This window comes from Onychostruthus taczanowskii, unplaced genomic scaffold (assembly GCF_017590055.1).
Source record: "Onychostruthus taczanowskii isolate IOZ18803 unplaced genomic scaffold, ASM1759005v1 scaffold15, whole genome shotgun sequence".
In the NCBI taxonomy this organism is placed as follows: Eukaryota; Metazoa; Chordata; class Aves; order Passeriformes; family Passeridae; genus Onychostruthus; species Onychostruthus taczanowskii.
This window is the reverse complement of record NW_024498685.1, coordinates 8,184,643-8,328,821: the sequence shown is the minus strand read 5'-3', so window position 1 is coordinate 8,328,821 and position 144,179 is coordinate 8,184,643. Positions and strand designations below refer to the sequence as shown.

Below are 144,179 nucleotides of genomic sequence, written 5' to 3'. Positions count from 1 at the left end.
TGGTATTTTACATGAATGCTATAAAATATCTGAAAAACCTAGATTTGTTTACTTCCATAAATATATTAGAAGGAAAAGAATATTAAAATAAAAAGAATGTCCACCATTATCATTAAATACTCTAGGATCAGACCCTGCAAGACAACCCTGACCAGGCACTGCACAACCATGAGGGCTGCCAGAAAAACACCTTAAACTCTGTTCTATCCTGGGCAACCTCCAAAATAAAGACACCAGAAACAGGACTACATGTGGGGAAAGCTGCCCTTCTCCCCACACTACCCTGTGCCTAGTAAAATATACTAAAAAACAGCTAATTTGAAATAACATATGTTCTGATTAAGCAAATTAGGGAAAAAGAGAAGAGCAAAGGTTTTTATTGATAAATTAAATTAGCTGAATTAGCTACCATCAGTTTCAGCTGCCACAGAATTTGCATTGGATGTTGTCACTTCAGTTTGTTTTTTAATGTGCAATTCTTTATTAGTTAAGGTGGTCCAGTGCTGCTGATAGGCAATTTCTTCACTACTTCAAACAGAACTTGTAATCTGGAAATTACCTTTGGGTTTATCTGTTAGAATGCTAACAGACAGATTTGTTGACTGAATTGTTTTTAAACATATGGAAAGCAATTTGGACATGGACATTTTTGAGTTTCCTGCCTCATGAGACTGTGATGTGATTTGATTTATAGACTATATTCTGAGTCAGGCTCCACCTTGCCAGTTGTTTTCTGCTGAATAACTAGGATTTAAAGGAAGAGTTCCACAAGGCATTAAACTATTATGCAGACAAACTCATTATGTTTTCTTTATAAAGTTCAGAACTGATTCAAAGCCAGCTGAACTAAATGCCTTTTCACCAGCTTTAACCAACTCTGGGTCAAATCAGAATTCAAAGAACGTGTTCCTGAGAGCATACCCAACCCCACCACACCTGGAGAAGTGCCCCCAGAGGCTGTGGCATCTGGGAAAGGGGAGGATTTCAGCTGCTCCAGTCTCTCTCAAATGGATCCACATAAAAGAAATAAGTTTTAATGTATTCAGGAGTTGTGGGCTCCAGCCCTCAAAGAGATGCTTAAGCCTATGAAAAAACTCATTTTCAGAGAGGCACTGGCTGTATGTGGAGTTCATGTTTTTCCACCTTACAAAGCTTGTTGAAAACCCTGCACTGGCATCCCTTTCCACAGCTCTGTACCCTCTCCAGACAAGTCTGTGTAGCTGTCAATACTTCTCTCACCTCCACCATCATCATCCCTGAAGAACTCCTCACTGTCATTTGCTGAGTGGGACTTTTTCATCTCAGCAATTCGATTTCGGGGCACTTTTCTCTTGAGGGATGGGGAGAAGAAGGATGGGCGGTTGTTACGCTCTGGGGTTGGCGGTGTGCTGAAAGAAGTCACCTGAAAGGGAAATAAAAGAAATGCTGGAGAAAGTCTTGGTTTTCCCTCCATGTGCCACAAGGCAATCACATGTGTAAAAATCAGAATGATGACTGGTATCCAGCTCCACTTTATCAAAGTGGCTAGAGAATTTAAACTGAACAATCACCTCAAGATGCTCATCGAGGGGAAAATATTTTGATATATCACAACCCTCAACTATTACATGAATAAAAATTGAAAACCTCTCTCCTCAGATGATCACTTTTAACAAGGATCTACAGTCATAACGGCACAAAATTAGTAATGTAGACACCAAGAATGCCAATCTTATTTTTGCATGTTGAAATGCAGAAGACTTAATAAGAATGTACTGTATTGTACACACTCAAAATGTGCATCTTCATTTCTTTGGCACACACAAGGCAGCAGTTTTCCTACTGGGAAGACTGTCCCATGGGATCCTTGTGGAGGGTCAATGTCCTTGGGGAGCAGGGTCACAAATTCCTAAGCCCAGCACAGAGGCAGAAGTTAAGTCCATGTTCTCATTTATGTGTGTTGTGTTTCAATACTGGAAGGAGAAAGTGAAGCTGCAGTGCTTCAGAAGTTTTGGTTGGTCCAAGTGGTGACAGGGATGGAACTGTCTGTGGTGAAACTCAAGTTAGGGCAAAACTATGGTGACATTCTTCCTTCAGAGCAGCAGTTACCATTGAGTAAATTACAATAAAAGCCAAGTACATCTGTTTTGGAGAGAACTGAAACATAGTGCTGATGTACTGGCTTTGATGATTTTAATAGTTTTAAAATGAAAATATTTTAATAGTTTCATTTAAAAGGGAAGAAAATAGGAATAACTACTTTGCTAATGGATGTGAGTAATTTTGATCTTGTCCTTCTTTCTTTACACAGTCAATTTAACAATCTCATAACCTCCCTCAGCTGGCAAATGACTCTGCTCATATCTGTCCAAAGAAACAGAGGGAGGTGACATGGAATGATGAGGGCAGCCAAACCAGGTTGAGTGCAGAAACACAGCTCACTCCATGTTGTACCTCTAATGCTAAATTCACTAATTTAGCATTTCACTAATGCTAAAAAAAAAACAAAAGAAGGGCACTGTAACACCCAAATGATCATCTTCCCAGCACATTTCATTTCTAATTTGTGCTTGTCTCTGTATTTAATTTGGGAGTCATTTCATATCACACTGTGGGGGGAACCAGAAACAGACATATCAGCGTTAAAACCATTAGCAAAAAGCAGCAGTAACACATTATCAAATCTAATTTTACATTTTCCAGCTGACACTGAAAGCCTTGGAGATGAAAAATCCTGTTGCTCCTCCAGGCCTGATTTCTTCTGGCTATGTTTCTGAGGTAGAGAGCAGGAACATCCAGTTAATGAGCTCTGTGCTGGTAGCTCATGTTGCCTTTTATGAAGTCAGAAACAAAAACCACACTGCCTGCATGGAGACCACTAGAAGCTGTTCTGCAGACCTTTAAATGATACAGGTTAGCTGCACTACACAGAAAACCATGCTAGACTCCATCAGGTACTGACCCAACCCAGGTCTGTGCAATTATTTTGAAGACATGTTGCCTAATCCCCATTAACCAGCTAAAATGTCTCAATGGAAGATAAGGCTCAGGAGTGAATAAAGGCCAAATTAGCATCTGTGCTCTGATTCTGTTGGCATTTTACTGCACTTGCATTAAAATTAAGCACATGTATGAATATGATGCTGCATCTGGATCCATGACCTTTGCTTTAGCATTATACAGGCTTTATGCTGGCAGAATTCCTCAGTGGCACAACCTAAAAGCACCACTTCCTATGAGGTTTATCAACCTATATACTACACAAATTCCACCTTTTTAGGTAAATCCCACTTTGCACAGAAGTGGAATTGACTTTTTTTTCTAGATAATAGGCAGAATCACTGGTTTCCCTGGCATCAAGATGGCTGTTGTTTCAACAAAACACTCCTCCAGAAGCATGAATCATCCAGCCATCTCTGTATTCAGCATTTGCTCAGAGGAAACTGCACTAAAGAATCCATTTCACATACTGAGCACAACCAAATTACACACAGGCAAACCTCAGTGCAGAACCTCGATGGGAGTTAACCCCAGCTCCTGTCTTTGGAACAAAGCATGTTCATGCTTCACCTTAAGAAGTATTTGTCTGCTACTTACTCTCTCATGCACTGGGGAGTCTGGATTTGAGTCTTCTTCTGTCCCATATGGTGAAGTGTCACCAGTGGAAACTCTGCTCACTGCCATCTCTGCATGTCCTTTTCCCTGTGGTCCTTTCATTCGGACAAACTCCATGTTGTTGTATTTATAAAAGCCAAAAGACATTCTCTGAGCCATCTTAGCTGCAACACTCACCTACAATGCATGAAGACAGGAGAGAAAAACATGTAATAACAGCTCTATGACTTGAAAATAACATCCTCTGAAAGTAGTTATCTCAGAAAAAGTCAAAACCATAGTGAATAATAATTCCTAAGAAACATTTTAAACCACAGTCTGAAGTGATCTCCAAAAAGAAAGTAATTTTACAGAGACAAAAACAAGTTCTGAGAAGAAACAACTCCTTCAGCCACCCAGAAGGCAGAGTTAGCAGTGGCACAATGAGAGAAAACTGAAGGTTTTTATTCAGGTCCACACACTGTGGCACACAAGAGCAGAGGCAGTGCTCAACCCAATGCAGCCTGTGCTGGGACGCTCATTTGAGTCCAAAAAGCAATAGACATACACACAAGATTCCTCAACCCACCAAAGCACACCCCACAACTGGGTCACTACTTTATCCAAGTAACTTCTGACATTTTTATGTTCCCACTGTCAAGGCCAAAAAAAAAGGAACCAGCCCCATGCACCAGAAGTAACCTGCACTGCATGGCTCACCAAGACACCCTGACAGCTTTAAATCCCCTCAACAGACACAGGGGCTCAATTTCCAGTCAGCACAACTGAACTGAAAATTGGACTGAGAACTGAAAAAGGGAACAGACCAATATGAAAACAGTCAAGGTTTTGCTAAGTGAAAATGATGCCTTCAATTTTCAGCTTTTATCCATAAGGTTAAGTGATTTATTGCAATTTTCATTAGTTTATGAAAAGGCCAAGATGCTCATCAGCTTGTATTGTAGTGAGAATTACAGAATCTGAGAACAATTTACATCAGAAACAACCTTTAAGATCATTAAGTCCAACCAATCCAAACACTGCCAAGCCCACCACTAAATCATGTCCTTAAGTGTCACATCTACACATTTGTTAAATATCTCAGGGGCCGAGGACTCCCCCACTTCCCTGGGCAGCCTGTTCCAGTGTTTGACAACTCTTCCAGTAAAGGAATATTTCCTAGTATTCAATTTAAACCTTCCCTGAAATAACTGATGTCAAATAATGTTCAAAATATAGAGATTACCTTTTTTTTTTACAGAACAGGAGTAAAATTTCAAGTTTTGCCTCTGGCCATGATGAAATATTTGAAGAGTTAACACTTTTACTTCATCTAACAAAATAATGTCAAGTAGCTGTGTGGTCAGTCAGGACATTCCTAGGCTATGAGGTGACTTTACCACATCAAATCTTATCTTTCCACTGCAGGGCTTTCTTTTTATGTTGTCTTCAGTGATTCTGCATTCTCACTTATTAAAATAACCCAGCTGCTGATGGTGAAAGGTCACAAGATGATGGTGGGAGAGAAACAACTTTTGTTTCATGCTCTCTCAGAAACCTGCTGGAAGAGTGTAATGGCTAACATTTAAAACAGGGAGATGGGAAGTTATTCAGGAACTCTCCTGACAAGAGTAGAAACAAAAAGAAATTTAGAGACACAGTAGATCATGTGAGAATTTATTTTGTTTCTAAAAATCTCTCAGGATTGTCTTCATACTAAACCATTTGAGAAGTTTATTGACTCCTGATTTCAGCACTAAGTACTGAGTTTGAAGGTGAAAGTGCTGGCATTTCATGTCTCTACAGAAAGCAAAGAAAGCTTCTCCCAGTGGCAGTGACACTACAGTAGAAACAAAAAGAAATTTAGAGACACAGTAGATCATGTGAGAATTTATTTTGTTTCTAAAAATCTCTCAGGATTGTCTTCATACTAAACCATTTGAGAAGTTTATTGACTCCTGATTTCAGCACTAAGTACTGAGTTTGAAGGTGAAAGTGCTGGTATTTCATGTCTCTACAGAGAGCAAAGAAAGCTTCTCTCAGTGGCAGTGACACTACAGGGTTTTTTGAATATAGCCAAGTGCAAAATACAGTGAAAAAAAACCCACTTCATCATAAGGTAGTTACCAGAGTTTAAAATCTGCCATGAAATCATAGTTCTATGAACACAGAAATATCTATGACTTTTCAAGAAAAATGAAGGGGCTCCAAGAACTCTTGTTCAGGTCCATTCCCACGTCACACTCTTGACTACATATCCCTACCTTCCCTCCTGGCAAGGAATATACCCCAGTCTGAATACCCTCAGTTATCTGAGCCAAAACCAGCAGCTTTCAGCTAACTTTCAAAGCCAAAAAGGACAGACTATGATGCAGCTGATCTAACAGGACAAAAAGCTGACAGCCTCATCCACAAAGAAAATCTAGTCAGAGCACCACTGCTGCAAAGGACATTGTCTTTCAGAAGCTCCTTACCCTGTTGTCATAGACCTTCTTGAGTGCTTCATAGCGGATGGACCCCTGGAAAATCACCCCTTGGAAGGTGTTGCTTTTATCACTGGCCACTAGCTCCACACAGACCATTTCTCCTTCTCCCACAGTCATGTCACTGAAAACCTGAAAAAAATTGCAAGATGAAACACTTTGATGCAAAGTTGTTCAAATCAAAATAACGTTCAGATTCTCATGGCTGTCCTTATGCCCAAGGAAGTTTCACTATAAATTGAAAGGGAGCAGAATGTTCCACCCCAGCCTTTAAAAAAAACATGCTCCAGGCAGTGCACACAGCAAATCACTTGTTGAGATGAGCAGCTCTCACATCAGCCTGTCTTGTTTTAGCCCATCATCGACACTGAAGCCAAAATCCAGCTTCAAGATCAGATTTCAAACATTAAAGAGGAAAGTTAAATAAAAATAAAATAAGATCTAGCAGAAAATAACCCGTCAACTGGCCAAAAACATTTGATCAAAAGGTACAAGAAAACAGCTAATCAGGACATAAGACTAGAATAGGACAAAACTTTGCTGTTGCACCAAGGAACTCACCTCCTCAAAACTGTCAATCATGAAGAATATATTGGGGTAGCTGATCTTTGACTCCTCTCCTTTACTGTCCATCGGGTGTTTGCTCGGGGACGCAAACACTTGCTGAGAAAGATGCAGAAGAAGATGTCACTTCTCAGTTAAATGTGATTGGGAACAGACACACCACACACAAGGCAAGTAATTACAAAACACCTCAGGCTGGCACTGCTCACTTACACTAGGGATGCTGGACATCCTGCAAGCACAGCTGAGCTGGTTTCTGACTAAAGCCAGATTTGCAATAATGGCACTTGAGAAATCCTTTCACATACAAGTAATTAAAAACTCATTGCTTCACAGTAAATGTCCCTGTGTGTACCTGACCTCTCACCACATTATAGTAAACCACTGTACTTTTTCATCACCACTTTCAGGTGCCTTCAAGTTGCTGCAATGTGCTGCAAAGTAAAATGCCACAGTGCAAGAAAGTTACCATGAAGCAGCTGACACAACACCTTTACTCTAATTTTTTGTTGTTTACTTAGTACCACAGTAAGATCATTAAGGGTAGCTAGCGTGGCTGTCCTGGGGTGATTCATAATGTTGTTCTATTCCACATCTGTCTGCACCCCTAAACTGTTACTGTATCTTTCTGACCCCACAGCTGCAGACCTTGTGTGTGTGGGATGCTATCACCGGCCATTTCTGAAATTGGTGTGGAGGCAGGTCTGGGCTCTTGGCTGTGTAGCATTCACTTTGCAAGCTACTCAGTCTTTGTTCAGACAAAGACTTTCCTTCCTGTTTTTCATTCTGTCTTCATTTTGGTTTGTTTTTTTTCCTTGTCTAGGGGAGACTGCAGTTAACAATACTGGGCTGTCTGGGGGCAAATTCCACAGGTGGGCACCTGGAGCAGCCCTCACTCCAGCCCCAGCCTTAGAAGACTATGGGAACCTCTCTCTTTGTGGGAACTTTAGGTTTGCAACTGTAACTACTTGTAAAAATTGCATTTTGCAACTAGAAACTATTCCAAGCGAACTTTGAGAACTCTCCCTGCAATGACAAAAAAGTGAGTGAGTTCAGGGGCCAGGCCACGCTGTGCCATGCCCACAGGCCGGCCCTTTCCCCATCCCAGCCGGCTGCAGAGCCCACGAGCAGCAGGAGGAAGCGGCTGGCGACTCTCCATCTGCCTCAAAAACTGCTCTGTGAGCTCCTGCTTTCCTGCTAGGGGTTGCCACTGTCAAAAATAGGTCAGAAACTGTAGTAAAATAGTTAATAATTGTTAAGCACGTGCCATACCTAAGTAAAGTGCACCACTCCCTCAAGCAAAAACGAGTCAGCCTGGACAGAACAGTGAAGGGCCAATCAAGCGCCTTAACCTTCACGCAAATGCAAAGCCCAACAGAAACCAATCCAAAGGAACAAAAAACAGGATAAAAAGGGGGCATCTGAGTCAGTGAGACTGTGCTGCTCCACCTGGAACATCTGGAATATCCCTGCTCAAGAAAGGAAGAAGATCCAGTGCCAGCGCTGCAGCATCCTCACTTGTCAGGAACACTCCTGCTCGACCCATGGGCCCTCCAAGATTTAGGCCTTACAGCAAAAGTTGAAATCACTTTCGTTCCAGAGTGTGTTCCCATCTATAATCCCACCATCTTGTCACTTTATTCCTGGGGACACACAGTCACCTGGGAGGCGCCATCTTAGAAGGGAACAGGGTGACGCCATCTTCCCTTTGTCCCTTGGCCTCCTGCACACCCCATTTTGGGAACAGGTGTTTCTGGCATTTTGGGTCTCTCTTTGCTCCACGGGGTTTTGAGTTATAGCAGTTTGGTATCTAGTAGTTATTTACTTTTCCCTCCTGACTGTTGGTGTCTGTTTCATAATAAAATGTTATTTTTTCACTTAAATCTATTAGTATTTAATTCCTTATTGGGGGAAAGGAATTGGTTGGAACCAAGGGGGAGTTTACTCATTTCAGAGTGCCTACCTCTTTTTAGACTGTCTCACACTGTTGGAAATCATACCAAGTTTAATTTTTTTTAATATAACTTTAGTCAGGGGTTTTGTTCACCTTTGCTCCAGGGTGGGTGGGGAGGGAATTAAATTCAGGGACTGTTTCATCATTTAAGGCCTGATGAGCTTAAGATCTCAACAGACTGGGCAGATACACAAAAGACAACAACCATGAACTCCAAACATCACCCCTGGCAGGAGACACCTGGTCTGGGAAAAGAGAGATAAGAGAATGAAGAATGAGAACTAATTAACATCTAGGGGGAAGAGATTGATAACCAATAGGGAACCAGACACTAAGAACTGTGTAATGTGTGACCAAAGAATATTGAACCAATTAATTTCTATGGGTTTTCACTGTATGTGAAAAATCTAGTAAAAATGATGTGTGATGGAATATTTTCTCTGCACAATCCAGGCAATGTGTGGGTGAAATTATTTTGTTTGCACATCCTGGCCAGGACAATATCCTGGCCAGAATAAAGTAATGCTTTGATTCTCTAACACTGAAAAGGTTTTTGAAGCATTTTTGCTTTTCCCGCTGTTTCGGTGACAAAACCAAGACAATGGCTCACAGGAGGACAAGCACTTGGGTTCTCATCGTCATCTTGTGCTTCTGTTTCTTTCCCTATCACTATGCTTCCTCTTGCACATTTCTCCCTCCCAGTCAGGTCCTGAACTCCTTAAGTGACTCTGTTTGTGACTTTGTTTAAACAGCTGAAGGCTTTAGATTTCATCATTCCAAAAAGATTAATGAGTAGGTAAGGAGGGAGAAGGAATTCATACCACGTAGATTTCTTTGCTTCCACATTTGTTTACAAACGAAACCTTGAATTAAAGAAACCTGTCAAATCATAGCCCACTGTGGATATGCCAAAAGCTATGGATCTGACCAGGCTGTCAAGCTCTGACATTCTTGCTACAAACCATTCAACACAAAACATAATTAAGGACAGGATATTAGCAGAGGTGCTACCTGCACCAATGCCTGAAACAAGGACCTTTTCCAGGCATCTTCACTCTCATACCAGCCAATGAACCAAAACACCCTCCCAAATTCATCTACAGTCAGGCACACCTGAGGAAAACAGTTTGTGGAGATCTTATTGTCAAGCCAGCAGTTTGCAAAATAAAGTCAGCCTTTTTCATACTGGCTTCATGCCACAGGCACTCACTTGTGCAAGCAGAGTAGTTTTGCCATCGGTCTCAAGTAGGACAGCAAATCTTAAGCCATCAACATCTGGCTGCATATGGGCAGGAGAAAGCACATTTTCTAAAGCAAGAGCCATCAGAGCAGAAATGCAGATCCAAACCTGCTGGATTTTCTTCATTCAAAACCAACAGCCTCAAGAGTGGATGTGACAATGGAATGCCCAACTGCAAACATGCTTTCACAGCATATGGAATTGCCTTTGTCTCTCTATAGATCAACACAATGATGCTGAAATGTTACTGGTATGTACTGGCAAGTTTATGTGGAAAAGGGAAGACAACAATTTGCAAGCAGTCCCACAGTAGGAGCTAGAAAGAAGGAACAAAAAACTTCCTCTTCATTCTAAATACTGCTCACATGCAGTAAGGCCATATCCCTCATCTTCTCCTTCCTAGTTTTCAAATCTGCAAATAGTATTTACAGACTTTTCTCAAAGCCATTTGCAGAAGTTAACTTGTGGTGAAATTTGGACTAGCCAACAGAGAAAAAAGCAATGAGAAATAACAGGCTTAAATGAGCAGTGCAAAGTGGCATCTCAACAGCCCCTAAAGAAAAAATTATGTGTAATCAATGTAAATCACAGAGACAATAATCAGCATTGCTAGTTCTGTTTGTAGGCAAAGCAAAATTTTTTTAAAGTGGTTAAACATAATCAAAAATTAAATAGCATTGGATTAATTAAGTAGAGCCATGCAAGCAGCTGCATGAACTAAGGAAATGGAAAGCCTGGGAGAAACAGCCATTTAAATGCAACAGGAGCCTTTTAAAAGAAGAATTTCTGCTAGCCAGCAGAAGTTGTTGCAAGGTCTCCATTACAAATTGAAATAGAGTGGGGAAGCCTCAGGTTTCTTGTTCCTATTCCCTTTATGCTTGTTATTCAGTCTCTTCCACTATGCTAAACCCTGGATTTACTGCACACAAAAGAAAAAAGCCTATGGAAGGATTGAGCAGTTTAAGAGACTAAAAATCTTGTAAAATAATAAAAAACAAAATTGGTAATCAGGTAATTGCCTGCTATTTAGCAGCTCTACATTAGAAACTTACACTCCTCATATTCCAGATCTCATACAATTTCAGGTTTAGTCTCAGACTGGGGAACGGTTGGGCATCATATTCCTTCCTCCCCCTAGCACCTTCCCTCTCTCCCCTAAATCCAGCAGGTAAACATATACACCCTGAAGCATGCAGGGGTCTTCACAATTCTTTGAGAGGGGCTATAAAGGACATTTAGATCTCAAATCTAGATAACTGGCAAGAAATATCACTAAGCAAAGACTTGAGATGCTTTAGGAGGATGAATCTGTCAGACCACAGCCTGAGAACCACTGCCCCAGTTCTGGAGCAGTTTTTAGGATTAGGTAATACTGGATACCAACCTCTGATCCAAAGCAATAAAAGGGGAAGCTCACCTGAGATTTCTTTTTGTGAATATGAATATCTCCTCCATCAGAGCGTGTGCACACAGCACAGGTCACCACATAATCCAGCTGGAACAGGGCACCAGAATGAGAAATTAACATTTAGAGTCATTTAGGAAAACAAAACATTCATGTGCATGAAGCAGAACACATTCTGTTTCATTTTTTAGCTGTCTGTCTAAAAAGTAAGCTATTTTGGTGTAGCCATTTTCTTTACTCTTTTTACTATACTGAACCACCAACAATTTATTTATTATTTTCACAGTAACATGTTATTTTTTTTCATTTAAACCTATTTAATTCCTTATTGGGGGAAAGGAACTGGTTGGAACCAAGGGGTTTGGAACCAATCAGTGGCAGTGAAATCTCTTGTACAGCTGCTTGTTGAAATGCTCAACCGATGGGTAAGGAAAGTCCTGCCAATATTGTTTAACACAAGCTTAATTTCAGCTGGGGGAATAAGCAGCACACACACAAACTCCTAAGCACGTTTCAGGATGGAAATGGAAAAGATTTCCTGCCTTTGAACAGGAAAAAGAGACACTAATGAGCACCAGTGACATGTTACAGAGGTCAGAAAACACTAGCACAGCCTTCCAAACAACCTGAAAAAGCTTGTAAGGAGCAAGTGCAATAGCTCTGGAGAGCAGTACCCAGCTGTAGTAACATCTCTGAATTCTGACTGTGGTAAATGTATCCTGGTTTTTTTGAGCATCAAATAAAGGCAAAAACTGCTCTCTGCAGAGAAGTTCTGCAAAGAGACTTCTGGGAGGAAGGAGAGAGAATGAAAATAATTTGTTTTCAAGGATGTGTGCCTAAGCCAATAATTTCCCATTCTGAGACCATAATGAGCAAAACCTTTAAGGGATCTCAAATGATTACAGCAATATTCAGCTTTCCTAAGCCATAATGTAACACACACAATAACCTTTTAGGCAGTTAAATATAATAATTAGTTCTAGCTTCATGTTCCTACCCCCAAATATTTTATCAAAGTTCTGTTGTGAAGAGCAGTAACCCCTCAGCATAATTTATGACACTGCATTTACACTCTTCTCTATTAGCTGCACCAGTGAACTCTAATGGAAATGCTGCTTATCTAAGTCTCATTCATTCTCAAAAAACATTAAACTGGATGAAGCTTTCCTTTTGCAAAACTTTGTTACACAGCATAAAACTCAGCCTAGCTTCACTGCATACAGTTAAAGTTTTTTGTAGAAAGCTATTAGGACTCTTGAAAAATAATAAACATCTCAGTTTAGGTTCATTTATATTCTGAAAGGCTAAAAAGCATAAATAGTGAAAATTAGATAAGCATCACTGTTACCTTCTGCAGGATGAGGTTCAAGTAGACACTCTCTTCCCAGTCAATGTCAGGGTCTCCCAGGCCAGGAAGCTTCTTAGAATCTCTCCGGTAAACTTCAACTTCAACCTGCTAATAAAACACCACATCTCTTTGAAAATTATTACTTAGAGGTACCTATTTCCAAACATCAAACTGGAATCAGAAGCTGTACATAATGTAGCTTTCCAGTTTTCTGTCAGCATCAGATTTTGCTGAAGATGCAAGGCTTTGTGTGGAAATGTACTGGGGAAACATGGGATGTGTGGCAAACAGGGAAGAAAGGCAAGAGAAACTCTCTGTGCAGAAGAATCTCAGTTTTGGACAGAAGCTTAATTGATTTCTTGTAACAGGTATGTGTCACAGTCATATTTTCTGGAAAAATCCCTTCGCCCAGGATTTTCTCCTGGGAAGCTGAGAAGCCTCAGGAAGGAAAGGAAACCTAATTCTTATCTCATTTGCTTCTCCTGTGTTGTGCTCACGTGTGGAATGTGTTTGGAGATTGTTTATCCAACAGGTGGTTGTTTCATTGGCTTCATGTGAATTGTTTTGACTTATTGGCCAAGCTGTGTCAGATGCTGGAGACAGAGTCATGAGTTTCATTATTATCTTTCTAGGCTTCTCTGAGGATCCTTTCTGTATTCTTTAGTATAGGTTAGTTTAGTATTCTTTAATATAATATCTTAAAATAGTAAATTAGCCTTCTAAAAGCATAAAGTCAAATTCATCATTCCTTCGTTCCTCTGCACACCTCACAAATACAATAGGTATGTTTCAGCAAAAATGAAATTAATAAAATCAGGGATGCACCCACATCCGTATTTCTCTTAACAAAATCCCTCAGAATCAAGCATGTCACTACACTAATGCTCAACGCAGCCCAGACCACAGCGACTGCTTATTTTCCATTGGCATGGGAGTCTCTGGGAAGACAAAATCCAATAACTAAACCACAGAATAAGCCAACTTAGGAAAGACCCACAAAGATCATCCAGTCCAACTCTTGGCCCTGTACAGGACCACACCCATCAGTCACATCATGCATCCCTTGGGGATGGTCCTGTGCACTCCACAGAGGATATTTTGGAAACCTCTTTGTACTGGGCTTGTGTGGCCAGGTTTTGGTAGAAGGGAGCTACAGAGGCAGCTCCTGTGAGCAGCTGCCAGAAGTTTCCCTTAGTGCAGCAGGCAGCTCCAGGATGGATGTGCTTCTGACCAAGGCTGAGCCTGTCCATGGGAGTGGCAGCTCCTCAGGAATAACAGGTTTAAGAAGGGGCAGGTAGATGCCTGAGAGAGGCTGTGACCCTGTGGAGAATCCACAATGGCAATATCTGAGAGAGAAGAGCCCAGGCTGGAGCAGGTTTGCTGGCAGGACTTGTGACCCTGTGGGGGACCCACACCAGAACAGCCTGTGTCTGAAGGACTGACCCTGTGGAAGGGATCTACACTGGAGCAGTTCCTGAAGGACTCCCCCCTGGAAGGGACCCCACTCTAGATCAGGGAAAGAGTGTGATGAGCCCTCATGCTAAGGACAAAAAGTGGAGGCAATGTGTGAGGAACTTACCATAACCTCCTCTCCCCATGACCCTGTGTTGACAGAGGGGTGAAGAGGTAGAGAAAACCAGGACAGAAGGCCAGGAAGAAGGGAGGGGTGGGGAGAAGGTGTTTTTTAAGATTTAGTTTTATTTTCCATTGGTAATAAATTAATCTAAATTTCCCAGGTTAAGTCAGTTTTGCCTGTGACAGTAAGTGGTGAGGAATCTCTCCCTGCCCTTGTTGTGACCCACGAGCCTTTTGTTGCATTTTCTCTGCCCTGCCCAGTGATGGAGCAGTGTCAGTGGGCACCAACATCAACATCCTGCAACTTCTTCTAAAGGTTTCACACTGGAACTGCTGATTAGACACAACTATGTGCAAGATTTTCAGCTGCACTAAAAAACAAGCAAATGAAAAATCACAAATAATCTCAGAACATAGAAACAACTCTGCCTATCCTAACAAACTGAAGCAGCTGAGACAAATATAAAATGATAAGGTAGTACACTGAGGTGAATGTAGTTTGACACTTCTAATACAAACTAGAATAAAAATAAATAAAGCTGGAATTCCAAAATATAGTGAAGAACAGGGAAACAGTAAAATTTCAGGATTGGCACTGTCATCAGATACCATGAAAGCTGAACACACTGTTCTTAGCCATTAATTTTTAAACTTAGACATATTTTTTAAAAAGGTTTGTAGACATCATTTTTCTTTTGGTTTGTTTTTATTTCTTCCAAGGTTCCCATCCATGATTTTTTATTGGCAATATAATTACACAAACTAATGACAGTTACTGCAAAAAACTAAAGATGTGAGCAGATGAGGGAAACAATCTAATTTAGATTAATCTCCAAACAAAGGTAATATTTGCACTTATGTGCCTAAAAGCACAGAAGCATGACAAGAACAAATTCCAGAAATATCCTGTGAAACAACAGCCATCCTGTCTCTGAAGGAAAGAAGTGGTGAGAAAACAGGGTGAAGGCAGGACTGAGCAATGGCAGGGTAAAACCCCAGCTCTACGTAACACCAGGGAAAGCAGAACCAAGTGCACAGCAGACACCTTTGCAGTCTCTCCTGCCTCTGTATCCATGGAGCCTTTATTTTAAGCCAAGAAGCAGTTAATCACCTCGTAACACTGAAGTCTAAACCTCCCTCTGCAGAAGTCAGCCACTAATTCTTTCTGCTGGTGAAATTCACTCACACATGAACAACTTCTCCCCCGCAATTACAATGCCAGTGCTCAACAATGCCTCCCAAGTCTATCTCAGATATTGACAGGAAAAAGGCTTTCTTTAACCATTTTTTCCCTGTGCACTAATTCAGGGTAGGATTCCTTGGTGTTCAGCCTGTGGGTCAGGGCAGAGTGGATCTCCATGAATGACAGCGCTGCATGGACTGGAGAACATGCTGGATTTCAGACAGCTGAGTCCTCAAAACTGCCCCAAAATCAAAACTGCCCCAGCCAGGCATCCAGGAGACACTGGGCCTTTTCCAGGTCTGCTGCTGACTCACCTGGGCCATGTCTTATCTTTGTGCTTGTTTACCTGGCTCTAGATCAGATGTGTACTCCAGCAAGCATAAAAATACAAACAACTATGTAAATACTAATTATTTATTCCCAGTGAAATCCAAAATCCAAGCTATATATTTACTCATTCAAATCAATGACCCTTCTGGAGCTGAAATCCATGATGCCACCTTTGTATCAAGTTTTCACAGGGTTCCTGAGCTACAGCTCAGGCTGACCTCCCACATGCCACGGATATTTCACCATGTTACTTCCTCAAAAACCTCATTAAACAACCTTTAGCTGGACAGTACCTGGGAAAATACCTTGCTTTGAGACCTCATTCCAATGATTAATCATCCTCTTGGCTCCAAGTGTGCAATTTCATTTAATTCAGCTGCTTTCCTTTTGCTAGCCTCTGGACCTTGTCATACCAATTTATGTATTTATATATATATATGAAGATCTTGAATACTCAGTTTTGGGTTTTTTCATTTCATGCTTGGGCTTTTGGGGTTTTTTTCCTGTCATGTGTTAATCTTTGCTAATCTTTTAAATAAAGCAGACAAAATACTTTTAGGACACTTCTGAGCCTCTCAGAACTTGTGCTCCTTTGCTCCCCACCTCCTGACATGGAGACACTGGTCACTCCTGGCTTCCCTCTCTCTACACATCAACAGCATGATGCAGTTAGGAAAAAAAAGACTATCTCAGGAGCTGCCTGCACCTTTTGGCACAGGAAAAAGGCATTTTCTCACACTGAGAAACCCCAACAAACAGCATGTCTAATATCCCAGGACTTGTGCTTCCTGTGGGAAGGTTTTAACAAGCTGGAAGCCCCAGACATGCAGAGCCACATTCGGTACCCAGCAGTGCTGCAGAACAGATACTCACCAGGACACAGGCTGGGCTGGCCAGTTGGCCATCAAAATCCATCTGCTCATGCATCTGTTAGCCAGTGACATCCCTAAATGCTAAATGGGAAGGAAATCAAAGGAGCCTGCTATTTTCTGGAGCATGCAGAGAAGCCCCGTGGGAAGGGTGCACTCCCAGTCCTGTCACACAGGGAAGCTGATGTTACTAGCCTCCACTTGAATATTTATATCCAAGATAATATTTCAAAGGGGACAACTGTATTCAACAATGCAACAATGTCCTAAAATGAAAAAGAAAGATTCTTTCATATATTATATGGAGAAGCTTTCTTAGGATTAAGGCTACTGAAATTTTCACTGGTGGTAACAGCAGAGCACAGTGTAAAGAATAGCCTCCAAGACAAAATTCCTATTCCCTTTTTCTGGATATTATCAATTACTCAGAAGTTCCACCTGATCCTCCTGGAACACACTCTGGAGCCCACATAAAGGCAGCATAATGCCCAGTAGCTATGGCAACTCGACACCCACCATAGCTATAAAGCTGAAACAAAGCCCACTGCAATAAAGCAACTGCAAACTGTGCAAGAAACAAAGTTCAGCTGCAGAAAAACTGCCCATTTTGAAAAATTTGCTTCTGTGTCAATTGCTTGAATTCTGTGCCCACAACCAATTCTGTGCTGTAAAACCAAATGATCACAGTCTTTGGGAACTTTTCCTTGTGCTAGTGTCTTGGTTTAGAGAAAAGTTTAGAAGAAGAACACTCTGGAAGGAGTATTTCTGCCAAAAAAAAAGGGTTCCAACAATCCCTTTCTGTCAATGAGAGATTAACACTAGTGGATGAAAGTGAAAAAAACCAACTGTTTATTGACAAACAGAGTGCCAATATAGGGTGGTAAAAATGGTGAATAAATGCTAGATCCTGAACTGTCAGACCTTGCCCTGCCCCACCAGAACAAAAAAACACCAAAATGCCAGGGACAGAGGAAAAAAAAACCCACAACAGCCACAACATGGTGGGGAAGAGGAAAAAAATGGTGTTGTCTTTTGTCTCAGAGAAGGGGGAAAAAAAAGGGTTCCCGCAGCAGCTGAGGCAAAAACAAATCAGAACCTGGTGAGTCTCTATATTGGTCTCCTCTTCACAGCAGATGAAGCTGGTGGATTTAGGGTCCTTTTGATAGAGAAGATGTCTTTACAAACAATGCAGTGGGTGAAGGTATGGGTATAACAGTCTTTGAACAGCTGAACATTGGGTCTCAATGTGTCTATTAACTTCAAGCAGCAGGTTTGTTGCAGACAATCTGACTCCTGAAACAGACATGAGGTTCAGGAAGGCTGCACTGTCACATTCACATTCCCTGAAAAATCCCTTCGCCCAGGATTTTTCTCCTGGGAAGCTGAGAAGCCTCAGAGAAAAAGGAAAACAATAATTATCTCATTTGCTTCTCCTTTGTTTTGCTCCTTTGAGACTGTTTACCCACAGGTGAATGTTTCACTGGATTCTGGTGTGACTTGTTTTCACTCTTTGGCCAATCAGGGCCAAGCTCTGTCAGTACTCTGGAAAGAGTCACGAGTTTTCATTATTATCTCTTTAGCATTGTGTAAACATCCTTTCTGTATTCTTTAGTATAGTATAGTTTAGTATTCTTTAATAGAAGAGAGTATCATAAAATAATAAATTAGCCTTCTGAGAACATGGAGTCAGATTCACCATTCCTTCCTGCCACAAAGGTCCCCACAAATACAACACTTCACCTTCAGAGTACCTCAGCCAGTGGGGAAAGGAAGAGGACAAGGTGCAGCCGGGAGTTTAGGATAGAAGGAGGCTCCAAAACCTCCAGAGGGGAAAACCCCACAGGTGTGCCCCAGTGGACACTCTCCCTTTATTTGAGGAGACTCTTCTGTCTCCTTTATGGCTTTTCATAGTGTGATTTTCTGCACGCTTTCTTTCGCTGGGTCGGCTGTTCTGAGGTCAGGGGGTGAGGTGGAGCAGCCCCTCGGCTTCCTGCCCATCCCTGTCACTTCTCCCGTCTCTGACCAAAACCAAACTGAGCAGCTCAGGAAAAAACGCTCCATGCATCTGCTAAATCAGCTTTCCAAAATGAAACTAAGAGATACACGTGTGACCATTTGAGCATTATCAAACATGGTCCCAGACCATAGAGTAACCTGCATTTTCAGGTGCTGAAACAAGTTGTTCACTGTTACCTTATTCTTGTATTGTTATTTTCCAGCCTTTCTGAAGCTTCTAGAGAAGCACAGGTACCTGAAGCAACATACAGTGCAGTATCTGCAGTATTCTGCAGTATCCAGTCAGCAGGCTTCAGGAGGATGCACTACATCCACAGGCAGCAGACACAGTCATGGGAGAAAGAACATTACAGAATGGTAATAAATCAGTGAGTCTCAAACCATCTCCACTGAATACAGAAATGCATAAACTGGATTAGTGACTGGAAGACAGGGTGGGCGAAAACCCTGGTGCACACATCACATAATTTAAGTTCTCATTGCCAGTGTTACTGCAAACTCGATGATGATATTCCAGAGCTCCAATTCAATTGCATATTAATTTCAACACTGAAGCCAGACCTTCACATACCTCTAATAACAAGTTGACCAGTCTGTAACTCACAGATCAAATCCATTAAGTGTTCTGATGAACCAGTGTCTTCATGAGGCTTTTGGGGAGCTCCAAGCAGATGCTTTCAGCTTTTCCAGGATGCAAACCCAGCCTAGCAGTGCCCTTTTGTCCCTCAAATCCCCAGTGACTCAGACAGATATGATGCATTTCTGATACTGAATTATTCAGCACAATTCATCAGATAGGAGAAGTGAGTCTGGGCTTCTTCCCTTCCCAGTGAAGTTGCTCTCTGTAGCAGAGAACAGAGCATCTTCTTGGCTGCCACGTTTCAGTGCCATTCATATTAAAATCACATCTGATTCTGGGTTTCTTGTCACCCTATTTGACTGCTTAAGAAGAGTTCTTCAGACTGGAAGCAATATAAAGCAATTCATTAAAAATGCCCCTGCAGCCCACACCCCTTCCTGAGTCTGGAATTTTGTGACTGCGATACTGTGAAAGTATTTCAGCTGTACACTTGCTCACACATTTAGACAATCTAAGTAGCACAAGAAAACACAGGGATTTCTGCCAAGGGGAACTGCAAAAGAAAGGTCTTGATACTGAAAAATCAGAGGTCTTTACTCTGAAAAAATCAGAGTATCAATCTGATAACGCCAGGGTTCCTTTTTCATCTGTTTCAAAATGAAAGCATTGTGTGGATGTTGAGCTCTGCAGGAGCCAGTGCTCCTGCTCACTGCAGCACCTTTGCAAGTTCAGCACAATGGAAGAGCTGAGGCACAACAGATGATTCTGTATCAACCTGGATGTATTGGAATAATTGTTCCCTCATACTACCCATGAACAAGGAGAAAATCTATTCAGCAAAAAAGATTCCATTTTTGACTATTTGTTTTCTCTTCAGCACTTGGGTGGTGGCATGGGACTGCCATGAAGTATGGTATAGAGCTCTTTTGGAGACATCCTGTTTGCTCGCAGTGCTGAAAAAAACCTTAACACTAGAACAGAGCCAGCAATGAAAGATTCTTAAAACTTGCATTTTTATTAGATGCTGAGTTCAGGTTGTTGAATCTTCCAGGCAGCCAGACAGTGACTTGCAGATTCAGTCAGGAAAATCCTGTGATTTTCTGTGCAAGTCATGTGCCTGAAGTAATTTAGGTTTGGAAACTGACTGGTCACACCACAAGCAGTATTTGTTGAGTCACAGGTCCAGATGCTCATAACATGTAAACCATGGCTCTGTTCAGTTCTGTCTCTGAAGATGTGGTCTCAACATCAATAGCTTAAGCTTTTTGGAGACTTAACAGGCCTAATGACTATCCTGTGCATTTGGCAGCAACTCTACTCCTCCACATTCATAGGATGCTGAAGAAAATAGGAACTAGTCCAATATCCGGGCAAACTCAGAACACATGCCCAGAGTATCTTACATTTATCTTTTTTATTGCTTTGCCCTATAGATATGGCACCTTTTATTCACCTTTTCAAGGCACAATGAAAGGCAGAATACAACTTGTTGGTCTATCACTGAAGTTTTATCTTTCTTTCCCAGCTGTCTGTGTAACACTGTATCCTTGCATCTTCTGGATTCCCAGGAGAAAGGAAAGCTGCTCTCTACAGAAAGATCAGAGATACTCAATCTTGACCTAACTGCATTTTAAAATCATAATCCTAAGTCCAACCACATTAACCTTTCAAACCTGCAATGTCCAAGACCCTTTGGAAGTGAGGATCAAGGCTTACATTTTCCAGTAGGTCACATCAGCTGGCATGAGAGGCAGCAGCAAAGCTGTTTTTGAGTCTTGACTTAATAAAGAGTGACAAGTCAAAGGGATTCCACTTTACAAAACCCTGCTAAATTCCTTAACCTTGTGAAAAGCTACACGACACAGTGCCTTGGTCTGCAAAGAACCTGACACAAGACACCAAGAGAAGATGTATCTTCAAAACCTGGCAGGAAAAACTGCAAGAGTGTTACTGTGACATGCCAAGGAAAGACAGAATTAAATGTACTTCTCTGGGATCCAAGAGTCTGTGTAGTGGATACAGCCCAGAAGTCAATATGGCAGTTCTGCCCTGGCATTCACATATTAGGAACTTAATTGCTGTTTCACCCATCTATGCTCAGTTTAGAAATTGGTGGGAAGGAAAAGAGAAGCAAATGGAAAGTCACTTAGACCAGGCAGAGTGCAAAGCAAATAATTTAAAAGGCCTGTTAAAATAAAATTTATGATGGTAGAGAAGTTTACCACCCAGCACCTACTGGACATACCAAATGGTACAATTTATTACTTCAAGCTGTTGTGACTCATTCAAAGCCCTTCTCAATCAGTCTTAAAACTGAGCAGAACATCTAATCTTGATCCTATCTGGGTTCTTCTGCTTATCCTCCGTTACACTTCAATTTAAAATCAAATGTTATTGCCAACACTCTTCCAGCTCCAGTAAGCACAGAAAAAACCCAAACCCACGAGCAGGAGCTACTTTTAATCAGACAGTTCAGGCACCAAAGCCTGGGAACCACTGGATTCATTGCCACTTGTTTCTCACTGACACATACCATCACACCAGGGCATGGAAATGACACAAACACCACCACTGTCAGCACTCAGACAAACAGCATCTCCCCACTCAACCCCTTTTGTTGTTGTCAGTGTGATGACTGCTATGCTCAAAGCTGCACAGATCTTATATTCATGAACATAAACTAATGTTCTGAGCTGACATGGCATCGAGTCACCTCTGCCAGCATTCTCCAGCCAAAACCTGCAGCAGCCAGCTAAGCACAGAGCACATACGTAGTAGAGTTTGTGGAAGAACTACAATGAACTTGCTTCACTGTAGATCCAGACTACAGAGTCACCCTCAATGTGGTCCATGAAGGAATCATCACCAGACCATTTGACTCAGCTTGGCATAAAGAAAAAGCCAACAGTACAGCTCCAGTTCTAGTCCTAAATGTCCCCAAACAACTCTGAACTCCCCCCTTCAATTGCCTTTTCAGTCTACCCCTGGAAACCTAAATGAGAGCACAGCTTGGTGGGTGGCAGGGAGGCTTGCACTTCTATCCTACAGATACCAGTCTCCATCTCCCTCCTCTTTAACAGTATCACTTTGGCATTTTGGCATCATTTTCCAAGGAAGAATATCCAAAACTACAAAGTAAATTAAAAACTCATGCAGTCATAATTTGATGTGTAGGAGTAGTTGTTTGGTGTTTCACTGCACTGGGCAGGCTCAAAAATCAGATAAAAGAGGAGTTGAAACTACAAAGCAGTCAAGTGAAATCTAACAGGAGGACAGCTGAACAAGTACCAATGAATAACCAACTATGAAGTTTCACAAAGCAATTGAAGTACTTCAAAGTCACAGGAAAGGTTCAATTCTCAGAAGCCATGCAAAATACAGCCAGCCACAAGAGAGTTACAAATGCTGTGTGTGCTAAAAAGGCCCACTCCCCATCCCAGCTGTTACCACACACGATTCACTAACACTGATTTTGTGGTAACCACCACTTATGCAACCTCCTCACAAATAAAAATTATTTATAGTGCTTTTAAAAAGCCTAAATAATGCTCTAAGAGCAAATACAAGGGTTTATTTCACTGTCACCTATCCACAAGAGCTTCAGGCACTTAAAGCTAATGAATCAGTTAAACAGATTTATTTGTGAATGGATTTAAGCAACTAGGCTGTCTCTGAGATTCACTTTCCTTGTTGAGAAGGACAAGAGGTTAAACAACCCATGCTTTTACCAGGCTGAATAAAGCCATAATATCATTTGATGTGAAACAGGGATGCTTTTATAGTCACTGAAACAACAATCAGGATGGAAGTTTCCCCCACAAGTAAAGCTCCAAATACACTAGCTGAACACTAAACCACGTATCTGATAGAGAAAGAACCGTATTTGTCCATCTTCTCCTCAGTGGTTGTCATGGTGGAAGTTGGAGGGCCAGAAGAAGAGAGAAGATAAGTCTGTCCATTTGTCCATCTTCTCCTCAGTGGTTGTCATGGTGGAAGTTGGAGGGCCAGGGAGAAGACAGAAGATAAGTCTGTCCATATTCTGTATCTTTGTCAAAAGTGTAGGAAAACCTGGAATCTTTTTCTCAAGGGAGCTGACAGCTGTGGCTCTTTATACCACCCCATATGAATTCAGGGAACTCTTGTCTAGCTGGTTACAAACACTTTCACAGACACCATGCACAAACACCTGTGATTCAACAACAGTGTCAATTATTTACATGTGTCAGGAAACCAATCCCTGTTTTTTTCTCTTCCATTTATCTTCCTATACCCACCAACCTTAATTCCCAATAAAACCATTTTACCTCTTGCTTCTGTTTCCCTCACCTAAGATGAAAACTGCCATGGAATGCTAAGAAGTTTCTCAGATCTCTCATGGAAAATACCTGTGCAGCAGCACTAGGACACCTGACTGTGTTTGCAAGGAACAACAGTTCTTTATGAGGGGCACATTGTCTTAAATGTAGACTCTGAGAATACAGGAGTTTCTCTGCTGTTTGTCACTGCTGTATCCCAGCTTCAGGAGGCTGCTTGTGTTCTGCTACTGAGTACACCCAACAGATGTTCATTCCTGATACACTGGTAATCTCTGCCAGTTCTCTTCTAGAAATACCAGTGTGTCCATCTCTCTTCTCCTTTTTTTCCTGTCTTCCTACAGACTTGTGCTTTGAGTTTATAAAGTATCATCACTGAGAAGCAAAACAAAAATCAGCTTTCCAAAAAGGCAGGTAAGCTTTCTGGTTTTCTCAAGTCTATAACAGAGCACCTCATTTACACTGCTGCTGATGTTACAGAATCACAGAATTGTTAGGGTTGGAAGAGACCTCTGGAGATCATCCAGTCCAACCCCCCTACCAAGGCAGGGTCACCTGGCATTCACAACCTCAACCATGGTATTTCTTTATGGACCAATTTTGTATAACATCTTGTGGCGAGCAGAGCTGGAGGTTTGCAAGTCTTCAGAAGTGTCAGGCACCTCGCAACACCAAATCCCACGCTACCTTAAGTAGTTAAATTTAAATACAAGTTAAAATCCATCATGACTCACCTTTTTACCCTCTGTACTCTCCCCACTGCCATAGGAGAGTTTCCGACGGACGTAGAAGAGCATATCATCCTGCCGGGGGGCCCACTTCTCCATGAAATACGTGGAAAACATCCAAGTCCAGAACACAATACGGTCATCTTTGAAACACCCTAGGAGGCACAGAAGAAAGGAGATATGAGAGTTGTGAAGGAGGATGTCACTTTTGCTTGTGCTTAACACGACACCAGAACTGCAGCTCTAAGTTCTTCTGTGGGGCAGAAGAAGAGCTGGTGCTGTCACTTGGCCTGAGCCCACAGGTTATCCTGGGACATTGTCAAGCACATTCCAGAAACCCATCTGCCCCTCTGCCACACCAGCACAGCACAAGGTCAGGGCCCAGGAGCAGACCCTGGCTTGTGGCATTCATATTCTCTGAAAAATCCCTTTGCCCAGGATTTTTCTCCTGGGAAGCTGAGAAGCCTCAGAGAAAAAGGAAACAATTCTTATCTCATTTGCTTCTCCTGTGTTGTGCTCACATGTGGAATGTGTTTGGAGATTGTTTGCCCACAGGTGATTGTTTCATTGGATTCTGGTGTGAGTTGTTTTCACTCTTTGGCCAATCAGGGCCAAGCTGTGTCAGGACTCTGGAGAAAGGCACAAGTTTTCATTATTATCTTTTTAGCATTCTGTAAGTATTCTTTCTGTATTCTTTAGTATAGTATAGTTTAGTATTCTTTAATATAGTATAGTATCATAAAATTATAAATTAGCCTTCTGAGGACATGGGGTCAGAGTCATCATTCCTTCCTTCATCAGGGCACCTGCAAACACAATACCTGGCTCTGCCTGTGCTATGAAGAAGTGCAGGCCAACACACTGAGGGAAAATACATCAAAGCCACTCTCAAGCACTTTCAAAGACATGTGGTGACAGTACATGCTCCAGTTAATGACCTGAAGCCACAAGGTGCCTACAGGGTTCTTATGGGGTCTTGGGGATTACAGCCAGTCCTTCAGGAACTAACAGCTGATGCCTTCCTTAAACCAATAAACAAGAATGTACCTGTGACTTCAATTCACCCTCTCTCTGACTCAAGGAAATGATGAGTTGACAAGCCTTGAATCCCAATTACACAATAAAAAGTGGCAGGAGAAGGACAAAAATGGGAAGAGGAAGATGCCACAAAGTCTCACTCAAGGAGGTGAATGACATCAGTATCAGCAATAGCACTGCAGTTGGCCTCTCCCCAAGAAAAGGAGGCACAGCAGAGGTGACATCTCATTTTGTGAAATGCTTCAAAGCTCTTAGCTGGAATAAAACAGCAAAGGGTACTGCACCTTTTGTATTGTTAAAGATAAGAAGATAATGCAATCCTGTGCCTGGTGATAGGGGAGCTGATTGCTACTCCATGGAGTGATTGCATCCCCTCCCCAAAGCCCTACTGAGAGATAACTGGCTGCTATAATCAAGCAACTTTAAACATGTGAGGAGAGAAACACTAAAAAAATACAAATAATTATATTGCTGACAAACAACAAAAACCTAAAATAGATAGTGGAGATAATGGATGGCTATTATGTACAAGACAGCAAGACAGATGGAGGTGTATGTACACACATGAAACTGCCAACCCCTCCTCCAGAACATCCACCCTTTACAGGACATCCTCAGCACATTTTCCTACTTCACTCCCTGTGCAGTATTTGCCAGATAAATGTTCCTTCCAATCTTTAATTACTGAGGTGGGCAAGAGATTAGATTTTCAAAATTTTAGGAGACAGATGTGTGACTGAAAGAAAAAGAGTGTCTCCAAATGAAATAAAACAAAAGCAATATTGAAACCACAATAAAAATCCACTGATGGACTGTGCACAGAATATGTTAATCAACATCAAGCAGGAAAATATTTGAAAATATGTATATAGCTGATTAAAAAAAAAACCAACAAAACAAAAAAAAAACCAGGAATGCTGAGGGAGAAAAGGCCATGGTAGCTAGTTCCCAGTGCAGGTTAATTGCATGCCACACTGCAATTATTTTATTTGCATGACTGCAGTGAAGTAGTTTCAATTACTTAAGGCAGCACGGAACATAATGTGCAGTCCTGAATAAAATCTGCACTAAATACTTGAGTACTTAAGGACTATCCATTTTTTTCCAGTGGACAAATGGAATCAAGTGCTGGAGAGATCAGATATGAGATCCTGGGCATCCTCATCATGGGAATGTCTCCTTAGGGCACAGATGAACAGGACTGTGTACAGCAAATACTTACACCTGAGAGCATATAAGAGTGGATTCCAGTGTGTTCAGACTCACAAAACCAGTGTGAAAAAGGACAGGACCATCACTGGTCTGTATATTCACACAGGAATATCAAGAAGAGAGAAAGAACTCTTGAGGTGTAAGGATAAACCTTGCTGCCACAAGGCCAAATGGCTCTAAAGTAGCCACTGACACATATGCAGGCTGGAAATTCAAAGCTGATTCCTAAGCATTCAAGCCACAAAGCTCAGGAGCAGCACCTCAGCCGGAATAGTGAAGGCAAAAATCCCTGCAGATAAAACAAAGCTCAGCTTGGTTAAAAAGTTTCTGTGGCACCCCTGACAGCTGAGGACACCATGACCCAGTCCCACCTCTATATTTAGCAAAGAGCAGAAAACGGCACACATTCATCGTGATTAACTAATAGCCTCAAAGAAACTTTGAAAATCTCATGGGGTTAGAGTACCTGAATTCCCAACCTTAATTAGGTGGGGAGGGAGGAGGAAAGAGGATTGCCTTGAGTGCCTCTGAAGTTCTAAGAAAGATAAAAGAAAAACTAAAAAATGAATGTACATTCTCTAAGAACCATCTCTGAAAGTGCTCTAGTGTTGAGAAATACATTGCTTTGGTTTGCTCCATAGACAAGGAAAAAAAGTAAGTCCAGGCAAGGCACTCCCAGATTTATAATGCAAAATCAAGTTATCTAAATCCAGCATTATAAAAAAGGGTTTATTAATCACTTCCAGATTCTTACAGTACATGCAAAACTCTGAGAAACTGTCCATGAGCTGCTGACACCATCAGGTGTGTTTTGGGCTATAAACCACAGGAATTTACCATCCTCACCTAAGTATTTAGGGGTAGTTATAGCATATACATTTCTGATATACATTTCTGGTGGTTATACCTGCAGGAAACTGGGTAGAACACCAGAACTTTGTGTGTGCTTTTACCCTTGCTGGGGAACACAGAACATAGTGATTTCATGGATTCAACCTTAGTCCTGGGGATATTACCTGGGGATAAAAGCACTGCAGCACTGAACCTGTATCAGCACTGCAGCACAATGCAGGGGAAAAACCCTGGAAACCCTTGGAGCCACGTTGGATCACTGTCAATTTCAACCCCACCTGCAGCTGATGAGATGCAAAATTCTTCTCCATGCTTCAGAGATGCTTGCAGATTCTGCTGTAATTAAAACCAGCCTAAGGATGCTGTAACTGTTGTGACTGCAGCGGCTAAAGGACTCGTCTTGAAGCCAAAATAGCCAAACCACAGCAAAAGAGCTGCTTTTCTTCTATTCTAGGAGAAGCAGAGAGGATGTGCAACAGCACACAAGAAGAAATAGCCTTTAAAAATCTACTATTAAATTGCCTTAACTTGCAAAGGAGACAAAACATTTTTATTTGTAACCAGAACTTCTTAAAATATGAGAGGGACAAAATCTATTACAATTTAAAGCCTGAAACTGTCAGATCCACTCAGGAATGCCTTCAACTATTAGATCCCCCCATTACAGTAATTTTGGTAATTTACAGCTTCTCATGGGAAGCCTTCCAGCTTTGCCAAGAAGAAAATTAGAAACGTCTATGGTTGAGAGTTTGTAGCAAGTCAGCTTCCTGAAAACGCTCCTCCCCTAGCAAATCCCACTTCTAAAGGAATAAAATGGAATTAAGAGTTGAGACTATAAATCTTAATAAACCCAAAATCTTAATAAACCCATAGTTGGTTATATAATTATGAGACCTTTGTCATGAACAAATCCTAACTACAACAATTACTGTAACTATTCATTTACATATATTTTATCCTCATTAGAAGCAAAATTTACGCCAACTACTATGCAATAAATGTCTTTCTTCTTACCTATTAGGTTTTTATACTGAACATTCATTTCAGGGAACTGACTTCATATCCACATAGGAAATAATGAATTTATTTTTTTAATGCCTTCCAAAAAATCATTGGATAAAAGGAAGTGTCAAGTTATTATTTTGCTTCAAAAGAATAGAATAAAAGACTTCTCATTCAGTGGATAATAATTTTTTTCAGCATGTACTACTCAGAGCCTAGAAGAATAATAATTTCAGCTAGACAATGTTTCTTGCTATGCTTTTATTTCTTTAGTCTGCCAGGAGATACTCCTCACTGTGAAACATTATAAAACTCATTTCACCCAACACTGCCGCAATGATCATCTGTAAAATAACTATCCTTAGATGTTTAGGAGTTAATTAAACACTAATGAAGATCTTTACAGCCCCAGCATGGTGATGAAATGAGAGTTCTAAGCAACTCACACTGGACTTAATTTTTTTTTTCTGAGTTTAGCCAAGTATTTTGCAAGGACAATATAAGAAGTGCTTCACGTATATTAAAGCTATCTTTGATGTCATAAGGTTGCAATTAGGACTGCATAAAATCAGAATGGATGTTCCCTCTCTAGAGGAAGTGGCCAGCTAACCAGATCATCAGAAATCTAAAGTTCAGGCTTCTTCCCAAGACTGCATACAGCAACACCACTTAATCCCTTCAGCTTGACCTTATAAAAAACAGGATTCTAGTGAACTTCCAGAACTTCAGCAGCAAGTAACAGTTGGAAGGCACGTGGTACAGAAGGAAAAAATTTTACTGGCAGAACTTTGGCTAAAAAAGGAAGGCATCATGTTAAGTAACAGCAGCAACAGAGTCAAGACATGTCACAGATACAACCCTGCTCCTTAGCCTTGTGAGAAACAATGCTCACTTCTAAAATTTCAGAGGTTTATTAAACCTTAACAAAAATACAACAAAGGACTTAATAAGGAAAGATTACAGCACCAGGAGTCTCCGTGACCAGTGGCCACGTGCTCTTCTGCAAAATGGCTGCTCTGCCTTTTATAGCCTGAGGCCCTTCCAAGGTTTTGTCAGTCAGCTCCTTCTCTGCCGTCCATGGGTGGAGATCACTCTCTTCCATCTCGATTGGAGGTCAGCTGTTGTCATGTTGTGCCTCCTGGTAATAATCTTACCCTCCCCAAATGCCCCCACTACCGAGCCTATTACAAGGGGACGAGGAAAGAGGACTATGGGAGGACATATTACAATAATATCACTATATATCTACAAAACTTCTCTTAACATATATATATAATATTCATCTCTTAATTGTGAGAGCCAACCATCACGTTATTAATCTATAACACCCTAAAGTAAACTATTCTACCCTGCCAAGTGTGGCATGCACACTTCTATCCATCTAAGATGATGAAGATGCAGTATTACCCCAGTTAGAAAAACCTCCAACTTATATGTTTATTCAGAAAACAGCTGGATGAGCCAAGACATCCATAAAAGGGTGTGGAACTGCAGGGAGACAAGGATTGATTTCAAGGAAATCCACACCTGCACACTGGGCTCCCCAGCTGTGCAGTTGCAAATTCAGGGAGTCTCATAGTGCCTGTGCCATCTCATCAACTTTTTGGTGGGATGCAATTAATGTGTGGAGATAACTAGAATGGAAGAAGCTCTCCCCCTTCTCCTAGCTAAACTGAGGGAGCACTCAGCCTCCCTTCCTCCACTTGAGTTTGGGAAAATGAGCTGCTTCCCTCTTTCCTCTCCAGCTTCAGAGACTGAAGAAGCCCATTAAGGGGAGCAGAAATAAGAGTAGCAGAAAGCACCAGTACAGAGAAGCAGACAATGAAAAACCTAAAGAGTTTCTGATGCTGCTCCACCCAGCAGCATAAAAAACCCAAACTGACTGAAAAAGAAGAAACCCTGTCAACAAAAACAGGTATCTACTGTCTTTTCTTCAGCCTTCAAGTGATTTTCAACATGCACACAACCTCCACCTCCCCTATCTCCTTCTTCCTGAGATAAGAAGCCCTGCCAGGTCCCTGCAGCCTCCCAAAGCTCCACTGGCCAGGAACTGAACAGGCACCTCATGTCAGATCCAGCTCCCACCTGCCACCACAGATGGGCCAGCGTTCTGCCTCACCAGACAGGAATGACACAGTGCCACATGATGCCACTGACAGCTTTTCTGGCTCCATCGCTGCCTCCTCCCAGCACCTGGCACAGCCCCCAGTGGGGGAAACATCCCAGTGCTCTGGAAAAAAACTCCAAAAGAGCCACAGGAACCCCCTGAGCTTGCTGGAACAGCCGCTCAGAGCTGCTGCTCTTGGCTGCTCCCTGATTCCCTTCCTCCTCCAGCAGCCAGTTCTCCACTCCCACTGCCCCAGCCAGAGCTACCCAAAGCTGCCCCTGCTGCCCCCTGGTAACACCCTGAACCTCAGGGCATGCCCCAGAAAGTGCTGTTCAATGTGGCAGGGCCTGAATTGCCACCAGTAGGACCAGATCTTCTCAAGACTCATTTTGGCAGCCACCTTCCTTCAAATCCAGGCTGGGCTTGGTCCTACCAATTGCTTCTCCCAGCTCCTTCCCAAGAGGCAGCTGGAAAAACCTCTGCCCTGCCTTCAGCACATGTGCTGCCACCCCACCTCCAGACCAATTGCTTCTCCCAGCTCCTTCCCAAGAGGCAGCTGGAAAAAGCTCTGCCCTGCCTTCAACACACTTCCCCTCAAATGAGACTGAAAAGATTCATCTGGCCAGACTTTGGGCTGATAAATGTTTTTTATCAGTTATACAGCAAAGAGAAGGAAAACTTAAATCCATTAAATTCCCAGATATAATAAATCTGGACCAAAGCAACACTGAACAGGCTCTGTATAAGCCATTTCCTCCACCCATGGGGCTGTTTCATCCCAAGGGGGTGAATAACCCCCAGGAGGGGTCCATACCTCAGGAGAGCTCTCTTCATCTTCACCAGCCCCAATGACAATGTGCTACAGAGAAAAAGCTTTTGGGAAATGCTGCTTCCACATGGGCTTCCCATGCAAGTGACACTGGCCACTGCCATGGCCTCAGGTTCCAGGCACAGAACCCGAGGTCACTAGCTGGCCCCTTCCACGTGGCCTCTTCTTGCAGAAGTCTCTGCTTCCCAGGCCTCTGCAAAGGCTCCCAAGCACACATATCTCCCACCAGATCAACCTCAAAGCCTTCTGAACCCCTGGGTCACTTCCAACCATGCCCACCTGGGCAAGGGAAGTCTCCAGACAATAAATCCCTGTAAGTGGCACAAGGAAAGAGTGGCACAACCAAGGAGCTCTACTCAGGACCTCTGGCACAGGGCATGGAGGAAACCTGAGCTCCACTTTACAAAACACAGAATCCATGGGATAAAACAAACCTAAAGAACCCAGGAGCCCAAATGCCCATAATCCTGCCCTTCCTTGCCAGCCTAAGGCAAAGCAAGGACCTGGCAGGTGTCATCCCTCTCCCGGTGTCAGACACTGGTGATGCCACCTCCACCTTCATGCCACTGGCACGATCCCACAGGTGCAGAAAATAAAGCTGATGAGAGATTTGGTCAAGCAGCATTACTTTCCCCTTTCAGGGAGGGTCACGTGGTATTTTACCACACAAATGTCCCCAAGCTGCCATCCCCCAGCAAATCCTGTCTGCTACAAAGACATTTGTGGCTCTTGCTATAAGCCTTCGGAAAAGCCCTTGGAAGTTACTGGGGAAGTCACTGCAATGTGAAAAGTGCAGATTATATGACTGGCTCTTTGCAGATATGAAAAGGAATACTATATGTGTTATGTTGTATTAATTAGAAGTACTGTATTAATCTTTTTTTAAGTAGTGTGGTAAGTATAGTTTTAGGTTATAGCAATGTTAAAATAGAAACTATGCGATGCAAGATACTTTTTTTAACTAGCTCAAGAAAGGGATGAGATAATCAAGAAATTCTTTGCACAGAGATAACAGCAACAAGACACCAAAATCCCCAAGAGAAGAATTATTGCCTCCTTATTGGAAAAGACCAAAATTTTTCCATCTCCTTCCAGACTTTGAGGAGCCACCAAGATGAAGGAGGGGGAATTGACAAAAACCAAAAAACACCATTTGTTTGAAAAGAATTTTTGCATTATGTATGAGATATATGAATATGCAACCGGCTGTTGTTTTTAAGAGTTAATCCTTTGTTAGCATGTGTGCTTTCGGGGCTTAATTGCCCAGAAGGCATCCAGACAGTCCATATTTCTTTGCTTTTTATTGTCCTAACTCTGATTGTCCAAATTCTTATTGCTCTAATTTTTATTACTATTTTTATAACCATTTTATTACTGTTAAGCTTTTAAAATTTTAAAACAAGTGGTTGGTGTTTTTCACAGCAACAACCAGCCTGGCCACCCAAGTAAGACAAGTGACTCCACTGCAGGAGAACTGCCAAGGCACTGCTCTCCAACACCTCAACAGCTACACAAACTTCTTGCCTCCAATCCCCTTCCCAAAACAGCCACAGGAATGATGTAGGAACACCAGAGTCCCTACCCCGGTTGCCTTCCTGTACTCAAGCACCTCACCTGGGAGTAAATCTGCCCTGATTAGCAAGAAGTTTGGGTATAGAACTGAACCAGCAAAAACAAATAATTAAAAGGCAAGGATAGCTGGTGCCAATCTAACACAGACTTCCTAATAAATGTAATTATGGTATTTTTATAATGCCTTTTTGGGGTTTTCTACCTTCTAAATAGCCCCTGCAAGCAAGAGGAAGAGTGCAGACACAGTCAGTGCCTAGAGAGCAGAGGAAGGCTCCTCCACGAAGCTGCTCTCATTTGGCTGAGGACAGCAGGACAGAGCAGACCTTTGGATTGTTCATCTGTCAGTTATTTCTGGTTTATTAACAGTATATGTAATGATCTACCAATAGAGACAAATGACTGGTCTCTTTGCAGACTTTTGCAAAAAGTCCAAACTTTGTACAAAAAAGTGGCAGTACATTTATTCCACCACCTGCTGTTTTTATGAAAAAGTCCATATAGTCCAGGCATCTAAATATACATAACTCTTACTAGGTGTAACTACATATTATCCTGACTTCTAAAGCATGTTGTTTAAGAGGTTACCACAAATATCCTATTTAAAAATTTATCACTAGAGAAGTATTTCCTATATCTCATCCACCTGGTGGTGTCTTTTGAGTTACTTTGCCTTTTCCATTTAAATCGTGCTTTTACCAAACTCAACAAAATTGGTCTTGCTAATCTCTGAAACCTACAATCTGTTTCCCTACCTTTTCCTGCAGTTCCTACTGTTTTAACCTCCCCCCTTCCAGAAACTGCCTCTTATCCATTCATCCACCCAGAATTAAAGCCAGACCACAGCTAGATTAATGAATATAGTACCATGCAGTCCTTTTAGCAGTCATTACTGCTGTGCCTAAGAGCACAGACAGCCCTGCCAGTCAAAGTTACAAACACTTAATGCCTGTCTCATGTATTTAAGGACTTCACTTGGCCCCAGTGGTATTTACAGACTTTTGGAATGGGGAGAGGAGGGCTCAGGGTGAAAAGAACCCTCAAACACAACTACCAATTCTACAATTTGCAGGAAAAGTTTAGGAAAAGGAAGATCTCATCTGGTTTTCAAAAGAAAATACAGTACTTTGGGATTAAAAAAAAAATGTGTAAGAGATGGCTCTAACTCACCTAGGAAAGGCCTTAAGGAAGACAAAATCAGCCAAAAGAGGTTCTGGCCTTGCAAACCTCCCCAGCTGGGGAACACAAAATAGAGAGCAAAGCACAGAGAGTAGGGCTTGACAACTCATCACCTGAAGGGTCTTTTTCAACATTTATTTTAGGGCCCAAAAGTTTAATTACTTCTTCAGCAACAAAGGGGAGCTGGTGGGGGGGCACAAGGGATGTGAGGCACAACACTTCTGCACACTGAAATCCTCAGAGAAAGAGAGTCTAATCAGGAGATAAAACAGAGAGAGCACGGTCAGACAGCTCTAACCATAGCACCTGCCCATTCTGAAGGAACGCTTTCACATATTTAGACACTGAATTAAAAAAGAAGCATTCACAAATGATCCAGGTTGTACAGAAGGCATGAAAATTCAAGTCAAAAAAACACCAGAAGAGGGTTGTCTGCCCCCATCACCAGCTCTTTAACTCTTTTGGTTTGATTAAGTCCCTTAGCAGCCCTGCTTGACTATTCCATCTGTCAGGATCAGGCAGTATTGCCATCCTGCCACAGAGACAGATCAGTTAAATAAATACCTTCCAAATATTTCATTTGTACTTAATGAGAAACATGCTTTAAGCTATTCTTTGTCAAAAATGCTCTCAGATACGTAGATTATGACTCTAGCATAAGCAGAGATGAGCCCAAGAGCATCCATGGAAACACAGGAGAGATACCAAGGACCTATTTAGACACCAATTATGAATGTCAGTATCATCAAGCATCTGGAACGACCACTTGGAGTGTCCTGACAGGACACCACAGAACTGCAGTTTAATCTCTTTGTAAAACCATCTCCCTGCCAGCACTTTGGTCTTGGTTAATTAAACAGTGACACAAAGAGCTTATTTTTCTTGTCTCTTAGGAGTTTCTTGGGATGAACACTGGGGTATTTTTCTGCAGCACAATGTCTTACATCAGGTTTAATGATCAAAGTTATATATCCAGTAACTCCACAGAGTTACTAAAAGATCAGCATACAAATACCACAAAGTAGCTAAATTCAGATAACCAAAAACTGAATAGTACAAAATTAAAGAAATATTTCAAATTCTCTCTGTATTACACCTCACAGAGAAACACTACTACTGGCCATTCCTGATGAGGAAATCCCTTGAAGAACACTTTCCTTTTAATTCCAAGGAACACAAAAACTTCATGTAAGAACAGTGAGTCAAGCCCAAAGGTTCTTTACCCCAGTATTGTGCCTTGAACAGCCCTGGAGATGGACAGGAAGGACAGAGGATGATGCAGGAGTGCATCACCTTCCTCCTCAGTATCCTGACAGCCCCCAGTGTTTCTGTGCCAGAGACCAGTGAACATGGCAGCTCCTGCTGGATGGCCATTCCAGTCACCTGTCCATCATCTCCTTGGACACACCTACAATTGTTTGTGACTGTTTGAAACCCAGCTTTTATCATACAGGGGCTGGTTTTGTTTGGTTTAGGAGTTTTTTAGGAGCTTGGGGGTTTGTTGAGATATTGGGACACAAAACAGATGATGGACCTTGGACCTGGTTAGCATAAGAAGTTTGATAACAGGATGCCTTGGCAAGAGCAAATAGAACTTTGAGGATTAAAAGAAGATTCAATCAGACTGGTTTACCAGAAAATTTCATTAAACTCTGCAAGCAAGAGTAATATGTAATATGCGTAAGTTTGTGTACATGATTTTAACCTAATCATGGTAGTAAACATTACTAGTCTTCCTAAAACAGTATATAAGCATTGGTAGTCCACGGTAAATTTGGATTCTGATCACTGAATCAGTCTCCCCATATCTCTTCAGCATCAGCAGGAGTTTTCTTTCATACCAATTTCCAACTTTAAGCAATGGTTTTAATCACAGAAGGACACTGTGAGCAATTACTGCCTACACACTGTATTCACACCATCTACTTCACAAGTAGCTTGTGGCACACAGCACCTGAAGCATCCCTTTGCCAGGCTGACAAGTCCTACCCTACTACTGAACTATCTCCTGTACAAAAGTCATCCCCACAGCTCCTCTACTGCCCTTCTCTGAACCTTTTGAAGCCTACAATATTAAAAATTAGCAAATTCCACAAAAACTTTCTGCACATTCAACTTTGCTGAACACAGGAACAATTACAGCTCTCAAAGCAGGTAATACCAACTTGCTCTGTGAAAATGATGTTTGCCAATCAGCTAAACCCAGGGACAGAGTTTCTAATGCAACAAGTTTTGGGACACAAACATGCCTTTCTACGAAACTATTTCCTCTTTTTCCTTGCTCTTCATATCTCGTTGCAGAGCTGCAGCACAACTAAAAGGAAGAAGCCTTATGCACAGGCAGGACACCAGTGCAGATTTCAAATGTGTTGTGCACAAGTAGACACATGACCAGGCCTAGAGGAGGGAACATTAGAGCTTCTGCAGGCAACGCTTCAAACACAGCCACGTGTGAAACTGCACAGCTTTGCATTAAGAAAATTCATCCAGAATTCCTCACTTTAAATATATCTTCATCAACAATACCTTACACAGGAAAGCTCAATATTTAATGTGCTTTAATTTTCCAAGATTAAATTTTTAAAAACCCACTACATCAGCAACGGAAACAATTCCACCCACCCGAGGAATACCCTTGACACTGAAGAGCAATCAACCAACAAAAGTTTCTCAGTTGCCTCCCTTGCTCTTAACATCTTGTACAGCTCTTTCTGAATCCAAACAATTCTTTTCTGCTATTTTGTGTTTTACTGAATTTCACCCAAGAGAGAAGGGATTCACAGAAGTAAACTTGAATGTGGCTTTAGGCATATCTGCAACGCACAACCAAAGGAGAACAATACACAACACAAAAGGGTTCTGTTAAGGATTAAATTGTTTTTTCTATGGTGAATTGAGCACCTATATATATATATATATATATATATATATATATATATATATATAGAGGTGCTCAGGTGCTCAATTATAGAGCATATGTAGAAAACAGCTAAAGGCCAGTAGGACAACTCCCACAGAGAGCTGTAACCTTAGGAGAGAAGGTACACCACAGTTCAACTACCAGAGTTAACATGCATTCTCTTTCAGCTTTGGGGTTTTATTTTGGTTTTGGGGTTTTTCTCTTCCTGTTTTCTTACCAAACTAAGATTTTCTGCCCAGTACTCATCTCACCATTCTAGATATCAATAACATATCTTATCTACATCCTCAACTGCTTTCTAAAGTACTTGTGGTTGCTTCAGAAAACTTCAGTTTCTGGAACACTTTTAATTCCATTTTCTGAACTTCACATATAATCTGCCACTTTGATTACATTTACCATGTTTGTTTTCCCTTTGTTTTCTTTCATGCACAGGATGACCTTGTGGAAGTCCAGCACAAGTTCATGTATTATTTAAGGTGAGGACACATGAAGAGAACAACTCAGCTGATCCTGCAACTCATGCTAATGTTTACACAACAGCCATGCAGTGTCACATTACAGTGCTGGAATGCACTTGATGCTGGCCACCAAAGTGCAAAGGACACACAAATTTTTGTGTAGTATTTTCAAAGTCCACTAAAAGTGACAGAGAAAAGTATAACTGAACATGACTGAGATTAAACACTAGCCACAAAGTTTGGCTGGGGCTTCAGAGCTTCCTCAAATTGGACCCTGTGATTCCTCACATCCTGGAAAAAAACTAGTATTTCTTATTTGTCACTTCATTTCATGCAAGTAGTGAGAATATTGAAGGAAAAGAAGTGCTTATTTGCACAACAGCATCAAGAAGTCTCACTCTTTGGACTCTGGGCATTGCAGTTTTTTGCTTTCTTCTCCTTGGGATGGTTTCTGTGTTACTCAGAAGTGGAAGATGGGAGAGAGATTACTTTCTCTCATCCACATTTGTTTCAATTCACCATTTCCATTTTTACCTGCACTTCTTCCACAGCAGAAAATTGCTTCATAGCATCATTGCTGAGAAGACAAACACAATCTCTGGTAGAAAAAAGATTTGTAAAATGTATTCCTAAAGTTCACACATCTTCCTGCAGGTCTCTTCTTTACTATTACATCCATATGCTGAGAAAACCATCATTTCAGTTAACACTGAAAAGCCAATCAAACCCTGCATAATTTAAAAGCATAAACTACTGTGCACCATCTACAGATTTCCACTTTGAAAAAGTAGAATTCAAATGGAACCATAATAACATGAGAAATATTTTCCAACAAGAGGAACCCTAGAAGATAAATTTAGAGAAAAACCATCCAATATGACAGGCCAGTATGTAACACCAAATAAAGACAGCATTTTACAGGCATCTGGCAATTTACTTTGAGTACTAACCCTAGCAAGGGTCAACACAATTGAAAGGATATGGTTACCTGCTACTGAACTGCAGTGCACAGAAATAATAAATCCATTTTCATCCAACAGTTGTCAGCTACTTTGCTGTACTTCAGCCTCTCAAAGCATGTGGTAGTTCAGTTCCCTGGAAATGGCACCCAAAGTCTCAAACTATGCACAATTCCCAAAGGACTGCAGCATCACTTCCACAGATTTCATTACTCATTAGGGAAGCACCAGAGGAATCACCTTGTTATGCCTTTCATAAGAAACTACTGCAGAAAAGCTGCTGTGTTTGAGAGCTGGCCTAATTGGGGATTTAGTGCAGGTGTACACGTTTTCCTTCAACAGAGGCAACCCCACTGGATGCAGACACTTGAAATCCAGTGAAAGAAGGACAAATGCTTACACATTTCCTACTGCTGCCTTCAGGACTACCCAGCAACAGTCCCAAACTTTCCAGGACCTAGATCCAACCTGGAAAGGTCACTTTGCAACTTACAAAGAATGCTGGCCATGCTGGAGTGCAGAAACTTGTCTATAACAGTACAAATATGTGTTTTCACTGCTAAAATACATGCTATTTTTGTTCTCTACCAAAGCAATCCCTCTGATCAAAGACTGCTGCTTCTGTAAATTTATGACATCCAAGGTCCCTATTTTCACACTTAATAAATACCACTGTCAAAGCCCTATCTGAGAGACTACTGTGGTAGGTCAGGTAAAACCAGCAAAATGTATTTTAGAAGTATTCCAGCCTTACAAAACTACCAAGACTGTGGTTATTACTGATAATTTCATGTATGTACCTCCCCCAGTACCTTATCTTTGCCCAGGCTGCTAGTTAGCAACTTGCTGTCAAGGCAGAAGGAAGGAGCAGCTATCACAACAGCAGCTGGCAGAGAAGCAGAGTTATTTCCTATCCATACTTACTATCACAGACTGGCATTTTCCAAATTCAGTCTCTTTTCTGGTTAGAAACATCGGCAGCATCTTTCTGAGTGAGCACTTGGCAACTTTACAGTGGAAGCCATAATTCTCACTTACCTTCTACACCACAAACCCACTCAGTTTTAGAAGCTGACAACCAACACTTTCACCTATCTTGCAGCCAAGATTTTAAAAAAAACTTGTTTGACACTGCCATCTCTTAGCTGGGTGCCCAACCTCCTATGCACACACATAAGACAACCAGTCCAAAAAAGGATGTATTTCTTAAAAAAAAAAAAAAAAAAAAAAAAAAGCCCTTTAAAAATCCCACTTAGGGTTGTTCAGGGTTGGGTTGTCCAACAAACTGAGTGTCTTTGCCAGTGCCTGGATATTTCAGCTATTTAGGCAGCACTCCCTTTAGCACTGACATTACTGTCAGACAGGACTCAAAATAAAGCCAGCACCCTACTCCTTAAGGGAGAGCAACTACTGCAAAGCTGCTGTTCTAGTCCATAAACAGAGGTTTAGTCCTCCATTCATATTTTAGCTACCGACAACATGCCATCCCTTTCCACTGGTAACCAGCATCACTGCTCCACTTTCTCATCCAAAGGGGAGACTTGCACAGTTCCAAATCCCTGCAGACCTGGAAGGCTTTGTACAGGGTGTATTACAGCAACCTGGCCAAGGGAACAGAATCCTGGGCTAAAGAGTTAAGAGACTTTGAGGCTTTTTGCCTCCAGCCTGCAACACGACTATTGTTCAGCACTTCAGCTCTGCTTCTTCTGCCCTCCTTCCCCTCCCTGGGTCTCTCCCACCCACCACATCACCCTCAACAGGCACTCTCTCCTGGCTAAAAAGAGTTACAAAAATGCCTTATAAACAACCAGAGAAGGTCACAGACTTTATCTTCTGAGAAATCACTTCTATCTCATGACAGTTACAAGGTCTCAGGCGGGAACATGTGAGCTGAAGAAGAAAAGTCTTCCTCAGAAAACTCCTAGCACAAGCAGCACAAGGCAATGTCTTTTACTGCCTTTGCCCACCACTGGGCTTACAAACATCCTCCCCTGAGATTTTGATTACACAGTTTACTGTGTAATCAAAGTGCCTTTTGATGTTGCAACTACTAGTTTAGAAGTAAATATTATAAATCTTATTATTCTTCTATTCAATCATTACAGCACTGAAGCATGGATCCTGCATTTGAAGAGACACACCAAGGCTTTAGAGATACAGCCACAGTAACTGCAATTTCTCCCTATCCTTTTGTTTTCTGTAAATTTTAGGAAAAGCCCTCAATCTCAGGTTTCACAGACAGGGACAAGCAAGTAAAAGGTAAGCATTGCATTTTCATTTGCTGCATTCTTCATAGTATTTTTCTGAAGAAACATTTGTGATTCCCTTCAAAGTTTCTTACCAGAAAAGGAGACAGAGGAAGGACATGTCTACACTTGATTTTCCCTTTTTGACCCATTCAGAACAATATAGGCTAAAAAATTCGACCCTGGAGTTTTCTTCATTTCTGGCAGCTGTAGAAAATAATTCAAATTGGAAAGGAACTCAGAATTCAAGTTTTGCTGCAAGAAATCACAGGCAACTCTGTGTTTATGTTTTTTGTTAATAAAGCAGAATGTATGTTATTTACAGGCCAGGTGGTGCTCCTGGCCATGTCACAGGCAGGAACAGAAGACAGAAGAGTCTCCAGGAACAGGACACTAGCCTGCTCTCAGTGCAACTCTGTTGGCACCAGCTACAGCAGCCTCAGAGCAAAACATTAGAGTGAGCTTCAACACAGCAAGTCCAAATTTTAGTCTCTTTATTTGAAGATACCTAGAAATGCTACTTTAGAAATTAATTCAAGACAGCAAGATTGTAAAAGTGGCAAACAGCCTACTTGGGATCACACACTTTGCCTGCCTTTCCACTTTTCCATTGGAGACTCAACCACATTTTCCCTATTGGCTTCTAGGAGCATGGATGCTACTCAAGTGTAGGACAAGTGCAAAAGGATCATTCTTCCATTCAAAAATACTTCTGTTGTGTTAGAGGATTAATGCATTGTACTAAATATACACACACATATGACTACTTAGATATCTATCACCAAATGAGTTAAATTGACAGCTGTTGAACAGAAGAAAGTGAAAAATCTCATAATTCTATTCTGGTCATTTTTAAAGCACCTAATGCAAACATTTAAATTGTTGTTCCTTTGTTAACTGAAAGAAAAGAAAAGCCACTGATTAAGAACAATCCAGAATGAATCTGGAGAGTTAGAGCAAAGAACTCAGCATAACATAATGTATGCTTTTAATTTCAAAGATCAAAGAGGATGAAATCAGTTCCCCTTTAATCATGTAAAACATGGGCTACTAACAACTCAAACGATGCTTTGAGTAGAGTTTAGTCACCCTTGTTATGCAAAACAAGGGTCATCTGTTCAGACCTTCATTATTTAGCCAGAATTAAACTACTCATTAGAAACAAACAAAAAAAGGTACTTCAACATTCCTACAAAGTATATAAAAAGCTGGATCATCATTATTCAGAAAGACACCTGGGTTTACAGAGCTTTATCTCCAAGTTGCACTGCCATGAACTTGCTGCTTTCCTTCTGAAAGGATGAGATGAGGCCATCACTAAGCAGGAGTGCCACCCCCGGGGCAATAAACTCATCTGCTCAAGACTGATTACTTCACTCATACTGAACACCCTGTGTATTGTTATTTTATTAGTATGTATTACAGAGCACTGAGTTTTATGGAAATCTGAAACCCACCTCTCAGGGTCTTTTAAGGCAGGCAAGTAAACATATCCAGTATTGGAAATGCAACACTGTTAGACATTCAGCATCTCCTGTATCTGCTCTCCAACAAGGCACAAGAATAAATTTCCAGTGAAATCCTTCACAGCTCTTAGCAGAATGTTATAAATCCATTTCAAAACACTTCCCTCATCTTGATGGTGTTTCAGCATCTCCAGGCAATTAAATCAAGCTCTTCATAGTGCAATGACAGCCAAAGCTTCACTGGCATTTTAATCCATTTCTCAAGTTCCTGCTGATCTCTCCAAGTCCTGCAAGGTAGGACCAAGAACTCCCAACACACTTCTGCCTTTTATCCAAGCTTGGCAGTTAAGACATGCAAACAGAGTTTGGAGCTAAAACTACCTATGTTACTTCCTGACACAGGTAATCAGAAGTAATCTATCTTCCACCTCCATGTGCCCAAAGGAAACCCCACCTCAGTGCTCACCCATATTCCTCCAGCAGACCTGACACCATGCAGTACCAGCAGATTGATAAAATGGGAGCAACACCTATCACAATATTCCTGACACTTGAAATCACTCTGGGTGTGGTGACAGGGCAATTCCTGACATGGGAGCTCATGAAATGCTGGGTCACTCTTGAGCCATAAAGATTTTCAACACAAACAGCAAAAGCAGGGGCAGTCTCAGCCTGACTCACTGAGCACATCTTGCCTAAAAAGGAGGAACAAAAAGCCCAATGATGTCATTTTCCAGAGGGAAACACGACAAAGTTCAACAGGTCAGGCCACCTCAAATGCACTTCTGCACATCCAGCACACTGTTGTATCTGGAAACAACCCAGAATACTTCAAATGTGAAGGACTGATGATTGCCTGACATCTGCTCTGCCTTCTGAGATAAGAAAGAAAATTATGCAAAAAAAAATATTCTGAAACACCAAATGCAGCCTCAATACCAGCAGCAGCAGCTGCTTCCTCACTGCTGTGACAGGACAGATATGGCTCCAAAATGAACAGCTCTTCACATCACAACACATTACCTGCCTGCAAAATACTACATTCACCTAAAGGGACTCAACTTGTGGCCTCTAAGGAAATATATATAGGGAACCCCCAGAGTAGGAAGATAAAAGAAAATTACTGTTTTCAGGGTTCAATTTCTGCATAGTACTGGCACACTGTCTATACTAGAAACCAGGCAAACCAAAACAACAAAAACTTCAGTTTTAAAGCCCTGAAATTGCAGAAAACCCCATAAATCTTCACACATATAATTTGTACCTTAAACAGTAAGAATTCAGGGGAAAAAATTACTTAGGACTGTTGGTGCACCCGATTAACTTCAGCCAACAGAAGTCCTGCTGCAGTGAGCCCAGGTGACCACAGCTCCACAGCAGCAGCAGCATGATGCTGTATCTGCTGCTCCTGCATCCTGACTGCATTTTATTGCCTGCATAGGGAAAGGCAATCAAAACCCTCTTTATGATCACACACCTCAAAAAAAGAGCAGCTTTGATTCCCTGAAATTCGCCCTGTTTCACCACCCCAAGGGACTGCAGACAGACCAAAACCAGCTTGTTTCACATACTTTTGAAAGCTCTCTGCAAAAAGCAGCTTCACTATTCAGTGGGATCCTGACACCATGAATTGATTTTGTGCAGACTTTCTCTTTCTACCTTATTGTTCACTTCCAGGTAATACTTAAAATGAGAGTCAGCTGCTACCTCAGCTGCTGATCCTGCTGAGCCAGTTTACAAGGACAAGCAGATGCAACAATCATCACTAACTATTTAACTGCAGGGGTTTGGCTTTCCAGAAATGCAGCTGGACACAAGACACTGTGTATTTCAGCTACTGAAAAGCCTGAACCCTCTGAGCTTTCTCTGTTGATCATCACCCTGATCAGACTAACAGAGGGGAGACCAACACACTTCATTCTTCAGGAAATTCCAGTTTTCATTCTTTGGAAAGAATGCAAACAGAGTGTTAAATCTTTAAAACAACCATCCTGAACCTTATAGGTAAGAGGTGTCCTAATCCCTAAGACAATCCTCCCATCCATCTTAAATTCCAAAACAGAACTCAGACTTCTAAATAGATTTACAACTTACTAAAGGTTTAGAGCACACTAGTAGGACAACAAAACTAAGCAGTTAAGGTTATTAGAGCTACAGTATTACATAAATAAGAGATGGGTACTCTCAAATATCCTGGCTGTTCCCATTATCAGTCTTATGGATACATAATTCTGCCCAGAGGGACACTAAACAGAAAAAAAAAAAAAAGAAAAAAAAATGGTGGGGGGGGATCCAGTAACACCAGCTAGCATCCAAAAATGAACAACAGCATGCCATGCCTTAGAAACTTAACTGCTCATTTTGGTAAGGCAACAATGTTTTGGAAGGTATTTTGTGTGGGTTTTTTTTTTTTTTTTGGGTTTTTTGGGTGGTGGTGGATTTTTTCCTGATTTTTTAAAAAAAAAATCTTGCCTTTCAACTTCAGCATCTCCAGTCTGATTTTTATAATTTGAGCGTGCACACTCCGGAGCAGGACACGAAAAATCCCATAAGGTTTCATCTCTATTAAAATGAAAGAACAAACTAATAACCCAACTGTTACAAAAAGATGTGAAAGCTGTAATAAAAGAGAGTCTGTTATATTATCCATGTGGAACATCTGCCACACTCTAGCCAGAAGCTAACCTTTTCCAACAGCCACAGGACAAATCCCTGAACACACCAGTGAGTGATGGAAAGCCTGACAGACCATTAGTGACATCAGCATGGACAAGGTTCTAAGGAACTATCAAAACAGAACTTCAAATGAATCACCTTTAAAAGACAAAAACAAATGAAAAAAATAAAACCTCACAGGAATAGGTATTAACCCTGGAGAGCTGCAGCCCTAGAGTTTAGCCCCAGACCGCTATTCTCCGTGGCCTGATCCTACAGGGACACTCCTAAACTTGACTGTGGAAGTGACAGGGTGGGATCCCAGGACACAAAACCCTTGGACAAGCAGAAAGGCATTCCCATCCCCTGGACAAAGCCACTGGATCTAAGAGTTGGCTCCACCTGTGGTTTCTCCCACACCACCACATCCAAGTGTACACATCAAATGTCTACATGCCTCTGACTGCAGAAATGTCTTCCAGACATTTTTCAATGCCAGGCAAAAAAACAAAAAAAAAGACCAAAAAACAAAAACAACAACAACAAAAAACACCACACCACCAAAAAGCAGTTTTAAAATAATCTGTCTTTCACACTGGAATTTTTTTGCTATCTGCTCATCTTTATCCAACTACAAATCTGAGGTTCAATACCTCAGGATATTTACCTAAGGGTAAACTGGTTGAATCACTTTGATTTCAAAGTACCTATTTAACTCTGATTTAAATAATCTGTTCTGATCTTGCATTGTATTTGCACTTTCTAGAACTCTTCCTGAAAAAAAATACAGATTCCCCCTGGTTGGAATGTTGCAGGGGGGTATTTTTGTTTTGACTGATTAGGAAGCTACTCTATAAACACTTTTTTATTTTACTATTTTTAAGTTTCTTACATGAGTATCTTCTTTTTCTCCTCAGTATTTGACTATACATTTTTTAGTGAATATTTCATATTCATTAGCTGCAAAACACTTTATAAATAGGGAAAAAGAAATGGTGTAAATAATAAGGTAAAAGTAACAAAAAAAGGCTTTTTAGGCTGAAATCAAATTGTTCAAAATAAAACATACTCATTGGTGAATTTGGTTATATACATGCCTCAAGTGTTTTTAGGACAGATGTGATTTTCATACCTTCTTGTTATTGACAGATCAAAGGAAGAAAAGCTTTGCAGCTTTTGTAGTTTCTCACCTTTGACTCCACAACTCCCTGAACTAACTCCAAGAACCATGAATGAAGAATGTTTTGTGTCTGCTGGAAAGTGACTCCTGTCAAACCAGTTTTGTGCTGCAGTAAATCCTCTGCAGACACTTCCACCTACACTATGGATATACTTTCTTCAAAGCTACAGACACAATTATATCCTTCTTGAATATTATAATTTAATTAAAAGTTACTACACTATGAAAAAGGTAGCGCCTGAATCTAGTACTTTCAAATCCAAATTAATCTCCTTTTAATTTTTCATTTTAACCTCTTCTGTTTTCCAAAAAATGTCTTCCCCTGTTCTTCATCCCTTTAGCCACATTGTGTTTCCATCACAGTGACCAGCATTTACTGTGTGCCACCTCACCTTCCCTTCTCTCAGGAAGGCTAAAGAATTCTTTCCAGGTCTTACTCATCAAGGCAACGTGGCCCATGAATCACACTCCAGCCTCTTCTCACATGATGAGCCCTGAGGTTTGTGCACTGCTGCACAAACAAGTCCAGGCAACCCCTGCCTTTGAGGATGAACATTCCTGCTTCTGCTGCCCCTGTGCCAAGTACACCTCCTCTCCTCTGTTCAAGCCCCAGAACCACCAGGAAAGCAAGAACAAGAAACTCTTCATGACAGGTAAGACCACTGGGTCTCTGCTGGCGCCTGGAACAGGTTCCTGCTGCACACCTCAGTTTCCAGCTGCTTTTGAAAGCCCCATGTGCTGCACTCCACAGGGCAGTCACCTTCTTTTCAGATCTCTTCAGGACCTCTAGGACTTCTCCATTTTTCACCCACTACATGTCCCCATTACAGACTAGCCACAGTTCAAGAGATTGTTAGGATCTACCTATTAATTTTTTTTTCTCATTCTAAATTCCAGTATGAATAAAGTCAGGCTCCATCCCAACCCTCTCCACTACTCTAAAAGCAGGGCAAATTGTCACTGAATGACAGAAGGACAAGGAAATTAAGTATCTGAAAATGTTACACAGTAGTATCATGAACCACCAAAAATAAAACGTTCCCCAGTTCAGGGATTTGGCCGAAAGGAAACTTTAGAGCCTTACATGCAGCCTGGCTGAGGAGACACACAGCACATCTGTGATTGCCTCAGGAGGAGAAGTATTTTGCCACAGAAGTGTTGCAACCAACAGCATTTCAGAGGGGCCTTAGTGCACAACACCAGAGCTGTCCAACTGGGTGACACCAACAGCCAGCCAAGAATTCTTGGAGAGACATCACCCTTCCCAGCTTGGTAAATAATGACATGAGTCATTATTTTGAAGTGCTACATTTTGTACATTACACAAACAGGACATTATGGAAAATCCCACCACTCAAGGGGATTTACATTTCTGAACAAAGCCTGTCCAAATGCTTATGTGATGTTCTTGAAACAAAGCAATTCCTCTCAGCAAACCTCAGAGTCAGCAGAAATAGCAATTTCCTCCTCCTTGGGCTCACTTCTAGAAAATACACAAAAGGAGCGAGAATGGCCAAGTTATGACCCAGTGAGTCCCATTTTATTGTTGAGGGATTAGCAGCACTCAGGGAAAAGACACTGTTGGAGTCTTTGCCAGCTGATTTGAAGGGAACTGAAAACAACAGGTTTTACCTGCTGATACAGCTCAGAAGGACATGGCCACTACAAAACACCCCACCACAAATATAAAACCAGCTGTGGGTGAGCAGGTCCCTAAGCCCCACAGGTGATGTGCTACCCAGGCACAAAAGGCAGACAAAATCTGTGTTAGCCACCTGAACCCAGACAGGACTGTGACTACTCTCATGACTTCTGAGCTTGAGGAAAATCCTTTACATCTGCTGTGCTGCCAGAGCCCGGCACACTCCAGAACAGCCCGGGCTATTCCAGCTGTGCTGCGTGCCTTGCAACAGCATTCATCAGTACAGAGCAGACATGCACAAGCCACAGAATCACACCTTGGGTTCATCTACAGTTTCTACTAAAGGAGAAGATGTTTTTCCTAAAGGAGGTATTTCAACTTAATTTATTAGCCTGGCAACAAATCACAGCATAGGGGAAAGAGTTCTCATTAGCTGGGAATGACAGTGTTGAGGACCAGGGAACACACTGCAAAATGCACATCTCCACACAGGGGCACATCTCCTCAGCCACGAGCAGCCCCTCAGTGCCACGAGCTCAGCAGCTCTCCTGAGGTTCACCTTTCTAATCTTCACCTGGCAGAAAAGAGGTCCACTGTCCTATTCCTTGTGTGACTATCCCAAAGCCACTCAGCAGGACCTCCCACGATGGGCTACTGTGGATGTGTGCTCAAACACAAGCAGAGAAGGAATATCTGCATGGTCTTACCAGCTACCACAGGTTTTTCCTTTCCTAATTTCAGCAAAAGAAAGTGATGGTGATATTTCTCTTCCTGGCAGTCTTTATCACACATTCAAACATGAGATGGCCAAACAGGACGTGACAGAAGCTTTCCAATGAATGCAATCTCATAGGCATTTAAATTTCATTTACAATTCCTTTGCCACAACATTTTACTTACTTTATTAGGCCCTGTAATATTTCAACACTACATTACATCCCAGAGAGCCAGTTCTATCAGAAAAAAAGGCATAAAGAACCAAGAATCATTTCTCTTTGTTCATACAAGATTTCACTCTGTGGCAAAGCAAAAGGAAAGAACAGAGAGCCCATTCCTTCCCAGGGAGACCACAGCAAGCACTGGCAGACAAACTGTTTACATAAAGGCAGAGAACCAGAGATGCCCCATGTTCATCCAAACCTCACCTCCAGTAAAACCTGAAAAAGAACTTATTCTGAGCTTTTAACAAAGACTCAAAAATGGATGAGACTTTTGGGGCCTTATAAACGAGCTGAGGAGGGAGGAGTCATTAATAAAGGCACCATGGAAGAAACAAGTGTTGTATAGCACTTTTTGTCACTTGAAACACTGCACCTGCAAGAATTTCTGGATATTCACCCCCTTAGAACACAGGTCCAGTCCTGGCTATATAAAAGCTTTGAATAAGGTAGACAGAAATTTTGGATGTGAAGAACAATTTCCGTGATCACCACTGCTAAATATAAAAATGAGTAATTTCTATTCATTAGCCTGGCCAGAAGAGTTTCCTGATGTGAACAATTTTGGTTAACGAGCTGCCATACCATTCTGTTGCCTAAAGCTGACCGAATTTCAACCTGAAACTTCTGTTTTGCAGTGCATAAGCTCTGCCAAAAGCTAAATAAAGACTTGCTGCGTGAAATTTGCATCAGCCGAGATGAAAACAAACACGACAGAAAGCTTAAGAAACCCTCCACGGTTTAAAAAATTAACCGACCTGCAAGAGCCACGACATCCTGTGCTTACTAGACCACGGCAAGCCGAGTGAAGTCATTTAAACAGAGAAGGGAGGTGTCAGCCTCAGAATCTCTAGAGAGCGTCTGAGAGCCGCACAACAGCCAGCACTGCCAAGAGGCACCAAAAATCCGCCGATTCCATCCCAAAACACACACGACACGTAGTTTACACTTAAATACAACACGGGGTGACGCGCGCGGTGCTGCCTGACCATTTTTCTCCAAGGGCATTCCAGACAATGGAGCGGGGGACGAGCCCTCGGGGCTGGGGCAGGCACAGGGGCCGTGCCCGTGTGCCGAACACAACAGGTGCCGCTGCTGAGGGCGGGCCGGCGCGGGGCCGCCTCACGCCGGGGCCGCCTCACGCCGGGGCCGCCTCAGCCGCCGGAGCTCCGGGCTCCGCTGCCCTCCCGCCCGCCCCGCCCGACTCACCGAGGCCGCTGATGTCGTGCCGGAGGCCGGCGCGGCTCCGCTCCTCCGCTATCGCCCGCAGCATGTGCCGCAGGGAGCGGTCGGGCTCGCCGTCCGCCTCCCCGTCCCTCCGGGCACAGGCCATGCTGCCGCCGCCGCCGCCGATGAGCTCATGTCAGGCCGCCGCGGAGGCGGCACCGGGGCTCCCGGCACGGGAATAGCAGGAGCTTCCCGGTCCCGCTGCCCCGGCCGCTCCCCCCTCGGGACGTTCCCCGGGCGCCGCCGCCGGCCCCTCCCCGGGACACGGCGATCGCTGCCCCCGACGCTGCCCGGCCGCGCTCCGCCGCTTCCTGCTGCTGCGGCCGCCGGGCGGCACCGGCAGGGCCGGGAGCAGCCCGGACACGCCCACAGGGCGGATCTGCCACCGACCGTCATCCCGGGCAACCCATCCTGCATCCCTGACATCAGCCGGCATCCTGGGAAACCCGTCCTGCATCCCTGAGAATCCATCCTGCATCCCTGACATCAGCCGGCATCCTGGGAAACCCGTCCTGCATCCCTGAGAATCCATCCTGCATCCCTGACATCAGCCAGCATCCTGGGAAACCCGTCCTGTATCCCTGGCAATCCATCCTTCATCCTGGGAAACCCGTCCTGCATCCCTGACATCAACCAGCATCCTGGAAAACCCATCCTGCATCCCTGAGAATCCATCCTGTATACCTGACAATCCATCCTGCATCCCGGGAAACCCATCCTGCATCCTTTACAATCCATCCTGCATCCCTGACATCAGCCAGCATCCTGGGAAACCCGTCCTGCATCCCTGAGAATCCATCCTGGATCCCTGACATCAGCCAGCATCCTGGGAAACCCGTCCTGTATCCCTGGCAATCCATCCTTCATCCTGGGAAACCCGTCCTGCATCCCTGACATCAGCCAGCATCCTGGGGAACCCATCCTGCATCCCTGACAATCCATCCTGCATCCTGGGGAACCCGTCCTGCATCCCTGACATCAACCAGCATCCTGGGAAACCTGTCCCGTATCCCTGGCAATCCATCCTGTATCCCTGACAATCCATCCTGCATCCTGGGGAACCCGTCCTGCATCCCTGACATCAACCAGCATCCTGGGAAACCTGTCCCGTATCCCTGGCAATCCATCCTGTATCCCTGACAATCCATCCTGCATCCTGGGGAACCCGTCCTGCATCCCTGACATCAACCAGCATCCTGGGAAACCTGTCCCGTATCCCTGGCAATCCATCCTGTATCCCTGACAATCCATCCTGCATCCTGGGAAACCCATCCTGCGTCCTTTACAATCCATCCTGCATCACTAACATCAACCAGCATCCTGGGAAACCTGTCCCGTATCCCTGGCAATCCATCCTGTATCCCTGACAATCCATCCTGCATCCTGGGGAACCCATCCTGCATCCCTGACAATCCATCCTGCATCCCAGGCAACTCACATAGCCCGACCAGAAACAGTCATTAGATGTCAGGGATGCAGGACTTTCTGGACACCTCCTTCGCTATCCTTCCTTCTCACTGCATCCCACAGATCTGTCTACTGCCACTGCAGGCAGATCTCTCCTGCCCACCCCACCGGTGTCACAGAGGAGCTGCTGCTTCCTTCTTGCCCTCCTGTTCCCACGTGTCCTCTGTGGGGACAAAACCCAACCTAAGGTGTCTGCTGAAGTCTCTACCAAGATCTGTCACCTCTTCCTGAGCATTAGCACCTCTTGTGAAAATCAGGGATTGGTGGTCTCAGGGAATACCCAGCTTGTGTTGCAGAGATTGGATCCTATGTCCTCCTGCAGCTCGTGGTTGTCCACAGCACATTCCAACAATGGCCAAAATTTCCTGAGAAATTTACAATTTTCTAAGCCATCGTTGAAGAGCAATACCACCAACTTCTCAGTTCTCCTGCAAACAATTCATTTTCTGTTTATAATATTTCTTTAGCCTCACCTTAGTTCCTAAAAATACTCTGAAGGCTTAGGCAGACCATTCTTCTCTCTGAAGCTCCATTTGAAATTTGGCAGGCCTTGCAAGTGGCAGTGGGGAGAAGCAAAAGGGTCAGAGGACTTCAAATGTGAGTTAACAGCATTTGAGAGTCGGGGTTTTTGCTACAGCATAATAAGAAAGGAAAGTTATCAAATACTGCAATGGCATACATTTAGCCCATGTTGCCAATTTCACTTTCCTGTCAGCTTTTGACACCAGTAAGTTAATAATCAGACACCTGCTGAACGCATATCTTGGTTTGAAAAGACAGGTGCCTGTTAAGGAAGGCAGGAACCTCCCTTTAAATAGATAATGTAAACCCACTCCTTCTTAATTATTATTATTTTGAAATTAAGGGCCTCTCAGGCAAAGATATGGGAGTAGGAATAGCAATTCTTTATTAGGGAAAAATAAAAAAAAAACCAAAAATGCAGTAATACAAAACAACATTGACAGAATACAACCTGACCTCCTGTGGGTCAGGGTGTTGGCAGCAGTCCCATTAAATGGTGGCTGCAGCCCTCCTGCAGTGCCAGCTGTGGTTCTGTTGGAGCAGTGATCCTGTAGAAGGGTGGAATTTTCCTCTGAAGGTCCTGTGGTTGTGTAGATGGGTCTGGTCTTCTGGGAATCTAGTGGAAAAGAAAGCTGCTCCTCTGGGAATCCAGTGGAACAGGCTGTTTCTGGTGTTTCGAATCTCAGATTATATCCAGGTAGGAACTCTTGGCTCCTCCCCATGGGTGGAGCATCTCCCAATGGGATGATGGAATTTTATCAGTCATGCAGTGAGGCTCACTGGCTCATTAACAGCAGATATCCCCTGGATATTGGTTGTGGAAGAGATAAAGAAAACTGCCCCACCTGGTTTTAACAGGTAGTCTAATTAACAGCAGATAATTGCCCCACCTCTAACAGGAGGCAATATAATACACACCCCCAGCCACATCTTGCATTTCCAAGCTAAGACAGTGCAATTTACAGTGACACACTTGTTTCCCATTACACCAATATAGATGAGTGTTTTCTGTGGAAGGCCCTTCTGCTGAACTGGATAGAGGAGAGAAATTTGATGCAGCATTTTGCTAGTAAAGTATCTAGTTCTTTCATAAAACAATAGAAAACAGGGACATACAATCTCAGGATTTAAGCACCTCTTCCCTGGTTAAATCTTTTTCTTGGAGAGAATGAAGTTTGCAGTCACATGTTAGCCCTGTAAATGCGGACATTGCAGTTATTTATCCCACGGGGAAGAGCAGCAGAAGACTGTTACCTCCAAGTTGTTCCTGACATTGTCAGGAGGAAGGACTCTCTCTGCTGTCGGAGGAGCAACAGTCTCACTTCCCTCACATCATGCTGTACTCAGTGAGGATTGGATGTGCTTCCCCTGCAGATTGCTTCTGGATCCCAACAGCACTGTCATTTTGGGGCACACAGGAACACTGGTGTCACCAGCCAGCAGCCAGCCTTACAGCAGTTTCACTAGAGACTCCAGCAGTTCAGCCTCTCTGCTGTGCCCTGAACACTAGCCATAAAGTTCCAGACACCCTGGTTTAAAAAAAAACAGCCAAGGAAATCTGCTGCTGCCCTGTCCAGGCCTTTTAAAAAATGAAAAGGTATTCCTGCCCCTTCTTTGCTCCCCACCCTACCTTCTACTTTCTCTGGCTTCCATCAAAACACACCCATGGACAAAAAATGCAGCTGTTTTCCTTCCTTTAGCCTTCCGTAGCCAAATATACCTCCTAGTAGATCACAGCACTTGATCAGAAAACACAGGAATAAAGTTTGTTTTCTTAAAGGGACTATTGATACCCTTAAGATCAGTTAGAATCCTGTTAGAATGCTAATTGATTTTGGTTTTTAAAGATCTCATGGTACATTGTAAAACAAGAAACCACTCTGTCTAGCTGAATCTTTACAGAGAGGGGACTTTGTATCTGATCTTTATATATTGGTCCTAAAGGTCTTCTTTTTCAACACTTAACACAGTGTTATCACTATGATGGGCACCAGGAGCACTGTCTGACCATGCATGCTCTCACTCAACTCAATGACACACAAAAATTCTCTGTCTTACAAAGGGGTAATGGGTGTTGTGGTCCTGATCACCCTCATCTGGGGCCTCCTTCCCCCTCTCCCTGGCTGGGATCTCTGCTTCAGCTCAGCCTTGAGCACCTCTTGGAAGGAGTCTTTGGGTGTGCCTCAGCAGAGGCTGCTGTTCCTCTGGCCTTTGAGCTGCAGGCTGCTTACTTAGCTTAGCCCCAGACCCTGGAGACACCTTTGGATCTGGGCTCTGCTTTGCCCTGTTCCCTCTCTGAGGTTCTGCTATGCTGAGATGTGGACCTCAAAGGCCCTGCCAACCTGGGAGTGTCTCTCCAGGGAGCTTTTAAAGTGCACAGTGCCCTGACAATAGATTCCTGTGCTTTCTTATATAATAATGCAGTTCATGTCCTGATGTAAAATATGAATATTGATCAACAAGATGGATGGGCTTTGGGGCAGAGGCTGGGCTGAATTATTTTTTGTACCTTAGAATGTGTGTTCTATACAGCAGAAGGTTAAATACAAGGGCCTTAGGCTTATTAAAAATATCTAGCTGGCTGAATGTTGTGTGGTGTGCATTTTGCACCAGTCAATAACAGTCACCTTTGCTATGTGAAAGTCATGCAAGTTATTTGTATGAGGCTGTATTTTTCTTTCTATATTTATTTTAGTAGTAGCTAATAGTGATAGCCTGCAGTGTGAGCTAATAAGACCACATGGGGTGTGAATATCTAATGGCGAAAATGAGTTTGCAAGTTAGAAAATATGGGTTTATTGAATGCATTTGAGTGTCTGTCTAAGGGCTGAGTCCTGGATTACACACACCTGACAGTCCTGACCCTGGCAAACCTGTGTGGCTACCTGCAACCTGTCAGAGACCAGCATTACCTGAGCACTTCAAGCTCTCTATGTGCATAAACAATTGCAGGAGCAGACTTTGTAACTCTGAAGCTTTGGAAGGTCTTTTCAACCAATTATAAACACGCAGAGTACCCCCATTTTTCTCATGTGTTCTTTACTGATAATAAGAAGCTAAGGTTAATAGCAGCTGTATATAGCAAATGCATGTTATATCTAGCTTGAAGAGATGGGGCATAAAATGCAGTTTTTTGAGGAAGAGATTAAGCAATTTAAAAAAATCAAATCCTAGTTTAGTCTCAAATTGGGATATTGCCATCTCTGGCAAGTACCCCCATTTTTCTCATGTGTTCTTTACTGATAATAAGAAACTAAAGTTAATAGCAGCTGTATGTAGCAAATTAATGTTATATCTAGCTTGAAGAGACGGGGCATAAATGCAGTTTTTTGTGGAAGAGATTAAGCAATTTAAAAAATCAAATCCTATTTTAGTCTCATATTGGGATATTGCCATCTCTGGTGGTCTGCTGCTCTGCTGAGGGCATGCTTGAGGTCAGTGGCCATCCAGGCAGTTTATATGCAAAGAACAATTCTGCAAACTTTGCTTAATTGCCTCCCTAACTGCATCAAAGCATTCTGACTTAGGACATGGCAGTTTGGGGCCTCCCATTATAAACTGTGTTAAGTTGGCCAGCTTGAAAGATAACTCAAAGTTATCAAGTTCTAGAACTTCAGCACAGGTCTGATTTTGCTTCCAAGATTAAACATACAAGTTACTGAAAGTTTTATGTACAGAGTGTTACAAGATCTTTTTTCAGCTAAAATAATTGTTTGGAATTAGATCTGTGAATGCACAGCAGAATACTTAAGGTCATGCAATTTTGAAGTTAGAGGTGTTCTATGTGTTTAACTCTCTTTTGCTCTTCCCCCTTTCTTTGTACCAGTGTTGTTACCCCTGCTCCTACTTAGATCTGTTAATTGCTGTAGGTTATACTGAATGGAAGCCAGAAATGCTCAGCCCACCACTGTAGGAGTAGAAACACATCTGAACTTGTATGTAGAGCTTTCAGCCCAGATTGATCCCCCTTCTCTTCAGCCAAAACCACTGAGCCTTCTGCATCTGAGCCTTTTATCCCAGATTGTTCCTGTGCTGTTCCTGAGAGGATAATTATCTCAATAGGAGTGACATATGAACCATAGCCTCTGTGATAAGAGACTTCTGAGATTTATAAGCCACTTACACAGAATCCATGTCTCACTGTTTTCCTTGAGCTGTACTTGTACCCAGAAACCCTTCATCACTTGTGAACCCACCCCAAGCTCTTCACCAGCTCAGCAAGTCTGAAATCCATGTAGGAGCTATTTTTTCACACTGCTAAGCTCTTGGATAAGAGGAAGTGGGGAAGTCCCTTGACAAATTCAAGTTCCTTTCAGGAAAGAAGCCCCTGCCAGGCTAGGTAGGGCTGTTCATTCAGGGCATGGGATTCTGCTGAAAATACTGAACTGGCTGGAAGCCACCTCAGAGAGCAGAGGTAATCAGGACTTAGCACAGGCCAAGTATCTGCTGACAACTCCATCCCAGGGAGTGACACAGCATTGCTTTCCACAGGACTCTTACCTGATGCCAGTATATTGCTAAATTCCTTGTCATGTTACCTTAGCTGTGTCTCACCTGCACTCTTGAGCCTCTGTGTGTTACAGCCTTTGAGTTCATAGGCAGCACTTGCTAAAGAAATGTTCAGCACCTCTTGGGCACAGGATTCCAGAACTGTGAATGTGTAAGTCTGCCTGAGTATTGCCTGTGTCCTTTGAGAGGACAAATCTGGTGGAAAACAAGTGGGTGGTGAGGCCACAGGGGCTCAGTGGGGTGAGCCAGAGCTGGGAGCTGTCCTTGTGTCACACTGAGCTGTGGCTGCCAGGAAAGCACGTGGATGTTTTCCATCCACTTCAGGTGGTGCTCAAGGATTGTGCAAGACTGTTTGTAACCACAAACAACAGGTCTCAGCCTGCTTTAAAAAAAAAAAAAATTAAACCCCAACAAGTAGTAACATGGTAAAAAAAACCTCCACTTATCCAGAGGAGTGATCATTTCACGCAAAGTTTATAAAGAATGTAGTGATAAAGTCTTTAATTATTTTGGGGAAAAGATATGTGATTACTTTCTTAAAACAAACTGACTTTTCAGAAATAATTTCTAAATAATTAACTTGTAATTTGGAAAGGAGTTTTTTTTTTTAACTCCTGAATTATTGTGTACACCTCTAGAAGTGTGTGTGTGGGGGGGAATAAAATCTGAGTATGAGTAACAATTCTATAAATGTAACAAGTAATGATGTAGTCTTTTTTTTTCTTCTTAGAAATGTCTAAACAATAGAAATACCTGGATATTTTTGAAATATCTAACCAAAAGGGTGGTTTGAAAAGTTTACAATTTTGGTAATAGTGTGATTTTATTTTACTGGTTTTAATGCTATATTAATTACACTATGTAGTATAGTTGTGTTAGTATTTCAGTATTAATGAACATCTGTTAATATTTTTAATAACAGGCAAGATAAGAAAGAATCTGTGAGCAGAGAGCAGAAGAAATTGCACTTTCCAGATCTGCTTTTATAAACTGGGTTGCTCTAATAAATGACTCAAGCAGCAGCTCCAGATAAAGAACTCAGTGTGGCAAGGTTTTTTAGATTCATTTTTACTTAAGCAAACATTCAGAAGGTCAGCTACTCTCAAGACAATTCAGGTAATGTTTGGAGCTCTGAGCAGCCTGGTCTAGTGGAAGGTGTCCCTGCCCATTGCATGGGGTTGAAACAAGATGAGTTTTAAGGTCCTTTCAAGCCAAACCAGTCTGTGATTCTGTGATCTTCAACAATTTGCCTCTAAGATTTTTCTCTACAGATTACCTGGCTGAACTCTGCTCTGACATGCTCTCTCATATAATAAAAGTGCTTTTTGACCTTTGCAAAATATTTTGGTGCTCATACCAATATATATAATAAACTCAAGAATTAGGGAAGTCAGGTTTCCAATTAGAGAGATGCTTTCCGACATAAAAAAACCCTCAATTTTATTTTCAAGATGATTTTGAATGGAATTTGGCCTTTCTGACTCAATCATGTTAAAGGAAGAGGTCAGTGGGTATCAATAAGGTCAGGAGGTCATCTTGAAGATTTTTTTAAAATTAATTCAGTATTTTTTTCTGCCTGTATAGAATATAGACAGTAAATGTATCTTATGAAGACATTAACTCATTTGCTTGTACAAGAAATACAATCTCTAATTTTGGAAGAGATGTTGTGTTCAAGGTGTAAAGCAAACAAAAGAAGTTGAAGGTTTAAAGTACTATTTATTTTTAAATGAAAGTATATGAAAGGTTATCTTTTTCTCTGAAATCAAAACACAATAATCTCATTTGGTCAGAGTTGGGGAGAAATAAAACCCGTGAAACAGGAATTTTTTTCTGAGGATGATTCTCTAAATTTCACAGTGTCTTGGTTTGGAGGATCTGAGTTGTGATGACATGCACTTTTCTGCACACTAGCTCAGGGTGAGGGAGCCAGTCTTTCTGCACACTACCCGAGACATCAAGCCCAGTCAATTTTCTCCATGAGATCTTCCTTTTCCACCAGTGGTGAACTGAGTAAATACAACTAGCTAGGGTAGATTAAACTGTGAAAATGGTCTCAATTATTTTATGGTTTGTAAAGCATTTATTAGGGCCCAAAGTGATTATTACACTTTCAACAAATGCTTTTATAAATCAGCTATTCTTGCAAAAAGACAGAAGTCAAAGCTGTATGTATAAAACAGGTACCCATCTAATGAGTTCACAACAATTTATGATCACTTCAAATAATCCTTTTTCTTATCCAGTTGAATTACAAACAATTACCTCCCAAGTTTCAGACCATATACCTTGACAGACATACATTGCACTTTTTGTACATTTTATAGTGTTTTATCTACAGCAATGCTTAGAAAATATGTCTTGTATCTGAATCAACTGTGCCTCTGACAATGAACATATATTTACTAAAATTGAGCAATTTCATCGTGACAAGATAAAACATAAGAAATGGATAAGTCTGACTTAAATCCTGGTAAGGCCTGGATATTTCCAGAAGTCCTGGAAGGGTGTTGTCTGTTTTCCTGTATAGTGATATTATCTCCTGTTACAGACAATTTATATATGTGTAAATCTTACCTGGGCTTGTGGTATCCTTTAACAATGCCTAAAGAATTCCCCAAATGGTTCTTCAGAGGGACTGTGTGTGTTGGGAGTAAGTTTCTGTACTGCTTGTAGGCAAGCTTACTCTGTGCTGTAAGGCATTTGTGTCTCACCAGGAGGAAAAAGTAAGACATTTGAAGGCTTGAGGTGTTCAGTGCTCCTCCTGTTAGTGGCAGGTAGCTCTTCCCTGGCCAGGTGCACACTCCCACACTGTCCTGGGGAGTGTTGATCACACTGGTGCAGGTAGAGCAGGAGGAGATGGAGCCAAGCCAGTCAGCTTCTGGGTGTCCCCAGGCACAGCACTCCTTCATGCAGTGCTGCTCTTCCTTAGACAAATATTTTATGGATTATAATCTAGATGATCTTAAAAAGTATAGGTATCTGTTAGATTTAGGGAGTTTATTATGTGCTTGTTCAGGCAGAAGGCCATGAGATTTCCTTTCCTCAAGCAATTCGATGAAGAAGAGGCAGCTAAGGAGCAGCTAAGGAGGTGGGATGTGTCTTTCCACAGAAGAAAGGCTGTTCTTAGCATATTTAAGATAAATAAGATGAAGAACATAAATTTGAATTTCACAGTTCTAGTGGCTTAGAGAACACTGAGGATTACTTGATTCCATGAATTTAAGAAGAAACTCTTCTCTCTTGAAACACGAATTTGGTTGCTAAGGCCAAAAGGAATGGTGAATTGCAAACATCTCTTCCTTCTTCACACCTGTCTCTGCCAGTGCACCCAAAGTGTGGTTGTCAGGAAAATCCTTTCTCTAGTCAGTGTTGCATGTCAGCAGTGCCAAGGGCTGCTGCCTTGCCTGCTCTGAGCTGAAGTGCACCCCAATACACACCTAATCCTGCCTGCTGGCAGGAAGCTTTATGCACATCAGATGCCAAATTCCCAGAATTACTTCCTGCATCTCACCAGTTCTTTGTGGAAACATTAAGGGAGAAAAGCCATCTCCTGTCAGGAAGATATAAAAGCTCTAAGTGCAAGCACCAAGTCCCTGCAGAGCAGGGGTTTCACATGCTGTGTCTCTGAGCCAATCAAGGCACAATCAAGAAAATGGGAATATTTGGGAAGTAATTGGTGAGGGCATCCAGTGGATGCCTGGCTGTGTGTTAGCCCTGGAAAGTACTTTTGTTCAGCAGTGTCATGGAGAACTGCCAGAGTTCCTCTTGATGAGCTAGGCTGATGTCATGCTTTGTTTCAAAGGCCTGCAGGTACTGCATGTTCAGGGGAAATACACCTGTAAGGCTTTGCAGAGGGTGGAAAGGGAAATTCCACTTGTGAAGACCATATTCTTTTGTTGGGCAGTATTAAAAAAAAAGGTTAATATTTTCAAATTAAACTAAAGGAAAAATGTCATGCATTTAGCTTTGAATGCTACAGTATCACACCCATGCAGTATCTTGAGGCTCCAATTATGCTAGGTCTAATTACTGTGCATGGACAAAAGAAGAGAGTCCTCTAAGAGATTAAACACACTAGTTATTGCTTGTGAACAAAGCCTGAGAAATTAGATGGCAGAAGTCTTTCAAAAATCACATATGGCAGCAGTCAGATAAAGAAATTATTATAACAAAAGCATCCTGAACTGTCAGGTCTTTTCTTTAACTTGGATGTCACCCAACATTTCATCATCATAAAAATCTGCTTTCTCTATAGCTAGTTGCAAGTCTCATTTCTTATTTGATTCTTTTTTCCCTTTTTCCCTCATCCTCCAACCTTTCTTCAAACCTAGATGAATCCTGTAATCCAGGAGGAAAAGGAACCCTGTTTACAGCTCAGACTGCTGACCTTTGAAATGTTTTTACCTCATCTTTGCAAGCAAACCAAGTACACCTGAGACTGGCCCTGAACTGTGGCATTGCCTGGGCTTGTTTTGACCCAAGGGCAGGACCCAGCACTTGGTCCTGCTGACCCTCAGTCCATGGATCCAGCCTGCCCAGGTCCCTCTGCAGAGCCTTCCTGCCTTCCAGCAGATCCACACTCCCACCTAAATTGGTATCATCCACAAATTTATTAAGGATGCACTTGGTCCAGGCATGCAGGTCATCAATAAAATATTAAATTAATCTGGCCCTGATACTGAGCCCTGCAGCTTTTCCATACTTCTAATATATCTGTGTCACAATTTAAAAGGACAAATCCAGGGACAGAAAATAATCTGGCTCCTCAGTCCAGCAGAGTAGAACTTGGCTCCTTCCATTGCCAATAAGAATGTGAGATGGAACTGCATGGTTTAAAGGAGATAAAACATAGCTTTACCTTACATTAGGTCTTTATGACCTGGTCAAAGGGACAAGTGAAGCTGACAATATTTGGCAACTCCACCCAAATGTCTCACTCCATTTCTAGAGCCAAGAATGGATCCCATTAATGTGCTTCCAAAACAGAAGTGTTGTGAGCTGTTTATCATTCATTAATCCATGGCTGTAATGAGGAAGACTTCAGAAGTGGAAGAAATGAGTACAGCACTTGTGATAGAAATGGCATTGAAGGGTTTTAGGTATTCAAGAGCAATCCATGATACTGGACTGGTCAGATTTCCTGTGTTGGCCCACTCCTTAGCACTTAATATTTGAGAGAAGAGAAAGTCCTGATAATTCCAGTGTGGTTATGTTCAAGAAGCAGTGTGATCATGGAATTAATTTCTTTGTGCCATCTGTAGTATCTGCTATGGTTAAGAAATCAAACCAGTCATAGAACTACTTTTGAAGGCAAGATTAAATAACAGAGAATTTCATGTGGCTCCTGAAGACCTGAAGTTCTGTAGATAGAAACAGTCATAAAATCAACTTGGCCAAAGTAGAATGATGGACCTTTAACAGATTTTGTACATACTTCAGTGTTTTAAATGCAGGATTGAATATGGTGAAAATCCTGAAAGTTCAAGGGATAGATCTTGTTGACTTTGCAAGTATGGAATCAGAGAATTCAAGTGATTTGAACCTGTCAACAGGATGACAGTAATTGAGGAAAATAGTGGGAGAAGTCCCTTTGAAGAGCAGTCAGTTGTTTTACCTCATACAGGAAAAACTGGCAGTGACTACAGTTCACCTGGTTCTAATCACAGAAAAGTAAAAGATTCCCTTTTGTGTCCTTCATAATTCCCACCCAAAGTCCTTTGTTAGTGATGGTGACAGAGCCTCTTATGCACAACCCTTACATGCAAACACACTTCAGATCTTTTTAAGGATGCTGGTTTCTTGATTTCCCTGTGAGAAGGGCCAGAGGATATATGCAATAGCACAACATGCCCTTGAGGGTGAGAAATCCTCCTGTGCTTCTGAATTCAAATATGTGATTTGTATCAAGAAAAATAAACTTGTAATGAAATACTTGTCTTAAACCCTGATGGTCTTAAGTTTCAACTCTGGTTCCTTGTTTTATTTTTCTGAAGTGAAGAAGGAGAAATAAGAATTATGTAGGACAATCAACTTTCTAAATTTAGATAAAAATCAAATCTCTGATTTACTGTGGCTTGTACATGAACTTCACTCCACTACAGAACCCTGTGGCATTATTTGGCCAGGATGTTATAAATAATTCAATGCCTAGATAGGTCTCGGTTCAAAAATATTTCTTTTCAAATTATTTCTTTTGAAAAAAAATATGCTCAGTATTGTGTTAGCTGTGGTTGCTGAACTCTGAAAAATGTTGATCATTGCTTAGTGGTCTTCAGTATTATTGAAAATCTGGTTAAATTTTTGGCTAACTGAGACTTCTATTGATTCATAGACATAAGATACTTTCCACACAAAAGTAAATAACCTGTGTGCAAAAACATGAAGTGATTTATTTTCAGTTCTTCAGTGGAATGGTGCAGTAGATATGGTTTTTTCTTTGTCTTTATGCTGTAATATACTCAAGTATTTCATTAGAATTATGAAATAAATCAGAGAATTGCTAATAGCTGCCATTAGGAGACTCTTATGTGAAGATTATAGCAAATCTAATCAAATAAAATTGATGTAATAAGAGGCAAAATGAAAGAAAAGTGTTTCCTTCTGCATGGTAGACAGCTGTGTGTAGTGAAAGCTCTGCTGAAGACAGGTTGGGTGGACTGTAGAAAATATTAAGATACTTTATAGCAGAGTCTATGGAAAATCAAATACATTTGATTTTCTTCTTGATCACAGAAATAGTCAACTATCGTTCCTTTCAGATCTTTAGATGCACTTTTATGAATAAATAAAATTCCTTAAAAGAAATATACATTCCTTATGACATCAGTATTTGAGCCAAATAGAAATAAACCCAAAACTCTGAATTTTGGGAGACAATAATTTTCTGTATGTTGAGAGACAAATGTGTACAGCTTTGTGGTTTCCAAACAAGTGAAATAAATTACAGCACAATTTTTCATCTTTGTGCATGCTTTTTGTTAAGAAAGGCTGACAGAAAATAGCAACAAACAAAAATGGCTGCAATATTTATTCTGCACTGGTCAAGTAACTGCATAAGAACAATGCTGGACCTGGCTTAATAATTCTAGCTCCCAGAATTTCCTATGTCTACAGAGTATAATATGCAGAAATACCACAAGCACCTCGAAGTAAGCTGGTTCAGATTTGATGGCACTACAGGAAACTCTACCTATGCAAGTTCAGCTGAACTGATGCTTGGCTGGAAGCTGCCCTACATGTGTTTCACTGGAAAATGTAGCTCAGCCTGTGCAACTGAGAACTGCCCAGGCTTGGACAGTATTTATTTTGCTGAAGAGAACAACGGCTCTGCACATTTTGTCATATTAGCTGCTTTTAAATCCAGAATTTACAACTGAGATCAGGACTTGGCCAAAGTTATTATGTGGGTAAGTACAGGTTTAAATGAGAATTTAAATCTTTTCCTATTCTGTAAAAATCAAAGCAAGCTGAAGCTAACATGCTGTGTTGGTGTTGACACTGAAATGGGAATGCCAGCTCTTCCTTGCTATCCAGCTTCCAGATGTGGCTGCCTTCCAGGGATGGCTCAGCACTTGCCTCACATCTCTGCAGGGTATTCTCATCCCAGGCTGTGGGCAGCACAGGAAATGCTTTTTCCTGCTCTGTTATTCCTCTTATGATAAGCAGCCAGGGCAGCAGCAGTGTGCCTGCTGACAGGACAATGCACTCCAAGCCAGGCTGGAAAGGAATTACAGCACATGGCTCTGCAGCAGCTCACTGCCACTGCCCTACCACAATTAAAGCCAAAAACCTCTGGTTTTGTGTTGCTCCTTTTAATTTCTGTGTGTGCAACAAAATGAACCTGGACAAAAAAGCCAGAGCTTTTAATTTTAGAGGTATTGCACTTTTTCAGTGGTGAGACCTTCTTGTTATTGACATTTGGTTTAATCTTAGCTGGACAGCAAAAAAATGCAATGCTGCCATGTCTTTGTAATTATTTCTTCAAAGTTATAATGCACTTGTAGAGTGACTGGTTTTGAGGAAAAGTCAGTGAAAAGATACAAAAATCTTCTAAACATTCAGACATATACATGCACACTCATGACTTTTTTATTCAGGTGATTTAGGATTATGTAGAGAACTAACTTGAAAGAATATCTCTAGTTTAGAAACTAGATATCCCTGGTTTAGAAACATCTTCCAGGAGAAAAACTCAGCTGAAACAAGTCTGGACTTTGTGTGCCTAGACAAATGACAAAAAATACAATAGATGTGAAAAACACATAGTTCTTGTTTTATTACACAGATATTCCAGATGAGTGTAATTTTTTTGGTGAGACTTTCTGTGCCTCAGCCTTTCAGCAATCAAATGAGTAAAGGTTTTGAAGGCTGCATTCCCAGCTGGGGTGTATTGGCTATGTACCAATGGAGCTGGACAAGCCTAAAGTGCTAAAGATATGGCCATATGTTAGTAAATATCATAAATCTTTAATATAACTACCCTGTATAGATATATCAGATAGTCATTCACTATCTGCTTTTCATGGCATGCAGTGCACTTGGGTTTTGGCTGTTAATGAATGTGGAGTGAAATTTCACAGCTGAATTTCTAAGAGCCTTATGAAAGTGAAACCTGAAAGGACAGCTATAGAACAACACATTATATCTTAAATGAAATCCACATGCTATTGTGATCACATTTTTCATTTTGTGGTTCTCTGATTTATGTCAATCCTAGCAGGACCCACTGCGCTGTAACACAGACAGAGGAGGTCTGTCTGTACCACAGTAAACCTCAGTAAACACATTAATAAATCAAAATAACATCACCTGTGGAGTCCACACCTGTACACACACATACAGGTTTCAAAAAACAGCTGAGCTCATTTCCCTCAGCTACTTTAAATGTAAATGCTTTACGTTTTCCCTAAAAGATGATGCAGGACTTGGCACTTTCCAATTAGCAAAGTGCTCCGTACGGCTCTGCCTTCCCACGGGCTGCTGCATTCTGCATGGGGAGCTCTGCTCCGAGCTGCAGAGGGCCAGGACAGCCAGGGCAGCTTGTCCCACTGGTTATTCATTCACAGGGCACAGCTGAATGGACACAGGGAGAAGCTGGGGCCTGAAATGACGAGTGACTAGGGAGCTGCACAGATTCCTTCTGGTCTGTGTGAGGTCCCAGCAGCCCAGCACACATCCTTGTGCTGTGCTTTCTTCTTGTTACAGTCCTGGCTCATTAAGGACCGAGCAAAATGCTTCCTTACAGCTGCCACCCTGCGTGGCTCCTTGTGGCTCAGGGAACCTGGGACTGAAAGAGACATCACAGCAGGGCTTCATCTTCTCACCCCTTCACTCCATGAGTAAAAACTTTCAGACCTTCAACATACCTCACTCCTCACCTCCCTTCTGTTCTGCTTTCACCAAGGGTTAAAATCCTCTTTGAACTGGCATGAGGAGCACAAGGCTCCAGCGAGCAGAATGCTGACCTGAACTCTGGCCAGCACTGAAGGAATATGGTTGAATAATTTCACCCTCCATGAGCTTCTCCTCTGCTAGATAAAGCTGCAGTGTATGAAACCAGTCAAAGACAAACTTCAAAACATATCCAGTCCTTGAATGAAACTACTAAGCCTTTTCTAAAACTAGGAAACACAAGAAGAGCTGATTGTAGTGTGACTTATGTAAGCAGTGCAAGGTACAGAACAGTCAGAACAAAGTGATGTCACTCAGCTTGCACAATGTGTGGTTAAATGTAGGCACTGCACTGATTTATGGATGTACCTGCTGGACTCTAAATTTAGAGTATGTTCTTGGGGTTTTTATAAGGGGCAAACCATGGCTGCAAACATGTTCTGTGATGTTGTCATCACTCCTGCAGGAATCCTGGTTCTGGCCTCTGCCTGGCTGTGTTCAACCCACTAATGATTCAGACTGAATGTCCACCTGCCTGTGTGCTTGCATGGGGGCAAGGTCTATTTTATTAACAGTATACACTTTTTCTCTTAAGTGCCTGGATGATACTGCTCAGTATTAGGAGAGGATGATTTTTTTTTTTCAATGTGGGATTTATTGCTTTATCTTTAAAAATATTGATTGCTCTATGACTGCATCAGCTTGCTCCTGTCTAGATGAGATTCCAAGTGCTATAATGATTTCTTGTCATATCCAATGGAAAATGAAGGATCTGGTTTTCACTTTCACAGCCGTAAAGATGGAGTTAAATGACTGGAGAAGTAATAACATAAAACCAGTCAAATCCCTCAGTTCTGGCCAAGAAATAAAAGCAGTGTCTAAGAGTCATATTTCGAGATAAGAGCTGGGTATGTGCTCCCTTTTTATTTGGAAAGAAATTCCCAGATAGTGCTGTTTTTATGCAGCCTGAGAAACGTGCTCAGCCTACTGCTGTGCAGCTTTGGGATGAGTTCAGTTTCTATAAAAAGGAGGTGATCTCATCTTCACTACTTAAAGATGCATCACCCTATCTTTTCCCCTTGGCCCAGCACAAAGGGGAATTTGAATTTATGAAGCCTGAAGTGGCTTTTAAAGGATTGACCTGACTGACAAAGGCATTAGTGTTAACCCCTTCAATTCCAGCCTGTCCAGGCTTGTGCCCTGGCACCAAGAGCAGCTGGGAATTGAGATCCACGCAGGGCATGTGTGGTGCATTCCCTCTGAGCTCAGGAATCACTCCTGTGGCAATACCTGGGGGCAGACTGTGTGTGCATGCTCAGCTCTAGGAAAAGAGAAGGGGATAGAACATCCCCTGCATTCCCTGGTTAGACTGTGAGAGAACTGGTAGCCTCACAGAAAGGAGAAATGCTGTATTACAGGCATTTATCAGCATATATACCATTAGCAAAGTGGAGTTTGAATCCTAAAGTTACATTTTGGCACGCCCACTAGGATGTGATTTTTGAAAGCATGTATTTAAGTCTGTGAGAAATGCTTCAGGTCAAGCTATTCATTTGGGGCCAAATACTAAAAGTTATTTAGGCTCTTCTTGTTGTTAAATTTAATTTGAAGATTTCAGAATTAAACTCAATACATTTGCCCTGAGGTTTTTTTTTTTTGGTTGGTTTTTTTTTTTGTTTTTTGTTTTTGTTTGTTTGTTTGTTTGTTTGTATTGCCTATGTGTATGCAATAAGGCAGATTGGTGATAATCTGTTTCAGTTTAGCTACCTGCTTGCATTTTCATGACACAACAGTGAGGGTTTTTTGCACAGTCATTTAGTAAACCTAGTCTAATCCCAAATAATTTTTTTTAAAACTGTAGAAGATACACATACTGTGTTGAGAAAAAAAAAAAAATTATGCAGAATGGTGCATTTGATGTATTGGTCTTTGTGTATTCTACAAGGTTTCTCATTAAGCCACAGCCTAAGAGGAGGTGGACTGGCATGCAGAAATGTAGTGCTGTACTTACAGCATTTCATAGCTAAATATTCAGCTTTTTCTGTCTTACCACTGCTTTGTTCCTGCCTACCACTGACAGCACACACCTCAACATGCAATCCAGTCCTGTATTTACATCTCAGTCTCTTCTATTGCATTTCTTCTAAAGAAACTCCTTAACTTCATCCAGTAGTTTTAAAATAAGCTATAACAGATGACAAGTTACTGAACACAATAGGTGTCCTAACAAGAAAGAAACATTTCAAAATCTTTCCAGTGCCTTATAAAATGGTTTTACTGAATTGTTTGGGTTGGAAGGGGCCTTAAAGATCATATAGTTTCAAACCACTGTCATGGTAGGAGCATCATAAAGTCACCCCAGGACATCATTATAAAAATGGCGTTTGCAAATATTTACTTTGTTTTGATTTTATGAATCAGAAATTATTATTACAGTCAGAAATTTGACAAATTATACATTCATTACAGCAGTAAGTCTAGTGTCTCTCTGTTTAACATCTCCATTAATGCCCAGGATGGGGGAAAGAGTGAACCCTTGGTGGGTTTGCAGATGACACCAAGCTGGCAGGAGTGGCTGCTGCACCAGAGTCTCATGCTGCCTTCCAGAGGGACCTCGACTGCAGAAATAGGCCAACAGGAACCTCAGGGAGCTCAACAAAAAATGCAATGTTCTGCCCCTGGGGAGGGACAAGCCCAGGCAACATTATGAGCTCAAAGCAGCAGAGGGGGAGAAGGAGACCTTCTAGACGAGGCCGCCCTGCGCGTCCCTGTGAGCACCAGGCTGAACCCGCGCCGCGCTGTGCACGGCCTGCAGAGGCCAGCGGCATCTGGGCTGCTTTGGACAGAATACAGCCAGCAGGCAGAGGGAGGTGATCCTCGATCCTGCCCCTTTCTCAGGGCTGGTGAGTCCACAGCTGGAGCTGTGCCCAGTTCCAGGCTCCTCGGTACATGAGAGACATGAACACAGAGTCCAGGGAAGGGCCACGAGGCTGATGGAGACACCGGAGGCCCTCATACGTGTGGAAAGGCTGAGAGCTGGGACTGTTCATCCTAGAGAAGAGATGGCTTGGGGGAATATCACCAATGTGTGTAAATAGCTGAAAGGAGAGTGAAAACAGGATGGAAGCAGGCTCTTCTCAGCAGTGCCCAGTGCCCAGCAGAGGCCAGGGGCACACACTGAAACACAAGAGGTCCCTCTGTGCTGGCAGTGTTTTGTGAGGATCCCAGGACGAGGGAAGAGATGAATCTGACTCCATATTTCTTAGAAGGCTGATTTATTATATTATATGAAAAGAAATCGTATACTTTATAATTTTATAATATGTATTATTTTCTATACTAAAAATAATAGAGAAAGGAATACCTCAGAAGGCTAGGAAAGGAATGAATCATAAAAACTCGTGACAGACCAGAGTCCCAACACAGCTGGACTGGGATTGGTCATTAAGTAAAAACAATTCACATGGAACCAATCAAAGATGCACCTGTTGGTAAGCAACCTCCAGACCAGATTCCAAAGCAATCAGATAATTATTGTTTACATTTCTTTTCTGACGCTTCTCAGCTTCTCAGGAGAAAAATCCCGGAGAAGGGATTTTTCATAAAATATCATGGTGACGCCTCTGAACATCAGGAAATGTTTTTTTGCTGTGTGGGTGACTGAGCAATGGGCACAGGTTGCCGAGAGGAGCTGTGGAATCTCCATCCTTGGAGACATTAAAAAAACCCCAAATGGGTACAGTCCTGGGTGACCAGCTCCAGGTGACCCATCTGGAGCAGAGGGACTGGAAAAGATGGTCCAGAGGTCCCTGCCACTTCAACCATTTCTGAGTCTGGGTTAGTGTTGAAGATAATGTTTTAAAATGTATACTTTTGCATTTCCAGCTCCCTGACTGATAGTGATTGATCAGTTCCATGGATCCCACAAAACTGATTCCCTCTTCATGACCCGGCTGCTTTCATCTTGGATGGCAAGCAAGATTAGAAGAAGTAATTTTGAGTTTGTATTCCAGGGAGAAACAAGGGGTAAACCCTTACTGAAAGATGAAATCAAGTACTTTGCTTACTTTCTACCACTGCAAAACTGAAGTCTACACCCATCACTTAGTGATGCTGACCTAGAAAAAATACAAGTCCACGTTCATTATGTGTTAAAATCAGAAGTGGGGAGTACCATGGGTCTGACACTTAAACATGAGGCCCAAAGCTGTACTTAATCCAACTCTCCTGTCACCCATACTGCTTGCAAGGAGTAGTCCAAGGATGTTTAGCTCCTCCTGAGGGTTTAATCTCTCCTTCTCATAGTCTAAACAGTTGTGTTTGTAAATTCATGGAAATATCAAGGGAACAGCTAACATCTTGTTTTTAGTGTATATTGTAGACCTACCTGTGGCCGTGCGTATAGAATGCATTATTAAGCAAGTAAATAATATTTCCTCACCAAATTAAAGGACATTCCGAAGGCAATCAGGTGCAAAACTACTCTGCCACCCAGGCCCTCCTCTAGCCCTTTCTCAGTTGCCTTTATCTCAGATTATTTAATCAAGGGATGACTCTTGAGATGGAATGTGTTCCTCAATCCTGTAATAATTATTTCACTGTAATGAATATGAAATACAAGTTCATCATTCAGGACACAATGTACATGTCCTAAGTGTTGCCCAGGGATTAACAGGATTTATGAGCAGACAGAACTCTGGATACAGCCTTTAATATGCCTGCAAGTCCAGGCAGTGATAAGCTGCAAGTGTTTAATCTGGTGAAAGCTCTTGTTGTGCTGCCTAATTAAACCTCTTCTGGTATCACCTTTATTACTCTTGATATCTTGCAGACAATCAGAACTGCAAATTGGTGAGTTCTGCCTTGATTTTGGTAATTGCTAATTATTAAACCTTTTTTGTTCATACTGGAGAAGGTGTTTCATAATCCTGTTGGTAGGGTGGTCACAGTATCATCGGCAAAATCCAAATTACGCTTGCTGTTGTTAAGCTGTCTGGTGCTATGTAAGCCAAATGATAAATACTTTCTCATATAATTCTCATTATCCCCTCTCATAATGAAGCAGGCAGTGACATAAAGGTGAAACAAGACTTTTTAATTTGACACTCAGTTCTGTTAAACTGTTCCTTGAAGCTATGTTTACCTAAAATATAAAACTATGCCTTGCTAGAAGAGTTTTCATGTCTATTATTTTCCTTGGATTTCATAATACTTCAAGACGACATTGATACTAAAGCCTGTCAAAAGCTTTCTTTAAATATGTGAAGTTTGGTGGCTTTTGCTGTTCAATTATCTCTTTGATGAATATTCTTAGGGTAAAGATCTGGTGGGGCCTTGGTTTTCTGGAAAGAGCCCTATCTTGATCTTTCTTTACTTTCACCTTAGTTCATGAATTCTTTTAAAGTCACTTCTGTCTTTGGAGAAGACTGAAGGGACCCCAAAGCCTTCATAGTTTGTGCACATGCTCAGGTCATCCTTGGCATTTTGAATGAAGTGCTGCTTTCAGGTTGATGAGAAACCTTCCCTGTCTCACAGGGTTTTCAGCCTCACAGGGTTGGTGATTTTACTGATAACCTCACCAATTCCAGCTTTTCGTGACTGTTATTTTTTTAGAGCTTTTCCTCTTTGCCTGAAACTACAGTGGTTTTACATTGTATAAAGTTTTTTCACAGCTCTGTTTGTGATGAGAAATGATTCAGGCTTTGACTACTGCTGACTGACAGCATCACTGCTTTTCCATGCTGCTTGCTAGTGCTCCACCTCTTAAGAATGATTTGTCCACAGGCTTTTCTTTCTATTTCTAATTTTTTCTTCTGTTTATTTGTAAGAGGTCATCCAGTTGATATAAACTTGTCGTTCAGAATTTTGCTTTTCTCAATTGGGTGATTTTCATTGTGGTTTTCAGAAGCCTTTTCAGTTTCTGTGGTAGTGCTGACTCATGTATTTGCTTGTTTCTCCCAGTTTTTTCCCCAGTATAGGGAAAATATGTATACATTTACAATTTATATTTTATTAATATATATGTTATACATATACATAGATATGTATAACATATATGTGTTTTATATACATATATAACATATATGTTTTATATGTTTTACTATTTATTTTCCCAGAAAACATTTTTGAGACTTGGATATTAGGTTCAGCTTGCACTTCTTCCATAGAACTCTCTCTGCCTTTACTCATCAAATTTCAGGTTTGTTTTACCAGAAAAATGTTGCTATTCTTAAGGGTTCCTCAGTGTGAACACAGCAAAGATCCCAGGCCAATTACCTATTAATTGGACTGATCTAACCATCTCCAAAGTTATTCTTTGGTTCAACTTTATACTCCTTTTGTTATGCTTCTTTGTTAACTTTTTTGCTCTCGGTAAAATGTTTGGGCTTTGAGGATTTATGTCCTTTTTTGTATTTAATCTCAAAATTACCATACATTAATGAGTTCTGCTTTTCCATCAGCCCTTGTATATGCTCAAACATTCCTGGAGATCTTCTGTAGTGAAACTTCAGTGAAGTTCTCTGGATTAATTACAGCTGTCTGTTTCCAGGGGGCTGACTTTAATATGAAGCAATTGCCTGCTCGTGTGGTCTCAAGAAATGACAAACGTGTCGGGCCAGAAGCAGCATCATGGAGAGTGGGAACACCTCTCCAAGTCACAGCCGTGGTGCAGGCCAGCCTGGAATGTTTGTGGAGCTCCAGTGTGAGGAGATGATCCTCTAGGCAGCGCTGGCAGTCAGGATGTGAAGACAGACAGCCCTGACCTTGCCACCACACAGATTTTTTGGTCTGTGCCATGGCCACTGTTCTATGCAGCCCTCATCAATTGGTAGCTGCCTTCTGTGTTGGGAACGCTGCTTTGAGCACCTTAATTAATGCTAGTCCTACTGAGTCTTTCTTGCCTTAAAATATACAGCTTTATTGTCACCTGCCCATGGCTTTTATCAGCCCCTTAACACTCATGGTAATTTCCTCTGACACTCTTGAAACAAGATTCATACAGTTTGTGCCACTCGTAACTTTGTACAGTTTTTGCACCTCATAAACTCCACTTTGCACCCAGCTTTCTATAGGCCTCACACCTGCTTCAGTTTGGTTTTGAACTGAAGAATTCTGTACTGAATTCCCCAGTAGCTTTTGCAGTCTTTCCAAGCCTGCCAAAGAGAAAACTCATTATTTTAACAAGATGCTTGCCCCAGTGCCTATCTTACTCTGTTCCTGCTTTTTTGTTCCTATGGCATAGTCTGTGAGCTCATGACTGAACTTGATAACCACTATGTTTGAGGTTCCTAGTCTCTAATAACGCAGTCTGTATGATTTTGACCAAGCCAAACTTCCTGCTATTACAGAAAAGGGTAAGCAGCCTCACTGGGACAGTGCATACTTCAAAGAAGGAATAGTGTGTATGGAGCAGCATCATTCCTCTCCTAGAAGGAAATGAGAAGGGGGTTGCAGGTTTGGGTTGGGGTAGAGTTAAATTTCCTCCCAGTGGCTGGTAGTGGCTGTGGTTTGGATTTGTGCTGGAACAGTGCTGATAACACAGGGATGTTTTAGTTATTATTTAGTTTAGGCATGCACAGAGCCAAAGCCTTTTCTGCTCCTCTCCCACCTCACCAGCAAGGGACTGGGGGGCAGAAGGAGCTGTGAGGGGACACGGCTGGGACAAGTTTTCCCAACTGGCCACAGAGACATCCCAGACTGCATGGTGTCATGCTCAGCATACAGGAGGTATTTGGAGTGGTGATGTTTGTTTTCCCAAGTCACAGTTGTGTATCATGGAGCTCGACTTTCCTGGGATGGCTGAACAGAAAATGGAGAATGAATCCCCTCTTTGGCTTTGCTAGTGTGCGTGGCTTTTGCTTTTCCAATTGTCTTTATCGCAACACACCAGATTTCTTACTTTGACCTTTCCAATTCTCTCCTCCATCCCACTGGAGATGGCTGAGCAAATGACAGTATGGGTGAGCTGCTGACTGGGATTAAACCATGACACAAGATTACAGCCCTTTTCTAGTGCTCTATCCTCTCTGTTTAAAGAAATTAAAATAAATGAAACTTCTTATAATTTCTTTTTTATTTTTTATTAGCAGAGACAGTTTGGGAAAACTTAAAGACACTTGTTAAACTCAAAATGTCAGACCCATATCTGCTGAAAGTTACTGGAAATATTACATTCATTTATCAGGGTTAGCCCACCTCCAGCTATGTCCCATTTTCCCTTCCTGGAGTCAATGATATACATGAGAGCTCCAACCTTCCAATAAGATACAAAATTTTCCATATTTCATTCTAGAAAACAGATATATGTAATTCACACAGCAAGCTCAGCCAAATTCCTTATCCAGTATGAAAATTAAACCTGCTTATAAAAATACCTTGGGAAGTGTTTTGGAGAAAAATTATTTGCCAATAGTCCTGAACACAGATGATTGAAGCAGCTCTGTAACTTGTCAACAAAAAGGACTTAAACAAAAAATACACCAAACAAACACTTCTCAACAAACAAAAATTTTACAGGAAATGTTCAGCAGCCTTTGTGTAGGCCAGTTACAACTCCCATCTCATCTGCTGTCTGCTGTGCTGTGCAAAGCACAGGATGCACAGAGAAGTCACTAGAGGACAAGGGGGTAGCACAGGACTTTCCCTCCTCGGAATAGGTTCTTTTTACACTGGCAATTGTATTGCTTCAGAAAGGAGAAAGGAGGCAGTGAGGCTTAGAAGACCATGAAATTCCCTCCTGTCCCTCCTTCTGGCATCAGCAAGGCTGATCTCACAAAGCTCAGATACACGGTAGAAGCAGTCAGTGTAAAATTACAGTGCACTGAAAAACATCAAGAATGGGCTGTTTGGGGGAGCTGTTGATACATGTGGAACATGCTTACCTGTTCTAGAATCTGTTAGAGCTATTTTAAGAGGACTTTGATTTCCACAGTGCATCTTTATGAGCTGCACAAAACAATGAGCTGCTTTATAGTTTTACAAGTGCTTGAGATGAGACCATCGCCAAAAAAGAAGCTGTTTATTTGGCCTAGGCCTTGTCAGAGGAACTTACTCGTAAATGGCAAAGTCACAAGCAAGATAAACACCAGGAAGCGGTGTGCAGTGTGAGCAAAGCGGCTGAAACCTCCTCACAAACCAAACTCATCACTGCTCTTGAGACTGCATGTGAGAATGAAGTGAGGAGGGCAGCGTCTGTGGCAGGAACACCTCCCTGCACCGACAGCACTTCATCACCCACTTCAGACAGCAGAGGACAGAAACAGCTTGGCAAGGCACACACACAGAACAGCTACCAAATGCTGACTCAGGCATGAAAACAACCCTCCCTGAATTATTTCAGAGAAGCTGACAGAAAATGGCTTTTTTGAGCAACAGCTCAGTCATCCAGCTGTGCCAGAAATACATGTCTCCACAACAAGACATTGAAGGGCTGGGATGTTCCATTCCTGAGATGCCAATTAGCTAAAACGGGGACAAAATTGGTTAAATACTTCAGCTGATTCAATCAACAGTCTTTAAATTTAAATGCCAGACTAGTAATCATTTCAAGCATGTTCTCAGCTATGCACTTGTGACAGCCTGTGGATGAGCCAATTCAGAACATTCATCCAGTGAAGCTGATCAAGAGCTGGTTGACATACATAATTTAATTTCTATTTTTGCTTCTCTCTTTTTTGTCAATCACTCATGTTGAGAATTCACAGCAATTTACCCATCAATGCCAAGACTAACTACAATTAACACACATGAGGATATTTCTTGCATACCAGTAGCAAAATCTTTGAATTTGTACTTTTCTAGAAATCTAGGCACGCGACCTCTCTGCTAGTTTTTGTAGCTAGCTCACTGTGGTTATGAACTCACATAGCTGGAATTGTCCACTCAGTTCACACCATGAGTCACCTTAGTTATTTAGTCTGGCTTTACTGGATGAGCCTGAAAGAACTGGGAAAAGCCCATTGAAAAAATTACAAAAAAACCCTGTAATAAAAAAAGCCTTAACTGTAAGACTTTCTTTAAGTACATGTTCTCGACTGGATGAGCCTGAAAGAACTGGGAAAAGCCCATTGAAAAAATTACAAAAAAGCCCTGTTAACTGTAAGACTTTCTCTAAGTACATGTTCTCATGTTTTGGGGAATATTCGAACCTCAGGATTTGTTAATCCACAGACAGGCCGCTTGCTCCTCTGTGATTAAAGCAGATTGTAACAGTTGGGACCAAATACTTCACTAAACCCTTTATTTGTTTCCCAAACATGAAATGTTCTCTTCTGTTCTGTCAGTTTAACTTATGCCTTGCCTTCTTTGCCTACAGCTGGAGAAAACTCTCCAGCTGTCACCTCAGCTCCTCTGTCATCCCCTTCTTCTGCACAGTCATGCATTACACATCACTTGCTGTTACTACATCCTCTTCCTTCGGCACAGTAACAGATCTGATTTCATAATCACATGAAATCCTCTGTGAGCTCCAAAACTAAGCTCAGGGAGCAACCTTTTCCATCCTCTGTGGCAAACATAAAAAAACCCCACAAACATCCCAAAACCTTGCTTGCAACAACATAAAATTTATATACATACTGAGAAGACATTAAAATGCAATAATTGCTATTAATAAAACTTTAAATTATTTAATATCTTAACAATACTGATGAAGATTCCTAACACCACGTAGACAAACTTAAGTACCATCCCTCTGAGACCTTCTCAGTTTTGGAAAAATAATTCTTGTTTTAGAAAAAATAACATTTCATTTACATAAATATGAAGCAACATTTCCTTTACAAGAAATGTGGTGGTAGTAAATAAAAGTGTCATTTTTATCCATTTTTTAAAGAAATAATCTCTATTATTTAGACTTTTCCACCAAAACAAGTTTAATGCTAATCAAGGATCAGTGGTCAAATAAAATAATATTAAGAACAGCTATTAATTTCTGAAGCAGGGTTTTCTTGTTGTAGTCACAGACCTTTGAGATTGTACAAACACAGAAGACCAAGATATCTATAAATTTCATCTTTAACTTAGCAAGAGCCTTTCTATGAATTGCAAAAGTGGTGTAAGTTGGAAGTGTTTCAGGCCAGGTTGGACAGGGCTTGGAGCAACCTGACCTAGCTGGTGTCCCTGCCCACGGCAGTAGGTGGGCTGGATGAGCTTTACAGTTCTTTCAACCCAAACCATTCTGGGATTCTACACCACAGAAAAAAATTCTTTTGCAGAATCCTCTCCTAAATGTTACACTGGAATGTGGACATTGTTGGAGTTGTCAGTGCCCTGATCAGAAGCAGAAGATGGTACCTGGAGCTAAAGTGTAGATGTTCTTTGCAACCTTGTTTAACCTCCCAGAAGCTGGAAATGGTCAGGGCCTGAGGATGTCCTTGTATTTCCTAGTTTTCCTCGTGAAGACTTCTACCACTTTCTTTACTATGTTCCTTTATAGTGTTCAGGTAGCTTGTGCTTCTCCTCAGAATCTAATTCCATTACCAGTAGTAACATGCTAATATGATTTTTAATATCCACAGCATAGATTACCACAGTGCTGCATTGATGAAATTCAAAGTGGGATCTGAAATGACCTAAGGTTTTTATTATATAAGACAGCAAAGATGAACACTTAAATTCTCAAAGCCTGCTTTAGACCTCCATCAGAGTCACTTTTATAATGCTTATTTTTAATTCTTATTAAAGAATTAAAATTTAATTTTAATTTTTAAAAGTTCAGAAATTGGTAAATGAACTTCTTTTCTCATTGGGAACTGATCCTACCAGATAATAGTGGAATCAGATTGTTTTTAATATCTGCTTTCCCCAGTTACAGCATTTCTTCCTGCATGACACACTGCTTCAGCATTTGAAACAGAAAGCAGTATCTGCTTTTATGGTTACTGTTTTCAGATCTAATTTCAGTTTATTATTAAATCTGCTATATTTTATCTCCACTTGTTCTCACTGCTCTTTCTCTGTGTCCTTAAAAACCCACAAAAATTAGTTTTGATTCTACCACATATAGTCTCAATTTTAAATTCCTTTTTAATTTTCTTTTTCCATCCAAGAAGGCATAATGTGTAGGCACGATTCTAAGATTTGACATTTGTGGCCACCCTAACAATGTTTTTCAGATTATACATTAAAACTGGCTCCCTATTTTAGCTTGTATGACTGAGAGAAGTAGGTAAAATACCACTGTGAATGTCAAATGGCATTATCTCACCATTCAATTTTTATATCCCACTTTCCATATAAAACTGATATAAAACCAAGGTACCAGAATAGCCATCATTATATATATTCAAATGTGTAGGCAGTATATATATTCAAATGTGTAGGCAGTGTTTCAGTTTGATATTTTAGTTATCAACATAACCTGTAAAACTGATAATAATGGACAAATTCTATTTTGAAACCTCTGATATCAGAATGAAATATTTTTCCAGGTGGCTGCAAACATATATAAAAAATTCTTGTTATTTCACACCAAGATTCTTTCATGTAAATGTCAGATAGCAAAAAATAAAACCTTTAGTACTTGTATGTGCTTGACCATCATATTAATAAAACCTAATTTTTTTCCTTTGATAAAATTCCACGGACAAAAGCAGAACACTGTATCAATCCAACATAATCCTTGCAAAAAAGTCCAGTGTTCATTAAAGAGCATGTTGAATATCATCCACGCCCATGGGATACAGAGGAACTATTGGAGCTAGTTATATGTGCTTCTTTTAAAATAATAAAAGGATGACAGCAGAGTAGAGCCTTCCACTCTGGAAGGACATGCTCAGTATCTCCACCATAACACACAAGGTTTAGATTTTATTTGTCCAAGAAATGTCTGAAGGATCTAAGGGAATGTGAAGTGCAGACGTGTAAAATCAATGTTCCATTGATGCTTCTCTCCCAACCATTCAATTTCCACAAATAATACTATACAACCCATCAAACATCAGATTTGTTTAAAAACCTTTTGCAGTTCTTTGGTGCTGTATATAATGAATTTGCAGAATATCAGTGCAGTTATTCATGTTTGTGTTTTCAGGCTACTTGGAATGCAAAAGATCTACGTAAATCTATCCTCAGGCTGTAACTGATGTGAAAAAAGAAAAAAAAATATAAGGAATGTAAGAAACTTTGCTTTGATGATTTCTCATTAGAAGTTTTGCTTACTAAGTGGTCACGTCTCATCATCCTCCTGGTCTGGCTGGTGATGTGGGATGCAGAATGCTGACTCAGCTGCATGTGCCCCAGATTCTCCTGGAGCTCCTTACTGCCTTTTTGCTTACATGTCATTGCCTGCTTCGCTTCCATCCCAGAGCTTCCAGAGTCACTCAGCACCTCTCTGCTAGTGTGACAAAAACGTTGAAGCAATACGAAGCACCAGAATTCACAGCACAGCAAGTCTTTAGATGCGCTAGGCTGAGCAAGGCAGGGCCAGCACCACCCCTCATCCTCGTTGCTCTGGTGCCCTCTGCTGCAGTAAACACCTGCTTGGCTCCTGAGTCACCTGGGCAGGGACAGGAGCCTCTGCCAGGTGCCATATGCTGCCACCTCTTCACCTTGATATATTTCCATTTCTGTTCTGTCTCAACAGAAAAGCAGAGCATGACTCTTTACTTCCTTTCCTTCCTGCAGTGGTACTTAGGCTCTGTTATTTTTGAAATTTGTTCTTTTCCTTCGTAACATTTCTGCATCACATTTTACAACAGCCTTATATTGATCTTCAGGAGATTACATGTGAGTTGAGATGATAACAACTGTAAGAACTATATTTTATAAAAAATCCTCTGTGTGTGTTTGTGTGTAAAAACATTAATGGCTTAAATTAACAATGCCATTTTTGTTCCTTTCTGGAAGATTTTCTCATGTGCTGTAAGAATGGGGGAAAACAAGAGACAGGTAAGGCAATACACTCAGCACAGCTTTTCTACAGTAAGTCAGTATTTTGTTTGGCTGTACATAGACAGCCTTACTCTCCCTTGGCAGGGATACCTAAATTGTACAGGTTTTAAAGATAGTATTTACCTAAATTGTAAAAGGTTCTCAGGTTCACATAACAAGCAAGATGAGGAACTGTCTGGTCACCTTTTCCACCCACTAGACCTTGTGCATCCTCCACACTCATGCAAGTTACAGTGATTACATTAGGACTAAACTTCCATATGAGTAATTTTTCCAATGGAATTTACCAGGTAAAGAACACTTAGTACATGTAAAAGGTGGGATTGTCTTATGTCTCTGCAGTCACAGCACATTTCTTCAGTAAAAGATGATTTCTTGGAGTGATCCTTGCTTCATATGACCCATAAAGACACCAAGTTTGATACTGGCTTGGTTTGAGAATGCCTGATGTAAGATTTCTCCAGTGCATCTTCCAACAAATAGAACTGTCAATTCCCATAGGAAAATCGAGGATCAGCCTTACCTAATCCTAACACATGAAACAAGTCCTAACTGCATAAAACAAATATAGGTGTTTTTGTATTAGTCTGGATTTCAAGCAGCAGCTGCTTGTTCAGAAATAAATCCCAGCAGTTTTTTTAAATATACATATATATACATATATATATATATATATGTGTGTGTGTGTGTATATGGCTGCAGCTTATATTAATAAACACACATATATATATATATATATGTGTGTGTGTGTGTGTGTGTGGCTGCAGCTTATATTAATAAACAGTTCACAAAAGATTATTTTCAGTGACAATTTATCAAATTTGTTTAGGTGGGCTGAGATGATTTTTTAGAGATCATAGTTGTATGGTAATTTCCAATAGTCTTTTACCAGATTCTACATATCATGTTCTCTTTGATAGGCACATTCTTACACATGTAACCCCCCATCTTTTTAACAAGAATTTCTTCTTCTACTTTTAAATTTCTTTTCAGCATATTTTCAGTTTACTCTCTCTCTCTCATTACTGTACTGGTAGAAGTTGTTACACACCATTCCATCAGTTCAATTTCAGCAGGAAACACTGAAATACACGAATTGTAAATGTGCTTTACAATTTGTTCCTGTTATGCATGTTCTTCTGGTTGTAGTAAACTTTCATGAAGACTGACATCATTAATCTTAAAATTTAGGGATTTAAAAAAATACATTTCAATTACTAATTTTATTTTTTAACTTACTTAAGAAGAACATAAGTTTTGAAAAAAAGATGTTATCTTTTATAGTTTTTTTAAGCTTGCTTGAATGCTTTAATAATCTGACATGCCACATGATGCTGCCTACCCTTCTTTGATTCCAGCAAGTGAAGGATGCAGTGTTTAGAGAAAAACAGACAGAAAAATCCCTAAAAGGAATCAGTAAGTTGAGTGAAAATTAGTAACTACTGCTGGAATTAGCTCTTATTACCAGGCAGAAAGAGACAGTGTTGTAGCTTGGCTGGATAATTATTTTTGATCTTATTTTTCTATGTAAGCTACTGACATAATTGCTAAATAAACAAAAGTGAAAGGATCAGAACATCCTGTGAGCACAGATGGAGCTTACAATGTGTATACATTTTTAAGATATTAAATTAATTTAATTTTAGCAAGAATGTCATCAATTTCTCAGAGATGAATAGGTATTTTTTGCATGCTCATTGAGGCACATGGAAGGCTGTGGTATGGGTACAAGTTTTGGCCTGTTAACAAACCTCAACTACATTGAAGCACACCTTTTCTTCTGTCAGGGAAATCTCTTATTCTGACACATAAGGCCACAGTGTCTCCAGTTTGTTTCTCCCCAAAGCTTTTGGTTTCCTGGCTCCTTTGCTGGGCAGATGTGCTGCCAGCATGAAAAATATGAGCCAGAAAATAAGTTATTCATCTTCCTTGTGCAGTCCTCAGTCTTTGTATTTTGAGTGCAGTTGGACTTCAGCAATTTGATATTAGAAAGTTGTTTATGAGGCAGTTTATCACTGTCTCTCCCAGGCAGCAATTTTTCTTATTGTTTCCATTGACAAAGTGCTCTGCAAAAAAACCCCAAAAAACTTACAAGGTTTGGGAGGCAGAGGCTGACACAAATTGGCTTTGTCTTGCACTTCTCAAGCTTGCAAATTGAAAGGAGAATCCTAGAAATGCAATATTAAAATTCTGTAACTCTGATCCTCTGTCTTCCTTTCAGTATCAGTTGCTAAAAGGGCAAAACCAGAGAGCTACAAAGAACAGAGCAGAATCAATTAGGCTGGAAAGAACCCTTTGGATCATCCAGTCTGTCTAGTCACATTGTTGGGCTGTCTGTTGTCTTCTGGGTGGAAGATCCTTGTCAGTCTCTCTAGAATGGGATTCTCCTGCTTTTCTTCAGGGCTCTGGCTGTCTAGGGTTAGTTTCCTGGCCTCTGGATACTCACCTCTCTTTCCCCAGGTATTTCACAGGGAGAAATACTGGTCTGCTGGTGGAGTGGGATTGCTGAGCATGCTGTGCATCATCGGCTTCTGTAAGATCCAGATCTGTGTGGGAGGAGAGGAGGGAAGGCTGTCATCCCCAGTCACTATCAGCACCTTAGGAGGAGACAGTGCTGAAGAACTGGTTTGCACCAGGAATTTATGCCACAGCCAAATAAATCTACATCTAGCATGCACTACCTTTAATGTTAATGAATCTTGGCAAAAACCTCAACAAGTTAAAAAAACTGTCACTATGAAATACTATTCAGAAGACTGATGCAATTCTCTGGAACTCCACACAGGTAAGTTTATTATTTATTAATAATAAGCTAATAAATATTAGTTTATTATTAGGAGAATAAACACACAACCTGGTAGATTTTACAGGTGCAAAATTGTTAAAATGCAGATGGGACCAGGCACAGCTTATATAACCAGGACCTCCATAACAGGATCTCCACCTCTACAATCTCGGGAATTATTATGGATAAAAGTACAGGAAAGAATAACTCAGCTCCTTGGTGGAGGGACAATTTTTGGTATTGCTAATTTTCTCAGCAGTAAAGGTAAAAAGAAAATCAAGTTGGATCCACCACTACCATCTGAAATCTGTGTCAGGTCTCTGTAATTCTATATGACTATTAAACAGTGAGCTGTAGCACAGCATAATAAATTGCCAGTTCTCATGCTTTTGGAAGTTCCATGTCAAAAGAATCTGCTATTATCAGACAAGAACTGTCTGGCTGCTCTTCATTCTTCAGCTTTTCTCTGAATCCTGAGAGAGGTCTGTGCTCTGTTACCTCGAATCCCCTGCTCATCCCTGCTCAGCTGCCTTTTTAGATGTCAGATCTTACCAGCAGCCAAGTGATGGATATTTTCCTCTGCAAACAATTTCTCACGCGACTTCTAATTTTCTTATTCTTGAGAACTTAAAGATGAAGGGGTTGCTTAGAGGATCAGTGGTTCCATCACAGACACACTATTAAGTTTAGTGTACATACATGGACAACAAGAAAGGCTTTATCTCCCCATGTAAACACAGACTTCCCTGTTCAGTACTTTCACCTTTTTCCCCAAATGAAGCCTCCCAAGTGCAGCTTAACACAGAAGGGCCTGAAATTACAGACACTATGCTTTTGTGAAGATTCAGGAGCACTATTTTATGGAAGATTTTAGGCAAGTCTTGCATTTTTTCAGGAGGTCACCACATTTCTATTTATGACCACATGTCACATATTTTTGCGCTGGCCTAATTTTCTTTCTTACAGATAAAACAAGATAAAGATCTTCTAACTTAGCAGCATGAAATGTAAACATTGGAACTACGTAAGGGAAAAATATTATTGACACTATAAAAGGTTCTACTTTATTATTTTTTTTGTAGAGACCTATAAACTAAGCAACTCAAGGGTTAGCCTGTGCCAATTAACTGATACATAAATGGCTACAGCATGTGAGCAAGCAGTTCTGATGATTAGTTGTGCACTGTGTGTGACATATAAACACAGTTATGCAAAATATATAGAGTGAAAATTGATCTGATTACCCACACTCTATGGTTTGTTAATTTTTATACAGATTTAGACATCATTGTTGCTTTTTCACAGTGCCATACATAAGAAAGATTAAAAGTCACAGTGAGGAGACCTCTTTAAAGCACGCATAGTAATGTGAATTTGTATTGTGTGCACAATGAAGTGATAGCTTACATGGCATAGCAGGTCTACATAATATCACTATAATCCTAATCAGCTTTTCCATGAAAAGACATAATCTTTACAGCCCTATTTAATATAAAAATTCTACCCTGAAATACTTACAAGTGTAAAAATTAGCTTTTCTTTCAGATCATGACATCAAATTTGAGCTCAGTAATAATCAAGCCATCACACCCATGTTTCTGAGGAGGCAGTTTCCTTGGCACCACTGTTCCACTCCCCACCCTGAACCAGGAGAAGGGATGCTCCTGTCATCCTACTGACCATTTACTGAGCTGAGCTCCCCAGTTCAGCAATGCCATTGCAAGGAAGCCTGTCTATCTATTCAGATATTGCAGGGCAGGGACAAGAAAGCCACAAACAGCCCAGATACTCTTTCCCAGTGCAAAGAAACAATGAGCACAATGTCTGTCCACATTTGGAGTATTTTATGTAGTCGTGCATAGTTAGAATTGCTGAAATATGGTAAAAATAATTAAATTCATTTTGAGAAATCTGAAAGTAAAAGGAAACTCTGTTCCCACCAGGAACTTAACAGACAAAACAGTGTTTTGCTGAGCCTAATGAGAGACAGGAATGCTGTTTCACATTACACAGGCATGGGACATTGTCAGGACTGGCTGACCATGCCCTCTATGGGGGCAAACTCTCAGCTGCCCTTGAGACACTGAGGTGCTGGGCTTTCCTTCCTGGGGAAGAGAGATGTCCTTTGCAGCCAGGAACCCCTGCCCAAAAGTGGGATTCTGCCTCCTAAAATTGCAAATGTCTGAGGATTGCTCTCAGACAAAAGCTGCCAGGACTTATGGCTCTGGCTGGCCTTGGCCTCCCAAGCAGCACCCAGGACACTGGGGTGGAAAGTTTTCCTCCCTGTGGAAACACCTGAAACACTGGGGCTATTTGCTTTCCTTCATATGGAAAAGAACTGTCACTCTTTTCCAGCAGCTCATGGAGGAAATTTAGAATCTACTTCCAAAATTCTATACATCCAAGGTTGCTCCCAGACTAAAGCATCCAGGACAAACAAGTCTGGCTGGTCTTGACCTCTTGTGGGCCACCTCACATCTACACCAGAAACATTAGGGACATACTTTCCTTCCTATGGAAAAGAGCTGTCTTGTACTTCCAAAAGCTAACATCTGATGTTTGGATTGGACCTCTAAAATTTAACACATCAATGACTGCTCCCAGACAAAACATGCTAGGACAAATGGGCCTGGGCCTTGACCTCCCCTGGGCTGCCTCTCATCTGCATTGAAACACCAGGTCTACATGCTTTCCTTCCTATGGAAGAAAACTCTCATTCTGGTCCAGGAGCCAATGGCCTAAATTTGCATTCCACCTCCAAAATTCAATATAATTGCTCCCATCAGAAAGTGGCCAGGACAGAGGAGTATTGCTGGCCTTGTCTTCCCGTGGGCTGTGTCTCCTCTGCACCCGAGTCATGGTGGGTATGGGCCCCAGGACAAAAATCTTCCTCTTAACGTGCCCCCTGTACCTAGAAATTTGTATTTGTACCACAATCGTGTGACAGTCCTGTTGCCTTTTCAGCATGTAAACTGCAGTCACACTACGGTGAGAAACGACTGCTCACTTTTAAATTTTAAAGGTTTATTAAGCCTTAACGAAAAATACAACAAAAGGACTAAACCAGGAAAAATTATAGCACTGGCAGGCCCCATGAATATCAGCCATGTGCCCATTTACTAAATGGCTGCTCTGCCTTTTATACCCTTAGCCCCTGCCGAAGTTTTGTCAGTCAGTCCTTCTCTGCCATCCATGGGTGGAGATCACTCTCTGCCACACCTCCAGGTAATATACTTTTTTTCTTACCCGGTAAGATACTTTTTTTAAACAGAGGAATGAGGTACTCGCACCAAGATAGCAGCCACAGGACACCTAAATCTTTCAGAGAAAAAGAATCTATTGCTCCTTTATCAGAAGAAACTAACTTTGTCCTGCCTCGCTCAGCCCTGCAGATGCTGTCAGGATTCAGAGGAAGAAGCTGACACTGACCAGACAGAATCCTTTGTTTGAATGGAATTTATGCATCATGTATGAGATGTATGAATATGCAACAGGCTATTGTTTTTAAGGGTTAATCCTCTGTTATCATGTGTCCTTTTCAGGCTTATTTTACCCAGAAGAAAGTACCCGGACTGGCCGTAACTCTTTGTTTTTATTATCTCGTATTGTCCTAATCCTAATTGTCCAAATTTTTATTACTCTAATTTAATTACTATTTTTATAACCATTTTATTACTATTAAACTTTAAAAATTTTAAAAACAAGTGATTGGCGTTTTTCACACCACCAACTTGTCACTTTGTTCCGATAGGGTTTGTGGCAATCTCATGTTGACCAGTTATTTACCTGATGCTGTTGCATTTGCCAGGGCCTCACCACCCTCACAACAGACAACTCTGTCTGCACATAGTTTTGAAAACTCCAGTTATGGAATTAAAACCAGATAATGATGCATTTTTAACACAGTTTTGCAGCTGGAATTTGGGGGTACAGGTCTGTAACAGCCTCCTTGGGTGCAATGACAGCCTTTACCTATCTGATTGCCAGGATTAAAGCAAGGTGCTTCAAAGGGACGTGGGACTGCTGATGGAAAAAACACTGCAACTGAGCTAAATATTGTTAACCAAACACCAGAACAGACCACGCTGAAGGATGTTGCCACATTTCTCTTCAGAGAGAAAAGCAAGGCACAATTCTTCCCAGGAATATTTCTGGGTTTCACATTCTCTGAACATCAGAGAAAGGGAAAACACAATTCCTATCACTTGCTGTGCCTGTGTTGTGCCAGAGTAGAATGCAATACGGAGATTGTTTATCCAAAATGAGGTCGTTTTGTTTCCTTGGCCCATCAGGGCCAGGACAGTGTGTGTTTGGGACTGTCACAAGACAGTCACGGGAGAATCAGAGATGAGTGCAGTTCTCTGCAGTTGTGAGCAAGAGTGAGTGCGAGACAGATCCAGTTTAGATGCAGTGCATCTAGTATGGAATAATAAAGTAATTATTTAGCCTTCTGATGATGGAGTCAGACGCATCATTCTCCCTCCCCTCGTCGGAGTGGCCTTTGATTTCCGGCAGAAGGACCTGGAAGTTTTTACGCTCTGGCTTTAAGATATTTTAAAAAAAGAGAGAGACAGAGAGAGAGATTCGCAGGGGAGGAGCGCTGTGGGTGTTGGCGCTGTGGCCCGCTGAGGGCAGCCGGCTGTGAGCAGCAGCGGGGCTGCCTTGCTCTCCGGCAGGTGACCGTGCCCAGGCGGCCTGTGCCACTGTGCCAGCCGCTGTCCCGGCAGGTCACCGTGCCCAGGCGGCCTGTGCCACTGTGCCAGCCGCTGTCCCGGCAGGTGACCGTGCCCAGGTGGCCTGTGCCACTGTGCCAGCCTCTCCGGCAGGTCACCGTGCCCAGGCGGCCTGTGCCACTGTGCCAGCCGCTGTCCCGGCAGGTCACCGTGCCCAGGCGGCCTGTGCCACTGTGCCAGCCGCTGTCCCGGCAGGTGACCGTGCCCAGGTGGCCTGTGCCACTGTGCCAGCCGCTGTCCCGGCAGGTCACCGTGCCCAGGCGGCCTGTGCCGCCCGCTGTCCCGGCGTCACAGCCCCGCGCCTCATGCATGATGCCTCGGCCCCCCCCGCCAGCCCTGCCGTGCCCTCAGTGGAGCCGCCCAAGGTAACGCTGCCGTCTGTGCCTTTTTCTTCTGTTTTGTTTTGCGTTTCCCTCACTGTAATGTTTTTCATCTCTAACACCTCTACCGCCGGTACGTTTTCAGAGCACTAACTGCTTGATCTGCGGGTTAGCCAGGTCGCTTTCTGCTGTACTGAGAGCTGCCTGCTGTGTTTCACACACACCCGCAGCTGGGCGCTCTTGCCTCTCAGGGTTCTCAGCACTTTTAGGGAGCCGCGGCCGCTCCCATTCCCAGATCGGGATCTAGGGGACAGACCCGCTCACACCCCGCCGCCCACCCTCCTGGAGCTTTGAGCGGAACGGCCGCGATTTGGGAGCAGATTCTGGTCGGAATCTGCATTTCGGAGCTGCGCGGAACCTCGGCGGCGGGGCGGCTGTTTCCCGGGCACGGGAGGCTCGGCTCCTTCTGGAGCGCGTCCGGCTCGCTCCCGGAAGCCGGCAGGGAACTGGGAGCGGCGGGAGCGGCTGTCCCGGCCCGGCTCCTGAAGCCGGCAGGGAATTGGGAGCGGCGGGAGCGGCTGTCCCGGCCCGGCTCCTGAAGCCAGCAGGGAACTGGGAGCGGCGGGAGCGGCTGTCCCGGCCCGGCTCCTGCTCCTGCTCCCGGCAGCAGACAGGGAATTGGGAGCGGCTGTCCTGCCCCGGCTCCCGCTCCCGGCGTGGTTCTCACGGGGAACCGGCGGGCTCGGGAGCTGCATTCCTTTTCCCGCGGCTGCCTTTGGGTGTTTTCAGACCCAAAAGTGTCTGGAAACACTCGCCTGGTGACCTGGGGTTTCAGCCGGCGAATAGAACTCTTATTTCACCGATAAACCCGGAGCGTGTTGAGCAGCAAAGATGTGGGATTAGAAGTGGCTCCGATGTCCCCTCGCGGCGCTGGGAGTAAGGACCCAGCTCCCATCCCGGCTGCCGCGTTGGGAAGCAGCTGTCCGAGCCCGCGGTCAGCCCCGGGGGATGTCCCGGGGCAGCTCCCGGTGCTCGGAGCACGGGCAGCTTGGATCTCCATCCCTTAGCACGGCTCTGTGAGGAGCGGGGATCGCTGCTCCCGCTGCCTGGCGCCTTCCAGCAAGCAACTTCAGGAGCTAAAAGGAAACAGCGAGGTCTGAAATGTTGGTATTGACGGCAGCCCCTGGTGGGGTGTTTTTATTAAATGTGGGGAGTTGTGATTAATAAAGCTTTCTTGAACGGGGTTAGAAAATAAGAACTGTCTTTAACACAAAGCTAAGGCGCGCTTCCTTCCTGTGTTGTTTTTGCATTGTGCGTTTTTTGGTTTTGCATTTTTGTTTTGGCATTTGTTTTGCACATTGTTTTTGCATAGTGTTGCCAGGTATGAAGGGAGCATGTTTTAGGGGTGATTATGGTGATGGCCTTGGTGATCCAGGAGGTTTCTGCCAGCCTTGATGGTCCTGTGTGTGATTTTGAAGTGCTTTGCCCTAGACACATTATTGTCCTGATTTTTGGATGTGCTAATGACAGCAGGGGGGCACCTCCATAGGGTGCTGTTGGTCAGCGAAGGGAGTACAGAGAAAATAAATACTACAACAAGAAAAGATTTTTTTCTGCCTTAGAAGACACCCTGGATGCATTTGCTGAAGACATCTGTGTTTTTGTTGGGTTTTGTTGTTGTTGGTTTGTTTGTTTGGGTTTGTTGGTTTGGTTTGGGTTTTTTGGGGGGTGGGGGAGGATTGTTTTGGCTTATTTTTTGGCTTGGGTTGGAGTTGGTTGGTTGTGGTTTTTTGTGGGTTTTAAAATTTTTTTTGGGGGGGGGGGCTTGGGGGGGGGTGCTTTTCTTTTTTTCTTTGTTTTTTGTGGGTTTTAAAATTTTTTGGGGGGGGGGGCTTGGGGGGGAGTGCTTTTCTTTTTTCTTTTTTTCTTTGTTTGTTTGTGTTTGTTTGGTTTGGGTTTTTTTTGTTAAGTCAAATAATCTCCAAATTTGGAGCTTCTTGCTTCCAAATTAGTTTCCAGCACATGAATGAGAGAGCTGGCAACTGCCTTAGGAGCCCTAAGCTCTGGCACAGTGTTTATTTGAGGGATTAGGGACTGCAGTTTGCCATCACCATCACCAAAACCTGTGTCTCAAAACCAAAAAAAATTACATCCTGATACAAAAATAAACCCATGTAATGAAATCTGGGGGTTTCTAAGTAATGATCCCATAGCCAGTTCTCCTGCCAAGTCAGAGTCTTTCTTGTACTTCAGGCATAAGACATAAAAATAACTTATTTTTGTATCATCTATTTTCTCAGCAAGTATTTTAAATAAAATCTTCCCTCATACCCTGCAGTCTGGTCATGTAGCCTGGTGGCTCTCAGAGGGCTTTTTCTGATCAGGCTGTCATATGGAAGTCTGGTTTCCACAACCTGGATTGAATAAACTGATTATTATGAAAAAAAATAGCATCAAGGAACTCATTAATTGACTTGAAATGACTTGTAGTTTTAGTGGGTGTGATAAATTTTATCCTGAATTTAGACACAAGTATTTTTTAGCTGCATGAATAGCTGCATCTCTGTTGTCTCAGTCCTGTGGCATTTGGAAGCTGAACTGGAGTGTGCTGGGTTTGCACACTTGTCCTTTGGCAGGTTTGTTTCCATCAGTGCCTTGCTTCACTGGGATGTGACACATGGAGCCTTGGTGTTAAAACAGTTGGTAGGAATAAAGAGAAAAAATCAGCAGTAATGCATCTGATTTTGGTTTTGGCTTTTTCTAAGGTAGAAGCATTAAAAATTATTTTGCTTTTTGTTTTATTCAGGGCTCAGAGATGGATTCACCAGAAGGGGCCACCATTAGAAGTGAGCAGAAATTCAGGTAACTTGTATTAGAGTTGATACAAAACTGTCTCTTAATGAAAATCTGAAACCACAGCAGGAATAAACTGCTGAATATTGAATACAAGAACAACATCATGCCAGAAAACTTGAAATTATCCCAGAAGCTCATTTCTTCACTGACCAAGTACTTCATGCTCACTCAAGTTGTTTATGAGGAGTAAACAATGAGAGGAGAAAATTTGGGCTAAATGTAGCAGGAAGGCATGGGGCCATCTAACATATTTTATTTGTAGGCACTAGCTGGCAACCATACCTACATGGTTATTGCTTTGCCTGAGGCCATTTCAAGTTGAACATTATAGTTTGACCTGCATAGTTACAGGTGATTGTGAAATAAGATGTGTTAATCATCTTTATTACCGTGTTACCAGGAAAATCTGTAAAGGTAGTTTGGAAAGGCAGGGGAGTTCTGAGTTTCTGTACTACTGAAATCCTTGTTTGCACAGGGTGATTTTGCTGTATGGTTTGCATGCATTCTCACTTATTTGCTGAGCAATCATGAAAGACAGATTTTGCTCACATTCCTCTGTGCTGGTTTATGCAGAGATTGTGGGTGTACCAGCACACCTCTGAGAAGGGGGATCTGTGGGTAGTAATGTCAAAACAGTGAGCTGGGTGAACCTTCATGAACATAGCATCAACCTGCTATGTTCACATACCCTACAGTGATCATAAATGAGAATAAAATATTCCACTTTTTCCCAGAAAAAAACCAAAAGTTTGTTTTCTTGGATTAGTGTGGCTTGTCCCTTTGAAATAGTTCTACTTCCTCTCTATCACATATGTATTATCTCAGTCATTGGACAAACTTTTGCCTACTTTTTTCAAAATTTCATTGGAAATTGTGTTGGTCTTGCCTGGAAATTGGCAATTGTCAGTTTGGACCTCAGAGACAGTAGTGATTTGAAGTTGTTGCCTTTTTTTGGCTGGCATTAACCATGCACATTTATTTGTCTGAAATGGCAAAAAGCTGTGTGTTGGTTTGGGGGATTGGGGGGGCCATGAGTTTCTGTGGCTGCCTAGCTCATCCTGTTGTGTAGGAATGGAGAACTGTGTTCCTGCTGGTTTGTTGGTGTTTTGCAAAAACTTTAATGGCTCAGGTGAACTTCTGGAGTCAATCCCTGAGCTCTTCAGGCAAGCCAGGAAATGCTCCATGAACAGTGAACACTTTCGTTTTCTGTGTTTAAGAAAATTCCTAAAAAGTCTCATAAGAAAGCAGCCTCGGGACCTTCTGCTGGTGATTGGGACGGGGGTGAGTGCTGCAGTGGCCCCAGGAATCCCAGCACTCTGCTCCTGGAGGAGCTGCATTGAGGCTGTCCTTGGAGCAGCTGAGCAGCTGGAGGTGCTGCACCCCGGGGATGTCGCCGAATTCCGTAAGAAAGTGATCAAAGAGAGAGACCTGCTTGTGGTTGCACATGATCTCATCAGGAAGATGTCACCAGTGAGTATGTTTGTAACCTCTGTTAATTTCTAAGCCTACTGTGTGCTTTTGTTCTAAGGGAACATTACTTCCAAAAGTTGATTTTTTTTATGGTGAAAATGGAAATTTTGCGAGTAATCATACAGCACATTTTGCATTTTGGGGAGACTAAAAAATCCCTGAGTTTTAGTATAAGTTAGCATTCCTCAGAATTAATGCAAACAAGAGTCCTGACTATTAAATGTTTGCTGTAGTGTTTTTGAGATTGAAAGAGGAATTTCTAGATCTGTGGCTATAACTGGAGAGACCCTGTGAGTACAGGTAGGCCTTGAGCCTGCTGATGGCCTTGGGCCACACATTGTGAATCACCAGTGCAGATCCTGCTTCCCTGAGGACAGCCCATGCCTGCCCAGTCTCACTCATCCATCTGAGTTTCCAGAGGTTTTCAAATGGTGTTAAGACCTTTGCCAAGCCTTCCTTCTAGTTTAAATAATCTGGGTGACACACACAGTGCTAAGTGTAGGCTGGGGTGAGCCTCTCAACAGCTCCAGTGTGACAATAAGTCTGCGTGTGTTCACAGCAGATTTAATCATTAATAAAGTTTTCTCAGCCAGGAATGAAAACACAGAAACTGCTCCCCTATCCCTCTTTGTACTCTATCCCAGGGATATCCAGAATATGCTGAATAGCTGAATATTGATAAAATACTGGTGTGTCTGAATCCAGGATAAGCTAATTTTAGTTGTTGTACTTTTATTACAAGCTCTCTTGAAAAATCCAGACAATTGTTTGGAGCTACACTAAGCAGAGGCAAGAACACTGGAACGATTTGAGATTTGTTTTGGGTGGTGGACTGTTCTGGTTGGGTGGTTTGGGTTTTGGCTGGTGTAGTGTTCAAGCCCTCTTTTACAGGAATGCTTTGGCATTAAGTAGCCAGGAGGTGTGGGTTCCTGTGGGAGGCAGCACGTGGGGCTGATGCAGTGTTCCTCTCCTCTTCCCTCAGCGTACCGGGGACACGAAGCCCAACTTCTTCCAGGATTGCTTAATGGAGGTGTTTGATAATTTAGAGCAACACATTCAGAACCCTGTGGTTCTGCAGTCCATCCTGAGGCTCATGGAGAGAGGCACAATGGTTCTGACTACAAACTATGATAACCTGCTTGAAATATTTGGTCAGCAACAGGGTAAACCTATGGAATCTTTAGACCTTAAAGATAAGGATAAGGTATGATGAGAGCAGTAAAATTATTAGACTTAATTTATGACAAGTCGGCACATAAGCTGCACTGAAAGATGTTCTCCTGTTTAAAGAGTCAAGACTAAAAGTCTTAATTGTTAAAGCATGTCTATAAGCTACAGCAGATGCCCAGACATTTCTTGTATGTATCTCTTTATTCTGAATAATCTGATAACAGTAGCCAAGGAGAATTTCAGTGACATGTTTGCCAACCAGTTCCCTGCCATTTGCTGAAAAAAAACCACAAATTATTTAACTTGTGTAAAGTCATTGTTAAAATTCCAAATAGAATTTCACCTGGCTAGTAATTAATTTGCTCTAAACTTAAAAATTCATACCTTTTCTGTCAGTGCTGCTGGAACTTGTTTCTTGGTTGACTGGCTGTTTAACCCCAAAAGCCAGAGACAGCTGCAGAATCAGCCATCCCCTCTTTGTTATGATTTAAAGTGAGCTGTGTAATTAGCAATTACAATCTCTTGCTGTAGGAAAGTGCAAAAGGAGTTGTTTCTGCTTTAAGTGGTTTATAAGTCAGTTCAGCTGTATAGTTCTGCAGATTCATGGTGAGTGTGGTATATTATAACAAAAAGATGTATCTTGCGTGATGTGCTTTAGGTTCTCCAGTGGGCAAGGGGCCATGTAAAATATGGAGTTCTTCATATTCATGGCTTATATACAGATCCCTGTGGAATGGTGCTTGATCCCTCGGGATATAAAGATGTTACTCAAGATCCTGAAGTCATGGTTTGTATGATCTTTAAAATTTTGACTGTGTTTTGCCCAACAGTTTTCTTGTAATCGCTGCAGACAAGATATCTAAGGCTCTATGTGGGATCATACAAATTAAATACTGGGGACCAGAGGAACTATTCAGAATTATTCAGGAAGATGGCTCTGTTGCAAGGGCACTCTGTGCCCTTGGGTACTGTGGCTGTGTAAATCACAACCAAACCCCTCAGCTGCATGTCACAGTTTGTATTTATCTCTGGAAAGAGCAGGAGCCTCAAAATACTGGACACTAGGACAAGGATTTATCATATGATTGCTAGGTTTCTTAGGGATTTAAACTGGATTTAATGTCATCTTAGCTGTCATAGAAAGTCAAACTTTTGGTCAGGAATATTCATTTTCCGTATTTAGATGTTGATTTACAATATTCTGTCACCCTAATTGTTTCAATTTAAATTCTCTTGCTGGCAACACTTACATGCCTAGTTAAATTCCATGGAATGGCTTGGGTTGGAAGGGACCTTAAAGATCATCTTGTTCCAGCTCCCATATTTGTATTATAATTTTGCCCCTTTTTTTTTTGTGTAGGAACAATGGTTTTGAAATGTCAGTTTGGCCTGGTCTTAAAACATTTGCTTTTTTTCTGGTCACTAGTGAGGTTCTGCTCTGCTGGTCCTTTTCTGACTGATGTATTTTAAAAGTTCTGACCTTGGCTTTTGTCTGCTGAAGTAAATGTGGTTCTTCTTGCTTTCTGTTCCTTCACAGGAGGTTCTTCAGAACTTGTACCGAACCAAGTCTTTTTTGTTTTTGGGTTGTGGAGAGACTCTGCGTGACCAGATATTCCAAGCTCTTTTTCTTTACACAGTAAAGAACAAAGTGGATCTAGAACATTACATGTTGGTGCTTAAAGAAAATGAAGACCACTTTTTTAAGCTCCAAGCAGATATGCTGCTGCATGGAATAAAAGTGGTGTCCTATGGGGACTGCTTCCAGCAATTCCCAGAGTATGTCCAGGATCTGACTGCTCAAATCTGCAAACAGAGAAGTCCAGGTAATGTGGCCTCTTCAACAGCACAATCTGGAGCTGGTACTGGGCAGTTTGCTCTCCCTGAACACTGCAGCTGATCCAAGGCACTGACCTTGTGTCCAGCCTTGTTGCTTGTGAGGGACATGCAGAGTTGGAGCACGTGGCCAAACTGTAACTAGATGTTTTTTTTTTAATCTGTGGATTTTTGGAGGTCTATGGATGCTTGCAGATTTAATCTTGAATTCTGGATTTGTCTCTCTGTTAGTGTTTGGTAAAGATGTTTACTTAACATATATTTATGATGTGTGAACTACTTCAGCTTATTGAGTATTACATTGTCAGAAATCTGACTTGTCAGGAAGAGAGACTAAGAGAATTGAAGGGATTAGCTGGTGGGATGAGCTGGTTGAGCCACAATATCTGACTGAGCGTAGAATGGGAAATTAAATCTGCATCCAGTAAGTGTTTCATTTAGCACACTTAGGGTTGTGAAGAGAATGAAGAGAAACAACAACTCTGTGTCTAAGGAAAGAGATTTCTTTAATGTTTTCCAAACAATGACAGTTCTGTTTTGATTTATCCAGAGAACAGAGGAAATGACCTTGGGAAGAATTGCTATTTGACAGCTCTTCTGTTTAGCATTTCAGTGAAACTGTTTTGTCTAAAATTATTCCCAGGTGGTGCATAGGAGGAACCTTTCCCTGAAAAGTGTGTGTCCAAATTAATATCCTGGTTTTTGTGACTTAATGAATATTCCAATTAAGACTGCATTATGTTTTTCTTTCCATGAAGGCTGGAAAAAAATATTTATCACACCACTGAGATTTCAGGAAGTTTTTCTGCAACCTGATTTGCATGAGACTTGTAAGAAGAGGGACCTTACTCAGATTTGGAAACCAGGCTCGACAGGGCTTAGAGTAGCCTGGGATAGTGGAAGGTGTCCCAGCCCTGACAGGGGGGTGGAACTGGATAGGCTTTAACATCCCTTCCAACCAGACCATTCTGGGATTCTAAACCTTGCTGTTTTGGGATGGTGCATACAAGTATAAAAACTTCCTGGATGCTCATGTGTGTTGCTGATGTCTCTTGCACTTCTCTAGACGCTGATCGGGTGGACAGCACAACGCTGTTGGGTAAGTAAGGTTTTTATTTTCACAGAAAGTTCCGTAAGAACCAACACAAGAAAAATACCCCTCTTATTTCCAAAGTAATTAAGTAGTTACTGTGCAGAGCTCTGATTTAGCTCTGAAAGTTTGCTGAATGCTCTTTTTTAGTCTCTGGTTTTCTTTCTGCCTAGCAGCAGGTAACTGATGGCCTTTTCAGGTCTATCAAGTGACAAATGATAGTATTACCTCAGAGTATTCTGGTGAATGCCAGTAACTTTTTATATACATTTTCTGGAGCTTTTACATGCTAACATCAATGAGATTTTTGGCTTAGATTTCCAAATACAGGTTTCTGTTTCAAAAGCCTTTCTTAAGGGGGCTAGGAAGAGTGAATCTCCAGGCGATGGTACTGAAGGTGATTGTACAACTGAGCTGTTCAGGTTGCTTTTGTGATATTTCTGTGAATAACCCAAGCAATAATACATTCCAATTGATGGAGAAGTTATAGTGAAACAACTTTAAAAGATTCCAGTCCTGAGAGATCTGTGCTGCTGCAGCCAACATCAGAATTGCATAGATATCATTTGGTACTGCATGTAAGGGCCTTTGGCAGTGCAGGAGGTGAAACCCTGCTCTTTCCCAATCAAAAAGCACACAAGCTCCAAGACACTTGTGTACAGGTGTAAAGCCAGAGATTAGTTTTGTAATTCCAATGGGATTTTAAACTTATCTTTCTCTCAACTAAGTTCATCAACCCCAATTTTAATCAAGTACAATTAGGCAGAACAGAAACCAAAACCTTCAGTACAATTTATTCCAGTCCCTCTTAACATCACTTTTAACAGTCCTCCTTTATTAACCTGTTAGCACCATCTTTAGGTGGTTTCAGCACCTGTTTACTTGTAGTTCAGAATACAGACCAAGTGAAAAACCCAAGAGGATTATTGTGTGTAATACTCCACAACCTTTTTTGAAGGAATTTCTATTCCATTCACCTTACTCTCCAGTTACACTGTTTATGTACTTCCAACAGCAGCTTACACCAAGGATTTTTGCTGCAAACTTCAGGAATGGTTCAAGTTAGGACCACTGGGGTAATCCATTTCAACCCTCCAGCTCAAGCTGGGGCCTCTGGATAAGGGATCCAGAGTCACAGTGAACTTCACAGGTGTTAAATTAGCTGTGGCAAAAGGCAGCTGATGCTGAGCTGAGTTCTTGTGTCAGTACTAGAGATCAGTTTTGGGGAGAGCTTGAGCCCAGACATGATCAGAGTTAATGTTACATGTAATTCAGGATCCAGATCTGAGAACCTTGGGGAACCAGGATTGTGTTTATCTTGCTAGCTGGTGCTTAGAATTGAAAGTACACCAAGCACATGGATGTAGCAATATTAATGTGTTTTCTTTCCCCTCTCTCACCCCAGGAACATCATGTGTGGACTGTGCTAAAAGGAAGTTAGGAGAAAGTGGCACTGATTCTCCTAAGAGGATCAAGCAGTCAGATACACCCACTCTTGAATGAAAAAACCCCAAACACCCAAGGCCCACTACAGAAGCTTTTTAACAGTAGGTGTTTTACATCTGCTGCATGGAAAGTTTTCAGCTGGTATTTTCATGATTTTAAGTGGAATAAAATTGTACATACTAGCTTTCTCTTTTCTAAAGCCATAAATGTCTCGTGTGTAAAGCTTGAGAGTCAAATAAGTCACTCCCCTGGCACTGCCAGACCACTCAGGCAGGACCTGCAGGGTCAGACAGAAGCAGATGCAACTTCTCTTTGCATCTATGTGAAGCCACCTGGACCAAATTCGTCCCCAGGTGAAGCCACCCAACGTTTGAATCTGTCAAAAGTGCCTTTGAAACAGAGGGGTTTCAGTTCTCCCAGCAGCTGAACTGCAGGTGGGTTTCTGCATTCTTCAGGGGTCTTGCAGGCTTCAGTCTCTGATCCCCAAGCCCTGAAGCACAGTGCTGTTCCACATTTATGGAACCCACAGCATGATGACCCACCTGCTTAACACTTTTGGCACGAGATTTGGTTTTTCCTTTGTCTGGTAAGGCACAAGAGCACCTGGGGAGGAAAGGCTAGAACAGTGCTGCATCTGCAGGGACAAGATGGCAGGGCTGGCACTCCCTGACCTCTCTGCAGTGGCTTCCTGTGGAAATGTTTTAAACACTGCTACATCACAGACTGTGCTGCCTGCTGCCATGGGACAGCAGGGGATTCCTAGTGTGTAAGTTTGCCCTGGCACTGCCCCCACCTGCATCATGTTGGCAGCGAGACAGAATTCTCATTGCAGCTGCCAGCACTGGTAAGCACCTGTGCTTTTCCAGCCAGCTGGCCCTCACCTCAGTGGCTGCAGGAGAGCATGTCCAGGCTGTTCTTTGTGCTGATGGTGTACCAGCACAGGTGCACCTGCCAGGGCTGAAGGATTTGTTACACCTGAGAGCAGGTCACATTGCATTGGGGTTTTACAGGAGGGCAAGGGCTGGGTCTGGCAGGTGACATTTCTGAACTGTGGTTTGGCAGGTATTCACTCTCTTGTCACACAGCCACCTCCTGCTTTGGAAAGTGACTAGTAGCAGGTCACATTGCATTGGGGTTTTACAGGAGGGCAAGGGCTGGGTCTGGCAGGTGACATTTCTGAACTGTGGTTTGGCAGACCACCTCCTGCAGTGCTGGAAAATGCTGCTTTGGAAAGTGACTAGGCAGGCTCTTGTGGATCCTAATGATCAGCTCAGAACCCTTCACCTGTTGTTTCAAGCCAAGCAAAATCCATCACTTGCATTGAGGTATTTATGACCCTCATTACTACCACTATTTAAACCCTAAAGTCATGCCAACTCCTTGTCACGTGCTTGAAGTTGGATCCACAATAGGAAATCCCATCCCTCCCCTTGCTGAGGATCAGCTTACACCCAGCACGGGTGATTCTTCCCTTGTAGATTCTGCTGAACTGTAGCTTGTCCAGCAGCCTCCTGTCCTGAGGGCCATCTGCTGTACCCTCAAAAGCAGAAGAGCAAGGGGTTATCTCCTAATACATCTGTTACCAGATTCTGAAATAAGGCACTGATGCTGACTCATGCCTCAGAGTAAATTATTTTATTCAGTGAAGTGTGGCAACAACACAAGTATTTGATGAACATCTGTATTCCTGTGAAACATGTTACACTCCTGCTCAGACCATCTTCCTCCCTGAGGCAGGATCCTCACAGGCCCAGCACAAGCCCAGGGCTCACAGCACATGACAAGGCAGATATGTGTAAGCAACACACAGGACAAAAAGAACTTGCTCAGAACTTGCTCTGTGAACACAAGATAAAATTATTAACAGCCACAAACCAAGGGAACCTCTTTAGAACACAGAGGTGGAACATAAGCCAGATGAAGTGATTCCAGCTTTCAGTTTTCTTTGCCCAGCTTCATTAACTTTAGATGAAAAATTAATTAACTTCCATCTGCTTAGATGAAAAACAGCCAGCAAAATAAGTAACTTCAGTGTACTGGGACAGCTACATAATTACATTTATGTATTATATGTTTTATATATATAAATTATATACGTATATTTCATTTGCCTCTATAGCATGACTCATGCTTTCCACTTCTGTATGAGGTGAAATCGCTCAGAGGTGAAATTTTTCAAGGTTACATCACAGCTCTCGAGCTGCATCCCAAGTTTTTGTACAGTTAACTAACACTTGTGTAAGGCTGCAGTGGAGAACTGAAGTCTGATTGTCACAGAAGTCACCCAAAATAACGAACACACTCCAGTACCTTACTGTTTTAGGAAAGAGGAAATAATCCTATTCTGAAGGCAAACAGAGGCAGCTGCAACTCAAAAAGGTCCTGACTGGAGCAGTGAGCACCTGAACAGCATGTGGCACTGTGCACTTTTCCTTTGAAAAACAAGAGGCTTGTTCTTTGGGATGCTCTACTTACAGAAATGAACCTGCAGCACTTCTTACAGCCAAAATATTTGGAACGAAAGCTTTGGGTACCAGTGTGCACACCACAGAAATAGCCTCGGGCTCTCACCCCTTAACAAAACTGCAAGGAGTAGCAGTTGATCCCTTAATATTTTGCAAAACTGCTTCACTTGAAAAGTGAACATTTCCCTGTCAACCTCTAATAGCCACATTCAAACTCAGGTTTGTAACAGCGAGCTGTGAACCCAGTTCCTGTTGTCACCTGGCCCTGACAGCATCCATGCACTAGTCGAAGAGAGAACCATGGCTGGGCTTCTCTGTCGTGTCCTGCTCTTCCTCCTCTGGGTACTCGGTAAGATCCAGGGTCAGGACTTGGCTGAACATAATGTCATTGTACTGAAAGAGGGAGGATCAGACCAGGTAACACTTCTGGGACTTGAAATAAGCATTTCATTAACTATGAGATGCAATCATGAGCTTGAGTTTCCCACAGGATGTTCCCCAAAGCCTGCATAGCAGGACACACCCAGCCACCAACTGTGTGCAACACTTCAGGTGTGACCCAGCACTTCCACAGCCCCATGTGCATCATTTACCCATCATTAATTGTTACCTCAGGACACACTCCAATCAATGCATCTGCCTTGTAATAAAACTCTTCCTTCAGGGAAATGACTATCATTTGGAACTGTTCATGTGCCTGTTCTCTGATGAAACTCGAGACCTTTGGAAAGAAACCAAGTATTGCAGTTAGTTCTGGCAACCTGGAACAATGCTGTGATTAGGGAATGGTGAGGGAAGAACTGAACTGTGCTAGCTGCAGAATTCCATCATCATTGCTAAAATGAGAAATAAAGCAGTTTTAAAAGCCAGATATTTTGCATGGTTTTAAGACAACCCCTCAGGTGTGCTGCTTTTGGAAAACATTTAAGAAAATAATGGTTCATTCCAGTGAGTAGAGCTATAAAAAAACACTAGTGCCAATGAATAACAATTTTACTTTATATAACTAGAAAGGAAGGTAGAAATCCCCAAGTAAGTTTTTTTTCAAACGTGTGAAAAGTTTGCCACTGGCTGTGTAATAACCTTAAATAGTTCACTGCAGACAGTAGCAAGTTTCTCAATAATAATGCAACTTAAAGGTAAAAAATTTAAGTTTTTAACTGGTGAGATGGCAATGTCCCACAATATAAATTAAATGCTGCATAAAGGAAAACCAGTATCTTTTTAATGAGCCCTCTACCTGCACACTTCATCTATATGACATGGAAATTAATTTTTTACTGGAAAACTCTTAGTAAGTTATGGGAAGAACTCTTGATAGTAAGTTACAAACTTCACAGTAATTTCAGAGTATAGTTCCAATTAGTGAGAGATCTGCTTTAATACATCATCCATCTCAAAGAATGGAAAAAAATAATTTCTTAGAATAAAAAATAGATACCAGTGAGTACCAGCAACAATCTTTCACAGATCAGTTCTGCCCACTTGCAGTATTTAATTTTAGCTATGTTTAAATTGAGTAATTCAGGTGCACAGAGGCAAAATCCCCTCTTTGTTTCCAGTGTTTTGACAAGAATGGTGCTCAGCACATCCTTAGGTGTAAAGGGAACCTCTCTTCTGCCAGGCAGAATGAGCCTCCTGAGAGAGGCAAAGTGCAGCCAAGTGCCTAGTGCACTCTGTTAATCATTGTCAGCACTGGTAATGCATCAAAGGCAGCCTATATGGAAATCCTCACCATGCAATGAGTACAGGATTGGGGCATGTCTGACTGCAACAGGAGTTAACAAAGTCATCCAGGTAACAAGCAGGTAAGGGTCCCTGGCCAGCTCCAGACAGAGCCAGGAAACACAACAGCCAGCCATCCCAGAGAGCTGCAGATCACCTAACACACCACAGCTTCTACAAAAAGCAAATGTGAAGTTCAGCAGTAAATGGTGTAACACCAAAGGAACCGGAGTCAGCCTGCACTGCTCCAAGTCACCAGCCTTGAGACATCTGACCCAGGAAGAATAACACACAGGAAACACAATACTCATATTCCTCCAGAACACATCATCTTAGAGTGGTCCCAAGTGAGACTCATCAGCAGAGCAGTATCTGGTAGAAGCTCAGCTCACAGAGGTGCTGTGTGATGTGTAATCTTGTTTTTAATTGTGTCACTGAGAGACAAACCCTTAAACTTCCTTAGGGATCTTCATTATAGCACCAATACATTCCAACTCATGTTGCTGAAACACGCTGCACCAAGTTAAAACAACCTCAGGGCTTAGGTAACACTTGTGGACTTGCATCCCAAGGATTATTTAGGGAATTCAGGTTTCAGGAACCTCTCACAGTGAGTCAGTGATCTCTAAGAAGGAATCTAATTCTATCTGGCAGGCACACGTGGTAGAGCTTTCCAGCTATCTGTTCCAGAAGTACCTCCAAGCAAACTCTGGGGTTCTTGGCCCATCACAGTTAATGCCATCAGGGGAAAAACAAAAATATGTGCTGTTTATAGAACTGCTCTTGTTTGTTAGGCTCTACCAAGACTGACATGAGCAGTAATGCTAGTAGGAATACTGTTCTGAAAAAGAATGCTTCTACAGAAGAAAATGCAGGCATACTTAGAGAGCTTTAGGATTCCTCCCTACAATAAAGTCCCCCTGTTCTGAGCCTCCCCCTCCCAGGGGCTGCCATCCACAGCTGCAATCTCTGCTGTTTGTGCTCCAGCCTCAGCTCTTGTTACATTGAACAGTTACTGGCAAAAAGGGCAAGAGAAATTAAGAGGGCAGGAAGGTGTTTTAATCAAGAAAAGTCATGTGACTAAAGTGACTGGAGCAACAACCTTATTGGTGCTAATGCAAACATAGTTACTAAACCAATTACATTAAACACTGCAGTAACAGAATGACTTGGTTTCCACATGCAGACACACTCCTTGCTACTCCTTGGAGCCAAGGGAGCTTCAAGGCCTTACCAATTCCAACAATTCCCAGGTGCCCTCCAGGTCAGGCTGTGCCACATGGGGTTACACAACACACCTACACGCTCCTCACCTCCTCCTCTCACCTTCCCAATTTAGAGACCAATGAAACACACTTGGATTAAGGAATTTCAATTTTTCCTGTATCTCACAGACTCATTACTTTAGCCCTAAATCCAATCCAATTTAAAACAGATTCAGTCAGGCTAAACAATCTCTGTATCCCAACACCCTGCAATGGAAGCAGCCACCCTTTTACAGAAGGTACCAGATATTGTCAGTAAAAGAGCAACTTACTTTACCAATGTTTGTGTTATCCAGTGCAGCATCTATCTCATCCAAAACAAAAAAAGGAGCTGGGCGAAAGCTGTAGAAGACAAGATGGTATTTTGAATTGAGATACCAAAATGTTAATCAACATTCTAATTACTTGCTTACTCTATAAATAAAGTTGATAGTATTTTTCAATATTATTCTTGTATTTATTGTAATTAAATAATTAGGTATAATTTAACATCTAATACACAATAGACAAGAAACTCATTAACAGTTAATATTTTTAATTAACATGAAATTCTACATTGAATATATAAAGTTATGACAGATAAATGATAAGGACTTCAGCAACGCTTGAACACTCCATTAGCAGAATTTTTAACATGTGTATAAGCATAACACTGTCTCTATCACTTATTTGGCCAGATATTAGGATAATACCCTAACACTTTTTTTTTTCCTCCTGGATAGTCCCAGAACAGCTCTTCTTACCTGTGTACAGCAAACACAAGAGCCAGGGCTGCCACTGTTTTTTCCCCTCCTGACAAGCTGTCCATGGGCATAAAGCGCTTGCCCGGAGCCACGCAGTGAAAGCCAATGCCTTCCAGATAGGGCTCCTCAGGATTTTCTGGGCTAAGGAAGGCCTAGGAACAAACACATTTAATTGTTGATAGTGAGATTTATCAAATTATTTAGATGAGTATTTTTAAGGTTTAAATCCTGCCTGAGCTAGTGAGGAAATCAGTGAGTTTCATCCAAGTGTTCATCCATTCTGAGAGCAGCAGTATCCAGTTCCTGGAGAAAATGGTTTTGTCAAACCAGGAACCAAGAGGCTCAGTAACAAAACCAGTGTGGAAATGGTGCCACATATTTGTTATTTACAGACTTTCAACTCTTGAATAAACTTAATTTTATCACCTTTTATGTAACTGCTTTGATTTTAAAAAATTATTAAAATGTTACACTTCAAAAGCAGATTTCTTGGTTTTTTTGCCTGGAAGACAATATACTTGCAAAATTGCCTTTGTTAGCTTTACAGAACCTACTCGTGAGCTGGACAAAGACTGCTTGTCTTAAAGTCTTTTTCTGTACTTTGTATCTTGGCTCTCAGGGACAAAATTTAAAAGCATTATTTTAAAGGAATCACCATTTTCTAACCACTAAAGGATGGTATGATGGGTAAGATCATTACTAGATGATTTTTCTCATTAATAGAAGAGACAAAATAATAGAGACTCTTCCCCTCTGCACAAGAGGAGACAGGTAAGAGAAATTTCCTTACTTAACCCTCATTTCCAATGTCTCTTTCTTCTCAGATCACAGACATCATGGAAGAAAACCAAACCAACACATAACATGCTGAAGAAAACCACAAAATCTTAAGACAGACAAGAGTTCAATCCTTTAAACATTCCATAGTCTATGGACTTTGACATAACCAAAGCATTTGCTTATGTCAAATTCCATAGACTGTGGAATGTCCCTCTTGACTTCTGGTATTAACACAGGAACAGTAACAATGATAACTGTGAGACAATTTTCTTAAAAGAAACGTGCGAGACATGTTTCCTAGAAGTTGAAAACATGTTATATCTGTTTATATTTTCTAGATATTTAAAGTGGGGTAGAAGGTGCTTCAAGACCTTGTACAAAACACTAGCACTGATTCACAATTTTCAGCTGTCTGTACTAATGATTATTGTTAGTGGAAGTTGATGTGTAAACCAATGTTATTTTAACTGAAGTACTCAAGTACATTTCACACTTGTGTTCTAAAAGCAAAGAGTTAAACTAAGCCAAGCTGAACAGTCCCCAGTTTTGCTCACAGATTACCTCTCTGTCTAATGTCAAGCATACTTAGGCTTATTGCCTGTTCCTTCCCTGACCCTAAACTTCTGTAGTCTTTATTTCTGTGATTTTCTTCTTAAGGTTCGAGAGTGTCTTTGGAAACCACAAGTGCTGCTTTATTCTAGGTAACAGAGCATCAGGTTTGGCCTTTAAGGCACAACCCCTGCACACAACACACCTGAGCACTACTGTTCCTGCAAAGCTTCTTGTAGATGCTGTCAATGGCTATGGAGGCATGCTCAAAGCACCGGCTGAACAGCTCGTATCTCCTCCTTTTCACCTCTTCAAACTCCTGCTTGCATATTCTGGCCTCCTTTTTGCTGGCCTCAAAAGCTATGGAAAAAAAAAACAAAAACACAGGAATTGCTCTTTAAGAATTCTTTGAGCAATATACAGAACAAATGTATACTGGGTGCCATGAACAGCATCAAAGAAAATACTTATTGCAGAAAAAGGAACATACCGATAATAGTGTGAGTTTCCTTCCAAATTTCAAATGGAAGACCCACAAACCAGTAAAGTTTGGATGGATTCAATCTGCTCTGTGCCACATTTGTCTGGAGCAAGGAACAAAATTCTTCTCCTAATTCCTTCTGGGAACCAGGCAGCCCTAAGCAGCACCAGCACTGACCTGGTACAGCTCCAGAACCCCTTAAGTTCTTATATTGTTAATATCTTCAAAATTCTCTAGAGATACTAATCATTTTGCAGAAATTCTCATGTATGAGTTTTGGACAACACACACAGTTCCTTCAGTTATATAAGAAAATTTAAGCAATTTCAACAAACTACTCCACACTCAAGTGTGTGTTAATTGTTTACATATAATTAAAAAGATAACTGAGGATAAACACTTGAGCACAAAAAATACCTTAATATCTGAAAGGGGCAAAGCCAGCAGGACCAACCCCAAGAAGAGGAATTTCAATTAGGGTGGAATCACAAAAGTGACTGACATGAAAGACTCAGTGTTACCATCTATGGATTCCTGGAACTTGTCCCGAGCTATCAGTAACTTCTCTTCTGCTCTCAGGTTTGGAGCAGCTGTCTTCATTAATGTGACCTCTTTAGTTTTGATTTCTTGCTGCATTTGCTTCACTTGATCCTCTATATCTTTATCAGATTCTAGTTCCTAAAGAAAAAAAAAAAAACCAACAGAGCAATCTAATTTGCTTTTAGGCCCAGACATTTCAATACATATAGCAAGCATTCATGGCTCCTGAAACAATTACCCCACTCATTAACAGCTTTAACTTTAAACACAACTGAAAATGCCACCCAGGTCTTATTTCTTGCAGTGAGTCTACCAGGCCCTCACTCTTCTTCCCCAAGACTTCAAAAACAGGAAGCCAATTATTTTCTCTCAATTCCCTTTTTAAAATACAACACAGGAGCAGGATTAGTTCTTCACTCCTTGATTTTTAAGAAGAGGTTCTCAGTGAACTTTAGGTAAGTTCTACTGATGACAGATGCAGCCTTTGTTCTGTGCTTAGCCTCTGACATTTACCTATTTTCCTCCAGATTAAAAAGGAAAAAAGATATTACAAAACCTGCTGAGAAACTGGGACCTAATGGGCTGTTAGACAGGGAAGGATGGGAACCCTTGGTCTCTGCAAAGACCACAAACAGAAGGTAAACAACCCCCCACAGCCACCCTTGGGTTCTGGAGTTTCGAGCCTTCACATACAAAGCTGGAACTTCGAGGCAGAAGGTAAAGGAGGAAGGAAAAAAAGAAACAAAAATCAAGGTTATATTAAGTTTCTCAATTCCATTTTTGTGGTTCAGGTAAGCTGTAAGTTAAAGCCAGTTATATGGAAACTGACCTATCTAGAAATCCCACACATGAATGCTACATCATGAGTACAAAACCAGAGCACACATAACACATGCACTTCAGCTTAGCAGTGGTTTGACCAAGTGTCACTTAAAGACTAGGGTGAAGAGCAAAACAAACAACAAATAAAATACCTCTCACAAAAATAAAAATCAGACACTTCATCTCTAATAATTTCAGACAAAAGATTACCTTTAGGTCGACTTCTAGGGTGCTGTAGTCTATCTGAATTCTCTCTTCCCTTTCATAGATCCCTGATAGAGTCTGGGTGTCCTCTACAGCTCCTAGCTGTAAGATGAAGGACATTCCAGTTCAGAAATACAACAGTTAACTTCAAAACTGTAAAACCAATTCATTAAAAGATCTTAAAATTAAGAGACAGTGGTAACATGGTACGAGGTATATGTAATCCATGGCTCTTCCTCTGGCTCAAATGGAATGAACAGTTAAGATCTCATGAGCCTAATTAACACACACACAGCTGTTAAATGAAGATGAAAACATCTGCTAAACTCAGATTGAAGGTATGTCAAAAGCAGCAGCAGCCTGTTTATTACATATTTACAACACTGTACATACTGTAAATCTCCTGATTGTCAAGATGTACACTCACTAATACCTCAATCCCTTCCAAGGGAAGGCTGAAGTGTGTAAACTGAGGCGTTTCTTCCACTCAAAAGAATTGAGGAGCTTCAGTTCTGTATGGCACAAGCAGAGAATCTTTCACTCCCTGTCGCCTGAATTTCAAATAGTCATGTTCCCTCAAATGAAGCATGTCTTATCTCTCATTATTAGACCCCTTTCCCACCAAGATTTTTTATTCTGATCCAAATATTGCTGGTCTTCTCTGTGAGTTTAATTCAGAATCCACATTGTTATTCCTTCTGCTCTCCCCTCCTTGATTTCCTCTCTTCCTTACTCAGAGACAGCGAGAGGCCAGTTCCTGCATCCTCGGATCACGGGCAGTTCTTGTTCTTTCCCTTCACAGTCTGCCCACCCCACCTCACTGCCCAGTTCACACCTATCCTCCAGCAAAAGTACTTTTCTAAGGAATGGGCTCAACAAGGCTCCTTCCAAATTCACACATTTGTTATAAGTTCTTCAAAACCCACTGCTCATTTGTTTTGTAACAGTGCAGAAAGTTTATTTCTCCTCACAAAAGGTATGTTGGAAAAAGAGGGAAGATGGAGACAAATAATAAGGGGCAGTCATTGGATAGAAGGAATGTTTCTATTTTAGCCTATCCCTAATTTCTGTGAATATCTACATCTACTGAACGCAAAAGGATGATTTCATAAACAGCATTTATATTATGGATGGTAAAACAAATATGATCTCAACCCTTGCACAAAGCCATATTTATTTACATTTCTGTACTGACCCCTGTGTATCCTCTTACGTATCTTTACACCAATTTTCTTGTACAGAAGATTTTATGTTTCACACGAGTATGTTTCAAGCACAAACAAAAATACTTGCAAACAGTATTTACCTACAAAAATAAAAACAAATCCTTTTGAATGAAAGAGACCTGATCACATGAATAGAGTGCAGTGGTTTGAACATTACTATGTAATAGAAATAGTCCTGTAAGGAAAGAAAAATTAAATTCATGAGTAAGTGCTCCTCCATGATATCTATCTTCTGCAAACACTTTAAGTACCTCTACTTCACTGATGTCATCCAGTGATCCAGACAGTAACTTGATTTTCAAGTCCTGCACCTTGCATTCAAGCAGCAGATTATGTCCCCTTAATCTCATCTCTTCCAGCGAGGTTTCTAGAGCTGTAGCTTCCCTCTGCAACTTTGTGGCTTCTCTACATGCACAAAAGGCACAAAACAACTCAAGAGTGGAAACATCATTGCTAATAACATCTACAGAAAAACAGCATGAAAAATACAGCATAGGCAACAGCTTCCAAGCACCAAGAGCGCTGTTTCCTTTTCAGTAACCCCCATCAAACATAAAGGAAAATGGTACTTCTGCCATCCCCTCCATTCCCCTGAATTACTCCAGAGGGAGCCTCAGTCTCAGTACATTGCCAATTTCACTTAAAAGCACATTCAGATACCCATCTTTCCCAGTTACAGACTACCTCAGTTCTGTTCAGCTCCAGTGAACATGTATGGAGATTTGATCCTTTAACATGTAACCAAGTATCTTTTATCATTACTCTCCCTGAAACAGCTTGATTCTTTACAACCAATTCCTCTGGTAGCATCAAGTTACTATCAGCAGAAACACAGTTAAAATTATACACAACATAAATTACTAGGCATACAGTCATGAGTTAATAGAAAATTCCACAAGTTTACATAGCCATAACTGTGCCAACGTGATAGGGTTTTTAAACACAGCACTGACTCCTGATTAAGGGACATCAGTGATAAGCAAGCACAACAGAACTGAAGTATAAACTGTCCACAAAGGAGTTGATTTAATATAACAGTAGGAGAAAAAAAAATGACCTAAAGTTAGTATTAGTTTGAGGCATCCAACATATGGAAAGTCTGGAAAAATAACAATGAAATTGGAAAATAAAAATGTTCCCATTAATCAGACCCACTCTACAACTCAAACTGAACTGTGAAACCACGAGAGAACTTCACATGCTGCCAATCAAGCTGTAAGCTACTACACATTCACCACAGGAGAGAAGAGATCTCTGGTCAGAGATCTCAGTGAGACCTAAGACTAGGCAGGTAACAAAATAATTCTGTATGGTTTATGGGATGGACCTCTTGAAATACTCTCCTTCACCCACTGAAGTAGAAACACGGTTAAACCAAGGCACTGTAGATGCAAATCACTATGTCTCTAATAGATCTTTCACAAGGAAACAAAACAAGATCAATCCAAACATGTGATCAGCAAGACCCTTCTAAATATTATCCCTTTAATAATTTTCCCAGGAGTAGAAGTAGGAGTTACCTATTAAGAGTTAACATCACCTTTCTGCACTCTTCAACTTCATTTTGGCTTTTTGCAAGCTCAGCTTTATGAGCACTTAGTCTATCCTTAAGGTGTTGCTGCTCCTCCAAAAGTTCACTCACTTTTTTAAGAAGCTTTTCCTCATCCTGCATGGAAATATTTAGATTTTTAACCTCCCACTAAGAATCTAGATATGGAACCTCTACTACACAGAAAGAAGGAGTTAAAGTTTCAACCTGTTGCATTCAAATGTGTTAGAGTGAAGATCTGAAAGGCACTGGGGAGGGTTTCCCCCACTTTGTGGCAGTTTGATACATTTCACATTTTGTTTTTTGTTCAAAGCACATATCTTCTCCTTCCCTTTTCTGTGAACAAGCACAAGCTTGTTTCTTTAACAAGCACCATCAGCACAGTACAGAATAAAGAGCACTGTGAAGGAGAAACCCACACATATTACTTCAACTAAAAACCTAAATTGGTTTCATAGCATTATTTTAAATGTTTTAGTGGCTGTAAAGTAGCTTAAAGATGTAAAGCACCAGAATTGCTTGCTCTTACTCAAAATCTCTGCTGAATCTGAGCCACATGCTGTTGGTTTTATCTATAGTTGCATGTTGCCTTTTCATATCAACAGAACACATTAACTGAACAAAATATAAAATAATACTGTACAGACAGTAATCCAAAACTTAATTTTTAGTAAGCTTATTTTAAATAATAAATAAGCATTCAAATATGGCAATTTATTCCAAAGTTAAAATGCAATATGCATCTGGATTTTTCTAAGCAATTACAAAGTCAACCCTGAATTAAGCCCTCAAAAGATTAATCCACAGCATCAACTACATTTATTCAAAACTGAAACTGAGAGGAAAGAATGTATTGAGTTACAAAGACAGAGAAATTATTTTCATTATTACCTTCTTTAGCTTGATAATCTCAGCTTCATCTTTATGAATTGTCTCCCTCAACTTGCTGACTGAGTTTGTTAATTTTTGTAGATGATCACGATTATACTCCAGCTGAACGTTCAGTCGTGTCCTCTGACTTTCAAACTCCAGTCTAGTCAAGGTACAGGATTTAAAACCACTTCTTACAAAGCAGGCTATTAACTGTGATTGGACTCTATTTAGATACCATTACTGTATATCTTCTATGTGAACACAAAAATCTGCATTACATTGATTGCACTACACCACATCCTATGAATATATGGGAAATCACAAAGATATAGTGATACTGGTTAAACAAATACAATACAGAATATAGCCACATCAATATGGAAAGTGACACTTGAACTTCAACCATCTTTTCATTTTAACATCCTCCTTCTACAATACAAATCTGTGGAGCAGTGACATGTGTCTGTGAGATAAACACTAGCTGAGGTGCCTGTGAAAAACTCAAGAACCTGTGATCCTTAGAGAGGAAGTTCCTATACCAAACACCTGCATCTTACACCCTGTTTTCCTTAAGATTTATTCACATGAGTGACCCTTCATGCTATTCTCAATCTGGGATAGTGCCATGTTTTAATGTGGGTATTAGAAAACTATTTTAAATTTTTTTACAATAGTGCTACCAAAATAGTAAATGTTACCTTTCAAGTTTGTTGCAAGCATTCACTGACTCTGTCTAAACAGCCCCAAAGCACAGCAGTGATCTAACTAATCCCTGTCTAACTAATCTACAGCAGTGGCCTGACTAACAGTGACATGGAGAACCTTCCACATTCTCCTATGACTTTGTGTTATTTCCTGTGAAGGAGTTTCTCCAGTACCACTGTGCCCAATCTAATACCAACCAGTGGTTTTCATTTTAGAGACCTAGACTACCTTCTCTTATCAATCTCCTCTTGTTGTCTCATGTGTTCTTGTTCATACACACGAATATTTTCTATACCAATTTCTTCACAGAATTCCCAGAAAACAGTATCTTCAACCTTTGAAAACAGAAATGGAACAAAAAATGATTATACTATTTTGCAACTCAGAGATGTAAAACATTCCATCACTTCATGCTACAGACTAGATTTTTTAATGTACTTCAAGAAAACAGCTAACAGCTACTGAGAAGTAACTTGTACTTGAAATTTTCAAATAACACTTTCAGTCCAAATGCCAGACATAAAGGCATATGTGCCTGGGATCTACAAAGTGTAACCCTAATGACAGCACCTGGTCATTTTGAAGACAGAAGTCATCACAGTGTAACCAGCTTCCCTGGTTTTGCCTGTTGTTCCCAGGCAGCTGAGGAAGAGAAAGCTAGACATGACAATAATCAGATACACTAGATTTCTTGGACTTGTAGTTCAGTTCTTTATTTGAATCCTTTCAAGAGATCCATAAATATTAATTACTATGCTCTGTTTATAAAAAAGTCACAGCAAAAATTCTGCCATGGAATAGCTAATTTCCTAATTATACAGTATATACTAACAAAAGCATCAGTCAAAATCAATTCTATTTTTTTTTTTTTTACAATTTAAGCAGGCAAATACTAGGTACAGTGTATATGGCTGGACTGAAGGAAGAAATGGCAACAGTCCATTCCTATAAATTCCTTTTTAAAAGGAAACCAAATGGACTGAACAAAATTTTAAAAGAACTCTACAGGTCAAAGCCTGGTATTATTTATATTGTTTTAGTATTCAGGGTTTTTTAGCCAGGTATCAAATACTACATCAAATCAAGTTATACTATCCAAGTTACACTACTCTTTGGAAACTGATTATTGGTTCCAAATGATAGCCTCTATGATTTTGTTTTTTCAAAACAAGCAAAAGAAAAGTTCCTGTATCTGGAATTCTTACATGGTTAACCACCAGTGACTTCCTCAGTGTTTGCAGATGACAGACATCTGCACTCCCTCATGCCTGCACCCCAAGCAAGACAGAGAACAGGCAGCAATTTTGGCTTGTTCTTACATGTAGAATTCCAGTCATGGATTAATCCCCAGACTGACTGATGAGAATGGGTCAGAAGCCAGGAACTAAATTACAGATGTATGATAGAGCCTGAGTTACTGCAGGCAGTGGTGAGGAATGTCTCCTTCTCCAACAAAATACATTAACATCAGCATCTAAGTCCTGGGCTGTGTATTTCCCACATAAAATTGCAGTACCATTTTTCCACAGCTTACACCAGATTTCTTTGTTTGACAAGAGTAGGAACAAAGGCAGCTTCAAAACACAGGTAGAGATGAGGTGCCTATTTCCCCAAGAGGATAATTACTGCCTACCCTAGCAGAACACAGCAGGAAACCCCTCCTGGCATCACATTAGGCTTTACTAACATTCCCTTCACTGAATGCCTGTAGTCTCTTCATGACAACCCTGCTTTGCAATCTGTCCACTGTCTGTATGAACTGCTCTGGGGACCACTGGAAGATTGCTAAATTACAGGGAAACCAAGAGATGATGAGATGGCCAAAGTGTCTACACAAAAAACCAGCTGAGAAACCTAAGTGGTGGATCATGTATCACAGGGAACTTCTCCTATTGCTGATAAGAAGCAGACAGGAGCAGATTCTAAAGACAAAAGCTCTTTAGTACCGTAACAGAAAATTAATTTGGTCAGGTGGGGATAGAACAAGAGCTCCATATTCTCCATCAGCTACCCTCAAAAGAGAGGGTGAGCAAAACCACTCAAGTTATATCACAGGCTAGCTTCATCTTCCATGAACTGGGAATTCCATGAAGCTAGCCTGTGATATAACTTGAATACCCTGAAGTCCATTGTATACCTGGACTTGAATACAGGTATACAACGGTCTTAAAAAAACCAACAAAACACCAAAACAAGCCCCAAAAACCACAACATGCAAAAACCCCTAAAGAACTTTCTTCCCACCCAGCAAAGAAAAAACCAAACAAAATCACAACTAAGAAAATCTCCCAAAACAGAGAAATAGGAATTTGCTGATAATAATCACACACACCTCTGCCACTCTCCCAGGGTAATCAGAGCACTGAGAAAAATCAAGAACAAATACTGGCTACTTCCCAAGGGAAAGGAGCCTTCAGACTATGCTATTTTTCATCTACCTTCCAAGCAGACAGGCCATCCCCCAGACATATCACCGGCAGAGCTCTGAACAAAGCCCTCCTGCAGTGCTGAGGGCTGTTTTCAGCTCTAGAAAGCTGTATACATATTAACAAAGCTTCAGCTACTTGAGATGTAGATGGGTTTGGTTGGTTGGATTTGTGTTTAGCACTTGACAGTCACAGAACTTTGACTTTAAGGAAACTGATTTGCAAAGCCATGACTCATATACTAACATTCTCTGTTCACAGTTACCTTGGTAAGAAGGGTAGAGGATGTGGAGACATTACTGGAATAATGTACAAGCCTTGCTGACAAAGCAGTTTACAAAGTTAAAAGTTGCCCAGTTCTAAGTATCAGTAAAACTTAAGCTTCTGTAGCCTAATAGCATGAGCTCTCAAAGCTCTGACAGGAAGCATTACCTTGTTAATTTTTTTCTGAAACTCTTCTATTTTTTCTTTTCTTTGCACTATTCCTTCATTCAGCATATCATGCTGAGCCTCAATATTTACCAGTTCACTTTCCAGTTTTGATTTCTCCTAGATAGAAAGGAAAAAGATGGTAACTTTTCTCAATAGGATGATCAACTTTCTAGAAATTAAGGGACAGTTCTGTTCTGGTTTTTTCTCATTAAAAAAATTAAATATTTTCTTCTCAAACGCCACTTAGCCACTATTACTGCCAATTTGCATGTAACAATTACAGTTTTAATGAGTGGAAAATCAAACTCAGTACCACATAAAGTGCACTTGGACTTACAGACTTCTGAAGGTTGCCAGATGATAAAACTTGGGTTTCAGGTAAGCTTGGTTTAAACCACAATAGAAAAAGCCTCATGTAAAGTACTCTGCAATCTTTGTTTTTTATATTTTATCAATTCCTCAGTTGTAACTGCTGTATGTAAAACTTTCACTAAATTTTAAAAACTACGTAAGGACATAGCATTACTTGATCAGTATTCCAGTTAAAATAATACAATTATTAAACATGAAAATTATAAAGACTTAATATTATACCATGAAGAGATTAGCAAGATGTTTCTTTTTAATAAGGTCTAATTCACTCTGGGAGTATTTAAGTCGTGTCTGAGTTCCTTGGCATTGAGCACGCAACTGCTTCAAGTCAGCCTCCTTCCGTCTGATCCTCATTAAGTCCTGGGAAAGTGTTAGGGTGGGAGAAAAAGCTTTTTAAACAAAGATGAACTGTTTGAAAATTATTTGGTTTTCAGATGTTAAAGCTAGCCCCACTGACCTAGGCCTCACTCAAGGTAAAGGCTGATAGCACAGGTCATATTCAATATTAATATTGTAACGGGTTTACTTCTCCCAAGAAAGTATCCAATTGCAGAGTAAATTACAACTCCATCCCTTTTGAAAAAAAAGCCAACTAAAGGTATGACAAATCATTTTACACTGGCAGATTTTGGTTCATGCCAACATTCCCATGTTTACACAACCACATTGTCATTTTCATCAGAAGTCTTCAGGTACTCAACATTTTCCTGGAGGGAGCTTGGACCAACAGTGTTACCCTGTATTTCTGCCTGTCAGCTGAGAACCACAGCTAAGAACTGAGATGTTCATTGATTTCATTGTTAACTAGAAGAAGACAAACAGCTATTATGTCCTGTCTGCACCTTCTGGAAGCTTGGCAAATTATACTTTTAGAAAATCACCTTCCCAGAGGTGAATTAAGTCAGACACAGCATGACTTCTGCAGTTAAGTGCTTTTAAGAGACCTACCTTTAACTCATTAATCAAGCTATCTCTTCTTTCTTTCATTTTATTCATTTCTTTCTCATCCCAACATCTAGCTTTAAATCTTAAATCACTTGATCCTCCAGAAATCACTCCAGATTTCAAAAATAAAGTTCCATCAAGAGACACCGTCTGGAAGAAAATAAGTTACAGCCAAATAAATCTGAAAAAACCCCAGCCAAAATATCCCTAGTGCCCACGATATGGTAGTAAGAGACGTAACAAACACATTTGAGTTGGACTCAAATTTTTCTTTTCTCTTCCAAACCTGCTAACATGAGGCATTTAAAGCAAAGAGAAAGTCTGCTCCTTCTTAGGAGTAATCACATTTTGGTATTATTACAGCTGATCAGAAAATAAAATGAAATTGTATCATTTCCTTGCATATAGCCCCTTGTGTATATACTTGCACTTAAAAGGTGTAGAACAGACACCTTTTAAACTTGGCAGACCAGACCAAGCAACATGATAACAGGGTAAAGGCAAACAGCTTGTTTGTAAAGTGAAAGTGTACATTTTTATAAAGAACATGGGGGTTTTTGTGACTTTGTTTCAACTAAAAATGATTTCATTCTCACCTTCAACTTAAAGCTCTCAATCAAAATTTTAGACAGTTTATTAAGTGAATAAAATACTGTCTGCAGCAATAGAGACAGGGATAAGAAAGAACTGCAGGAAGTGACACAGAAGCTTCCAGTCCTTAACATAATCCATATCTATAACTAAGATATTCTGGCAGATATTTTACAGGATTTTGAAAGCATTTCTTCAAAAGAAATCTTGCAAGATAAAGTCTGCATTTTTAAACCAGACAGTTTTAGAAGCATGATTACCCATCCCTCCTACTTCTCATAACTAGGACCATACCAAGACCCATATTTGGACACTAAATATCCTTTCATTTGCCTCCTCTTTTCCCAGGAAACCACTCCAACTTACTATCCGAGGAAAAAACAGCCAAGTGAAGTATCTAGTGATTTGTTTCTGGGGGATTAGACAAAAGAGTACCAACTCAGTGTTTATCTGCAATACTCCAGCATGTTTACAGAAGAATTATTTAATGGCATCAAACACATAACTGCAACGAAAAATGTATGCAATAAACTTTGGCTTCTCACTTTCAACCTCACTGGTCCATCAAATGCAACGTGTTTTGCTTCCTTAACTGTTTCACAGATCAAGGCATTCCCACTCACAAACTGAATCACTTTTTTCAGTGGAGCAAACTGTGTTTGTACAACATCCACCATCATTTTAGCCTCTTTTATCTCCCTTAACTTCTCGTTAATTGGTTTTACCTGCAAAGCAAACAACCAGTGTTTAGAATCCATGTTGTTAAAGCAAAGCATGTCCAAATCTGAGTAGTCTGGGGCAGGATGTATAGATCAATGCAACAGGGAGCTCAACCACTGCAAGACTAAAAACAGATCTGATGTTTACTTGCTCTCTACACCACTGTCCTTCAATTTGCATAACCTATTGCATTACTATTTATGATGGCATTAAGATACAATTGCATAACCTGTGCATCAAATCAAAGGACACCAATACATGGAGAATAAACAAGAGTTCAAAATATGTGTGCAGTGCAGGGCAACCACCTTGGCATAGAAGCTGTGGCTGCTCCATCCCTGCAAGTGTTCAAGGCCAGGGGGTAGGAGCAACCTGGTCTAGTGGAAGATGTCCTTGCCCATGGCAAGGGTGGAAGTGGATGAGCTTTAGGATCCATTCTAAACCAAACCAGTCTGTGATTCTATGATTTTTGGGGTCAAGGAGACATGGTCTGCTAGTTCTTATAGCTAGAGCAGTGCTATGGAGGGACACAGACTTTTTGGGAAGGACAGGAGGGGCAGGGACGAGGAGGTGATACAGCATATAGAACAGACTGACTGAGTTCTTTTCACTTCAGTCTCTACTCGCAAGACTAGCCCCTGGGAATCTAGAACAAGAAGACATGTTCTTGAGAGAAGATGATCAAGTGAGGCACACTTAAGCAAACTGTATGCATGTAAATGTACAGGCCCTGGCAGGATGCAACCAGCAGAGGATACCATTACAAGGCCACTTTCAATGCACCTTTGAATGATCATGGCAACTGCAAGAGGTGCCTAAGGATTAGGGCAAAACAGATGTCACTCAGCATTTGCTGATCACCTCAGCAGGCTGGCAAAGTGGGCCAACAGGAGCCTCATCAAATTCACTTCAGCTCATTCTAGTTAAAAAAATGAGCCAGTATCAAGACTTACAAGTGTATAAGCTTGCTGATGACAGGAGAAGGAAAACCAATACTTACATCAAGGTAATCCAAAGCAAGAAAAGTTTCAGGTTCAGCTCGTTCTTGTTTTAGGAACCGAATGCAATCTCTTGCTACTTTTTCAGTGGCAACAACAATAGCAGTCATGTATTTGCTGAACACCTTGGTAACAGCAAGCTGGTATTTTTTATGAATAGGATGACACAGGTCAAGCAATCTTCCAAACTGAAGATTAAAATACAGAGAAATATTAATATTTTAAATATAAAAAATATTTTTGCACTCAAGATATATTTTCCTCTTACTGCTTCAGTATTATGTATCTACCAGCTGCACTCTCTCACAACACCTGCACATCAGAAAAACAAATCACAGCAGTCATCAACCCAACTCATGAAGTATGGCTTCAGAATCTGAAAGGATCTCATTTTTTTCTCTAAGGTTACAGGTACATATCAATGTTTGACTGAGAATCTCTTTCATACACTTCTAGAAGCATGACAGAATGACAAAGTTAGCTAAGCATGCTTTTTGGAGAGTAAAAATGTATCTAACATTAAGCAAGATCTTGAAATGACAATAACATCTTAAATAAATAGATCTGTTACCTGCAAAATGACAGCAAGAGGTACCATTCCAGTTTCAACCCAAAAATGAAGAAACATAAAAAGAATAAAAACTACTTTTCTTGTACTGCACAGTCTAAATAATCAAGCCTCTTTTGCCATGTGTTGAAGTAAACCCTCTAGAGAGAAAATTACTTATAGTTCCTCATTGCTCATGCTCCCTACAGACTTTCATTTCTTATGAAAGAATTAATTACAGGCAGAGTTGACTTTCGCACAGTCTAAATAATCAAGCCTCTTTTGCCATGTGTTGAAGTAAACCCTCTAGAGAGAAAATTAATTATAGTTCCTCGTTGCTCATGCTCCCTACAGACTTTTTCTTATGAAAGAATTAATCACAGGCAGAGTTGACTTTGTCTGAATGACCAAACCTACTGATGCACATTCTGAACATTATTACCTGTGAATTCATGCAAAACCAATTTTCCTGCTTCTTGACATGTATCTACTCATCTCCTCTTGCACATCTATGGTTTTGTTCTTATCATATTTAGTACCTGCAGTGCTCACCCACCATTATAAGCAAGTTTTAACAGAACAGAAGCTGTAAGATGGATGTAGGAACAGAACATTTAGAAGTTGTCTGCTATTTTTGCCCATGAAATCCAGAAGACCAATACAAATATTTCCTTCAGTTCTGTTAGTTGACCAGAAGACAAAATGTGTCTCAACCCTTTTTTCCTAAAACTGTGCTTTAGGTTGTGTTTACTCATCTGTAATTAGTACACCTGAGCATTAAGCAGCAGTTCAGAAACAGCTACATTGCCTCAGTATGCTGGTGTCAGGAAAACTACTGCAGGAACAAGGGTGACTGCAGCAGGCTGCACCAAGCCTTCCTGTAACAGGATAATTTATGCAATCAATTTGACTTCTCATTTCTGTTAGAAGCCATCCCATCTCTATGTACTCTTAAATTTGCAGTTCCTACAGGAAAATCACAGAATATTCCTCAACACCTTCCCTAAGCCAAGAAGGCATCACCATCTGATCCAGTTCTTTTCAAACAGGGATATAAAACAATGAGTGAGCAAAAAGAGATAAGCCAATCAAGCCCTGGATTTTTTTGCACCACCTTGCTAACTTGGATGAAAAAATTCTGAAGAGCAGCTGAAAAGCAAATTTCTTACTCTCTGGAGAAAACAACAGGATCAGATGCTTGTCATATTCTGAGGAGGCTTTTGCAGAAGACCAAGAAGAAAAAAAACAACTGAAAACTGAAAACATTTCACTTTTTATGTTCTAAAGGCAACACTGCAAAGTTCAGCAAACATTAAAAAACACACAAAGAAAAAAAGATGGCCAGCTTGTACATCTCAAATGACTGTATATCAACAGGGACCAATTACACTGAGTCGTACTCAGAGGCCAACTATTTAATTGATTATATTTATTTATAATTTCCTATTTGAAATGCCTTTCAGTGTTGGAATATATCTTTTAAATGTCACTAAAAATATGTAAAGATGCTTAATAAACCAGTTCATGTCTGCTAAAAATTCAGAATCAATAGACAAAACCCTTAATGGCATTACAAAGTGTAATTTAAGGAAAATATGTAAAATATGCTAACATATAAGTAAAGACAGACCATTTCAGAAGCAGCATTTGTTCTGGAATAAATTCTGGAATAAGTTCTGGTCTCATAGCTAACCTTCCCATTCATTTGTTCAAAATAACAAAGTCAAAAAGAAGGCCAGAAGAAAACAAAACCGAGTAAGGAAAAAATCAATTAATTAACACCATTACATCACACAATAACCAAATTACAATTTGATGTGAGCCTTAATTCCTTTATTTTTGGAAACTGTGAAAAATAGTGACAGTATATGCTCTAATTTTTCCAGTAATACTATACACTCAGGCAAGAACAAAATTCAAAAAGATATTCCAGACTGTCCAATTTCCTCCAGCTGCTTACTCAGTCTGTTGCAGAACTTTTAAGTCTTAACTCTAAAAGAAAGCATTTAAATGAGGCCATTCCATTACCACAGAATCCGGGTAGAGCCTTTTTAGACTTTCCAGGATCTCTGCTCTCATCTGCTCACGCCTTCCTTCATGGTAATCAATTTTGGCATTCTGCAGCTCACTAACTATTTTGCTCAAGTCTTCGTTCACTTCAGCCGTTCTTATTGTTGCATTCTCAATTTCCTTAGCCAGCACTTCCTCCTGCTGTTTTTTTTCTGTTAGTGATCCACTTTGAGCAAAAGCAAAAATAAAAAGCAATTCACAACTTCATTTATACACACTTTCAATATAAATTAAGGTCATTCTGCAATCACCTAACTTCACAAGCAGTACATATCAGGCAGAAGACAAGACCCAGGAGACAAGAACCGAGCTGTGCTAATACACACTGTAAATAAATGTGTTTTCTAGAGCAGCACAACTACAAAACTCTCCTGTTTTCTTGCTCAGAATTTGTCCAATAGTAGTCCCATACCCACAGTAATAGAACTTGTGAGAAAACAGAACTATACAACTGATTCAAACAAAATATGGATTAGTCATCATACTTCCTACTTTATTTTGACAGCCAAAGTGACTGAAATATTAAGTAAAATTAGTAAGACTTCTAGTTCTAATTAAAATTTCAAAGAAAATAATTAGAAGGAAGTAGAAACCTGCTACGTTTTGAAACTGATTAATACCCAAGAAATCCAGTTAGCTTTTAATTTTTTTACACATACATGCATACTTTAGCATATTCTTCCAACTTCTCTATGCGTTTTTCATGCTCTTCTACCTGTTCCACAGTCTGTTTAATGGTTTCCTATGCAGTCACAAACAGCAAGTGTTAAAAGTTATATCAGAGCAAAATGACAGTTTTAAGATCTACAGCTCTACATTAAGAACAAGTACTTAGATCTTTTCTTCTATATTGCTATTTCATGGTGAACGAACAGCACCTCTTTTGCAACAGTAGGTGCTAAGCTACACCTGAACCACTAACAGGGAAATTATTATACCAAGGCCATTATGGGATTTTCCATGTTCAGCTACAATTTAATGAAAGCCTCTTCAGCACAGAGAATCATGACACCAACAAATATAAAAATCTTTAAACAAAGCACCAGGAAATTATAGGTCTTGAAACAAAGAGGTGCTACTCTTGGCCCTACATCAATAGCTTTTTCCAAAGAAGTTTCTAAACTGACACAAAACATTGTAGTAAAAAAACCCCACCAATGGTAAAACAAGAATTTTCAATTACTCAAATTTATTTGAAACACATTAACTGAAGCAAGTGGAGAGGAAAAGAAAATACTGCTACCTACATAGTTTGTTAAGTCTCAATTTAACCCCTCAACTCCTTGTGACCTTTTAAATAGTTCTAGGGTTGGAGAATTAGAGTTCTTGCACCCACCACAATGTTTGCATACACACATTTCATGCACTCTTAAGTAATCCTTATTCCTTTCTCAACAACACAATGGGACTTGCTCAGTTTAGGCAGCACTGGCAACAGAATTTATTTCACTTCTGGATACTAACTACATTTTCCTGGTAACTAGTAATTCAGAAAGAAATTGTATTTTATGAAGAAAAAATGGATGTACAAATATTAGCTTAGCTGTTATGGTAAGGATAACTTTATATCCTCATAAACATGGAGTAAAATACAAACTTTTCCATAGAAACAAGCTTATATGTTCAAGAATGAGGTGTCTGGAGCTCTATCACTTGCATCACTCATATGATGCATTTTTAAGCTTTCTGAACAACAGTCTCCCTCAACCTTGACTCTGTAACTAAATGCTGAAGAAATGCATGTTACCTCTCTAATTTCTGAGACATGACAAAAATGCAAGTAAGTAGAGTTAAAAAAAAATACAGCCAGAAAACCCAAAACACCTAACAGGACAAGGTTTCCAGCAAAACAGAAATGCTACATAGCATTCTGCCCTTTTTACTTCTATCCAAAGCAAGCACCAGGCATGGTAACCACGCCAGAGTGAAAAATGCACATATTTTGTTCTTATATATTTGGATCTGCAATGATAAAAGATATCACAATCAAAATAATTGCAACTGTATTCACACAAAAAAAAATGCCTCTGAAGTGCAAGAGAAGAGTGGACACTGAGATTTGTCCAACTACAACACGTTCTTACACACAACTGACCTTAAAACCATCTCAGCAAAGAGACTGCTGTGATGGGTTTGAGTGCCACACATACATACAACAGCCATGGGACACCTCAGAAAGATTACATTCACAAAACCAGAGACTGATGACCATTAAGCCAATGTTCTGAGTACTTGTAAAATACCAGTCAAAGCTTTCAAACCCAAATCCTCAGTGTGGGCCCACGCAAACCATTTCTGAACAGATTTAGAAACCATTTTGCTAAACCTGCTGCAACATGGGAAACTGGGTTAACACTTCCAATGTACCTCTCTTCTGCTCAGGATTTCATTACATCAAAGCATTGAACATGTTTATAAACAGTTATACCCTAGAGAACGGCAGAGACATTTTTCTCCTAAAAACCTAATTCCAGTTTGATACAAATACCTCAATTTCAGTTTTCTTCCTGCGATTAAGTTTCAGCCTTTCTTGATCTCCTTTATCCTCCCAACGAAGTTTTTCTAGCTGCTGGGCTAGTGTAGCTACTTTCTTTCTTGCCATTTCCTTTAGCTCTCTGTACCGCTCCAACTGGACAGAAAGAAATAAAAAAATTCACTCTTTGGGAAGCTAGAAAACTCACCTTATTACATCCCCAAGTAACTTTACCTACCTAAATTTTATAAAAACTACCCAATTCTCCAGAAGACTCTTGTAGCTCCTGAATTGCTTTACAACAACCTGTTTTTACATGATGTTTCAATTCAAAGCTTACACCTAACAGCTCCCACCTACAGTTGTTTTTTATCCTTTTTTATTGCTCTTATTGTTCAGGGAAGCTTATAGTACTTCCCATTCAATCTGAAGATTAACACTATGTTATGGTATAGCCCAAAATTAGTGCAGTATTTTCAGCATTCTCATGTTATTAAAAAAATTCATATAGTAATTGATATATAAATATTTTAAACAAATCTGCTGAGTGATGACTAACTGACCAAATGCCTCTAAAGAGCAGAGCAGGAAGATTCACAAACTAAGGCAGCAACCCTGCAGGCTCTCCATTAATTGATCAGAAATTATTTTAAAGAGGAGACAGTGGAAAAAAGCTATCACTTAGTTTTACAAACATTTGTGGCCACATGGTTGCAAAGAAAAATTCTTTGCAAGTGAATTTACTATCAAGGGATGTAGCCCTTTCCTTCTCAAAGGAGCTACCCCAGTTACAGACCCAGAGAAGATGGTATGTGTACTACCAGGTCTTCATTGGTTCCCCCTAACTGATACCTCAGATGAAAAGCCAGCTCTCAAAAATCACTCACCCTGAGAACCTGACAAAGGTTTTCTGTCCTACCCTCCCACAGTGTACCATGCCTAAATAAAACTGAGAATTTTGGTTTTATCTAAGTTCAAGGGCAAAAAGATCACTAAAAATCACAGGTAATTGGTGAAATAAGTTTCTGTGTAATCAGGAGTATTTTTGGAGTTTTCCAGTAAACAGTACTTTTGGGCCTCCTGGTTTACCTGACTTTCTCCCAGCTCAATAGCTGCTGCTCTCTGTATTCTCTCTTCTCCAATTTTCTCCTCAAACGCTCTCCATGCCTTCTCAATATCATTCAATTCCATCTCTAGTTCTTTTATGTTCTGCTTTTCCTTATCACAGGCTTTCTCCTTGTCCCTTAGAGATTTTTTAGACATTTCTACTTTCTTGATTTGATAGGATGTGTTTTCCTTTGCTTTTATATAGAGGGGTCTCTGCTGAATCAGTGATGCCTCCAGAGTCCTAAAAAACAAAACCAGAAACAAGCCCAAAACAACCAACCCCAAGCAGCCACCACAAGACAGCCAGAACTGCAAAGCCACAGGGAAGGGGGAGAGAGAGAAGATAGAAAAGCCACTCCCTCCCCCTCGCTGCCCACACATGCAAACAATCAGTTTTAAACTGTAAGGTTAGGGCTTAACACTGTGGATATGCCCACAAAGGATTTTTTTTTAAATATCCAGTAAAAACAATAATTTCAGAAGTGAAACATAACCTCCTAAAATTTAATAGCAAACAAGTATTTATATAATGAAATATATAACTAGGCATGGTATAGGAGTCTGGATTTTACTTCAGTGAATTGCTAGGAACTGACTTCCACAGCACTGGACTATCAACCAAATTTCTACCAGGAAATGCACACCTGCCAAGCAACTCCCAGTGCAGATAATGCTTTATTCAACTATCACAATCTCATTGGAAAACCTACTTCATTTCTTTTTCCATATGCTGTTGGTCCCTGTTTAGCATCCCAAACATTTTTTTCTTGACTTTAAATGAATCTTCTGCTGTAGAAAGAGCCTCTTTCTTCATATGAGCCTCCATATTCTTTTCATCCAAACTGTTTTTCAGAAAGTTAATTTGTTTTTCATTGTGATAAAGCTGAAAAAGCTGCAGCTGTATCCTTTCTTCATCCAGTTCCTTGAGTAACATCTGGTAATGCTCTGCCTACCAACATTAAAATTTAATTTATAGTTTATAAAAACTGTTTTCCATCATTAGTCTAATTTCAAGGCCAAAGTGATGTAAGATGGTATACAAGTAGCTCTAATTCCAGTAATGGTCACTAATCATAAAACTCAAATATTGAAGTCAATATTTTAATTAATTATACTGGCAAGCCTACACTTTCTTTTATTTAGATTACATGTATCCCTGTACCTTTTCAAATGATACTAAACTATTATATAGTATGCCATACTGAAAAAACTACTAGACCAAAAAAAAAAAAAGTTTGTGGGCTTGTTTTGTTGGTTTGTTGTGCTTTTATAAACACTATTGAAGTTCACAAGAGATGCAAAATCTGGCAACTTAGCATGGAAAAACTGAATAACTTTAAGCTACCTCCTCTTTTTCTATCCTTGCTTGTTTGCGTTCTACTGCCACACTTTTTTTCCTGTTATAATTAAACTGTGCATCCTCTTCTGCTTGCTGCATTTTCTTCTTCTTTTTTTCATAGTCTTCAGCATATTCCCATGAATTACTAATTTGTTCAAAAAGTTGAGTTCTCTCCTTCGGCTTCTTCATTGCAATCGACTCTACTGTTCCCTAAACCAAAATTGAAAATAAATTATGCAACATCACATTTATACAAATAAATAAATTGATACCTAAATAATTTATGTAGATCATTCTGATACCTTATGAGTTTAGGAGCATATAGTACAGATTGACCTCTGTATTTATTCACTGTCAACACAGCTTGTGGAAATGCATCTAGATTTGCATCAAGGAAAAGTTTTGTGCAAAAATGAGGATCACCTAGCCACTCAGATTTCTACAGCTGTTTCTCTAAAAGGGAAAAATCCATTCTTCCTTAGGAATTTTTGTCAGCAACTCTAAGTAAGACGATTTTGTGAAATGTATTATTCATCAAAAGCTTAAGGCCTATGTCATTAAATTCTTGGAAACTAACAGCTGAATAGAATTTTCAACTCCTCAACCTTAAAAAAAATCCTTTACATTTTCCTGTGTCTTTACTAACAGGAGTATTTTAAGATGAAATTACTTTTTCCTAGCACTCCTACAATTAAATACACTAAGCATTTATACAGACCCATACTTTTCTACATATTGTGAATAACAAAAGCACTCAACTTCTTCCAGATTAGCCTCTTTCTTACTAGTGTATGCATTTATATACAAACCCCATTAAGTGTATTTTGTAGCCTTGTAGTTCTTGGTAAGGTCAATAAAAAGTGTGCTGCCTTGTAGCTGGCTAAGGGTGCTCTCATTTCTAGAGAATATTTAACTGTGTACTCTATGAAATAACCTAAGAACATTTCGTTTTCTTTTGGAAGTACCTTGAATGCTCACCTGAAAAATAAGGCAATTCCTGGCCTTGACAAGAATGCCTATTTTCTCAAGCTCAGATATGTATGCAGATCGGCTGACAAGCTTGTCATTGAAAAGAAACTCAGAACAACTACCTAAAGGAGGAAAGGAAAAGAAAACACTGCTGAAAATGGCTACAACAAAAAACTCCACTGGAACAAAGTTCAACTAGTGGAATAATTTAACTGAGCAATTTTCTCAAAGAAGACAACAGATTTCAGTTACTCCTTTATTACTTTCAGTAATTTATTTTTCCTGTTTAAAAACTCTAGTTCCCAATTTTAGTACTTTCTAAAGGAACTGACACCTGCACAAGGTGTCAGACCCCATTTCTTAGAGGCTACATCACCTACAGACCCCAAGGAAACATCTAGAGACAGATATTGAGCAAAGAACATAAAATAACTTAATTTTTAAAGTAATTAACCCAAATATATTTTTCATTTATATCACTACTAAAACACTATCTGAAGGGCTATACTAATCTGCCCAACTATCAACTAATACCAGGCATCTGAAATTCTAACTTGGGTATTTTTGGTCTCCATTTCTTTATGCATCAGACAATAGACAGCACATGCAGCAGAATCCACTACCTACCACGGATAACTCTTGAAAATGTTTTTTCTTCCCCATCTTCCTCACAATACACTATCTTCACACTAGCTGTAGAAGAAACAGGCTGCCCAACGTGTGCTCCATGGATAAGCTCTCGAACACTTTTAACTCGCAAATTTGATGTTTTTTCACACATCACAAAGCTAACAGCATCCATTATGTTAGATTTTCCTTAAAAATTAAAAAAAAAAAAGAAAGAATTTTTTGACACAACACAAATGGAAGCATATTATTAAGAAAACTGCCAAATTCTTTAAAAATTCTATTTCTAATTAATTATTCCTTATTCTATTAGGAAGAAATTCTTCTCTCTGAGGGTGGTGAGATAGTGGCACAGGTTGCTCAAAGGAGAGGATGCCCCTCCCCTGGAAGTGTTCAAGGCCAAGCTGGATGGGGCTTGGAACAACCTGGTCTAGTGGAAGGCATGGAACTAGGTGAGATATGAGCTCCCTTCCCACTGAAGCCATTCTAGGATTTTGGGATTTTATTGAGGAAAAGCTGTTGCAAATTTTAAAGATGTAACAACACACTGGCAGCAGAAAATAAAGCCTGTTTGTAGTAAAAATTATGACAAAACTGACTTATTTTTCCAGCCTTATTGGAGGAATCTTTTGTTTTTTACACAGGCTTCTCTAGAGGAGAGCATGCCACATCACCCTCCTTCCTTGGCAGCATGCTTTCTGGAGGGAACTGAGGGAGGTTTACTGCATGAGCACTCCCAACTTTTCCACTGCAGCTCCAGCCTCCTGAAGAATATTAGCACTTTCCTAAATCCATTCACCACAGCAACGAAGCTATCTGGTCATACTTCTTTGACAAAAACCTTCCTGATGGAATCCTTGTTTTGTTTTATCCCTTTAGTGTTGAGCATTTCTGCTGACAACTTAATTATTTTCAGTCTTCAACCTTGCTACTTTGACAATATTTTGACTTACTCTCCAAAGTATCAGAAAAGCAAGAACACTAGGAGGAAAACAGAGAAATAAAAATACTCAATTCAGGGATTGTGTAATATTCACACCTTTTATTCCCCTCGATTCATCTATAAAATGTACTCAGATTTAACTGAAAGAGCACCTGGAAAAATATCACAGTTCTGAGACTTGACAATACTGAACAGTGGGAATAGGATGACAAAGAACATGATAACGATCCTAAATATATTCAACTTACATTCACAGATCTTACTTCAATCAGGTAAGTGAGGAAACCACGGGGTCTAAAATCTGAATTATACACTACATCATTAACAGACTAGGGAAACAGAAGTGAAATGTTAAACCCATCCTTGTTGCTCTGTTATGACAGCCCTCACCTATCACTTGGATAAACAGACATAAAATCCCTTTTGTTGAATGGAGCCTTCTGGAGCAGAGATCAAATGTTAGGAAGTTCCAGCACCCTGGGATCACCGCGCTCCTGCACCGACAAAGCCTGGCCGGCGCGAGCCCCCTCACGGCGGCCGCCATTTTGCAGAGGTCTCGCCCCTTCCCGGAGGAAGCGCAGCAAAACCCAGACTCCCGTCAAGAAGCAAGCTTCCAGATACAGCCCGCAGTGTTAAAATAAAACCATCTTTATGGGATCTTTGTAAGCTAAGATGGCCAAGACAAGCTGTGCTGCTTGCAAACTAGGCTTTCTGCTTAAGCTGGGAAAGCACCAAGTTAACACGAAATTAAAATTCCTTGAACGCCCTTTCTCCCCCCACCCCCAGCCTGCTCCTGCCCTTCCATCCTGGAAAAACCCATACTTTCATCTAAGAATTACAGTGCAGGTGTTTCCTATGCTTCGTTTATACTGCCACACCTTCAGGTGCACATGATGAGATTTTCAGCAGGTCCGTGAGGCTGAATTCCACCAAAATGAGCCCTTAATGTTGACAGCTCATGGAGCAGCTGCCCGCTACCCACACACCCACCCACAGTACCTGAACCATTGGGCCCGATGATGCAGTTGAACCTCATGAAGGGTCCGATAACCTGCTGCCCCCTCCACGACTTGAAGTCCTTTACAACCAGCAGCTTCAGGTAACCCATCCCCGCGGGGAGCAGGGGTCAGGAGCTCCTCAGCTCCACACCTCAACCCCCTCAAACAGTCGACAACGATACTTCACCAGTAAGTTTACCGACAGAAAAGCACCCCTAAACTTTACCACGATTTTATCGCCTCAAAGGGACTGGCGGCCCCGCCCCGCCCTCACAGCCTGCGCGCCTCGTGCAGCGGCCCCGCCCCGCGGTGCCGCTCGGGAGTCGCCGCTCCCATTCCCCTCGCGACGGGCCGCCCTGTGTCCGGGCTGGCCAGCGCCGCCGTCCCGCTGTTCCCATCGCGACGGGCCGCCCTGTGTCCCGGCTGGCCAGCGCCGCTCCCGTTCCCATCGCGACGGGCCGCCTTGTGTCCTGGCTGGCCAGCGCCGCTGCTCCCGGCTACCGCTCTCACTCCAGCCCCGCCGTCCCGCTGTTCCCTCCGGTGCCATGAGCGGGCTGGGGCCGCAGCGGGAACTGGAGGAGGCCGCCGCCCTGGAGCGCCGGCGGCGGCGGGAGCTGCTGCGGCGGAGCCGCATCTTCAACCCGCGGATCCGCACCATAGGGGTGAGGGCGGGCAGGACGGGAGGGAAGGCGCCGTGTTCCCCTGGATTCCTAGGAGCTCTGAGGAGAATGGCGGATCGCGGGGGAGACCCCCAGTGCGGGGCAGGGAGGGAAGGGGCGGCTGAGCCGGTACCCCAGTACCCCCTCCTCAGGTGTGTGTGTGAGGGGCAACCAGCAGGAAGGGAGGGCCCAGATGCAACTTTCAGAGTCGCGTTTAAAGTTATTGGTGAAAGAAATCATAGAATATTTAGGGTTGGAATCAGTGGATCTGTGAAGATCATCCACTCCAACCCCCCAGCCACGGCAGGGTCACCCAAAGCGGGTGGAACGTACCCAGGTGGGTTTGGAATATCTTCAAGGAGAAAGACTCCATGACCTCTCTGCCACCCTCGATAGAAAGAGGTTCTTCCTCCTGTTGAGGCAAAACTTGCTGTGTTTTACTTTATGGCCATTGTTTCTCCTGTGTACCTGTGCCCCACGGCTCTGGATTCAAGGGCAAGGTGTCATTGCCCCCTACCAGCACAGAGAGATCAAGTCCTGTGTTGAGTAGTACTTTGATGGAAGCCAAGAGCTTCCAGAGTCAGTTCATGTAATTTGGCTGAGGCAAGTAATTGTTTTTTACCTCTCTCCTTTGTGATACTGCCCTTTTCTGCCTGGACCTCGCTAGAATTGATGCTGTGGGAGATTTAGTGCTGTAAGTGTCCTGCAATTAGTCCACATTTTGTATCAGACAAAATAGGACTGATCCATCCTTGTTTATATATAATTGTTATTAATGTAATTGTAATTAATTATTAATATAACTGTAATCAATACAATTACATATATAATTGTAATTGTTGTGTCTGATTTTTCTTGGCTTGGATGTGTAAATGTGAACACGCTTCCAGCTAGTGGATTTTCTCCAGATTTTACTATGCAGTTTGAGCCTGAACATCAGGAAATAAAGTGCTCTATACCTATTTGACTTCGGATGCAATAGTATTTTGAACATGCCCGTGATATGTCCAAAGGCCCACATTAAGATTTTGTGAGCATGCATAGAGAGAAGAGTTCTGTGAGATGATTTCACTGAACTGGTAAAATTGCAACAGATGTCAATTGGATCCTCTTAGGTACAGAAACATGTCTCGAGTCAGTGGAAAAACATGTTCACCTTATCTCTGACAAGGCCTTGAATTTATTGTTTTCACTCCTATGCAAGAGTCATTGTATCTGCAGAGCAATTAGCAGTTCCCACTTACTGAACCTGACCTGTGTATGTCCACCTGGTACAGCATCCCAACACACCAACAATGTACCTAAGTACTCAACAATATACTTCAGTGGATGGAGCTAATAACATCTTCACCTTATCTCTGACAAGGCCTTGAATTTATTGTTTTCACTCCTATGCAAGAGTCATTGTATCTGCAGAGCAATTAGCAGTTCCCACTTACTGAACCTGACAGGTGTGTATGTCCACCTGGTACAGCATCTCAACACACACCAACAATGTACCTAAGTACCCAACAATATACTTCAGTGGAAGGAGCTAATAACATTTTTTAGCAGTTGTGGTATGGGTTAAGATACTTGAAATTTCTTCATCAGAAACACATACTTTCTCTATAAAGTGGCTTTCCTAGAGCTTTAAAAATGAGCTGCAAACTGTAAATTCTCAGTTAATGAAATAGCTGACAAATCACATATCCTGGTGTGTTTTATTGAGCTGTGCTAAAGTACACCATCTGAAGGTTTTACCCAAATACTTTTGTAGAATTGACTTGTTTTGTTGAACTGACTCAGGTAGGTTTTGCTAGATCTGTTCACATTAGACAAACATCTAAAATGAAAGAGAGTTCATCTGGAGAATTTTGATTAACAGCTTGTTTTGATTTAACATCATTCAATGTATCTGAAAAATGATACTGACAGAAGGGACTGTTCTTATGGTTTGAAGTTAGGCCAGGTCTGAACCATAAAGAGCCAGGAAATCCATACAGAGATATTCTACATCAGTATTTCTGTGTGGTTTTATGATTCATTGCTTCAGTTCTCTGACCAGTTTACCTGAGTGGCACTCACTGAAAAAAATTAAAAATTAAGACAATATTTTACTTAGAAACCAGAAATCCTAAAGCAGGGTTTGAGTATTTTAAAAACATGGACGTAATATGCTGGAAAGCAGAATGAGAACCCAGATTTTCTATTTTTTCATTGATTATTACTAGTTTTATTATTGCTTTGACTTCTGTATCTGTTTTGTCATCTGAGTAATGGAAAAATAAGATAATGCCCTCTTCACTTACAGATTGAAGAATCTATCCTCAGTAAACCACTAATTTTTCTAGAGAGTTCAGATGAGTAATCCAAATGAAATACTACTTTCAATTTACATGTAAACTTTAGACATAAATAGAACAAGTTTAGAAATTAGCTGCCTCAAACTGTTCATAGATTTCGTATTTAAATGCTTTAAAATGAAACCTATAGTTCTATGTGACTTGGAATGTTGGTTTTAGGGATGTTTTTGTGTCGAGTAAAAGAGTGTTCAAGAGGTCAGAGCCAATAGTGTAACACGAGTTGTTTCACTGACCTACCTCTATTATTGCCAGAATACTGAGAACTTGTATTGAATTTCTCTTAACAGTATTTCCTGAAGTTATATTGTCAGCTTGGCTTTCCCAATGAGACCTCTGAAAGAGCTGATATTTAGAGACTGCAACAGCATTGTTTTTGGAGGATAGAATTCTTGATGGTTTCAGCCTTGCTTACAAACTTACCTCTTTGCTCGATGGCTCTTGTCAGTTGTCCTTTACAGCACTAACCCTGTCTATTTTCAGCCGTGATCTGTTTCTGTTTTCATCTGAATAGGTTTTAGAAAGAGAGTATTAAAATTGTTTAAGATTCTTGAAGACATTAAAAAAAAAAAAAGAAAGAAAAGAAGTAAAATCCATGTTTCTGCCTGTTAATTTGCCACAATCTGCCAACAAATGTGGGGCCACATTCTTTTGCCCAAAATGGAGGTGTCTGCTCCCATTTGATGATGTGGCCTGTATTATCCTTTGCTCAGGTCCCACTTGCCATGGATGTGGATGTTCTGTACCATATCTGTCAGCTCATCACAGATTGTGTATCCTGTAGTGCGTTTTGGCAGCCATGTGAATCTCTCTGTTAAGACAGGAAACATTTCCATTCGTTTCTTATACTTAACTCTGTATTTTTTTCAAATATGAACTATTACAACTTCTTGTCATCTTTATTGTTAAAATGCTTACCTGCTTTATAAATGAAAGCAGAACAATAAAATTGCCAGCTATAATGGAAAAAACCCATACTCTGTGTAATGCAGCTGAAAATATTTATAGCTCTATGTATCATGTAAATATGGTGTTTTCATCTGATCAGGTGCAAGAACATACCTATCATTATTAAAACAAAGCAAACAAACAAGAATATTTCTGTTTCTGGGTTTTGTTTTGCCCACATTAGTAATGTGTATATATTCTGTTGCTAGTGGGATTATATCTATTTTGTACAACTGTGAGTCAATGTAGCTTGACAATACCTGTTTTAATTGTTCAAACACAGTATCTCCTAAAGAGCTGCTTTTTTTTTTTCATTTTAATAGATTGATAAAGATGCATTGGATGCACAGGTCAAGGAGAGGAAAATTCAAGAAGCAGCTGAAAAAGCAGAACATGAGAGATTCGGTATATTCCTAGATACTGTGATATTTCTGTGAATAGTTAAATGTTTTAATCCGTTTCTTGCTTTCTTTTTCCCTTCATATATTCTCTAAATTCAGTCATCCAATTTATGTCCTATTTATGTTCATGCATCTACATTGGCACAGTGTGTATTCTCCTTGTTATCTTAAGATTTATACTGACATGATTAAACTGGAATACATTGCCTAATAGGCCAGAATTTTCAGTTTTCTTTTAAAAGGTTTTGATGAATAGCATAATTTAAAAACCTGAATATGCATCAGCATTTAAAAAAAAAAAATTAATTCTTTACCACTGTCCTTTTCAGTATGGTGGTAGCTAATCTGTTTAGTTGTTTCATGTTTTAGTCTTCTGTCTAGCCATTCTTCCACAGAATATATAGATTCTATGGAATCCTCTCTAGATTGTTATTGCTGGAAGCATGAGTCATGTACAGTAAGGTGATAAGAGAAGCCATTGCTGAGTCAGAACTTGCAGCCACACAAATATTTCATGCTGTGCCCTGACCTCAAACCCTTTGTGGTCTCCTGTGCTATCAGATGAAAGGGTCCCACAGCCTGAGCTCTCTGTGTGCCTCAAGAGGAGCTAAAATGGAGCTGCCACTTCCAGCTGCTTGTGATTTTCCTGGCTGGAAAATACACCTGTCAGGGTTTGACTCCTGGGAAACTACCAGCAGCAATGTGGAGTCTGGCAAAAGAGGAATTGATCTTTTCTAGCAAGTTATTGTAAATAACTAAAATGGCTAGTTGGGTGGGAGTTTTGTTGTTTGTTTTTCTTAAAAATGCTGGAATTTATTTAGTTCCAATTAAATGGGCAGGAGCTCTTAAGCTGTTCAAAACTTAATGCCAGCCAATGATTTTAGTGCTATGGTTAGAAAAATCATTGGAACTATGGAACAGCTATCTATATTCCTTTCAGTTGCAGCCCAATTTTGGTGTGCTTCCTGGTAAGCAGCAATGTTTTTCAGCTGTAGCTGTAAACTGAGAGTAAATGGGAGCAACTGGTTTACTGTTCATTTCTTGTGTAGCAGGTTTTCACCAAACAAAACTTCATAGTTCTGGTACTTATTATTGTATTTGTTTCACATGTACGTATTTCATTGTAACATTAATAAAATACTTTATACCTAAACAGCTGAAAATATTGCATAAGTAAATATTACTAACTTTAAAATGTTTGCTGGGCTGGTACTTATGGATCAAATACTCTCCTAAGGCATAACAGTTTGAAGATTTATATTCTGTGTATTTGTCTGGAAAATTTTATTTTCACCTTATGTGTGCACTCCAATGACTCATGCACCTCTAAGAGTTGTGGTTTCATTGTGTTCATTTTTGTCTAGCTCATGACATGAAGAAAAATGACAAGCTCATGTGTCTGCTAGAAGAACGCCAGAAAAATGAAATCAAAGACATGAACAGGGCTCTAACTGAATTTCATAAGAATTTTCAGAAGCCAGAAACAAGACGTGAATTTGACCTGAATGATCCACAAGCCCTAAAGAAAGACAGACCTGCTCGAGTTTCAGATGATGATCCTCGGTGTACTATATCTGGCATGCAGAAGTTTATGGGTGAAGACTTAAACTATGATCAGAGGATGAAGTTTCAAAAGGAGCAATTGAGGGAGTGGTCTCTTCAGCAACAGAAAGACTCAAAAAATGCATTAGCCGACCAAAAATTGGCAGGTAACAAAAAAGAAAATGTAGTTTTAATCTTCTTTTTTTGAAGTTGTGGTGTATTTGATGAAAATATGGTATTGTATATTTAACTTAGAAATACTAGACCAATTAGAAATACTAGACCAGTTTTTACTTTATAAGCTTTAATGTATTCACTATTTCTCTTAGGAAGTCTCTATTTCATAACCTGTGGTTGTAATATCACCCAGGTTTCATTTCTGATTTGTGCCTCTAGTTGGTATGTTTACCTTATCAGGCCAAACTGTCCAATCCCTACTGTCCTAGAGAAGAAAAAATAATACTGATTTTTCTTTCCCAGCTTGTCATGAAACATTACTTTCTGCAGTACTTAATATACTTCTTTCATTTTAACACTGACTGTTTAGACAAGATAGGTTACATATTAAACTGATTCATGAGTCACCTGAAATCCCAAGATGGACAGCTTTGATGTTAGGATTTGGAAATAGTTATGCAGCCTACTGTGTCTGTAGCTCCCCCATGCCCCTTCTCCTGGTTAACTCATATGGCACATAATTTCCATGAATATTGACTATGTTTTATTTGAATCTAATTTAGATGATCTTTATGACAAGTTCAGGATTGAACTTGACCGAAAGATTATGGAAGAACAAAGAAAAGAAGAGGAAAGCAGGCGTGCTGTTTGTACAGCTACTAAAAATTTCAATAGAATCCAGGTAAATTAATACTAAGTTGGTTTGTTGTTTTTTAGAAAATGTGGAGACAGAGAAGGAAAATAAGATGGACAAAATCAGAATGAGTAGTGATGTTTTCAATGGGGGTTTCTTATCACCTGACTTTCAAGGCTGTTTCATCTTGGAACAAGATAAATTTTACGCACTTTGCCAAGTGAGCAATCGATCCAAGGATTTCGATGTCTTCTATCTAGTTATCCTCTGCCAAAATTGTCCCTCCTGGTTCTCAGCTTGACTGGTGGGCAGAAACAGCTCCCCAGTTATTCAGAGGCTTTGAGCTGGCAAAAGCCTCCCATGCTTCTTTCTGGGTTTCCATCAGACCTCACATACTCTTATTGTGTCTGTCTGCTTTTCTTTGCACTTGTGTGGAAACATTGGTAACAATTGCTTGTTGTCCTTATTGTTTACATTAATTCCCCACAACCACTGGTTTTGGCTCTTCAGCTGCTTCATGAGTATTTGTGTACAATGTCTCTTGGTTGTTTACTGACCTTGCTTTGGAACCTGTCTTAGTACCATTACCTGTCATGCTCTAGTTCTTCATCTTACTGCAGAGGGTTTTCTTCTTTTCAGCTTCTACATACAGCTCAAAGGGCTACAGGGATGCTGTTAGCTTAAACTGTATTTGTTGTGACTGAGCTTTAAATGTATTTATCACATCAAAATAAACGACATTAGAATTACCTACATTAAGAATGGTATTTTTTGGTTTAGCTGTATAAGCATGCAAGTCTTTAAAGTTGCTTGAGCCTTTTGGGGGGCATTTGTCATATAATTTTGTTTTTAGACAGCCCAGGTTAATTGAAAATCAAAATCTAAAAGTACAGGAGCAAGCCATCCCCATGCACTGAAAGCCAAGCCAGTGATGAACACCAGCCTGGCTGAACAGACAGCTTTGGCTGGAACTCAGTGAGAAAAAGAGGGTTTATTACCTGTGGAAGAAGGGGCAGGCAGCTCAGAAGGAATGCAATAATGTTACGAGGTCATGCAGGGAGAAAATTAGAAAGGGCCAAAGCCCAGCTAGAACTTAATCTAGCTACTGCTGTCAAAGACAATGAAAAATGTTTCTAAAAACACATCAGCAGCAAAAGAAAGGCAAGGATAATCTCTGTCCTTTGTTTGGAGGGAAACATAGTGACAGTGCATAAGGAAAGGACTGAGGTACTTGATATCTTCTTTGCTTAGGTCTTCAGCACCCTGAGCTGGAAGGCAGGGACAAGGACCAGAATGACGCTCCCATATTCCAGGAGGGAATGGTCAGAGAACTTCTATGCAACTTAGATCTACAAAAGTCCTTGGGGTTAGAGGGGATCCACCCAGGGGTACTGAGGGAGCTGGTGGCCGTGCTCATGGAGCCACTTCCCATCATTTCCCAGCAGTGCTGGCTCACCAGGGAGGCCCCAGGTGAAGGGAAGTTGGCCAGGGTGACACTCCTGCAGGAAGGGCTGGAAGGAGGATCCAGGGAGCTACGGGCCTGCCAGCCTGACCTCGGTGACAGGAAAGGTCACGGAGCAGATCCTCTCCAGTGCCATCGTGCACCACGTGCAGGACAAGCAGGGCAGCAGCCCAGCCAGCCAGGCTTTATGGGTCCTGATCTCCTGGGCAGAGTGACTCCTCAGTGGATGTGTCTGCCTGGACTTTAGGAAAGCCTCTGACACTGTTTCTCCCAGCATTTTCCTCATGGCTTGGACAGGGACACGCACTGTTCACTGGGTAAAAGACTGGCTGGACGTCTGGGCCCAGAGAGTGCTGAGGAGTGGAGCTACACCCAGCTGGGGCCAGGCACCAATGGTGTTCCCAATGCTCAGAACTGGGGTCAGTTTTTTAACATCTTCAATGATGACCTGGACAAGGGGATCGAGTCACATTGTAGATGGCACCAAGTCTTCTGGAAGGTTGGAAGGCTCTGCAGAGGGATCTGGACAGGCTGGAATAACGGGCCCAGACCAGTAGCCTGAGCTTTAACAAAGCCAAATTCTGGATTTTGCACTTGGGTCACAGCAACCCCCTACAGCTCCAAGATGGGGACAGTGGCTGAGAAATGTCTGGCAGGAAAGCCTTGGGGTGCTGGTGGCTGAATATGGGCCAGCTGTGCCCAGGTAGGCAGGAGGCCAGGAACATCTGGCCTGGATCAGAAATAGTGAAGCCAGCAGGACTTTGACTGGACAAGATAAATCTGATGTGTTTTCAGACTTCAAAATCTTTCTTGTCGTTAATCATGGCATACTAGTGCGACATTCATGGCTATGCATAGGGCTGGGAGTTTCCTCCAGTAAGATTCTCAGGCAGCTTGGAAATTTTATGCTCTCCCACTTAAAGAGAAATCTGAGTTACAATGCAGAAGTGCCTCATTACTAGATCACAGTGGAGTGACATTAAGAAAGTGATCTAAATAAAAATTGCACATTTTAAGCTTCAAGACCAGCAATTATGTGAGATCCATTCAAAATTATTTTCTGTTAAATGTGATTTACTCTGGAGCTTTTTCCAAACTACAAATAATTGCTTGATTCGTAGTATTAATAAGAGAAAAGTATATACCCAGATGTTCTGGTTCAGTGTTCCAAAAATACTGGATCATTGAATATCTTTGGGCATTTGGGCTTTAAAAGTAGTCATGTCACAGTTCCTTTCAGGTACTTATTGACTCTTCTTGAGGAAAAAAAAAAAACAATTCAGGAAAATACTTTTTGAATTTAAAAAATTTCTTAAACCTTCTAGTAGAAGACATACACACTAATATCAGAGATGGAAAAGTGGCCTTTAATTCCTACTGTATTATTCCATGTTATGATGCTGATGATTCCTAGACCTGAACTTGATGTTTGTCACATGAAACTTGATTTTCTTGAGGTTTTCCATTTGTGTAAAAGTAGGCTTTTTTTTTTCCCTCACTAGTTGATGTTCCTGTTAGCTCTAGACATTCCTTCTGGATTTTCTTGAGGTTTTCCATTTGTGTAAAAGTAGGCTTTTTTTTTTTCTCCCTAGTTGATGTTCCTGTTAGCTCTAAACATTTCTAAATCCAAGGTTTTTGCCATTGTCTAAGCTGAATTGTGGCTTAGCTAATGTACAATTAAAAAAATAATTTGTCTTATTACTTTTCTTTGCACATCAAATAGTTATGTTATTTTAATGGAAACCAAAAGGCTGTTTTCAGCCAAGAAATTCATTAATCTAGGATATGGTACAGTTTCTTCTGCCCCATCACTGACAGGTGGTTTTGCATGTTTGCTTGGAGCAAACTGAAGTCACTCTCTTGCAGTCTCCTGGCCTGATGTTTGGGACAACCACTGTTATCCAGACTTGAAGTCTATAACTACAAATGTGGAGATAATTCCAGTTTAGCAGTCTCCTTGGGTGGCATAGATCACTCTGCTTGCTCAGTTACAATTAATTTCCTTAATATGTGCAGAGGAACAAGATCTCACACGTGTCTGTAGTCATGTCATTCTCAGTTTATATCTTCTAGTTACTCTGTCTACTCATGTTCAACTTTACCTTGTATGGTATTTCACCTGCTCTGACTTAATGGAAAACCCTCCAGTTTTCATTTGTCCTCTACTTTGTCAATGTGCCAACCAGTGAACTACTGATCAGCAAGGAAAGTACGACCTGTTCTACAGAAGTGGATATTCTCAAGGCAGTGATTATTTTTAACAGCACACCTTGGTCAAAGTGGAGACAGAATTACCCACTGTTGCAGTCGAGATAGATGTGTAAAGAGAGAGTGGTCTGGCAGCCTGTGCTCTGTGTGCCCTAGCCAGCAGAAGGTTTCCTCTCCTCTGTCCACTGGAACCAATGCTGGAACCAGGCATTGTTCCAGATAATTCAGTTCTTGCATTACAGAAGAATGAGACAGTATTAGAAATGAAAGATGCATAGAATAATCATTCTACTTCAAATTAGTTCACTTAGTCTAATTCTTCTTTGAAAGGTAATTATGTTCTGTAAGATCATTGTATTTTATTTCTGGATTGTATTGTAAGGGGAATATTTCCTTTGATTAGAAGACTGTGCCTTGTAATGAACATTAGGAGCAGTGATTTCCATAGAAAATGCATGCTGTGATCTCCAGTGTTTCAGATACATTAATGTAATATGATTCAGGTTGTATTTTGTATCAGCAAAGAGAATCAAGGCTGCATCTTCAGACTTTAATTGGACATCTCCTGTCTGTGTGTTTTGAGGGCTTACCCATGCTTTTCACCTGGATTCAGTGTGTAATATATAAATCAAGTTTAGTGATTTGAGAGTGTAAATTTTTATTGTAAATTTCTTCCATGTTGTGTTTGTCTGCTAAATATGTCCTGGTTATTTACCAGGCTAAATGTGGAATTATTTTTTATTTAATTCTATGTTTTCTTATAAAACAAAGTTATTTTCCCCCAGTTTACTTGCTATGTGTAATATGACAACATTAAAGAACTGTTTGATATTAGGCTTTTGATCTTGGCCAGTAAGACAATGATCACTTTTTGTAGGTGATGCTTTTGATAACTGTATGCATGTTGGAAAGTCATCTGTTATGATGTGTTAACATTTTTTCATCCCTTAGTTCATATTTTTCTTGGAAAAACACATCATTTCTGTCTTTCCATTGAATTTAGGCTGCCGAACTAGATCATAAAAATGAATTGGAAAAGGCTCAAAAAATAAAAGATGACATGGATGAAATTACCTGCCTCCTTCGAGGAGACTTCCTTTCTGAAAACCCTGACCAAGCAATCAGTCCCTGGGGTAAACATAATGTGCTGGTGAACCGATGGAAGGGAATGAATCAGGAGCAGCGGATGGCAATTCGTGAATTTCAAAAAGAACAAGCCCTGGAGAAACAGGTATTTAAGCTCACATGCATTTTCATGCATTGTTTGTTTTCTTGCTTGTAATAATACTATACACAATGTTTGTAGAATAAAAAATACCATTGTTTGCCCTGGACATGCCAGTTTGAGACTGTGTTTTCCATTGATCTGCATTTTACCCAAACTTTAATCAGTCTAAGTGAACACAGTACCTCTGAAGCACCTGGGAGATGTCATGGAGTAGGCTGGAGCCCTGGGGTTGGTCTGGGAGGAAGGTTGCTGAGGAGCCCAGGGCCAAGGGGATCTTAGGGCATGGTCCATGATGGTCTAGCTGAGCAGCAAAGTTCTGCCCAGCCCGAGATCCAGGCTTCATGGTGCAATTCAGGACCTGAGAGTGCACCAGCTGCCTGCAAGGAGTGGGCTGCTCCATAGGGGAAGGAGATCCAGGAGCTGAAGGTGAAAGCAAGGCAGGCCAAAGCAGTATTCTCATGCTCAAGGGTGCCCAAGCAAGGCAAATAGAGCAGGTCCAGTGAGCTTGCTCATGCATATTTCAGAGACCTAAAAGTTCATTAATGTAAGAATGTGATGGAGTTTCATTTCTACCATTCCACACAACTATGTGCAATGCTATAAAATAGAATTTCAATGGTAGTAGTTGATGCTCTAGAGGTGTATAGAAGCAGGCAGTTAAAATGAAGATGTCTAGGCTCCAGGCCTGCTTGTTGTGAAGTAGGAAGTGACTTGCCTCCCTTGTGCAGAGGCTGCATTTATGACAGCTAAGGAATAGTGTTTGATTTTATCTTTTAGTCCTTACAATACCATAGGCTATACTATATCTTACCTGGTACTGTTATTAAAGCTGAAGGTAGAATTGTTATTTTCCTGCCTCTCCTATCACTCTGAAATGAACCCATTCAAGTCATTAGGCTGGCAGAAAATGAGTACAACCAAGAAAAGTAAGTTTCTTGCAGGCCTGTTTTTTTGATTCTGTACAGTGGGGTGTCAGACAAGAAGTGAGGCAGAGGAAAAAAGTTTCTACTCATGTGGTGTTCGTTGCTCCACTGTTTTACCAAGTTAGCCATATCATAAGCCATACTGATGTCTGTGCACCTCTTGCTTCAAGAAGTTGCAATAATAACAATAATAAAAAAAATAATCTGTTGCTGCTCTGGATTTTTACAGAGAGAAAAGAATAGCTCTGACATTGGCTGTGTCTTGCTTGTGCCTGGTTTAGAAATCCTTGCTCCATTCTCCCCATTTCAAATGCTACCCCTAGTGTTCAATAAAGGCAAGCAAGCTTGTTGGGATGAACTTACCCATGAGACTTTGTATACACACTTCATCTTTGAAAGAGAAAATGAAGCCTTTTTCTCACTCCTGCAGAGAGTAAGAGAGCAGGAACGCCGCAGAGATGCTGAATGGGACAGGCAACGTCTGCAGGCTGCGCGAGTCCAGCTGCTTTGGGAGCGGCACCAGCAGCGGCAGAATCAGGAACAGCGCCGAGATTTGGATGCCATGAATGCAGGGCTCTCTCAGGAGCAAAAAGCAAAGTAAGTACCAAACCTTCCTCATTATGAACACAACAGCTTGGCTTTCAAAGAGCTCTTTTTATTTGTTCTGTTTGTACCTTTATTAATACACTTGTTTCTTTAATTTATCTTGGTTTTCTGAAACAAAAAAGGATGACCTGCCGGTAGAGCTGCCATTTTCTGATAGCTCAGGGTTAAGCTAGCACCACAAAGGGCATTTCCATTATGTATGACAGAAATAGATGATTCTTTAGGTAACCACTGGATGTGTCTTGAAGGGCAGTTCTTGTGTGTGCTCCTATGGGAAGGGATAAGGACAATACAGGAAGGACAATGCAGGAAAAGAAAAACAAACATAATGATTTGGCGTTCTATTTTTCCAGTTTTTGGTGGTTTTTTTTTTTTTTTTTTTTTTTGGGCATGAATACAGAAGTACAGAATAGTCAGAGTCAGAAGGGACCTAGAAGGATCATCAAGTTCAGCTCTTAAATGAATGGCCCACATGGGGAATGAACCCTTGACCTTTGCATTATTAGCACCATGCTCTGACCAACTGAGCCAGTCTCAGGTTCATATATACCTTTTGCAAATGAATTTCCAATACATGATGCCTTCTTATTATGAAAAAAAAAAGTTTGGAATTGTGTTAATTCAAGCTTTTTTACTCTTGAGATTTCTGGAGGGATATCTCAAGAAGAAAAAACCCAAGTTTGCTATATTGAGATATGGCATATATTTTGCAGAACAAGTTCTAGTTACATTAAATTCCATTTCTAATAATTTATGAAGATTTATGGGTGTTAATGCATTATATCTTTTTTAGATTTCTCAGACTGCTTCTGAATGAATAATAGCAAAAACCCAATTACTAATGGCTTTTAAAAAATTTTATCTATTTCTAGGAACATTTACCTTAAAGAGGAAGAGTATTCAAATATTCCAACAGAGGAGTTTTACGCACAGTTTAATACAACCACCCGATGATGATCTGGATAAATTGACCAGAATTATACAGAAGTATGTAGACACATTAAAATTTTCAGTTGAGCAATCCCATGTTTTATTGTTTTTATCTGTTCCGTGCCCTGTTCAAACACTGCATGCAAACCAAAGGACAGATGTATTCTAAGAAAAAGAAAACATTGTAATAATTTTTAAACATGATTGTTGTTCTGATAGGACTAGTAGATTCAGTAGTAGGTTGTTTGACTCTTGTGTCTCAGGCTTAGCTGTAATATTTACATTATTCATGACTATAGGAATCAATTTCTGAAAAGAAATCTGAATTTTAACTACAGTGCTGCTTTATGCAACTTGGCCAGAGGGGAATGCTTCCTGCCATAGTCCACAAGAGATGCCCTTCTCTGGGAGGGAAGGAAGATGACCTAGGCAGAAATTTTGTGTTGGTTTGTTTGTGGTTTGGTTTTGGGTTTTTTTGTTTTGGATTTTCGTAAAGCAAAAAACCCAGCCAGACAGAAAGGCAAGAAAAAAGGAAGAAGTGGTCAAGTTGGTCAGAAATTTTATGAGCAGTGGGAATAAGGAGAAAAGAGTTCAATAGTCATTGAGGTGATTAGTGCACTGAGGCATGGCACTGAAACAGAATGTGTGTTAGAATTAGTGTGGAAAAGTAGGGGGAAAGTATTCCTACATCCACCCTGATGCTTTGAATCACAAGATCACAGAATAATGAGGTTGGAAGAGACCTCTAAGATCATCGAGGCCAACCCATGTCCTAACGCCTCAGCTAGACTGTAGCACCAAGTGCCATGTCCAGCCTTTTTTTAAATACATCCAGAGATGCTGATTCCACCACCTCTCTGGGAAGAGCATTCCAGTACTTTATTATTCTTTTGGTGAAAAATTTTTTCCTAATATCCAATATATCCTATACCTTCCCTGAGGTAGCTTGGACTCTGTCCTCTGGTTCTGTCAGTGCTGCCCGGTGGAAGAGACCGACCCCACCTGTCTACAGCCTCCCTTCAGGAAGGTGTAGAGAGCAATAAGGTCACCTCTGAGCCTCCTCTTCTGCAGGAAGAATCCTAAGTTTGTCCAGTTTTTCCTTTGTAGAAGTTATCACACAGATTTCTCAGTCCTTTTTACTGACTTCTGTACTATAAAAAATTGACTATATAACATTTTTGAGATGAGGGGGTCAGAAGATTGTATAATAATTGTATTTTTGGTTAATTCCTATTTTCCATAATGCAAATACATGTGTATTTATATAGAATCCTAACATTGGGGGTTTTGGCCATTGTTTACCACTGGGAGGCATTTTTATAGAACTCTGTAGTATCTCAAAATGTCTCAAAGATATTTTTTCCTTCAGTGTATCAACTCGTTCAGATGCCCCAAAATATGTACTTAAAACTGGGGGGAAAGGGGGAGGTGGTTCTTGGTATGTGTCACCTTTGGGTTTTCCTGTATCAAGCTTCACCTAACATTTTATCTGCCCATCATCCTTT

General features: G+C 41.0%; 4 protein-coding genes across 12 annotated transcripts in view; 2 read left to right on the top strand and 2 right to left on the bottom strand.

Moving 5' to 3' along the window:
- Positions 1 to 49,749, bottom strand: part of KIAA0930 (KIAA0930 ortholog) — a 58,129-nt gene extending 8,380 nt beyond the window's left edge. Inside the window, exons 1-8 of one of the 2 annotated variants that reach the window (XM_041398576.1) lie at positions 49,626 to 49,749; positions 24,168 to 24,316; positions 12,568 to 12,675; positions 11,232 to 11,309; positions 6,618 to 6,719; positions 6,048 to 6,188; positions 3,577 to 3,771; positions 1,240 to 1,402 (exon numbers count right to left, since the gene is read on the bottom strand). In XM_041398576.1, coding sequence (XP_041254510.1) covers positions 1,240 to 1,402; positions 3,577 to 3,771; positions 6,048 to 6,188; positions 6,618 to 6,719; positions 11,232 to 11,309; positions 12,568 to 12,675; positions 24,168 to 24,316; positions 49,626 to 49,749 — 1,060 coding nt within the window. The remainder of the gene's footprint in view (positions 1 to 1,239; positions 1,403 to 3,576; positions 3,772 to 6,047; positions 6,189 to 6,617; positions 6,720 to 11,231; positions 11,310 to 12,567; positions 12,676 to 24,167; positions 24,317 to 49,625) is intronic. The other variant, XM_041398577.1, reaches the window with a different exon arrangement.
- A 37,037-nt stretch (positions 49,750 to 86,786) lies between these two features.
- FAM118A (family with sequence similarity 118 member A) lies at positions 86,787 to 97,310 on the top strand. 8 transcript variants are annotated; one of them, XM_041398745.1, is made up of 11 exons: positions 86,787 to 86,888; positions 86,940 to 86,990; positions 87,039 to 87,140; positions 87,192 to 87,310; positions 90,072 to 90,127; positions 91,339 to 91,591; positions 92,574 to 92,795; positions 93,420 to 93,548; positions 94,299 to 94,584; positions 95,661 to 95,693; positions 97,090 to 97,310. In XM_041398745.1, the coding sequence occupies exons 4-11, from the start codon at positions 87,251 to 87,253 to the stop codon at positions 97,185 to 97,187; spliced, it is 1,137 nt and encodes a 378-aa protein (XP_041254679.1). In that variant the 5' UTR covers positions 86,787 to 86,888; positions 86,940 to 86,990; positions 87,039 to 87,140; positions 87,192 to 87,250; the 3' UTR covers positions 97,188 to 97,310. The 8 variants fall into 8 exon arrangements, with proteins under 8 accessions (XP_041254679.1, XP_041254681.1, XP_041254677.1 ...); XM_041398747.1 differs by having other exon boundaries at positions 87,039 to 87,154; positions 87,206 to 87,310; XM_041398743.1 differs by having other exon boundaries at positions 87,039 to 87,310.
- Positions 97,311 to 99,877: 2,567 nt separating this feature from the next.
- On the bottom strand, positions 99,878 to 128,724 carry SMC1B (structural maintenance of chromosomes 1B). Its single transcript, XM_041398613.1, has 25 exons — positions 128,616 to 128,724; positions 126,674 to 126,862; positions 126,056 to 126,168; positions 125,084 to 125,287; positions 124,449 to 124,687; positions 123,721 to 123,979; positions 122,647 to 122,787; positions 120,818 to 120,900; positions 120,117 to 120,324; positions 117,544 to 117,729; positions 116,369 to 116,548; positions 115,236 to 115,382; positions 114,510 to 114,647; positions 113,916 to 114,032; positions 111,286 to 111,392; positions 110,371 to 110,512; positions 109,451 to 109,596; positions 108,182 to 108,335; positions 106,711 to 106,806; positions 105,660 to 105,816; positions 104,863 to 105,017; positions 103,329 to 103,480; positions 102,858 to 102,927; positions 100,206 to 100,316; positions 99,878 to 99,988 (listed from the first exon to the last, which is right to left on the bottom strand). Exons 1-25 carry the CDS (start codon positions 128,722 to 128,724, stop codon positions 99,878 to 99,880), a joined length of 3,714 nt encoding a protein of 1,237 aa, XP_041254547.1.
- A 420-nt stretch (positions 128,725 to 129,144) lies between these two features.
- Positions 129,145 to 142,698, top strand: RIBC2 (RIB43A domain with coiled-coils 2). Its single transcript, XM_041398773.1, has 7 exons — positions 129,145 to 129,276; positions 132,887 to 132,968; positions 134,329 to 134,673; positions 135,247 to 135,365; positions 139,991 to 140,218; positions 141,569 to 141,735; positions 142,617 to 142,698. The coding sequence occupies exons 1-7, from the start codon at positions 129,160 to 129,162 to the stop codon at positions 142,696 to 142,698; spliced, it is 1,140 nt and encodes a 379-aa protein (XP_041254707.1). The 5' UTR covers positions 129,145 to 129,159.
- Positions 142,699 to 144,179: the final 1,481 nt, after the last annotated feature.

Bases quoted from the DNA above. Each gene is read 5' to 3' on its own strand.
- FAM118A (XM_041398742.1), top strand. From the start codon at position 91,193: ATGGAGAACTGTGTTCCTGCTGGTTTGTTGGTGTTTTGCAAAAACTTT. The intron at 91,592-92,573 runs GTGAGTATGTTT...CTCTTCCCTCAG, and splicing joins TCATCAGGAAGATGTCACCA to CGTACCGGGGACACGAAGCC. The intron at 94,585-95,660 runs GTAATGTGGCCT...GCACTTCTCTAG, and splicing joins CTGCAAACAGAGAAGTCCAG to ACGCTGATCGGGTGGACAGC.
- RIBC2 (XM_041398773.1), top strand. From the start codon at position 129,160: ATGAGCGGGCTGGGGCCGCAGCGGGAACTGGAGGAGGCCGCCGCCCTG. The intron at 135,366-139,990 runs GTAAATTAATAC...CATTGAATTTAG, and splicing joins AAAATTTCAATAGAATCCAG to GCTGCCGAACTAGATCATAA. The intron at 140,219-141,568 runs GTATTTAAGCTC...TCACTCCTGCAG, and splicing joins AACAAGCCCTGGAGAAACAG to AGAGTAAGAGAGCAGGAACG.
- SMC1B (XM_041398613.1), bottom strand. From the start codon at position 128,724: ATGGGTTACCTGAAGCTGCTGGTTGTAAAGGACTTCAAGTCGTGGAGG. The intron at 106,807-108,181 runs GTACTTAAAGTG...TTCATCTTACAG, and splicing joins ATGACATCAGTGAAGTAGAG to CTAGGAGCTGTAGAGGACAC. The intron at 105,018-105,659 runs GTAACACTGAGT...TTTTTTCCATAG, and splicing joins GTTCCAGGAATCCATAGATG to CTTTTGAGGCCAGCAAAAAG.